We start from the raw sequence: 144,179 nt of genomic DNA, 5'->3' as shown, positions 1-144,179 counted from the left end.
TTCCAGATTTCATCTGAGGATATTTCCTTTTTCACCATAGCCCTCTATGGGCTTCCAAATATCACTTTGCCAATTCCACAAGAACTGTCTTAGCGAAAGGCTTCTTGAGGAGAAAGCTGTAACTCTGAGAGATGATTTCACAGAACACAAAGGAGTTTCACAGAAAGCTTCTTTCTCTTTGTTATCGGAGGATATTTCCTTTGGCCCTATAGTGTTCAAAGGGATCCGAAATATCTGTTCTCAGATTCCACAGAAATAAGGCTAGCAAAGAGATCCACGAAATACAGATGTAACTCTGTGAGATGAATTAACAGAACACTAAGCAGTTTCTCAGAAAGCTTCTTTCGAAATTTCAACTGACGATATTTCCTTTTTCACCATAGCCCTCTATGGGCTTCCAAATATCACTTTGCCAATTCCACAAGAACTGTCTTAGCGAAAGGCTTCTTGAAAGGAAAGCTGTAACTCTGTGAGATGATTTCACAGAACACACAGAAGTTTCTCAGAAAGCTTCTTTCTATTTGTTATCGGAGGATATTTCTTTTGGCCCTATTGTCTTTAAAGCGATCTGAAATAAATGTTCTCAGATTCCACAGAAATAAGGCTAGCAAAGAGATCCACGAAATACAGATGTAACTCTGTGAGATGAATTAACAGAACACTGAGCAGTTTCTCAGAAAGCTTCTTTCCAGATTTCATCTGAGGATATTTCCTTTTTCACCATAGCCCTCTATGGGCTTCCAAATATCACTTTGCCAATTCCACAAGAACTGTCATAGCGAAAGGCTTCTTGAAGGGAAAGCTGTAACTCTGTGAGATGATTTCACAGAACACAAAGAAGTTTCTCAGAAAGCTTGTTTCTCTTTGTTATCGGAAGATATTCCTTTTGGCCCTATAGTGTTCAAAGGGATCCGAAATGTCTGTTCTCAGATTCCACAGAAATAAGGTTAGCAAAGAGATTCTCGAAATACAGCTGTAACTCTGTGAGATGAATTAACAGAACACTGAGCAGTTTCTCAGAAAGCTTCTTTCCAGATTTCATCTGAGGATATTTCCTTTTTCACCATAGCCCTCTATGGGCTTCCAAATATCACTTTGCCAATTCCACAAGAACTGTCATAGCGAAAGGCTTCTTGAGGGGAAAGCTGTAACTCTGTGAGATGATTTCACAGAACACAAAGGAGTTTCACAGAAAGCTTCTTTCTCTTTGTTATCGGAGGATATTCCCTTTGGCCCTATAGTTTTCAAAGGGATCCGAAATATCTGTTCTCAGATTCCACAGAAATTAGGTTAGCAAAGAGATCCTCGAAATACAGATGTAACTCTGTGAGATGAATTAACAGAACACTGAGCAGTTTCTCAGAAAGCTTCTTTCCAGATTTCATCTGAGGATATTTCCTTTTTCACCATAGCCCTCTATGGGCTTCCAAATATCACTTTGCCAATTCCACAAGAACTGTCTTAGCGAAAGGCTTCTTGAGGAGAAAGCTGTAACTCTGTGAGATGATTTCACAGAACACAAAGGAGTTTCACAGAAAGCTTCTTTCTCTTTGTTATCGGAGGATATTTCCTTTGGCCCTATAGTGTTCAAAGGGATCCGAAATATCTGTTCTCAGATTCCTCAGAAATAAGGCTAGCGAAGAGATCCACGAAATACAGATGTAACTCTGTGAGATGAATTAACAGAACACTAAGCAGTTTCTCAGAAAGCTTCTTTCGAAATTTCAACTGAGGATATTTCCTTTTTCACCATAGCCCTCTATGGGCTTCCAAATATCACTTTGCCAATTCCACAAGAACTGTCTTAGCGAAAGGCTTCTTGAGGGGAAAGCTCTAACTCTGTGAGATGATTTCACAGAACACAAAGGAGTTTCACAGAAAGCTTCTTTCTCTTTGTTATCGGAGGATATTTCCTTTGGCCCTATAGTGTTCAAAGCGATCCGAAATATCTGTTCTCAGATTCCACAGAAATAAGGCTAGCAAAGAGATCCACGAAATACAGATGTAACTCTGTGAGATGAATTAACAGAACACTAAGCAGGTTCTCAGAAAGCTTCTTTCGAAATTTCAACTGAGCATATTTCCTTTTTCACCATAGCCCTCTATGGGCTTCCAAATATCACTTTGCCAATTCCACAAGAACTGTCTTAGCGAAAGGCTTCTTGAGGGGAAAGTTGTAACTCTGTGAGATGATTTCGCAGAACACAAAGAAGTTTCTCAGAAATCTTCTTTCTCTTTGTTATCAGAGGATATTTCCTTTGGCCCGGTAGTGTTCAAAGGGATCCGAAATATCTGTTCTCAGATTCCACAGAAATAAGGCTAGCAAAGAGATCCACGAAATACAGATGTAACTCTCTGAGATGCATTAAAAGAACACTGAGCAGTTTCTCAGAAAGCTTCTTTCCAGATTTCATCTGAGGATATTTCCTTTTTCACCATAGCCCTCTATGGGCTTCCAAATATCACTTTGCCAATTCCACAAGAACTGTCGTAGCGAAAGGCTTCCTGAGGGGAAAGCTGTAACTCTTTGAGATGATTTCACAGAACACAAAGAAGTTTCTCAGAAAGCTTATTTCTCTTTGTTTTCCGAGGATATTTCTTTTGGCCCTATAGTCTTCAAAGCGATCCGAAATATCTGTTCTCAGATTCCACAGAAATAAGGCTAGCAAAGAGATCCTGGAAAAACCGATGTAACTCACTGAGAAGAATTAACAGACCACTAAGCAGTTTCTCACAAAGCTTCTTTCCAGATTTCATCTGAGGATATTTCCTTTTTCACAGTAGCCCTCTAAGGGCTTCCAAATATCACTTTGCCAATTCCACAAGAACTGTCTTAGCGAAAGGCTTCTTGAGGAGAAAGCTGTAACTCTGTGAGATGATTTCACAGAACACAAGGGAGTTTCACAGAAAGCTTCTTTCTCTTTGTTATCGGAGGATATTTCCTTTGGCCCTATAGTGTTCAAAGGGATCCGAAATATCTGTTCTCAGATTCCACAGAAATAAGGCTAGCAAAGAGATCCACGAAATACAGATGTAACTCTGTGAGATGAATTAACAGAACACTAAGCAGATTCTCAGAAAGCTTCTTTCGAAATTTCAACTGAGGATATTTCCTTTTTCACCATAGCCCTCTATGGGCTTCCAAATATCACTTTGCCACTTCCACAAGAACTGTCTTAGCGAAAGGCTTCTTGAGGGGAAAGCTGTAACTCTGTGAGATGATTTCACAGAACACAAAGGAGTTTCACAGAAAGCTTCTTTCTCTTTGTTATCGGAGGATATTTCCTTTGGCCCTATAGTGTTCAAAGCGATCCGAAATATCTGTTCTCAGATTCCACAGAAATAAGGCTAGCAAAGAAATCCACGAAATACAGATGTAACTCTGTGAGATGAATTAACAGAACACTAAGCAGTTTCTCAGAAAGCTTCCTTCGAAATTTCAACTGAGAATATTTCCTTTTTCACCATAGCCCTCTATGGGCTTCCAAATATCACTTTGCCAATTCCACAAGAACTGTCTTAGCGAAAGGCTTCTTGAGGGGAAAGTTGTAACTCTGTGAGATGATTTCACAGAACACAAAGAAGTTTCTCAGAAAGCTTCTTTCTCTTTGTTATCGGAGGATATTTCCTTTGGCCCTATAGTGTTCAAAGGGATCCGAAATATCTGTTCTCAAATTCCACAGAAATAAGGCTAGCAAAGAGATCCACGAAATACAGATGTAACTCTGTGAGATGAATTAACAGAACACTGAGCAGTTTCTCAGAAAGCTTCTTTCCAGATTTCATCTGAGGATATTTCCTTTTTCACCATAGCCCTCTATGGGCTTCCAAATATCACTTTGCCAATTCCACAAGAACTGTCTTAGCGTAAGGCTTCTTGAGGAGAAAGCTGAAACTCTGTGAGATGATTTCACAGAACACAAAGGAGTTTCACAGAAAGCTTGTTTCTCTTTGTTATCGGAGGATATTTCCTTTGGCCCTATGGTGTTCAAAGGGATCCGAAATATCTGTTCTCAGATTCCACAGAAATAAGGCTAGCAAAGAGATCCACGAAATACAGATGTAACTCTGTGAGATGAATTAACAGAACACTAAGCAGTTTCTCAGAAAGTTTCTTTCGAAATTTCAACTGAGGATATTTCCTTTTTCACCATAGCCCTCTATGGGCTTCCAAATATCACTTTGCCAATTCCCCAAGAACTGTCATAGCGAAAGGCTTCTTGAAGGGAAAGCTGTAACTCTGTGAGATGATTTCACAGAACACAAAGAAGTTTCTCAGAAAGCTTCTTTCTCTTTGTTATCGGAAGATATTCCCTTTGGCCCTATAGTGTTCAAAGGGATCCGAAATATCTGTTCTCAGGTTCCACAGAAATAAGGTTAGCAAAGAGATCCTCGAAATACAGATGTAACTCTGTGAGATGAATTAACAGAACACTGAGCAGTTTCTCAGAAAGATTCTTTCCAGATTTCATCTGAGGATATTTCCTTTTTCACCATAGCCCTCTATGGGCTTCCAAATATCACTTTGCCAATTCCACAAGAACTGTCTTAGCAAAAGGCTTCTTGAGGAGAAAGCTGTAACTCTGTGAGATGATTTCACAGAACGCAAAGGAGTTTCACAGAAAGCTTCTTTCTCTTTGTTATCGGAGGATATTTCCTTTGGCCCTATAGTGTTCAACGCGATCCGAAATATCTGTTCTCAGATTCCACAGAAAAAAGGCTAGCAAAGAGATCCACGAAATACAGATGTAACTCTGTGAGATGAATTAACAGAACACTGAGCAGTTTCTCAGAAAGCTTCTTTCCAGATTTCATCTGAGGATATTTCCTTTTTCACCGTAGCCCTCTATGGTCTTCCAAATATCACTTTGCCAATTCCACTAGAACTGTCTTAGCGAAAGGCTTCTTGAGGAGAAAGCTGTAACTCTGTAAGATGATTTCACAGAACACAAAGGAGTTTCACAGAAAGCTTCTTTCTCTTTGTTATCGGAGGATATTTCCTTTGGCCCTATAGTGTTCAAAGGAATCCGAAATATCTGTTCTCAGATTCCACAGAAATAAGGCTAGCAAAGAGATCCACGAAATACAGATGTAACTCTGTGAGATGAATTAACAGAACACTAAGCAGTTTCTCAGAAAGCTTCTTTCGAAATTTCAACTGAGGATATTTCCTTTTTCACCATAGCCCTCTAAGGGCTTCCAAATATCACTTTGCCAATTCCACAAGAACTGTCTTAGCGAAAGGCTTCTTGAGGGGAAAGCTGTAACTCTGTGAGATGATTTCACAGAACACAAAGGAGTTTCACAGAAAGCTTCTTTCTCTTTGTTATCGGAGGATATTTCCTTTGGCCCTATAGTGTTCAAAGCGATCCGAAATATCTGTTCTCAGATTCCACAGAAATAAGGCTAGCAAAGAGATCCACGAAATACAGATGTAACTCTGTGAGATGAATTAACAGAACACTAAGCAGTTTCTCAGAAAGCTTCTTTCGAAATTTCAACTGAGAATATTTCCTTTTTCACCATAGCCCTCTATGGGCTTCCAAATATCACTTTGCCAATTCCACAAGAATTATCTTAGCGAAAGGCTTCTTGAGGGGAAAGCTGTAACTCTGTGAGATGATTTCACAGAACACAAAGAAGTTTCTCAGAAAGCTTCTTTCTCTTTGTTATCGGAGGATATTTCCTTTGGCCCTATAGTGTTCAAAGGGATCCGAAATATCTGTTCTCAGATTCCACAGAAATAAGGCTAGCAAAGAGATCCACGAAATACAGATGTAACTCTGTGAGATGAATTAAAAGAACACTGAGCAGTTTCTCTGAAAGCTTCTTTCCAGATTTCATCTGAAGATATTTCCTTTTTCACCATAGCCCTCTATGGGCTTCCAAATATCACTTTGCCAATTCCACAAGAACTGTCTTAGCGAAAGGCTTCTTGAGGGGAAAGTTGTAACTCTGTGAGATGATTTCACAGAACACAAAGAAGTTTCTCAGAAAGCTTCTTTCTCTTTGTTATCGGAGGATATTTCCTTTGGCCCTATAGTGTTCAAAGGGATCCGAAATATCTGTTCTCAGATTCCACAGAAATAAGGCTAGCAAAGAGATCCACGAAATACAGATGTAACTCTGTGAGATGAATTAACAGAACACTAAGCAGTTTCTCAGAAAGCTTCTTTCGAAATTTCAACTGACGATATTTCCTTTTTCACCATAGCCCTCTATGGGCTTCCAAATATCACTTTGCCAATTCCACAAGAACTGTCTTAGCGAAAGGCTTCTTGAAAGGAAAGCTGTAACTCTGTGAGATGATTTCACAGAACACACAGAAGTTTCTCAGAAAGCTTCTTTCTATTTGTTATCGGAGGATATTTCTTTTGGCCCTATTGTCTTTAAAGCGATCTGAAATAAATGTTCTCAGATTCCACAGAAATAAGGCTAGCAAAGAGATCCACGAAATACAGATGTAACTCTGTGAGATGAATTAACAGAACACTGAGCAGTTTCTCAGAAAGCTTCTTTCCAGATTTCATCTGAGGATATTTCCTTTTTCACCATAGCCCTCTATGGGCTTCCAAATATCACTTTGCCAATTCCACAAGAACTGTCATAGCGAAAGGCTTCTTGAAGGGAAAGCTGTAACTCTGTGAGATGATTTCACAGAACACAAAGAAGTTTCTCAGAAAGCTTGTTTCTCTTTGTTATCGGAAGATATTCCTTTTGGCCCTATAGTGTTCAAAGGGATCCGAAATGTCTGTTCTCAGATTCCACAGAAATAAGGTTAGCAAAGAGATTCTCGAAATACAGCTGTAACTCTGTGAGATGAATTAACAGAACACTGAGCAGTTTCTCAGAAAGCTTCTTTCCAGATTTCATCTGAGGATATTTCCTTTTTCACCATAGCCCTCTATGGGCTTCCAAATATCACTTTGCCAATTCCACAAGAACTGTCATAGCGAAAGGCTTCTTGAGGGGAAAGCTGTAACTCTGTGAGATGATTTCACAGAACACAAAGGAGTTTCACAGAAAGCTTCTTTCTCTTTGTTATCGGAGGATATTCCCTTTGGCCCTATAGTTTTCAAAGGGATCCGAAATATCTGTTCTCAGATTCCACAGAAATTAGGTTAGCAAAGAGATCCTCGAAATACAGATGTAACTCTGTGAGATGAATTAACAGAACACTGAGCAGTTTCTCAGAAAGCTTCTTTCCAGATTTCATCTGAGGATATTTCCTTTTTCACCATAGCCCTCTATGGGCTTCCAAATATCACTTTGCCAATTCCACAAGAACTGTCTTAGCGAAAGGCTTCTTGAGGAGAAAGCTGTAACTCTGTGAGATGATTTCACAGAACACAAAGGAGTTTCACAGAAAGCTTCTTTCTCTTTGTTATCGGAGGATATTTCCTTTGGCCCTATAGTGTTCAAAGGGATCCGAAATATCTGTTCTCAGATTCCTCAGAAATAAGGCTAGCGAAGAGATCCACGAAATACAGATGTAACTCTGTGAGATGAATTAACAGAACACTAAGCAGTTTCTCAGAAAGCTTCTTTCGAAATTTCAACTGAGGATATTTCCTTTTTCACCATAGCCCTCTATGGGCTTCCAAATATCACTTTGCCAATTCCACAAGAACTGTCTTAGCGAAAGGCTTCTTGAGGGGAAAGCTCTAACTCTGTGAGATGATTTCACAGAACACAAAGGAGTTTCACAGAAAGCTTCTTTCTCTTTGTTATCGGAGGATATTTCCTTTGGCCCTATAGTGTTCAAAGCGATCCGAAATATCTGTTCTCAGATTCCACAGAAATAAGGCTAGCAAAGAGATCCACGAAATACAGATGTAACTCTGTGAGATGAATTAACAGAACACTAAGCAGGTTCTCAGAAAGCTTCTTTCGAAATTTCAACTGAGCATATTTCCTTTTTCACCATAGCCCTCTATGGGCTTCCAAATATCACTTTGCCAATTCCACAAGAACTGTCTTAGCGAAAGGCTTCTTGAGGGGAAAGTTGTAACTCTGTGAGATGATTTCGCAGAACACAAAGAAGTTTCTCAGAAATCTTCTTTCTCTTTGTTATCAGAGGATATTTCCTTTGGCCCGGTAGTGTTCAAAGGGATCCGAAATATCTGTTCTCAGATTCCACAGAAATAAGGCTAGCAAAGAGATCCACGAAATACAGATGTAACTCTCTGAGATGCATTAAAAGAACACTGAGCAGTTTCTCAGAAAGCTTCTTTCCAGATTTCATCTGAGGATATTTCCTTTTTCACCATAGCCCTCTATGGGCTTCCAAATATCACTTTGCCAATTCCACAAGAACTGTCGTAGCGAAAGGCTTCCTGAGGGGAAAGCTGTAACTCTTTGAGATGATTTCACAGAACACAAAGAAGTTTCTCAGAAAGCTTATTTCTCTTTGTTTTCCGAGGATATTTCTTTTGGCCCTATAGTCTTCAAAGCGATCCGAAATATCTGTTCTCAGATTCCACAGAAATAAGGCTAGCAAAGAGATCCTGGAAAAACCGATGTAACTCACTGAGAAGAATTAACAGACCACTAAGCAGTTTCTCACAAAGCTTCTTTCCAGATTTCATCTGAGGATATTTCCTTTTTCACAGTAGCCCTCTATGGGCTTCCAAATATCACTTTGCCAATTCCACAAGAACTGTCTTAGCGAAAGGCTTCTTGAGGAGAAAGCTGTAACTCTGTGAGATGATTTCACAGAACACAAGGGAGTTTCACAGAAAGCTTCTTTCTCTTTGTTATCGGAGGATATTTCCTTTGGCCCTATAGTGTTCAAAGGGATCCGAAATATCTGTTCTCAGATTCCACAGAAATAAGGCTAGCAAAGAGATCCACGAAATACAGATGTAACTCTGTGAGATGAATTAACAGAACACTAAGCAGATTCTCAGAAAGCTTCTTTCGAAATTTCAACTGAGGATATTTCCTTTTTCACCATAGCCCTCTATGGGCTTCCAAATATCACTTTGCCACTTCCACAAGAACTGTCTTAGCGAAAGGCTTCTTGAGGGGAAAGCTGTAACTCTGTGAGATGATTTCACAGAACACAAAGGAGTTTCACAGAAAGCTTCTTTCTCTTTGTTATCGGAGGATATTTCCTTTGGCCCTATAGTGTTCAAAGCGATCCGAAATATCTGTTCTCAGATTCCACAGAAATAAGGCTAGCAAAGAAATCCACGAAATACAGATGTAACTCTGTGAGATGAATTAACAGAACACTAAGCAGTTTCTCAGAAAGCTTCCTTCGAAATTTCAACTGAGAATATTTCCTTTTTCACCATAGCCCTCTATGGGCTTCCAAATATCACTTTGCCAATTCCACAAGAACTGTCTTAGCGAAAGGCTTCTTGAGGGGAAAGTTGTAACTCTGTGAGATGATTTCACAGAACACAAAGAAGTTTCTCAGAAAGCTTCTTTCTCTTTGTTATCGGAGGATATTTCCTTTGGCCCTATAGTGTTCAAAGGGATCCGAAATATCTGTTCTCAAATTCCACAGAAATAAGGCTAGCAAAGAGATCCACGAAATACAGATGTAACTCTGTGAGATGAATTAACAGAACACTGAGCAGTTTCTCAGAAAGCTTCTTTCCAGATTTCATCTGAGGATATTTCCTTTTTCACCATAGCCCTCTATGGGCTTCCAAATATCACTTTGCCAATTCCACAAGAACTGTCTTAGCGTAAGGCTTCTTGAGGAGAAAGCTGAAACTCTGTGAGATGATTTCACAGAACACAAAGGAGTTTCACAGAAAGCTTGTTTCTCTTTGTTATCGGAGGATATTTCCTTTGGCCCTATGGTGTTCAAAGGGATCCGAAATATCTGTTCTCAGATTCCACAGAAATAAGGCTAGCAAAGAGATCCACGAAATACAGATGTAACTCTGTGAGATGAATTAACAGAACACTAAGCAGTTTCTCAGAAAGTTTCTTTCGAAATTTCAACTGAGGATATTTCCTTTTTCACCATAGCCCTCTATGGGCTTCCAAATATCACTTTGCCAATTCCCCAAGAACTGTCATAGCGAAAGGCTTCTTGAAGGGAAAGCTGTAACTCTGTGAGATGATTTCACAGAACACAAAGAAGTTTCTCAGAAAGCTTCTTTCTCTTTGTTATCGGAAGATATTCCCTTTGGCCCTATAGTGTTCAAAGGGATCCGAAATATCTGTTCTCAGGTTCCACAGAAATAAGGTTAGCAAAGAGATCCTCGAAATACAGATGTAACTCTGTGAGATGAATTAACAGAACACTGAGCAGTTTCTCAGAAAGATTCTTTCCAGATTTCATCTGAGGATATTTCCTTTTTCACCATAGCCCTCTATGGGCTTCCAAATATCACTTTGCCAATTCCACAAGAACTGTCTTAGCAAAAGGCTTCTTGAGGAGAAAGCTGTAACTCTGTGAGATGATTTCACAGAACGCAAAGGAGTTTCACAGAAAGCTTCTTTCTCTTTGTTATCGGAGGATATTTCCTTTGGCCCTATAGTGTTCAACGCGATCCGAAATATCTGTTCTCAGATTCCACAGAAAAAAGGCTAGCAAAGAGATCCACGAAATACAGATGTAACTCTGTGAGATGAATTAACAGAACACTGAGCAGTTTCTCAGAAAGCTTCTTTCCAGATTTCATCTGAGGATATTTCCTTTTTCACCGTAGCCCTCTATGGTCTTCCAAATATCACTTTGCCAATTCCACTAGAACTGTCTTAGCGAAAGGCTTCTTGAGGAGAAAGCTGTAACTCTGTAAGATGATTTCACAGAACACAAAGGAGTTTCACAGAAAGCTTCTTTCTCTTTGTTATCGGAGGATATTTCCTTTGGCCCTATAGTGTTCAAAGGAATCCGAAATATCTGTTCTCAGATTCCACAGAAATAAGGCTAGCAAAGAGATCCACGAAATACAGATGTAACTCTGTGAGATGAATTAACAGAACACTAAGCAGTTTCTCAGAAAGCTTCTTTCGAAATTTCAACTGAGGATATTTCCTTTTTCACCATAGCCCTCTAAGGGCTTCCAAATATCACTTTGCCAATTCCACAAGAACTGTCTTAGCGAAAGGCTTCTTGAGGGGAAAGCTGTAACTCTGTGAGATGATTTCACAGAACACAAAGGAGTTTCACAGAAAGCTTCTTTCTCTTTGTTATCGGAGGATATTTCCTTTGGCCCTATAGTGTTCAAAGCGATCCGAAATATCTGTTCTCAGATTCCACAGAAATAAGGCTAGCAAAGAGATCCACGAAATACAGATGTAACTCTGTGAGATGAATTAACAGAACACTAAGCAGTTTCTCAGAAAGCTTCTTTCGAAATTTCAACTGAGAATATTTCCTTTTTCACCATAGCCCTCTATGGGCTTCCAAATATCACTTTGCCAATTCCACAAGAATTATCTTAGCGAAAGGCTTCTTGAGGGGAAAGCTGTAACTCTGTGAGATGATTTCACAGAACACAAAGAAGTTTCTCAGAAAGCTTCTTTCTCTTTGTTATCGGAGGATATTTCCTTTGGCCCTATAGTGTTCAAAGGGATCCGAAATATCTGTTCTCAGATTCCACAGAAATAAGGCTAGCAAAGAGATCCACGAAATACAGATGTAACTCTGTGAGATGAATTAAAAGAACACTGAGCAGTTTCTCTGAAAGCTTCTTTCCAGATTTCATCTGAAGATATTTCCTTTTTCACCATAGCCCTCTATGGGCTTCCAAATATCACTTTGCCAATTCCACAAGAACTGTCTTAGCGAAAGGCTTCTTGAGGGGAAAGTTGTAACTCTGTGAGATGATTTCACAGAACACAAAGAAGTTTCTCAGAAAGCTTCTTTCTCTTTGTTATCGGAGGATATTTCCTTTGGCCCTATAGTGTTCAAAGGGATCCGAAATATCTGTTCTCAGATTCCACAGAAATAAGGCTAGCAAAGAGATCCACGAAATACAGATGTAACTCTGTGAGATGAATTAACAGAACACTAAGCAGTTTCTCAGAAAGCTTCTTTCTAAATTTCAACTGAGGATATTTCCTTTTTCAACATAGCCCTCTATGGGCTTCCAAATATCACTTTGCCCATTCCACAAGAACTGTCTTAGCGAAAGGCTTCTTGAGGGGAAAGCTGTAACTCTGTGAGATGATTTCACAGAACACAAAGAAGTTTCTCAGAAAGCTTCTTTCTCTTTGTTATCGGAGGATATTCACTTTGGCCCTACAGTCTTCAAAGGGATCCGAAATATCTGTTCTCAGATTCCACAGAAATAAGGTTAGCAAAGAGATCCTCGAAATACAGGTGTAACTCTGTGAGATGAATTAACAGAACACTAAGCAGTTTCTCAGAAAGCTTCTTTCCAGCTTTCATCTGAGGATATTTCTTTTTTCACCATAGCCCTCTATGGGCTTCCAAATATCACTTTGCCAATTCCACAAGAACTGTCTTAGCGAAAGGCTACTTGAAAGGAAAGCTGTAACTCTGTGAGATGATTTCACAGAACACACAGAAGTTTCTCAGAAAGCTTCTTTCTATTTGTTATCGGAGGATATTTCTTTTGGCCCTATAGTCTTTAAAGCGATCTGAAATATCTGTTCTCAGATTCCACAGAAATAACGCTAGCAAAGAGATCCACGAAATACAGATGTAACTCTGTGAGATGAATTGACAGAACACTAAGCAGTTTCTCAGAAAGCTTCTTTCGAAATTTCAACTGAGAATATTTCCTTTTTTACCATAGCCCTCTATGGGCTTCCAAATATCACTTTGCCAATTCCACAAGAACTGTCTTAGCGAAAGGCTTCTTGAGGGGAAAGTTGTAACTCTGTGAGATGATTTCACAGAACACAAAGAAGTTTCTCAGAAAGCTTCTTTCTCTTTGTTATCGGAGGATATTTCCTTTGGCCCTATAGTGTTCAAAGGGATCCGAAATATCTGTTCTCAAATTCCACAGAAATAAGGCTAGCAAAGAGATCCACGAAATACAGGTGTAACTCTGTGAGATGAATTAAAAGAACACTGAGCAGTTTCTCAGAAAGCTTCTTTCCAGATTTCATCTGAGGATATTTCCTTTTTCACCATAGCCCTCTATGGGCTTCCAAATATCACCTTGCCAATTCCACAAGAACTGTCATAGCGAAAGGCTTCTTGAGGAGAAAGCTGAAACTCTGTGAGATGATTTCACAGAACACAAAGGAGTTTCACAGAAAGCTTGTTTCTCTTTGTTATCGGAGGATATTTCCTTTGGCCCTATGGTGTTCAAAGGGATCCGAAATATCTGTTCTCAGATTCCACAGAAATAAGGCTAGCAAAGAGATCCACGAAATACAGATGTAACTCTGTGAGATGAATTAACAGAACACTAAGCAGTTTCTCAGAAAGCTTCTTTCTAAATTTCAACTGAGGATATTTCCTTTTTCACCATAGCCCTCTATGGGCTTCCAAATATCACTTTGCCAATTCCACAAGAACTGTCATAGCGAAAGGCTTCTTGAAGGGAAAGCTGTAACTCTGTGAGATGATTTCACAGAACACAAAGAAGTTTCTCAGAAAGCTTCTTTCTCTTTGTTATCGGAAGATATTCCCTTTGGCCCTATAGTGTTCAAAGGGATCCGAAATATCTGTTCTCAGGTTCCACAGAAATCAGGTTAGCAAAGAGATCCTCGAAATACAGATGTAACTCTGTGAGATGAATTAACAGAACACTGAGCAGTTTCTCAGAAAGATTCTTTCCAGATTTCATCTGAGGATATTTCCTTTTTCACCATAGCCCTCTATGGGCTTCCAAATATCACTTTGCCAATTCCACAAGAACTGTCTTAGCGAAAGGCTTCTTGAGGAGAAAGCTGTAACTCTGTGAGATGATTTCACAGAACGCAAAGGAGTTTCACAGAAAGCTTCTTTCTCTTTGTTATCGGAGGATATTTCCTTTGGCCCTATAGTGTTCAAAGCGATCCGAAATATCTGTTCTCAGATTCCACAGAAATAAGGCTAGCAAAGAGATCCACGAAATACAGATGTAACTCTGTGAGATGAATTAACAGAACACTGAGCAGTTTCTCAGAAAGCTTCTTTCCAGATTTCATCTGAGGATATTTCCTTTTTCACCATAGCCCTCAATGGGCTTCCAAATATCACTTTGCCAATTCCACAAGAACTGTCATAGCGAAAGGCTTCTTGAAGGGAAAGCTGTAACTCTGTGAGATGATTTCACAGAACACAAAGAAGTTTCTCAGAAAGCTTCTTTTCTTTGTTATCGGAAGATATTCCCTTTGGCCCTATAGTGTTCAAAGAGATCCGAAATATCTGTTCTCAGATTCCACAGAAATAAGGTTAGCAAAGAGATCCTCGAAATACAGATGTAACTCTGTGAGATGAATTAAAAGAACACTGAGCAGTTTCTCAGAAAGCTTCTTTCCAGATTTCATCTGAGGATATTTCCTTTTTCACCGTAGCCCTCTATGGTCTTCCAAATATCACTTTGCCAATTCCACAAGAACTGTCTTAGCGAAAGGCTTCTTGAGGAGAAAGCTGTAACTCTGTGAGATGATTTCACAGAACACAAAGGAGTTTCACAGAAAGCTTCTTTCTCTTTGTTATCGGAGGATATTTCCTTTGGCCCTATAGTGTTCAAAGCGATCCGAAATATCTGTTCTCAGATTCCACAGAAATAAGGCTAGCAAAGAGATCCACGAAATACAGATGTAACTCTGTGAGATGAATTAACAGAACACTAAGCAGTTTCTCAGAAAGCTTCTTTCGAAATTTCAACTGAGAATATTTCCTTTTTCACCATAGCCCTCTATGGGCTTCCAAATATCACTTTGCCAATTCCACAAGAACTGTCTTAGCGAAAGGCTTCTTGATGGGAAAGCTGTAACTCTGTGAGATGATTTCACAGAACACAAAGAAGTTTCTCAGAAAGCTTCTTTCTCTTTGTTATCGGAGGATATTTCTTTTGGCCCTATAGTGTTCAAAGGGATCCGAAATATCTGTTCTCAGATTCCACAGAAATAAGGCTAGCAAAGAGATCCACGAAATACAGATGTAACTCTGTGAGATGAATTAAAAGAACACTGAGCAGTTTCTCAGAAAGCTTCATTCCAGATTTTATCTGAAGATATTTTCTTTTTCACCATAGCCCTCTATGGGCTTCCAAATATCACTTTGCCAATTCCACAAGAACTGTCTTAGCGAAAGGCTTCTTGAGGGGAAAGTTGTAACTCTCTGAGATGATTTCACAGAACACAAAGAAGTTTCTCAGAAAGCTTCTTTCTCTTTGTTATCGGAGGATATTTCCTTTGGCCCTATAGTGTTCAAAGGGATCCGAAATATCTGTTCTCAGATTCCACAGAAATAAGGCTACCAAAGAGATCCACGAAATACAGATGTAACTCTGTGCGATGAATTAACAGAACACTGAGCAGTTTCTCAGAAAGCTTCTTTCCAGATTTCATCTGAGGATATTTCCTTTTTCACCATAGCCCTCTATGGGCTTCCAAATATCACTTTGCCAATTCCACAAGAACTGTCTTAGCGAAAGGCTTCTTGAGGAGAAAGCTGTAACTCTGTGAGATGATTTCACAGAACACAAAGGAGTTTCACAGAAAGCTTGTTTCTCTTTGTTATCGGAGGATATTTCCTTTGGCCCTATAGTGTTCAAAGGGATCCGAAATATCTGTTCTCAGATTCCACAGAAATAAGGCTAGCAAAGAGATCCACGAAATACAGATGTAACTCTGTGAGATGAATTAACAGAACACTAAGCAGTTTCTCAGAAAGCTTCTTTCTAAATTTCAACTGAGGATATTTCCTTTTTCACCATAGACCTCTATGGGCTTCCAAATATCACTTTGCCCATTCCACAAGAACCGTCTTAGCGAAAGGCTTCTTGAGGGGAAAGCTGTAACTCTGTGAGATGATTTCACAGAAAACAAAGAAGTTTCTCAGAAAGCTTCTTTCTCTTTGTTATCGGAGGATATTCACTTTGAACCTACAGTCTTCAAAGGGATCCGAAATATCTGTTCTCAGATTCCACAGAAATAAGGTTAGCAAAGAGATCCTCGAAATACAGGTGTAACTCTGTGAGATGAATTAACAGAACACTAAGCAGTTTCTCAGAAAGCTTCTTTCCAGCTTTCATCTGAGGATATTTCTTTTTTCACCATAGCCCTCTATGGGCTTCCAAATATCACTTTGCCAATTCCACAAGAACTGTCTTAGCGAAAGGCTTCTTGAAAGGAAAGCTGTAACTCTGTGAGATGATTTCACAGAACACACAGAAGTTTCTCAGAAAGCTTCTTTCTATTTGTTATCGGAGGATATTTCTTTTGGCCCTATAGTCTTTAAAGCGATCTGAAATATCTGTTCTCAGATTCCACAGAAATAAGGCTAGCAAAGAGATCCACGAAATACAGATGTAACTCTGTGAGATGAATTAACAGAACACTAAGCAGTTTCTCAGAAAGCTTCTTTCGAAATTTCAACTGAGAATATTTCCTTTTTCACCATAGCCCTCTATGGGCTTCCAAATATCACTTTGCCAATTCCACAAGAACTGTCTTAGCGAAAGGCTTCTTGAGGGGAAAGTTGTAACTCTGTGAGATGATTTCACAGAACACAAAGAAGTTTCTCAGAAAGCTTCTTTCTCTTTGTTATCGGAGGATATTTCCTTTAGCCCTATAGTGTTCAAAGGGATCCGAAATATCTGTTCTCAAATTCCACAGAAATAAGGCTAGCAAAGAGATCCACGAAATACAGATGTAACTCTGTGAGATGAATTAACAGAACACTGAGCAGTTTCTCAGAAAGCTTCTTTCCAGATTTCATCTGAGGATATTTCCTTTTTCACCATAGCCCTCTATGGGCTTCCAAATATCACTTTGCCAATTCCACAAGAACTGTCATAGCGAAAGGCTTCTTGAAGGGAAAGCTGTAACTTTGTGAGATGATTTCACAGAACACAAAGAAGTTTCTCAGAAAGCTTCTTTCTCTTTGTTATCGGAAGATATTCCCTTTGGCCCTATAGTGTTCAAAGAGATCCGAAATATCTGTTCTCAGATTCCACAGAAATAAGGTTAGCAAAGAGATCCTCGAAATACAGATGTAACTCTGTGAGATGAATTAACAGAACACTGAGCAGTTTCTCAGAAAGCTTCTTTCCAGATTTGATCTGAGGATATTTCCTTTTTCACATAGCCCTCTCTGGGCTTCCAAATATCACTTTGCCAATTCCACAAGAACTGTCATAGCGAAAGGCTTCTTGAAGGGAAAGCTGTAACTCTGTGAGATGATTTCACAGAACACAAAGAAGTTTCTCAGAAAGCTTGTTTCTCTTTGTTATCGGAAGATATTCCCATTGGCCCTATAGTGTTCAAAGGGATCCGAAATATCTGTTCTCAGATTCCACAGAAATAAGGCTAGCAAAGAGATCCACGAAATACAGATGTAACTCTGTGAGATGAATTAAAAGAACACTGAGCAGTTTCTCAGAAAGCTTCTTTCGAAATTTCAACTGAGGATATTTCCTTTTTCACCATAGCCTTCTATGGGCTTCCAAATATCACTTTGCCGATTCCACAAGAACTGTCCTAGCCAAAGGCTTCTTGAAGGGAAAGCTGTAACTCTGTGAGGTGATTTCACAGAACACAAAGAAGTTTCTCAGAAAGCTTCTTTCTCTTTGTTATCGGAGGATATTTCCTTTGGCCCTATAGTGTTCAAAGGGATCCGAAATATCTGTTCTCAGATTCCACAGAAATAAGGCTAGCAAAGAGATCCACGAAATACAGATGTAACTCTGTGAGATGAATTAACAGAACACTAAGCAGTTTCTCAGAAAGCTTCTTTCTAAATTTCAACTGAGGATATTTCCTTTTTCAACATAGCCCTCTATGGGCTTCCAAATATCACTTTGCCCATTCCACAAGAACTGTCTTAGCGAAAGGCTTCTTGAGGGGAAAGCTGTAACTCTGTGAGATGATTTCACAGAACACAAAGAAGTTTCTCAGAAAGCTTCTTTCTCTTTGTTATCGGAGGATATTCACTTTGGCCCTACAGTCTTCAAAGGGATCTGAAATATCTGTTCTCAGATTCCACAGAAATAAGGTTAGCAAAGAGATCCTCGAAATACAGGTGTAACTCTGTGAGATGAATTAACAGAACACTAAGCAGTTTCTCAGAAAGCTTCTTTCCAGCTTTCATCTGAGGATATTTCTTTTTTCACCATAGCCCTCTATGGTCTTCCAAATATCACTTTGCCAATTCCACAAGAACTGTCTTAGCGAAAGGCTACTTGAAAGGAAAGCTGTAACTCTGTGAGATGATTTCACAGAACACACAGAAGTTTCTCAGAAAGCTTCTTTCTATTTGTTATCGGAGGATATTTCTTTTGGCCCTATAGTCTTTAAAGCGATCTGAAATATCTGTTCTCAGATTCCACAGAAATAAGGCTAGCAAAGAGATCCACGAAATACAGATGTAACTCTGTGAGATGAATTGACAGAACACTAAGCAGTTTCTCAGAAAGCTTCTTTCGAAATTTCAACTGAGAATATTTCCTTTTTCACCATAGCCCTCTATGGGCTTCCAAATATCACTTTGCCAATTCCACAAGAACTGTCTTAGCGAAAGGCTTCTTGAGGGGAAAGTTGTAACTCTGTGAGATGATTTCACAGAACACAAAGAAGTTTCTCAGAAAGCTTCTTTCTCTTTGTTATCGGAGGATATTTCCTTTGGCCCTATAGTGTTCAAAGGGATCCGAAATATCTGTTCTCAAATTCCACAGAAATAAGGCTAGCAAAGAGATCCACGAAATACAGGTGTAACTCTGTGAGATGAATTAAAAGAACACTGAGCAGTTTCTCAGAAAGCTTCTTTCCAGATTTCATCTGAGGATATTTCCTTTTTCACCATAGCCCTCTATGGGCTTCCAAATATCACCTTGCCAATTCCACAAGAACTGTCATAGCGAAAGGCTTCTTGAGGAGAAAGCTGAAACTCTGTGAGATGATTTCACAGAACACAAAGGAGTTTCACAGAAAGCTTGTTTCTCTTTGTTATCGGAGGATATTTCCTTTGGCCCTATGGTGTTCAAAGGGATCCGAAATATCTGTTCTCAGATTCCACAGAAATAAGGCTAGCAAAGAGATCCACGAAATACAGATGTAACTCTGTGAGATGAATTAACAGAACACTAAGCAGTTTCTCAGAAAGCTTCTTTCTAAATTTCAACTGAGGATATTTCCTTTTTCACCATAGCCCTCTATGGGCTTCCAAATATCACTTTGCCAATTCCACAAGAACTGTCATAGCGAAAGGCTTCTTGAAGGGAAAGCTGTAACTCTGTGAGATGATTTCACAGAACACAAAGAAGTTTCTCAGAAAGCTTCTTTCTCTTTGTTATCGGAAGATATTCCCTTTGGCCCTATAGTGTTCAAAGGGATCCGAAATATCTGTTCTCAGGTTCCACAGAAATCAGGTTAGCAAAGAGATCCTCGAAATACAGATGTAACTCTGTGAGATGAATTAACAGAACACTGAGCAGTTTCTCAGAAAGATTCTTTCCAGATTTCATCTGAGGATATTTCCTTTTTCACCATAGCCCTCTATGGGCTTCCAAATATCACTTTGCCAATTCCACAAGAACTGTCTTAGCGAAAGGCTTCTTGAGGAGAAAGCTGTAACTCTGTGAGATGATTTCACAGAACGCAAAGGAGTTTCACAGAAAGCTTCTTTCTCTTTGTTATCGGAGGATATTTCCTTTGGCCCTATAGTGTTCAAAGCGATCCGAAATATCTGTTCTCAGATTCCACAGAAATAAGGCTAGCAAAGAGATCCACGAAATACAGATGTAACTCTGTGAGATGAATTAACAGAACACTGAGCAGTTTCTCAGAAAGCTTCTTTCCAGATTTCATCTGAGGATATTTCCTTTTTCACCATAGCCCTCTATGGGCTTCCAAATATCACTTTGCCACTTCCACAAGAACTGTCTTAGCGAAAGGCTTCTTGAAGGGAAAGCTGTAACTCTGTGAGATGATTTCACAGAACACAAAGGAGTTTCACAGAAAGCTTCTTTCTCTTTGTTATCGGAGGATATTTCCTTTGGCCCTATAGTGTTCAAAGCGATCCGAAATATCTGTTCTCAGATTCCACAGAAATAAGGCTAGCAAAGAAATCCACGAAATACAGATGTAACTCTGTGAGATGAATTAACAGAACACTAAGCAGTTTCTCAGAAAGCTTCCTTCGAAATTTCAACTGAGAATATTTCCTTTTTCACCATAGCCCTCTATGGGCTTCCAAATATCACTTTGCCAATTCCACAAGAACTGTCTTAGCGAAAGGCTTCTTGAGGGGAAAGTTGTAACTCTGTGAGATGATTTCACAGAACACAAAGAAGTTTCTCAGAAAGCTTCTTTCTCTTTGTTATCGGAGGATATTTCCTTTGGCCCTATAGTGTTCAAAGGGATCCGAAATATCTGTTCTCAAATTCCACAGAAATAAGGCTAGCAAAGAGATCCACGAAATACAGATGTAACTCTGTGAGATGAATTAACAGAACACTGAGCAGTTTCTCAGAAAGCTTCTTTCCAGATTTCATCTGAGGATATTTCCTTTTTCACCATAGCCCTCTATGGGCTTCCAAATATCACTTTGCCAATTCCACAAGAACTGTCTTAGCGTAAGGCTTCTTGAGGAGAAAGCTGAAACTCTGTGAGATGATTTCACAGAACACAAAGGAGTTTCACAGAAAGCTTGTTTCTCTTTGTTATCGGAGGATATTTCCTTTGGCCCTATAGTGTTCAAAGGGATCCGAAATATCTGTTCTCAGATTCCACAGAAATAAGGCTAGCAAAGAGATCCACGAAATACAGATGTAACTCTGTGAGATGAATTAACAGAACACTAAGCAGTTTCTCAGAAAGTTTCTTTCGAAATTTCAACTGAGGATATTTCCTTTTTCACCATAGCCCTCTATGGGCTTCCAAATATCACTTTGCCAATTCCACAAGAACTGTCATAGCGAAAGGCTTCTTGAAGGGAAAGCTGTAACTCTGTGAGATGATTTCACAGAACACAAAGAAGTTTCTCAGAAAGCTTCTTTCTCTTTGTTATCGGAAGATATTCCCTTTGGCCCTAAAGTGTTCAAAGGGATCCGAAATATATGTTCTCAGGTTCCACAGAAATAAGGTTAGCAAAGAGATCCTCGAAATACAGATGTAACTCTGTGAGATGAATTAACAGAACACTGAGCAGTTTCTCAGAAAGATTCTTTCCAGATTTCATCTGAGGATATTTCCTTTTTCACCATAGCCCTCTATGGGCTTCCAAATATCACTTTGCCAGTTCCACAAGAACTATCTTAGCAAAAGGCTTCTTGAGGAGAAAGCTGTAACTCTGTGAGATGATTTCACAGAACGCAAAGGAGTTTCACAGAAAGCTTCTTTCTCTTTGTTATCGGAGGATATTTCCTTTGGCCCTATAGTGTTCAAAGCGATCCGAAATATCTGTTCTCAGATTCCACAGAAAAAAGGCTAGCAAAGAGATCCACGAAATACAGATGTAACTCCGTGAGATGAATTAACAGAACACTGAGCAGTTTCTCAGAAAGCTTCTTTCCAGATTTCATCTGAGGATATTTCCTTTTTCACCATAGCCCTCAATGGGCTTCCAAATATCACTTTGCCAATTCCACAAGAACTGTCATAGCGAAAGGCTTCTTGAAGGGAAAGCTGTAACTCTGTGAGATGATTTCACAGAACACAAAGAAGTTTCTCAGAAAGCTTCTTTCTCTTTGTTATCGGAAGATATTCCCTTTGGCCCTATAGTGTTCAAAGAGATCCGAAATATCTGTTCTCAGATTCCACAGAAATAAGGTTAGCAAAGAGATCCTCGAAATACAGATGTAACTCTGTGAGATGAATTAAAAGAACACTGAGCAGTTTCTCAGAAAGCTTCTTTCCAGATTTCATCTGAGGATATTTCCTTTTTCACCGTAGCCCTCTATGGTCTTCCAAATATCACTTTGCCAATTCCACTAGAACTGTCTTAGCGAAAGGCTTCTTGAGGAGAAAGCTGTAACTCTGTAAGATGATTTCACAGAACACAAAGGAGTTTCACAGAAAGCTTCTTTCTCTTTGTTATCGGAAGATATTCCCTTTGGCCCTATAGTGTTCAAAGGGATCCGAAATATCTGTTCTCAGATTCCACAGAAATAAGGCTAGCAAAGAGATCCACGAAATACAGATGTAACTCTGTGAGATGAATTAACAGAACACTAAGCAGTTTCTCAGAAAGCTTCTTTCGAAATTTCAACTGAGGATATTTCCTTTTTCACCATAGCCCTCTAAGGGCTTCCAAATATCACTTTGCCAATTCCACAAGAACTGTCTTAGCGAAAGGCTTCTTGAGGGGAAAGCCGTAACTCTGTGAGATGATTTCACAGAACACAAAGGAGTTTCACAGAAAGCTTCTTTCTCTTTGTTATCGGAGGATATTTCCTTTGGCCCTATAGTGTTCAAAGCGATCCGAAATATCTGTTCTCAGATTCCACAGAAATAAGGCTAGCAAAGAGATCCACGAAATACAGATGTAACTCTGTGAGATGAATTAACAGAACACTAAGCAGTTTCTCAGAAAGCTTCTTTCGAAATTTCAACTGAGAATATTTCCTTTTTCACCATAGCCCTCTATGGGCTTCCAAATATCACTTTGCCAATTCCACAAGAACTGTCTTAGCGAAAGGCTTCTTGAGGGGAAAGCTGTAACTCTGTGAGATGATTTCACAGAACACAAAGAAGTTTCTCAGAAAGCTTCTTTCTCTTTGTTATCGGAGGATATTTCCTTTGGCCCTATAGTGTTCAAAGGGATCCGAAATAACTGTTCTCAGATTCCACAGAAATAAGGCTAGCAAAGAGATCCACGAAATACAGATGTAACTCTGTGAGATGAATTAAAAGAACACTGAGCAGTTTCTCAGAAAGCTTCTTTCCAGATTTCATCTGAAGATATTTCCTTTTTCACCATAGCCCTCTATGGGCTTCCAAATATCACTTTGCCAATTCCACAAGAACTGTCTTAGCGAAAGGCTTCTTGAGGGGAAAGTTGTAACTCTGTGAGATGATTTCACAGAACACAAAGAAGTTTCTCAGAAAGCTTCTTTCTCTTTGTTATCGGAGGATATTTCCTTTGGCCCTATAGTGTTCAAAGGGATCCGAAATATCTGTTCTCAGATTCCACAGAAATAAGGCTAGCAAAGAGATCCACGAAATACAGATGTAACTCTGTGAGATGAATTAACAGAACACTAAGCAGTTTCTCAGAAAGCTTCTTTCTAAATTTCAACTGAGGATATTTCCTTTTTCAACATAGCCCTCTATGGGCTTCCAAATATCACTTTGCCCATTCCACAAGAACTGTCTTAGCGAAAGGCTTCTTGAGGGGAAAGCTGTAACTCTGTGAGATGATTTCACAGAACACAAAGAAGTTTCTCAGAAAGCTTCTTTCTCTTTGTTATCGGAGGATATTCACTTTGGCCCTACAGTCTTCAAAGGGATCCGAAATATCTGTTCTCAGATTCCACAGAAATAAGGTTAGCAAAGAGATCCTCGAAATACAGGTGTAACTCTGTGAGATGAATTAACAGAACACTAAGCAGTTTCTCAGAAAGCTTCTTGCCAGCTTTCATCTGAGGATATTTCTTTTTTCACCATAGCCCTCTATGGGCTTCCAAATATCACTTTGCCAATTCCACAAGAACTGTCTTAGCGAAAGGCTACTTGAAAGGAAAGCTGTAACTCTGTGAGATGATTTCACAGAACACACAGAAGTTTCTCAGAAAGCTTCTTTCTATTTGTTATCGGAGGATATTTCTTTTGGCCCTATAGTCTTTAAAGCGATCTGAAATATCTGTTCTCAGATTCCACAGAAATAAGGCTAGCAAAGAGATCCACGAAATACAGATGTAACTCTGTGAGATGAATTGACAGAACACTAAGCAGTTTCTCAGAAAGCTTCTTTCGAAATTTCAGCTGAGAATATTTCCTTTTTCACCATAGCCCTCTATGGGCTTCCAAATATCACTTTGCCAATTCCACAAGAACTGTCTTAGCGAAAGGCTTCTTGAGGGGAAAGTTGTAACTCTGTGAGATGATTTCACAGAACACAAAGAAGTTTCTCAGAAAGCTTCTTTCTCTTTGTTATCGGAGGATATTTTCTTTGGCCCTATAGTGTTCAAAGGGATCCGAAATATCTGTTCTCAAATTCCACAGAAATAAGGCTAGCAAAGAGATCCACGAAATACAGGTGTAACTCTGTGAGATGAATTAAAAGAACACTGAGCAGTTTCTCAGAAAGCTTCTTTCCAGATTTCATCTGAGGATATTTCCTTTTTCACCATAGCCCTCTATGGGCTTCCAAATATCACCTTGCCAATTCCACAAGAACTGTCATAGCGAAAGGCTTCTTGAGGAGAAAGCTGAAACTCTGTGAGATGATTTCACAGAACACAAAGGAGTTTCACAGAAAGCTTGTTTCTCTTTTTTATCGGAGGATATTTCCTTTGGCCCTATGGTGTTCAAAGGGATCCGAAATATCTGTTCTCAGATTCCACAGAAATAAGGCTAGCAAAGAGATCCACGAAATACAGATGTAACTCTGTGAGATGAATTAACAGAACACTAAGCAGTTTCTCAGAAAGCTTCTTTCGAAATTTCAACTGAGGATATTTCCTTTTTCACCATAGCCCTCTATGGGCTTCCAAATATCACTTTGCCAATTCCACAAGAACTGTCATAGCGAAAGGCTTCTTGAAGGGAAAGCTGTAACTCTGTGAGATGATTTCACAGAACACAAAGAAGTTTCTCAGAAAGCTTGTTTCTCTTTGTTATCTGAAGATATTCCTTTTGGCCCTATAGTGTTCAAAGGGATCCGAAGTTTCTGTTCTCAGATTCCACAGAAATAAGGTTAGCAAAGAGATCCTCGAAATACAGATGTAACTCTGTAAGATGAATTAACAGAACACTGAGCAGTTTCTCAGAAAGCTTCTTTCCAGATTTCATCTGAGGATATTTCCTTTTTCACCATAGCCCTCTATGGGCTTCCAAATATCACTTTGCCCATTCCACAAGAACTGGCTTAGCGAAAGGCTTCTTGAGGGGAAAGCTGTAACTCTGTGAGATGATTTCACAGAACACAAAGTAGTTTCACAGAAAGCTTTTTTCTCTTTGTTATCGGAGGATATTTCCTTTGGCCCTATAGTGTTCAAAGCGATCCGAAATATCTGTTCTCAGATTCCACAGAAATAAGGCTAGCAAAGAGATCCACGAAATACAGATGTAACTCTGTGAGATGAATTAACAGAACACTGAGCAGTTTCTCAGAAAGCTTCTTTCCAGATTTCATCTGAGGATATTTCCTTTTTCACCATAGCCCTCTATGGGCTTCCAAATATCACTTTGCCAATTCCACAAGAACTGTCTTAGCGAAAGGCTTCTTGAGGAGAAAGCTGTAACTCTGTGAGATGATTTCACAGAACACAAAGGAGTTTCACAGAAAGCTTCTTTCTCTTTGTTATCGGAGGATATTTCCTTTGGCCCTATAGTGTTCAAAGGGATCCGAAATATCTGTTCTCAGATTCCACAGAAATAAGGCTAGCAAAGAGATCCACGAAATACAGATGTAACTCTGTGAGATGAATTAAAACAACACTGAGCAGTTTCTCAGAAAGCTTCTTTCCAGATTTCATCTGAGGATATTTCCTTTTTCACCATAGCCCTCTATGGGCTTCCAAATATCACTTTGCCAATTCCACAAGAACTGTCTTAGCGAAAGGCTTCTTGAGGAGAAAGCTGTAACTCTGTGAGATGATTTCACAGAACACAAAGAAGTTTCTCAGAAAGCTTCTTTCTCTTTGTTATCGGAGGATATTCACTTTGGCCCTACAGTCTTCAAAGGGATCCGAAATATCTGTTCTCAGATTCCACAAAAATAAGGTTAGCAAAGAGATCCTCGAAATACAGATGTAACTCTGTGAGATGAATTAACAGAACACTGAGCAGTTTCTCAGAAAGCTTCTTTCCAGATTTCATCTGAGGATATTTCCTTTTTCACCATAGCCCTCTATGGGCTTCCAAATATCACTTTGCCAATTCCACAAGAACTGTCTTAGCGAAAGGCTTCTTGAGGAGAAAGCTGTAACTCTGAGAGATGATTTCACAGAACACAAAGGAGTTTCACAGAAAGCTTCTTTCTCTTTGTTATCGGAGGATATTTCCTTTGGCCCTATAGTGTTCAAAGGGATCCGAAATATCTGTTCTCAGATTCCACAGAAATAAGGCTAGCAAAGAGATCCACGAAATACAGATGTAACTCTGTGAGATGAATTAACAGAACACTAAGCAGTTTCTCAGAAAGCTTCTTTCGAAATTTCAACTGACGATATTTCCTTTTTCACCATAGCCCTCTAAGGGCTTCCAAATATCACTTTGCCAATACCACAAGAACTGTCTTAGCGAAAGGCTTCTTGAAAGGAAAGCTGTAACTCTGTGAGATGATTTCACAGAACACACAGAAGTTTCTCAGAAAGCTTCTTTCTATTTGTTATCGGAGGATATTTCTTTTGGCCCTATTGTCTTTAAAGCGATCTGAAATATCTGTTCTCAGATTCCACAGAAATAAGGCTAGCAAAGAGATCCACGAAATACAGATGTAACTCTGTGAGATGAATTAACAGAACACTGAGCAGTTTCTCAGAAAGCTTCTTTCCAGATTTCATCTGAGGATATTTCCTTTTTCACCATAGCCCTCTATGGGCTTCCAAATATCACTTTGCCAATTCCACAAGAACTGTCATAGCGAAAGGCTTCTTGAAGGGAAAGCTGTAACTCTGTGAGATAATTTCACAGAACACAAAGAAGTTTCTCAGAAAGCTTGTTTCTCTTTGTTATCGGAAGATATTCCTTTTGGCCCTATAGTGTTCAAAGGGATCCGAAATATCTGTTCTCAGATTCCACAGAAATAAGGTTAGCAAAGAGATCCTCGAAATACAGCTGTAACTCTGTGAGATGAATTAACAGAACACTGAGCAGTTTCTCAGAAAGCTTCTTTCCAGATTTCATCTGAGGATATTTCCTTTTTCACCATAGCCCTCTATGGGCTTCCAAATATCACTTTGCCAATTCCACAAGAACTGTCATAGCGAAAGGCTTCTTGAGGGGAAAGCTGTAACTCTGTGAGATGATTTCACAGAACACAAAGGAGTTTCACAGAAAGCTTCTTTCTCTTTGTTATCGGAGGATATTCCCTTTGGCCCTATAGTTTTCAAAGGGATCCGAAATATCTGTTCTCAGATTCCACAGAAATTAGGTTAGCAAAGAGATCCTCGAAATACAGATGTAACTCTGTGAGATGAATTAACAGAACACTGAGCAGTTTCTCAGAAAGCTTCTTTCCAGATTTCATCTGAGGATATTTCCTTTTTCACCATAGCCCTCTATGGGCTTCCAAATATCACTTTGCCAATTCCACAAGAACTGTCTTAGCGAAAGGCTTCTTGAGGAGAAAGCTGTAACTCTGTGAGATGATTTCACAGAACACAAAGGAGTTTCACAGAAAGCTTCTTTCTCTTTGTTATCGGAGGATATTTCCTTTGGCCCTATAGTGTTCAAAGGGATCCGAAATATCTGTTCTCAGATTCCTCAGAAATAAGGCTAGCGAAGAGATCCACGAAATACAGATGTAACTCTGTGAGATGAATTAACAGAACACTAAGCAGTTTCTCAGAAAGCTTCTTTCGAAATTTCAACGGAGCATATTTCCTTTTTCACCATAGCCCTCTATGGGCTTCCAAATATCACTTTGCCAATTCCACAAGAACTGTCTTAGCGAAAGGCTTCTTGAGGGGAAAGTTGTAACTCTGTGAGATGATTTCGCAGAACACAAAGAAGTTTCTCAGAAATCTTCTTTCTCTTTGTTATCAGAGGATATTTCCTTTGGCCCGGTAGTGTTCAAAGGGATCCGAAATATCTGTTCTCAGATTCCACAGAAATAAGGCTAGCAAAGAGATCCACGAAATACAGATGTAACTCTCTGAGATGCATTAAAAGAACACTGAGCAGTTTCTCAGAAAGCTTCTTTCCAGATTTCATCTGAGGATATTTCCTTTTTCACCATAGCCCTCTATGGGCTTCCAAATATCACTTTGCCAATTCCACAAGAACTGTCGTAGCGAAAGGCTTCCTGAGGGGAAAGCTGTAACTCTTTGAGATGATTTCACAGAACACAAAGAAGTTTCTCAGAAAGCTTATTTCTCTTTGTTTTCCGAGGATATTTCTTTTGGCCCTATAGTCTTCAAAGCGATCCGAAATATCTGTTCTCAGATTCCACAGAAATAAGGCTAGCAAAGAGATCCTGGAAAAACCGATGTAACTCACTGAGAAGAATTAACAGACCACTAAGCAGTTTCTCACAAAGCTTCTTTCCTGATTTCATCTGAGGATATTTCCTTTTTCACCATAGCCCTCTATGGGCTTCCAAATATCACTTTGCCAATTCCACAAGAACTGTCTTAGCGAAAGGCTTCTTGAGGAGAAAGCTGTAACTCTGTGAGATGATTTCACAGAACACAAGGGAGTTTCACAGAAAGCTTCTTTCTCTTTGTTATCGGAGGATATTTCCTTTGGCCCTATAGTGTTCAAAGGGATCCGAAATATCTGTTCTCAGATTCCACAGAAATAAGGCTAGCAAAGAGATCCACGAAATACAGATGTAACTCTGTGAGATGAATTAACAGAACACTAAGCAGATTCTCAGAAAGCTTCTTTCGAAATTTCAACTGAGGATATTTCCTTTTTCACCGTAGCCCTCTATGGGCTTCCAAATATCACTTTGCCAATTCCACAAGAACTGTCTTAGCGAAAGGCTTCTTGAGGGGAAAGCTGTAACTCTGTGAGATGATTTCACAGAACACAAAGGAGTTTCACAGAAAGCTTCTTTCTCTTTGTTATCGGAGGATATTTCCTTTGGCCCTATAGTGTTCAAAGCGATCCGAAATATCTGTTCTCAGATTCCACAGAAATAAGGCTAGCAAAGAAATCCACGAAATACAGATGTAACTCTGTGAGATGAATTAACAGAACACTAAGCAGTTTCTCAGAAAGCTTCCTTCGAAATTTCAACTGAGAATATTTCCTTTTTCACCATAGCCCTCTATGGGCTTCCAAATATCACTTTGCCAATTCCACAAGAACTGTCTTAGCGAAAGGCTTCTTGAGGGGAAAGTTGTAACTCTGTGAGATGATTTCACAGAACACAAAGAAGTTTCTCGGAAAGCTTCTTTCTCTTTGTTATCGGAGGATATTTCCTTTGGCCCTATAGTGTTCAAAGGGATCCGAAATATCTGTTCTCAAATTCCACAGAAATAAGGCTAGCAAAGAGATCCACGAAATACAGATGTAACTCTGTGAGATGAATTAACAGAACACTGAGCAGTTTCTCAGAAAGCTTCTTTCCAGATTTCATCTGAGGATATTTCCTTTTTCACCATAGCCCTCTATGGGCTTCCAAATATCACTTTGCCAATTCCACAAGAACTGTCTTACCGTAAGGCTTCTTGAGGAGAAAGCTGAAACTCTGTGAGATGATTTCACAGAACACAAAGGAGTTTCACAGAAAGCTTGTTTCTCTTTGTTATCGGAGGATATTTCCTTTGGCCCTATGGTGTTCAAAGGGATCCGAAATATCTGTTCTCAGATTCCACAGAAATAAGGCTAGCAAAGAGATCCACGAAATACAGATGTAACTCTGTGAGATGAATTAACAGAACACTAAGCAGTTTCTCAGAAAGTTTCTTTCGAAATTTCAACTGAGGATATTTCCTTTTTCACCATAGCCCTCTATGGGCTTCCAAATATCACTTTGCCAATTCCACAAGAACTGTCTTAGCGAAAGGCTTCTTGAAGGGAAAGCTGTAACTCTGTGAGATGATTTCACAGAACACAAAGAAGTTTCTCAGAAAGCTTCTTTCTCTTTGTTATCGGAAGATATTCCCTTTGGCCCTATAGTGTTCAAAGGGATCCGAAATATCTGTTCTCAGGTTCCACAGAAATAAGGTTAGCAAAGAGATCCTCGAAATACAGATGTAACTCTGTGAGATGAATTAACAGAACACTGAGCAGTTTCTCAGAAAGATTCTTTCCAGATTTCATCTGAGGATATTTCCTTTTTCACCATAGCCCTCTATGGGCTTCCAAATATCACTTTGCCAAATCCACAAGAACTGTCTTAGCAAAAGGCTTCTTGAGGAGAAAGCTGTAACTCTGTGAGATGATTTCACAGAACGCAAAGGAGTTTCACAGAAAGCTTCTTTCTCTTTGTTATCGGAGGATATTTCCTTTGGCCCTATAGTGTTCAAAGCGATCCGAAATATCTGTTCTCAGATTCCACAGAAAAAAGGCTAGCAAAGAGATCCACGAAATACAGATGTAACTCTGTGAGATGAATTAACAGAACACTGAGCAGTTTCTCAGAAAGCTTCTTTCCAGATTTCATCTGAGGATATTTCCTTTTTCACCATAGCCCTCAATGGGCTTCCAAATATCACTTTGCCAATTCCACAAGAACTGTCATAGCGAAAGGCTTCTTGAAGGGAAAGCTGTAACTCTGTGAGATGATTTCACAGAACACAAAGAAGTTTCTCAGAAAGCTTCTTTCTCTTTGTTATCGGAAGATATTCCCTTTGGCCCTATAGTGTTCAAAGAGATCCGAAATATCTGTTCTCAGATTCCACAGAAATAAGGTTAGCAAAGAGATCCTCGAAATACAGATGTAACTCTGTGAGATGAATTAAAAGAACACTGAGCAGTTTCTCAGAAAGCTTCTTTCCAGATTTCATCTGAGGATATTTCCTTTTTCACCGTAGCCCTCTATGGTCTTCCAAATATCACTTTGCCAATTCCACTAGAACTGTCTTAGCGAAAGGCTTCTTGAGGAGAAAGCTGTAACTCTGTAAGATGATTTCACAGAACACAAAGGAGTTTCACAGAAAGCTTCTTTCTCTTTGTTATCGGAGGATATTTCCTTTGGCCCTATAGTGTTCAAAGAGATCCGAAATATCTGTTCTCAGATTCCACAGAAATAAGGTTAGCAAAGAGATCCTCGAAATACAGATGTAACTCTGTGAGATGAATTAAAAGAACACTGAGCAGTTTCTCAGAAAGCTTCTTTCGAAATTTCAACTGAGGATATTTCCTTTTTCACCATAGCCCTCTAAGGGCTTCCAAATATCACTTTGCCAATTCCACAAGAACTGTCTTAGCGAAAGGCTTCTTGAGGGGAAAGCTGTAACTCTGTGAGATGATTTCACAGAACACAAAGGAGTTTCACAGAAAGCTTCTTTCTCTTTGTTATCGGAGGATATTTCTTTTGGCCCTATAGTGTTCAAAGCGATCCGAAATATCTGTTCTCAGATTCCACAGAAATAAGGCTAGCAAAGAGATCCACGAAATACAGATGTAACTCTGTGAGATGAATTAACAGAACACTAAGCAGTTTCTCAGAAAGCTTCTTTCTAAATTTCAACTGAGGATATTTCCTTTTTCACCATAGCCCTCTATGGGCTTCCAAATATCACTTTGCCCATTCCACAAGAACTGTCTTAGCGAAAGGCTTCTTGAGGGGAAAGCTGTAACTCTGTGAGATGATTTCACAGAACACAAAGAAGTTTCTCAGAAAGCTTCTTTCTCTTTGTTATCGGAGGATATTCACTTTGGCCCTACAGTCTTCAAAGGGATCTGAAATATCTGTTCTCAGATTCCACAGAAATAAGGTTAGCAAAGAGATCCTCGAAATACAGGTGTAACTCTGTGAGATGAATTAACAGAACACTAAGCAGTTTCTCAGAAAGCTTCTTTCCAGCTTTCATCTGAGGATATTTCTTTTTTCACCATAGCCCTCTATGGGCTTCCAAATATCACTTTGCCAATTCCACAAGAACTGTCTTAGCGAAAGGCTACTTGAAAGGAAAGCTGTAACTCTGTGAGATGATTTCACAGAACACACAGAAGTTTCTCAGAAAGCTTCTTTCTATTTGTTATCGGAGGATATTTCTTTTGGCCCTATAGTCTTTAAAGCGATCTGAAATATCTGTTCTCAGATTCCACAGAAATAAGGCTAGCAAAGAGATCCACGAAATACAGATGTAACTCTGTGAGATGAATTGACAGAACACTAAGCAGTTTCTCAGAAAGCTTCTTTCGAAATTTCAACTGAGAATATTTCCTTTTTCACCATAGCCCTCTATGGGCTTCCAAATATCACTTTGCCAATTCCACAAGAACTGTCTTAGCGAAAGGCTTCTTGAGGGGAAAGTTGTAACTCTGTGAGATGATTTCACAGAACACAAAGAAGTTTCTCAGAAAGCTTCTTTCTCTTTGTTATCGGAGGATATTTCCTTTGGCCCTATAGTGTTCAAGGGATCCGAAATATCTGTTCTCAAATTCCACAGAAATAAGGCTAGCAAAGAGATCCACGAAATACAGGTGTAACTCTGTGAGATGAATTAAAAGAACACTGAGCAGTTTCTCAGAAAGCTTCTTTCCAGATTTCATCTGAGGATATTTCCTTTTTCACCATAGCCCTCTATGGGCTTCCAAATATCACCTTGCCAATTCCACAAGAACTGTCATAGCGAAAGGCTTCTTGAGGAGAAAGCTGAAACTCTGTGAGATGATTTCACAGAACACAAAGGAGTTTCACAGAAAGCTTGTTTCTCTTTTTTATCGGAGGATATTTCCTTTGGCCCTACGGTGTTCAAAGGGATCCGAAATATCTGTTCTCAGATTCCACAGAAATAAGGCTAGCAAAGAGATCCACGAAATACAGATGTAACTCTGTGAGATGAATTAACAGAACACTAAGCAGTTTCTCAGAAAGCTTCTTTCGAAATTTCAACTGAGGATATTTCCTTTTTCACCATAGCCCTCTATGGGCTTCCAAATATCACTTTGCCAATTCCACAAGAACTGTCATAGCGAAAGGCTTCTTGAAGGGAAAGCTGTAACTCTGTGAGATGATTTCACAGAACACAAAGAAGTTTCTCAGAAAGCTTCTTTCTCTTTGTTATCGGAAGATATTCCCTTTGGCCCTATAGTGTTCAAAGGGATCCGAAATATCTGTTCTCAGGTTCCACAGAAATAAGGTTAGCAAAGAGATCCTCGAAATACAGATGTAACTCTGTGAGATGAATTAACAGAACACTGAGCAGTTTCTCAGAAAGATTCTTTCCAGATTTCATCTGAGGATATTTCCTTTTTCACCATAGCCCTCTATGGGCTTCCAAATATCACTTTGCCAATTCCACAAGAACTGTCTTAGCGAAAGGCTTCTTGAGGAGAAAGCTGTAACTCTGTGAGATGATTTCACAGAACGCAAAGGAGTTTCACAGAAAGCTTCTTTCTCTTTGTTATCGGAGGATATTTCCTTTGGCCCTATAGTGTTCAAAGCGATCCGAAATATCTGTTCTCAGATTCCACAGAAATAAGGCTAGCAAAGAGATCCACGAAATAGAGATGTAACTCTGTGAGATGAATTAACAGAACACTGAGCAGTTTCTCAGAAAGCTTCTTTCCAGATTTCATCTGAGGATATTTCCTTTTTCACCATAGCCCTCAATGGGCATCCAAATATCACTTTGCCAATTCCACAAGAACTGTCATAGCGAAAGGCTTCTTGAAGGGAAAGCTGTAACTCTGTGAGATGATTTCACAGAACACAAAGAAGTTTCTCAGAAAGCTTCTTTCTCTTTGTTATCGGAAGATATTCCCTTTGGCCCTATAGTGTTCAAAGAGATCCGAAATATCTGTTCTCAGATTCCACAGAAATAAGGTTAGCAAAGAGATCCTCGAAATACAGATGTAACTCTGTGAGATGAATTAAAAGAACACTGAGCAGTTTCTCAGAAAGCTTCTTTCCAGATTTCATCTGAGGATATTTCCTTTTTCACCGTAGCCCTCTATGGTCTTCCAAATATCACTTTGCCAATTCCACAAGAACTGTCTTAGCGAAAGGCTTCTTGAGGAGAAAGCTGTAACTCTGTGAGATGATTTCACAGAACACAAAGGAGTTTCACAGAAAGCTTCTTTCTCTTGGTTATCGGAGGATATTTCCTTTGGCCCTATAGTGTTCAAAGCGATCCGAAATATCTGTTCTCAGATTCCACAGAAATAAGGCTAGCAAAGAGATCCACGAAATACAGATATAACTCTGTGAGATGAATTAACAGAACACTAAGCAGTTTCTCAGAAAGCTTCTTTCGAAATTTCAACTGAGAATATTTCCTTTTTCACCATAGCCCTCTATGGGCTTCCAAATGTCACTTTGCCAATTCCACAAGAACTGTCTTAGCGAAAGGCTTCTTGATGGGAAAGCTGTAACTCTGTGAGATGATTTCACAGAACACAAAGAAGTTTCTCAGAAAGCTTCTTTCTCTTTGTTATCGGAGGATATTTCTTTTGGCCCTATAGTGTTCAAAGGGATCCGAAATATCTGTTCTCAAATTCCACAGAAATAAGGCTAGCAAAGAGATCCACGAAATACAGATGTAACTCTGTGAGATGAATTAACAGAACACTGAGCAGTTTCTCAGAAAGCTTCTTTCCAGATTTCATCTGAGGATATTTCCTTTTTCACCATAGCCCTCTATGGGCTTCCAAATATCACTTTGCCAATTCCACAAGAACTGTCATAGCGAAAGGCTTCTTGAAGGGAAAGCTGTAACTTTGTGAGATGATTTCACAGAACACAAAGAAGTTTCTCAGAAAGCTTCTTTCTCTTTGTTATCGGAAGATATTCCCTTTGGCCCTATAGTGTTCAAAGAGATCCGAAATATCTGTTCTCAGATTCCACAGAAATAAGGTTAGCAAAGAGATCCTCGAAATACAGATGTAACTCTGTGAGATGAATTAACAGAACACTGAGCAGTTTCTCAGAAAGCTTCTTTCCAGATTTGATCTGAGGATATTTCCTTTTTCACATAGCCCTCTATGGGCTTCCAAATATCACTTTGCCAATTCCACAAGAACTGTCATAGCGAAAGGCTTCTTGACGGGAAAGCTGTAACTCTGTGAGATGATTTCACAGAACACAAAGAAGTTTCTCAGAAAGCTTGTTTCTCTTTGTTATCGGAAGATATTCCCATTGGCCCTATAGTGTTCAAAGGGATCCGAAATATCTGTTCTCAGATTCCACAGAAATAAGGCTAGCAAAGAGATCCACGAAATACAGATGTAACTCTGTGAGATGAATTAAAAGAACACTGAGCAGTTTCTCAGAAAGCTTCTTTCGAAATTTCAACTGAGGATATTTCCTTTTTCACCATAGCCTTCTATGGGCTTCCAAATATCACTTTGCCGATTCCACAAGAACTGTCCTAGCCAAAGGCTTCTTGAAGGGAAAGCTGTAACTCTGTGAGGTGATTTCACAGAACACAAAGAAGTTTCTCAGAAAGCTTCTTTCTCTTTGTTATCGGAGCATATTTCCTTTGGTCCTATAGTGTTCAAAGCGATCCGAAATATCTGTTCTCAGATTCCACAGAAATAAGGCTAGCAAAGAGATCCACGAAATACAGATGTAACTCTGTGAGATGAATTAACAGAACACTAAGCAGTTTCTCAGAAAGCTTCTTTCTGAAATTCAACTGAGGATATTTCCTTTTTCACCATAGCCCTCTATGGGCTTCCAAATATCACTTTGCCCATTCCACAAGAACTGTCTTAGCGAAAGGCTTCTTGAGGGGAAAGCTGTAACTCTGTGAGATGATTTCACAGAACACAAAGGAGTTTCACAGAAAGCTTTTTTCTCTTTGTTATCGGAGGATATTTCCTTTGGCCCTATAGTGTTCAAAGGGATCCGAAATATCTGTTCTCAGATTCCACAGAAATAAGGCTAGCAAAGAGATCCACGAAATACAGATGTAACTCTGTGAGATGAATTAACAGAACACTGAGCAGTTTCTCAGAAAGCTTCTTTCCAGATTTCATCTGAGGATATTTCCTTTTTCACCATAGCCCTCTATGGGCTTCCAAATATCACTTTGCTAATTCCACAAGAACAGTCTTAGCGAAAGGCTTCTTGAGGAGAAAGCTGTAACTCTGTGAGATGATTTCACAGAACACAAAGGAGTTTCACAGAAAGCTTTTTTCTCTTTGTTATCGGAGGATATATCCTTTGGCCCTATAGTGTTCAAAGCGATCCGAAATATCTGTTCTCAGGTTCCACAGAAATAAGGCTAGCAAAGAGAACCACGAAATACAGATGTAACTCTGTGAGATGAATTAACAGAACACTGAGCAGTTTCTCAGAAAGCTTCTTTCCAGATTTCATCTGAGGATATTTCCTTTTTCACCATAGCCCTCTATGGGCTTCCAAATATCACTATGCCAATTCCACAAGAACTGTCATAGCGAAAGGCTTCTTGAAGGGAAAGCTGTAACTCTGTGAGATGATTTCACAGAACACAAAGAAGTTTCTCAGAAAGCTTCTTTCTCTTTGTTATCGGAAGAAATTCCCTTTGGCCCTATAGTGTTCAAAGAGATCTGAAATATCTGTTCTCAGATTCCACAGAAATAAGGCTAGCAAAGAGATCCACGAAATAGAGATGTAACTCTGTGAGATGAATTAACAGAACACTGAGCAGTTTCTCAGAAAGCTTCTTTCCAGATTTCATCTGAGGATATTTCCTTTTTCACCATAGCCCTCTATGGGCTTCCAAATATCACTTTGCCACTTCCACAAGAACTGTCTTAGCGAAAGGCTTCTTGAGGGGAAAGCTGTAACACTGTGAGATGATTTCACAGAACACGAAGGAGTTTCACAGAAAGCTTCTTTCTCTTTGTTATCGGAGGATATTTCCTTTGGCCCTATAGTGTTCAAAGCGATCCGAAATATCTGTTCTCAGATTCCACAGAAATAAGGCTAGCAAAGAAATCCACGAAATACAGATGTAACTCTGTGAGATGAATTAACAGAACACTAAGCAGTTTCTCAGAAAGCTTCCTTCGAAATTTCAACTGAGAATATTTCCTTTTTCACCATAGCCCTCTATGGGCTTCCAAATATCACTTTGCCAATTCCACAAGAACTGTCTTAGCGAAAGGCTTCTTGAGGGGAAAGTTGTAACTCTGTGAGATGATTTCACAGAACACAAAGAAGTTTCTCAGAAAGCTTCTTTCTCTTTGTTATCGGAGGATATTTCCTTTGGCCCTATAGTGTTCAAAGGGATCCGAAATATCTGTTCTCAAATTCCACAGAAATAAGGCTAGCAAAGAGATCCACGAAATACAGATGTAACTCTGTGAGATGAATTAACAGAACACTGAGCAGTTTCTCAGAAAGCTTCTTTCCAGATTTCATCTGAGGATATTTCCTTTTTCACCATAGCCCTCTATGGGCTTCCAAATATCACTTTGCCAATTCCACAAGAACTGTCTTAGCGTAAGGCTTCTTGAGGAGAAAGCTGAAACTCTGTGAGATGATTTCACAGAACACAAAGGAATTTCACAGAAAGCTTGTTTCTCTTTGTTATCGGAGGATATTTCCTTTGGCCCTATGGTGTTCAAAGGGATCCGAAATATCTGTTCTCAGATTCCACAGAAATAAGGCTAGCAAAGAGATCCACGAAATACAGATGTAACTCTGTGAGATGAATTAACAGAACACTGAGCAGTTTCTCAGAAAGCTTCTTTCCAGATTTCATCTGAGGATATTTCCTTTTTCACCATAGCCCTCTATGGGCTTCCAAATATCACTTTGCCAATTCCACAAGAACTGTCATAGCGAAAGGCTTCTTGAAGGGAAAGCTGTAACTCTGTGAGATGATTTCACAGAACACAAAGAAGTTTCTCAGAAAGCTTGTTTCTCTTTGTTATCGGAAGATATTCCTTTTGGCCCTATAGTGTTCAAAGGGATCCGAAATATCTGTTCTCAGATTCCACAGAAATAAGGTTAGCAAAGAGATCCTCGAAATACAGCTGTAACTCTGTGAGATGAATTAACAGAACACTGAGCAGTTTCTCAGAAAGCTTCTTTCCAGATTTCATCTGAGGATATTTCCTTTTTCACCATAGCCCTCTATGGGCTTCCAAATATCACTTTGCCAATTCCACAAGAACTGTCATAGCGAAAGGCTTCTTGAGGGGAAAGCTGTAACTCTGTGAGATGATTTCACAGAACACAAAGGAGTTTCACAGAAAGCTTCTTTCTCTTTGTTATCGGAGGATATTCCCTTTGGCCCTATAGTTTTCAAAGGGATCCGAAATATCTGTTCTCAGATTCCACAGAAATTAGGTTAGCAAAGAGATCCTCGAAATACAGATGTAACTCTGTGAGATGAATTAACAGAACACTGAGCAGTTTCTCAGAAAGCTTCTTTCCAGATTTCATCTGAGGATATTTCCTTTTTCACCATAGCCCTCTATGGGCTTCCAAATATCACTTTGCCAATTCCACAAGAACTGTCTTAGCGAAAGGCTTCTTGAGGAGAAAGCTGTAACTCTGTGAGATGATTTCACAGAACACAAAGGAGTTTCACAGAAAGCTTCTTTACCTTTGTTATCGGAGGATATTTCCTTTGGCCCTATAGTGTTCAAAGGGATCCGAAATATCTGTTCTCAGATTCCACAGAAATAAGGCTAGCGAAGAGATCCACGAAATACAGATGTAACTCTGTGAGATGAATTAAGAGAACACTAAGCAGTTTCTCAGAAAGCTTCTTTCGAAATTTCAACTGAGCATATTTCCTTTTTCACCATAGCCCTCTATGGGCTTCCAAATATCACTTTGCCAATTCCACAAGAACTGTCTTAGCGAAAGGCTTCTTGAGGGGAAAGTTGTAACTCTGTGAGATGATTTCGCAGAACACAAAGAAGTTTCTCAGAAATCTTCTTTCTCTTTGTTATCAGAGGATATTTCCTTTGGCCCGGTAGTGTTCAAAGGGATCCGAAATATCTGTTCTCAGATTCCACAGAAATAAGGCTAGCAAAGAGATCCACGAAATACAGATGTAACTCTCTGAGATGCATTAAAAGAACACTGAGCAGTTTCTCAGAAAGCTTCTTTCCAGATTTCATCTGAGGATATTTCCTTTTTCACCATAGCCCTCTATGGGCTTCCAAATATCACTTTGCCAATTCCACAAGAACTGTCGTAGCGAAAGGCTTCCTGAGGGGAAAGCTGTAACTCTTTGAGATGATTTCACAGAACACAAAGAAGTTTCTCAGAAAGCTTATTTCTCTTTGTTTTCCGAGGATATTTCTTTTGGCCCTATAGTCTTCAAAGCGATCCGAAATATCTGTTCTCAGATTCCACAGAAATAAGGCTAGCAAAGAGATCCTGGAAAAACCGATGTAACTCACTGAGAAGAATTAACAGACCACTAAGCAGTTTCTCACAAAGCTTCTTTCCTGATTTCATCTGAGGATATTTCCTTTTTCACCATAGCCCTCTATGGGCTTCCAAATATCACTTTGCCAATTCCACAAGAACTGTCTTAGCGAAAGGCTTCTTGAGGAGAAAGCTGTAACTCTGTGAGATGATTTCACAGAACACAAGGGAGTTTCACAGAAAGCTTCTTTCTCTTTGTTATCGGAGGATATTTCCTTTGGCCCTATAGTGTTCAAAGGGATCCGAAATATCTGTTCTCAGATTCCACAGAAATAAGGCTAGCAAAGAGATCCACGAAATACAGATGTAACTCTGTGAGATGAATTAACAGAACACTAAGCAGATTCTCAGAAAGCTTCTTTCGAAATTTCAACTGAGGATATTTCCTTTTTCACCATAGCCCTCTATGGGCTTCCAAATATCACTTTGCCAATTCCACAAGAACTGTCTTAGCGAAAGGCTTCTTGAGGGGAAAGCTGTAACTCTGTGAGATGATTTCACAGAACACAAAGGAGTTTCACAGAAAGCTTCTTTCTCTTTGTTATCGGAGGATATTTCCTTTGGCCCTATAGTGTTCAAAGCGATCCGAAATATCTGTTCTCAGATTCCACAGAAATAAGGCTAGCAAAGAAATCCACGAAATACAGATGTAACTCTGTGAGATGAATTAACAGAACACTAAGCAGTTTCTCAGAAAGCTTCCTTCGAAATTTCAACTGAGAATATTTCCTTTTTCACCATAGCCCTCTATGGGCTTCCAAATATCACTTTGCCAATTCCACAAGAACTGTCTTAGCGAAAGGCTTCTTGAGGGGAAAGTTGTAACTCTGTGAGATGATTTCACAGAACACAAAGAAGTTTCTCAGAAAGCTTCTTTCTCTTTGTTATCGGAGGATATTTCCTTTGGCCCTATAGTGTTCAAAGGGATCCGAAATATCTGTTCTCAAATTCCACAGAAATAAGGCTAGCAAAGAGATCCACGAAATACAGATGTAACTCTGTGAGATGAATTAACAGAACACTGAGCAGTTTCTCAGAAAGCTTCTTTCCAGATTTCATCTGAGGATATTTCCTTTTTCACCATAGCCCTCTATGGGCTTCCAAATATCACTTTGCCAATTCCACAAGAACTGTCTTAGCGTAAGGCTTCTTGAGGAGAAAGCTGAAACTCTGTGAGATGATTTCACAGAACACAAAGGAGTTTCACAGAAAGCTTGTTTCCTTTGTTATCGGAGGATATTTCCTTTGGCCCTATGGTGTTCAAAGGGATCCGAAATATCTGTTCTCAGATTCCACAGAAATAAGGCTAGCAAAGAGATCCACGAAATACAGATGTAACTCTGTGAGATGAATTAACAGAACACTAAGCAGTTTCTCAGAAAGTTTCTTTCGAAATTTCAACTGAGGATATTTCCTTTTTCACCATAGCCCTCTATGGGCTTCCAAATATCACTTTGCCAATTCCACAAGAACTGTCATAGCGAAAGGCTTCTTGAAGGGAAAGCTGTAACTCTGTGAGATGATTTCACAGAACACAAAGAAGTTTCTCAGAAAGCTTCTTTCTCTTTGTTATCGGAAGATATTCCCTTTGGCCCTATAGTGTTCAAAGGGATCCGAAATATCTGTTCTCAGGTTCCACAGAAATAAGGTTAGCAAAGAGATCCTCGAAATACAGATGTAACTCTGTGAGATGAATTAACAGAACACTGAGCAGTTTCTCAGAAAGATTCTTTCCAGATTTCATCTGAGGATATTTCCTTTTTCACCATAGCCCTCTATGGGCTTCCAAATATCACTTTGCCAATTCCACAAGAACTGTCTTAGCAAAAGGCTTCTTGAGGAGAAAGCTGTAACTCTGTGAGATGATTTCACAGAACGCAAAGGAGTTTCACAGAAAGCTTCTTTCTCTTTGTTATCGGAGGATATTTCCTTTGGCCCTATAGTGTTCAAAGCGATCCGAAATATCTGTTCTCAGATTCCACAGAAAAAAGGCTAGCAAAGAGATCCACGAAATACAGATGTAACTCTGTGAGATGAATTAACAGAACACTGAGCAGTTTCTCAGAAAGCTTCTTTCCAGATTTCATCTGAGGATATTTCCTTTTTCACCATAGCCCTCAATGGACTTCCAAATATCACTTTGCCAATTCCACAAGAACTGTCATAGCGAAAGGCTTCTTGAAGGGAAAGCTGTAACTCTGTGAGATGATTTCACAGAACACAAAGAAGTTTCTCAGAAAGCTTCTTTCTCTTTGTTATCGGAAGATATTCCCTTTGGCCCTATAGTGTTCAAAGAGATCCGAAATATCTGTTCTCAGATTCCACAGAAATAAGGTTAGCAAAGAGATCCTCGAAATACAGATGTAACTCTGTGAGATGAATTAAAAGAACACTGAGCAGTTTCTCAGAAAGCTTCTTTCCAAATTTCATCTGAGGATATTTCCTTTTTCACCGTAGCCCTCTATGGTCTTCCAAATATCACTTTGCCAATTCCACTAGAACTGTCTTAGCGAAAGGCTTCTTGAGGAGAAAGCTGTAACTCTGTAAGATGATTTCACAGAACACAAAGGAGTTTCACAGAAAGCTTCTTTCTCTTTGTTATCGGAGGATATTTCCTTTGGCCCTATAGTGTTCAAAGGGATCCGAAATATCTGTTCTCAGATTCCACAGAAATAAGGCTAGCAAAGAGATCCACGAAATACAGATGTAACTCTGTGAGATGAATTAACAGAACACTAAGCAGTTTCTCAGAAAGCTTCTTTCGAAATTTCAACTGAGGATATTTCCTTTTTCACCATAGCCCTCTAAGGTCTTCCAAATATCACTTTGCCAATTCCACAAGAACTGTCTTAGCGAAAGGCTTCTTGAGGGGAAAGCTGTAACTCTGTGAGATGATTTCACAGAACACAAAGGAGTTTCACAGAAAGCTTCTTTCTCTTTGTTATCGGAGGATATTTCTTTTGGCCCTATAGTGTTCAAAGCGATCCGAAATATCTGTTCTCAGATTCCACAGAAATAAGGCTAGCAAAGAGATCCACGAAATACAGATGTAACTCTGTGAGATGAATTAACAGAACACTAAGCAGTTTCTCAGAAAGCTTCTTTCGAAATTTCAACTGAGAATATTTCCTTTTTCACCATAGCCCTCTATGGGCTTCCAAATATCACTTTGCCAATTCCACAAGAACTGTCTTAGCGAAAGGCTTCTTGAGGAGAAAGCTGAAACTCTGTGAGATGATTTCACAGAACACAAAGGAATTTCACAGAAAGCTTGTTTCTCTTTGTTATCGGAGGATATTTCCTTTGGCCCTATGGTGTTCAAAGGGATCCGAAATATCTGTTCTCAGATTCCACAGAAATAAGGCTAGCAAAGAGATCCACGAAATACAGATGTAACTCTGTGAGATGAATTAACAGAACACTGAGCAGTTTCTCAGAAAGCTTCTTTCCAGATTTCATCTGAGGATATTTCCTTTTTCACCATAGCCCTCTATGGGCTTCCAAATATCACTTTGCCAATTCCACAAGAACTGTCATAGCGAAAGGCTTCTTGAAGGGAAAGCTGTAACTCTGTGAGATGATTTCACAGAACACAAAGAAGTTTCTCAGAAAGCTTGTTTCTCTTTGTTATCGGAAGATATTCCTTTTGGCCCTATAGTGTTCAAAGGGATCCGAAATATCTGTTCTCAGATTCCACAGAAATAAGGTTAGCAAAGAGATCCTCGAAATACAGCTGTAACTCTGTGAGATGAATTAACAGAACACTGAGCAGTTTCTCAGAAAGCTTCTTTCCAGATTTCATCTGAGGATATTTCCTTTTTCACCATAGCCCTCTATGGGCTTCCAAATATCACTTTGCCAATTCCACAAGAACTGTCATAGCGAAAGGCTTCTTGAGGGGAAAGCTGTAACTCTGTGAGATGATTTCACAGAACACAAAGGAGTTTCACAGAAAGCTTCTTTCTCTTTGTTATCGGAGGATATTCCCTTTGGCCCTATAGTTTTCAAAGGGATCCGAAATATCTGTTCTCAGATTCCACAGAAATTAGGTTAGCAAAGAGATCCTCGAAATACAGATGTAACTCTGTGAGATGAATTAACAGAACACTGAGCAGTTTCTCAGAAAGCTTCTTTCCAGATTTCATCTGAGGATATTTCCTTTTTCACCATAGCCCTCTATGGGCTTCCAAATATCACTTTGCCAATTCCACAAGAACTGTCTTAGCGAAAGGCTTCTTGAGGAGAAAGCTGTAACTCTGTGAGATGATTTCACAGAACACAAAGGAGTTTCACAGAAAGCTTCTTTACCTTTGTTATCGGAGGATATTTCCTTTGGCCCTATAGTGTTCAAAGGGATCCGAAATATCTGTTCTCAGATTCCACAGAAATAAGGCTAGCGAAGAGATCCACGAAATACAGATGTAACTCTGTGAGATGAATTAAGAGAACACTAAGCAGTTTCTCAGAAAGCTTCTTTCGAAATTTCAACTGAGCATATTTCCTTTTTCACCATAGCCCTCTATGGGCTTCCAAATATCACTTTGCCAATTCCACAAGAACTGTCTTAGCGAAAGGCTTCTTGAGGGGAAAGTTGTAACTCTGTGAGATGATTTCGCAGAACACAAAGAAGTTTCTCAGAAATCTTCTTTCTCTTTGTTATCAGAGGATATTTCCTTTGGCCCGGTAGTGTTCAAAGGGATCCGAAATATCTGTTCTCAGATTCCACAGAAATAAGGCTAGCAAAGAGATCCACGAAATACAGATGTAACTCTCTGAGATGCATTAAAAGAACACTGAGCAGTTTCTCAGAAAGCTTCTTTCCAGATTTCATCTGAGGATATTTCCTTTTTCACCATAGCCCTCTATGGGCTTCCAAATATCACTTTGCCAATTCCACAAGAACTGTCGTAGCGAAAGGCTTCCTGAGGGGAAAGCTGTAACTCTTTGAGATGATTTCACAGAACACAAAGAAGTTTCTCAGAAAGCTTATTTCTCTTTGTTTTCCGAGGATATTTCTTTTGGCCCTATAGTCTTCAAAGCGATCCGAAATATCTGTTCTCAGATTCCACAGAAATAAGGCTAGCAAAGAGATCCTGGAAAAACCGATGTAACTCACTGAGAAGAATTAACAGACCACTAAGCAGTTTCTCACAAAGCTTCTTTCCTGATTTCATCTGAGGATATTTCCTTTTTCACCATAGCCCTCTATGGGCATCCAAATATCACTTTGCCAATTCCACAAGAACTGTCTTAGCGAAAGGCTTCTTGAGGAGAAAGCTGTAACTCTGTGAGATGATTTCACAGAACACAAGGGAGTTTCACAGAAAGCTTCTTTCTCTTTGTTATCGGAGGATATTTCCTTTGGCCCTATAGTGTTCAAAGGGATCCGAAATATCTGTTCTCAGATTCCACAGAAATAAGGCTAGCAAAGAGATCCACGAAATACAGATGTAACTCTGTGAGATGAATTAACAGAACACTAAGCAGATTCTCAGAAAGCTTCTTTCGAAATTTCAACTGAGGATATTTCCTTTTTCACCATAGCCCTCTATGGGCTTCCAAATATCACTTTGCCAATTCCACAAGAACTGTCTTAGCGAAAGGCTTCTTGAGGGGAAAGCTGTAACTCTGTGAGATGATTTCACAGAACACAAAGGAGTTTCACAGAAAGCTTCTTTCTCTTTGTTATCGGAGGATATTTCCTTTGGCCCTATAGTGTTCAAAGCGATCCGAAATATCTGTTCTCAGATTCCACAGAAATAAGGCTAGCAAAGAAATCCACGAAATACAGATGTAACTCTGTGAGATGAATTAACAGAACACTAAGCAGTTTCTCAGAAAGCTTCCTTCGAAATTTCAACTGAGAATATTTCCTTTTTCACCATAGCCCTCTATGGGCTTCCAAATATCACTTTGCCAATTCCACAAGAACTGTCTTAGTGAAAGGCTTCTTGAGGGGAAAGTTGTAACTCTGTGAGATGATTTCACAGAACACAAAGAAGTTTCTCAGAAAGCTTCTTTCTCTTTGTTATCGGAGGATATTTCCTTTGGCCCTATAGTGTTCAAAGGGATCCGAAATATCTGTTCTCAAATTCCACAGAAATAAGGCTAGCAAAGAGATCCACGAAATACAGATGTAACTCTGTGAGATGAATTAACAGAACACTGAGCAGTTTCTCAGAAAGCTTCTTTCCAGATTTCATCTGAGGATATTTCCTTTTTCACCATAGCCCTCTATGGGCTTCCAAATATCACTTTGCCAATTCCACAAGAACTGTCTTAGCGTAAGGCTTCTTGAGGAGAAAGCTGAAACTCTGTGAGATGATTTCACAGAACACAAAGGAGTTTCACAGAAAGCTTGTTTCCTTTGTTATCGGAGGATATTTCCTTTGGCCCTATGGTGTTCAAAGGGATCCGAAATATCTGTTCTCAGATTCCACAGAAATAAGGCTAGCAAAGAGATCCACGAAATACAGATGTAACTCTGTGAGATGAATTAACAGAACACTAAGCAGTTTCTCAGAAAGTTTCTTTCGAAATTTCAACTGAGGATATTTCCTTTTTCACCATAGCCCTCTATGGGCTTCCAAATATCACTTTGCCAATTCCACAAGAACTGTCATAGCGAAAGGCTTCTTGAAGGGAAAGCTGTAACTCTGTGAGATGATTTCACAGAACACAAAGAAGTTTCTCAGAAAGCTTCTTTCTCTTTGTTATCGGAAGATATTCCCTTTGGCCCTATAGTGTTCAAAGGGATCCGAAATATCTGTTCTCAGGTTCCACAGAAATAAGGTTAGCAAAGAGATCCTCGAAATACAGATGTAACTCTGTGAGATGAATTAACAGAACACTGAGCAGTTTCTCAGAAAGATTCTTTCCAGATTTCATCTGAGGATATTTCCTTTTTCACCATAGCCCTCTATGGGCTTCCAAATATCACTTTGCCAATTCCACAAGAACTGTCTTAGCAAAAGGCTTCTTGAGGAGAAAGCTGTAACTCTGTGAGATGATTTCACAGAACGCAAAGGAGTTTCACAGAAAGCTTCTTTCTCTTTGTTATCGGAGGATATTTCCTTTGGCCCTATAGTGTTCAAAGCGATCCGAAATATCTGTTCTCAGATTCCACAGAAAAAAGGCTAGCAAAGAGATCCACGAAATACAGATGTAACTCTGTGAGATGAATTAACAGAACACTGAGCAGTTTCTCAGAAAGCTTCTTTCCAGATTTCATCTGAGGATATTTCCTTTTTCACCATAGCCCTCAATGGACTTCCAAATATCACTTTGCCAATTCCACAAGAACTGTCATAGCGAAAGGCTTCTTGAAGGGAAAGCTGTAACTCTGTGAGATGATTTCACAGAACACAAAGAAGTTTCTCAGAAAGCTTCTTTCTCTTTGTTATCGGAAGATATTCCCTTTGGCCCTATAGTGTTCAAAGAGATCCGAAATATCTGTTCTCAGATTCCACAGAAATAAGGTTAGCAAAGAGATCCTCGAAATACAGATGTAACTCTGTGAGATGAATTAAAAGAACACTGAGCAGTTTCTCAGAAAGCTTCTTTCCAAATTTCATCTGAGGATATTTCCTTTTTCACCGTAGCCCTCTATGGTCTTCCAAATATCACTTTGCCAATTCCACTAGAACTGTCTTAGCGAAAGGCTTCTTGAGGAGAAAGCTGTAACTCTGTAAGATGATTTCACAGAACACAAAGGAGTTTCACAGAAAGCTTCTTTCTCTTTGTTATCGGAGGATATTTCCTTTGGCCCTATAGTGTTCAAAGGGATCCGAAATATCTGTTCTCAGATTCCACAGAAATAAGGCTAGCAAAGAGATCCACGAAATACAGATGTAACTCTGTGAGATGAATTAACAGAACACTAAGCAGTTTCTCAGAAAGCTTCTTTCGAAATTTCAACTGAGGATATTTCCTTTTTCACCATAGCCCTCTAAGGGCTTCCAAATATCACTTTGCCAATTCCACAAGAACTGTCTTAGCGAAAGGCTTCTTGAGGGGAAAGCTGTAACTCTGTGAGATGATTTCACAGAACACAAAGGAGTTTCACAGAAAGCTTCTTTCTCTTTGTTATCGGAGGATATTTCTTTTGGCCCTATAGTGTTCAAAGCGATCCGAAATATCTGTTCTCAGATTCCACAGAAATAAGGCTAGCAAAGAGATCCACGAAATACAGATGTAACTCTGTGAGATGAATTAACAGAACACTAAGCAGTTTCTCAGAAAGCTTCTTTCGAAATTTCAACTGAGAATATTTCCTTTTTCACCATAGCCCTCTATGGGCTTCCAAATATCACTTTGCCAATTCCACAAGAACTGTCTTAGTGAAAGGCTTCTTGAAGGGAAAGCTGTAACTCTGTGAGATGATTTCACAGAACACAAAGAAGTTTCTCAGAAAGCTTGTTTCTCTTTGTTATCGGAAGATATTCCCATTGGCCCTATAGTGTTCAAAGGGATCCGAAATATCTGTTCTCAGATTCCACAGAAATAAGGCTAGCAAAGAGATCCACGAAATACAGATGTAACTCTGTGAGATGAATTAAAAGAACACTGAGCAGTTTCTCAGAAAGCTTCTTTCCAGATTTCATCTGAAGATATTTCCTTTTTCACCATAGCCCTCTATGGGCTTCCAAATATCACTTTGCCAATTCCACAAGAACTGTCTTAGCGAAAGGCTTCTTGAGGGGAAAGTTGTAACTCTGTGAGATGATTTCACAGAACACAAAGAAGTTTCTCAGAAAGCTTCTTTCTCTTTGTTATCGGAGGATATTTCCTTTGGCCCTATAGTGTTCAAAGGGATCCGAAATATCTGTTCTCAGATTCCACAGAAATAAGGCTAGCAAAGAGATCCACGAAATACAGATGTAACTCTGTGAGATGAATTAACAGAACACTAAGCAGTTTCTCAGAAAGCTTCTTTCTAAATTTCAACTGAGGATATTTCCTTTTTCAACATAGCCCTCTATGGGCTTCCAAATATCACTTTGCCCATTCCACAAGAACTGTCTTAGCGAAAGGCTTCTTGAGGGGAAAGCTGTAACTCTGTGAGATGATTTCACAGAACACAAAGAAGTTTCTCAGAAAGCTTCTTTCTCTTTGTTATCGGAGGATATTCACTTTGGCCCTACAGTCTTCAAAGGGATCCGAAATATCTGTTCTCAGATTCCACAGAAATAAGGTTAGCAAAGAGATCCTCGAAATACAGGTGTAACTCTGTGAGATGAATTAACAGAACACTAAGCAGTTTCTCAGAAAGCTTCTTTCCAGCTTTCATCTGAGGATATTTCTTTTTTCACCATAGCCCTCTATGGGCTTCCAAATATCACTTTGCCAATTCCACAAGAACTGTCTTAGCGAAAGGCTACTTGAAAGGAAAGCTGTAACTCTGTGAGATGATTTCACAGAACACACAGAAGTTTCTCAGAAAGCTTCTTTCTATTTGTTATCGGAGGATATTTCTTTTGGCCTTATAGTCTTTAAAGCGATCTGAAATATCTGTTCTCAGATTCCACAGAAATAAGGCTAGCAAAGAGATCCACGAAATACAGATGTAACTCTGTGAGATGAATTGACAGAACACTAAGCAGTTTCTCAGAAAGCTTCTTTCGAAATTTCAACTGAGAATATTTCCTTTTTCACCATAGCCCTCTATGGGCTTCCAAATATCACTTTGCCAATTCCACAAGAACTGTCTTAGCGAAAGGCTTCTTGAGGGGAAAGTTGTAACTCTGTGAGATGATTTCACAGAACACAAAGAAGTTTCTCAGAAAGCTTCTTTCTCTTTGTTATCGGAGGATATTTCCTTTGGCCCTATAGTGTTCAAAGGGATCCGAAATATCTGTTCTCAAATTCCACAGAAATAAGGCTAGCAAAGAGATCCACGAAATACAGGTGTAACTCTGTGAGATGAATTAAAAGAACACTGAGCAGTTTCTCAGAAAGCTTCTTTCCAGATTTCATCTGAGGATATTTCCTTTTTCACCATAGCCCTCTATGGGCTTCCAAATATCACCTTGCCAATTCCACAAGAACTGTCATAGCGAAAGGCTTCTTGAGGAGAAAGCTGAAACTCTGTGAGATGATTTCACAGAACACAAAGGAGTTTCACAGAAAGCTTGTTTCTCTTTGTTATCGGAGGATATTTCCTTTGGCCCTACGGTGTTCAAAGGGATCCGAAATATCTGTTCTCAGATTCCACAGAAATAAGGCTAGCAAAGAGATCCACGAAATACAGATGTAACTCTGTGAGATGAATTAACAGAACACTAAGCAGTTTCTCAGAAAGCTTCTTTCGAAATTTCAACTGAGGATATTTCCTTTTTCACCATAGCCCTCTATGGGCTTCCAAATATCACTTTGCCAATTCCACAAGAACTGTCATAGCGAAAGGCTTCTTGAAGGGAAAGCTGTAACTCTGTGAGATGATTTCACAGAACACAAAGAAGTTTCTCAGAAAGCTTCTTTCTCTTTGTTATCGGAAGATATTCCCTTTGGCCCTATAGTGTTCAAAGGGATCCGAAATATCTGTTCTCAGGTTCCACAGAAATAAGGTTAGCAAAGAGATCCTTGAAATACAGATGTAACTCTGTGAGATGAATTAACAGAACACTGAGCAGTTTCTCAGAAAGATTCTTTCCAGATTTCATCTGAGGATATTTCCTTTTTCACCATAGCCCTCTATGGGCTTCCAAATATCACTTTGCCAATTCCACAAGAACTGTCTTAGCGAAAGGCTTCTTGAGGAGAAAGCTGTAACTCTGTGAGATGATTTCACAGAACGCAAAGGAGTTTCACAGAAAGCTTCTTTCTCTTTGTTATCGGAGGATATTTCCTTTGGCCCTATAGTGTTCAAAGCGATCCGAAATATCTGTTCTCAGATTCCACAGAAATAAGGCTAGCAAAGAGATCCACGAAATAGAGATGTAACTCTGTGAGATGAATTAACAGAACACTGAGCAGTTTCTCAGAAAGCTTCTTTCCAGATTTCATCTGAGGATATTTCCTTTTTCACCATAGCCCTCAAAGGGCTTCCAAATATCACTTTGCCAATTCCACAAGAACTGTCATAGCGAAAGGCTTCTTGAAGGGAAAGCTGTAACTCTGTGAGATGATTTCACAGAACACAAAGAAGTTTCTCAGAAAGCTTCTTTCTCTTTGTTATCGGAAGATATTCCCTTTGGCCCTATAGTGTTCAAAGAGATCCGAAATATCTGTTCTCAGATTCCACAGAAATAAGGTTAGCAAAGAGATCCTCGAAATACAGATGTAACTCTGTGAGATGAATTAAAAGAACACTGAGCAGTTTCTCAGAAAGCTTCTTTCCAGATTTCATCTGAGGATATTTCCTTTTTCACCGTAGCCCTCTATGGTCTTCCAAATATCACTTTGCCAATTCCACAAGAACTGTCTTAGCGAAAGGCTTCTTGAGGAGAAAGCTGTAACTCTGTGAGATGATTTCACAGAACACAAAGGAGTTTCACAGAAAGCTTCTTTCTCTTTGTTATCGGAGGATATTTCCTTTGGCCCTATAGTGTTCAAAGCGATCCGAAATATCTGTTCTCAGATTCCACAGAAATAAGGCTAGCAAAGAGATCCACGAAATACAGATGTAACTCTGTGAGATGAATTAACAGAACACTAAGCAGTTTCTCAGAAAGCTTCTTTCGAAATTTCAACTGAGAATATTTCCTTTTTCACCATAGCCCTCTATGGGCTTCCAAATATCACTTTGCCAATTCCACAAGAACTGTCTTAGCGAAAGGCTTCTTGAGGGGAAAGCTGTAACTCTGTGAGATGATTTCACAGAACACAAAGAAGTTTCTCAGAAAGCTTCTTTCTCTTTGTTATCGGAGGATATTTCCTTTGGCCCTATAGTGTTCAAAGGGATCCGAAATATCTGTTCTCAGATTCCACAGAAATAAGGCTAGCAAAGAGATCCACGAAATACAGATGTAACTCTGTGAGATGAATTAAAAGAACACTGAGCAGTTTCTCAGAAAGCTTCTTTCCAGATTTCATCTGAAGATATTTCCTTTTTCACCATAGCCCTCTATGGGCTTCCAAATATCACTTTGCCAATTCCACAAGAACTGTCTTAGCGAAAGGCTTCTTGAGGGGAAAGTTGTAACTCTGTGAGATGATTTCACAGAACACAAAGAAGTTTCTCAGAAAGCTTCTTTCTCTTTGTTATCGGAGGATATTTCCTTTGGCCCTATAGTGTTCAAAGGGATCCGAAATATCTGTTCTCAGATTCCACAGAAATAAGGCTAGCAAAGAGATCCACGAAATACAGATGTAACTCTGTGAGATGAATTAACAGAACACTAAGCAGTTTCTCAGAAAGCTTCTTTCTAAATTTCAACTGAGGATATTTCCTTTTTCAACATAGCCCTCTATGGGCTTCCAAATATCACTTTGCCCATTCCACAAGAACTGTCTTAGCGAAAGGCTTCTTGAGGGGAAAGCTGTAACTCTGTGAGATGATTTCACAGAACACAAAGAAGTTTCTCAGAAAGCTTCTTTCTCTTTGTTATCGGAGGATATTCACTTTGGCCCTACAGTCTTCAAAGGGATCCGAAATATCTGTTCTCAGATTCCACAGAAATAAGGTTAGCAAAGAGATCCTCGAAATACAGGTGTAACTCTGTGAGATGAATTAACAGAACACTAAGCAGTTTCTCAGAAAGCTTCTTTCCAGCTTTCATCTGAGGATATTTCTTTTTTCACCATAGCCCTCTATGGGCTTCCAAATATCACTTTGCCAATTCCACAAGAACTGTCTTAGCGAAAGGCTACTTGAAAGGAAAGCTGTAACTCTGTGAGATGATTTCACAGAACACACAGAAGTTTCTCAGAAAGCTTCTTTCTATTTGTTATCGGAGGATATTTCTTTTGGCCTTATAGTCTTTAAAGCGATCTGAAATATCTGTTCTCAGATTCCACAGAAATAAGGCTAGCAAAGAGATCCACGAAATACAGATGTAACTCTGTGAGATGAATTGACAGAACACTAAGCAGTTTCTCAGAAAGCTTCTTTCGAAATTTCAACTGAGAATATTTCCTTTTTCACCATAGCCCTCTATGGGCTTCCAAATATCACTTTGCCAATTCCACAAGAACTGTCTTAGCGAAAGGCTTCTTGAGGGGAAAGTTGTAACTCTGTGAGATGATTTCACAGAACACAAAGAAGTTTCTCAGAAAGCTTCTTTCTCTTTGTTATCGGAGGATATTTCCTTTGGCCCTATAGTGTTCAAAGGGATCCGAAATATCTGTTCTCAAATTCCACAGAAATAAGGCTAGCAAAGAGATCCACGAAATACAGGTGTAACTCTGTGAGATGAATTAAAAGAACACTGAGCAGTTTCTCAGAAAGCTTCTTTCCAGATTTCATCTGAGGATATTTCCTTTTTCACCATAGCCCTCTATGGGCTTCCAAATATCACCTTGCCAATTCCACAAGAACTGTCATAGCGAAAGGCTTCTTGAGGAGAAAGCTGAAACTCTGTGAGATGATTTCACAGAACACAAAGGAGTTTCACAGAAAGCTTGTTTCTCTTTGTTATCGGAGGATATTTCCTTTGGCCCTACGGTGTTCAAAGGGATCCGAAATATCTGTTCTCAGATTCCACAGAAATAAGGCTAGCAAAGAGATCCACGAAATACAGATGTAACTCTGTGAGATGAATTAACAGAACACTAAGCAGTTTCTCAGAAAGCTTCTTTCGAAATTTCAACTGAGGATATTTCCTTTTTCACCATAGCCCTCTATGGGCTTCCAAATATCACTTTGCCAATTCCGCAAGAACTGTCATAGCGAAAGGCTTCTTGAAGGGAAAGCTGTAACTCTGTGAGATGATTTCACAGAACACAAAGAAGTTTCTCAGAAAGCTTCTTTCTCTTTGTTATCGGAAGATATTCCCTTTGGCCCTCTAGTGTTCAAAGGGATCCGAAATATCTGTTCTCAGGTTCCACAGAAATAAGGTTAGCAAAGAGATCCTCGAAATACAGATGTAACTCTGTGAGATGAATTAACAGAACACTGAGCAGTTTCTCAGAAAGATTCTTTCCAGATTTCATCTGAGGATATTTCCTTTTTCACCATAGCCCTCTATGGGCTTCCAAATATCACTTTGCCAATTCCACAAGAACTGTCTTAGCGAAAGGCTTCTTGAGGAGAAAGCTGTAACTCTGTGAGATGATTTCACAGAACGCAAAGGAGTTTCACAGAAAGCTTCTTTCTCTTTGTTATCGGAGGATATTTCCTTTGGCCCTATAGTGTTCAAAGCGATCCGAAATATCTGTTCTCAGATTCCACAGAAATAAGGCTAGCAAAGAGATCCACGAAATACAGATGTAACTCTGTGAGATGAATTAACAGAACACTGAGCAGTTTCTCAGAAAGCTTCTTTCCAGATTTCATCTGAGGATATTTCCTTTTTCACCATAGCCCTCAATGGGCTTCCAAATATCACTTTGCCAATTCCACAAGAACTGTCATAGCGAAAGGCTTCTTGAAGGGAAAGCTGTAACTCTGTGAGATGATTTCACAGAACACAAAGAAGTTTCTCAGAAAGCTTCTTTCTCTTTGTTATCGGAAGATATTCCCTTTGGCCCTATAGTGTTCAAAGAGATCCGAAATATCTGTTCTCAGATTCCACAGAAATAAGGTTAGCAAAGAGATCCTCGAAATACAGATGTAACTCTGTGAGATGAATTAAAAGAACACTGAGCAGTTTCTCAGAAAGCTTCTTTCCAGATTTCATCTGAGGATATTTCCTTTTTCACCGTAGCCCTCTATGGTCTTCCAAATATCACTTTGCCAATTCCACAAGAACTGTCTTAGCGAAAGGCTTCTTGAGGAGAAAGCTGTAACTCTGTGAGATGATTTCACAGAACACAAAGGAGTTTCACAGAAAGCTTCTTTCTCTTTGTTATCGGAGGATATTTCCTTTGGCCCTATAGTGTTCAAAGCGATCCGAAATATCTGTTCTCAGATTCCACAGAAATAAGGCTAGCAAAGAGATCCACGAAATACAGATGTAACTCTGTGAGATGAATTAACAGAACACTAAGCAGTTTCTCAGAAAGCTTCTTTCGAAATTTCAACTGAGAATATTTCCTTTTTCACCATAGCCCTCTATGGGCTTCCAAATATCACTTTGCCAATTCCACAAGAACTGTCTTAGCGAAAGGCTTCTTGATGGGAAAGCTGTAACTCTGTGAGATGATTTCACAGAACACAAAGAAGTTTCTCAGAAAGCTTCTTTCTCTTTGTTATCGGAGGATATTTCTTTTGGCCCTATAGTGTTCAAAGGGATCCGAAATATCTGTTCTCAGATTCCACAGAAATAAGGCTAGCAAAGAGATCCACGAAATACAGATGTAACTCTGTGAGATGAATTAAAAGAACACTGAGCAGTTTCTCAGAAAGCTTCATTCCAGATTTCATCTGAAGATATTTCCTTTTTCACCATAGCCCTCTATGGGCTTCCAAATATCACTTTGCCAATTCCACAAGAACTGTCTTAGCGAAAGGCTTCTTGAGGGGAAAGTTGTAACTCTCTGAGATGATTTCACAGAACACAAAGAAGTTTCTCAGAAAGCTTCTTTCTCTTTGTTATCGGAGGATATTTCCTTTGGCCCTATAGTGTTCAAAGGGATCCGAAATATCTGTTCTCAGATTCCACAGAAATAAGGCTAGCAAGGAGATCCACGAAATACAGATGTAACTCTGTGCGATGAATTAACAGAACACTGAGCAGTTTCTCAGAAAGCTTCTTTCCAGATTTCATCTGAGGATATTTCCTTTTTCACCATAGCCCTCTATGGGCTTCCAAATATCACTTTGCCAATTCCACAAGAACTGTCTTAGCGAAAGGCTTCTTGAGGAGAAAGCTGTAACTCTGTGAGATGATTTCACAGAACACAAAGGAGTTTCACAGAAAGCTTGTTTCTCTTTGTTATCGGAGGATATTTCCTTTGGCCCTATAGTGTTCAAAGGGATCCGAAATATCTGTTCTCAGATTCCACAGAAATAAGGCTAGCAAAGAGATCCACGAAATACAGATGTAACTCTGTGAGATGAATTAACAGAACACTAAGCAGTTTCTCAGCAAGCTTCTTTCTAAATTTCAACTGAGGATATTTCCTTTTTCACCATAGCCCTCTATGGGCTTCCAAATATCACTTTGCCCATTCCACAAGAACCGTCTTAGCGAAAGGCTTCTTGAGGGGAAAGCTGTAACTCTGTGAGATGATTTCACAGAACACAAAGAAGTTTCTCAGAAAGCTTCTTTCTCTTTGTTATCGGAGGATATTCACTTTGAACCTACAGTCTTCAAAGGGATCCGAAATATCTGTTCTCAGATTCCACAGAAATAAGGTTAGCAAAGAGATCCTCGAAATACAGGTGTAACTCTGTGAGATGAATTAACAGAACACTAAGCAGTTTCTCAGAAAGCTTCTTTCCAGCTTTCATCTGAGGATATTTCTTTTTTCACCATAGCCCTCTATGGGCTTCCAAATATCACTTTGCCAATTCCACAAGAACTGTCTTAGCGAAAGGCTTCTTGAAAGGAAAGCTGTAACTCTGTGAGATGATTTCACAGAACACACAGAAGTTTCTCAGAAAGCTTCTTTCTATTTGTTATCGGAGGATATTTCTTTTGGCCCTATAGTCTTTAAAGCGATCTGAAATATCTGTTCTCAGATTCCACAGAAATAAGGCTAGCAAAGAGATCCACGAAATACAGATGTAACTCTGTGAGATGAATTAACAGAACACTAAGCAGTTTCTCAGAAAGCTTCTTTCGAAATTTCAACTGAGAATATTTCCTTTTTCACCATAGCCCTCTAGGGGTTCCAAATATCACTTTGCCAATTCCACAAGAACTGTCTTAGCGAAAGGCTTCTTGAGGGGAAAGTTGTAACTCTGTGAGATGATTTCACAGAACACAAAGAAGTTTCTCAGAAAGCTTCTTTCTCTTTGTTATCGGAGGATATTTCCTTTAGCCCTATAGTGTTCAAAGGGATCCGAAATATCTGTTCTCAAATTCCACAGAAATAAGGCTAGCAAAGAGATCCACGAAATACAGATGTAACTCTGTGAGATGAATTAACAGAACACTGAGCAGTTTCTCAGAAAGCTTCTTTCCAGATTTCATCTGAGGATATTTCCTTTTTCACCATAGCCCTCTATGGGCTTCCAAATATCACTTTGCCAATTCCACAAGAACTGTCATAGCGAAAGGCTTCTTGAAGGGAAAGCTGTAACTTTGTGAGATGATTTCACAGAACACAAAGAAGTTTCTCAGAAAGCTTCTTTCTCTTTGTTATCGGAAGATATTCCCTTTGGCCCTATAGTGTTCAAAGAGATCCGAAATATCTGTTCTCAGATTCCACAGAAATAAGGTTAGCAAAGAGATCCTCGAAATACAGATGTAACTCTGTGAGATGAATTAACAGAACACTGAGCAGTTTCTCAGAAAGCTTCTTTCCAGATTTGATCTGAGGATATTTCCTTTTTCACATAGCCCTCTATGGGCTTCCAAATATCACTTTGCCAATTCCACAAGAACTGTCATAGCGAAAGGCTTCTTGACGGGAAAGCTGTAACTCTGTGAGATGATTTCACAGAACACAAAGAAGTTTCTCAGAAAGCTTGTTTCTCTTTGTTATCGGAAGATATTCCCATTGGCCCTATAGTGTTCAAAGGGATCCGAAATATCTGTTCTCAGATTCCACAGAAATAAGGCTAGCAAAGAGATCCACGAAATACAGATGTAACTCTGTGAGATGAATTAAAAGAACACTGAGCAGTTTCTCAGAAAGCTTCTTTCGAAATTTCAACTGAGGATATTTCCTTTTTCACCATAGCCTTCTATGGGCTTCCAAATATCACTTTGCCGATTCCACAAGAACTGTCCTAGCCAAAGGCTTCTTGAAGGGAAAGCTGTAACTCTGTGAGGTGATTTCACAGAACACAAAGAAGTTTCTCAGAAAGCTTCTTTCTCTTTGTTATCGGAGCATATTTCCTTTGGTCCTATAGTGTTCAAAGCGATCCGAAATATCTGTTCTCAGATTCCACAGAAATAAGGCTAGCAAAGAGATCCACGAAATACAGATGTAACTCTGTGAGATGAATTAACAGAACACTAAGCAGTTTCTCAGAAAGCTTCTTTCTGAATTTCAACTGAGGATATTTCCTTTTTCACCATAGCCCTCTATGGGCTTCCAAATATCACTTTGCCCATTCCACAAGAACTGTCTTAGCGAAAGGCTTCTTGAGGGGAAAGCTGTAACTCTGTGAGATGATTTCACAGAACACAAAGGAGTTTCACAGAAAGCTTTTTTCTCTTTGTTATCGGAGGATATTTCCTTTGGCCCTATAGTGTTCAAAGCGATCCGAAATATCTGTTCTCAGATTCCACAGAAATAAGGCTAGCAAAGAGATCCACGAAATACAGATGTAACTCTGTGAGATGAATTAACAGAACACTGAGCAGTTTCTCAGAAAGCTTCTTTCCAGATTTCATCTGAGGATATTTCCTTTTTCACCATAGCCCTCTATGGGCTTCCAAATATCACTTTGCTAATTCCACAAGAACTGTCTTAGCGAAAGGCTTCTTGAGGAGAAAGCTGTAACTCTGTGAGATGATTTCACAGAACACAAAGGAGTTTCACAGAAAGCTTTTTTCTCTTTGTTATCGGAGGATATATCCTTTGGCCCTATAGTGTTCAAAGCGATCCGAAATATCTGTTCTCAGGTTCCACAGAAATAAGGCTAGCAAAGAGAACCACGAAATACAGATGTAACTCTGTGAGATGAATTAACAGAACACTGAGCAGTTTCTCAGAAAGCTTCTTTCCAGATTTCATCTGAGGATATTTCCTTTTTCACCTAGCCCTCTATGGGCTTCCAAATATCACTTTGCCAATTCCACAAGAACTGTCATAGCGAAAGGCTTCTTGAAGGGAAAGCTGTAACTCTGTGAGATGATTTCACAGAACACAAAGAAGTTTCTCAGAAAGCTTCTTTCTCTTTGTTATCGGAAGATATTCCCTTTGGCCCTATAGTGTTCAAAGAGATCCGAAATATCTGTTCTCAGATTCCACAGAAATAAGGTTAGCAAAGAGATCCTCGAAATACAGATGTAACTCTGTGAGATGAATTAAAAGAACACTGAGCAGTTTCTCAGAAAGCTTCTTTCCAGATTTCATCTGAGGATATTTCCTTTTTCACCGTAGCCCTCTATGGTCTTCCAAATATCACTTTGCCAATTCCACAAGAACTGTCTTAGCGAAAGGCTTCTTGAGGAGAAAGCTGTAACTCTGTGAGATGATTTCACAGAACACAAAGGAGTTTCACAGAAAGCTTCTTTCTCTTTGTTATCGGAGGATATTTCCTTTGGCCCTATAGTGTTCAAAGCGATCCGAAATATCTGTTCTCAGATTCCACAGAAATAAGGCTAGCAAAGAGATCCACGAAATACAGATGTAACTCTGTGAGATGAATTAACAGAACACTAAGCAGTTTCTCAGAAAGCTTCTTTCGAAATTTCAACTGAGAATATTTCCTTTTTCACCATAGCCCTCTATGGGCTTCCAAATATCACTTTGCCAATTCCACAAGAACTGTCTTAGCGAAAGGCTTCTTGATGGGAAAGCTGTAACTCTGTGAGATGATTTCACAGAACACAAAGAAGTTTCTCAGAAAGCTTCTTTCTCTTTGTTATCGGAGGATATTTCTTTTGGCCCTATAGTGTTCAAAGGGATCCGAAATATCTGTTCTCAGATTCCACAGAAATAAGGCTAGCAAAGAGATCCACGAAATACAGATGTAACTCTGTGAGATGAATTAAAAGAACACTGAGCAGTTTCTCAGAAAGCTTCATTCCAGATTTCATCTGAAGATATTTCCTTTTTCACCATAGCCCTCTATGGGCTTCCAAATATCACTTTGCCAATTCCACAAGAACTGTCTTAGCGAAAGGCTTCTTGAGGGGAAAGTTGTAACTCTCTGAGATGATTTCACAGAACACAAAGAAGTTTCTCAGAAAGCTTCTTTCTCTTTGTTATCGGAGGATATTTCCTTTGGCCCTATAGTGTTCAAAGGGATCCGAAATATCTGTTCTCAGATTCCACAGAAATAAGGCTAGCAAGGAGATCCACGAAATACAGATGTAACTCTGTGCGATGAATTAACAGAACACTGAGCAGTTTCTCAGAAAGCTTCTTTCCAGATTTCATCTGAGGATATTTCCTTTTTCACCATAGCCCTCTATGGGCTTCCAAATATCACTTTGCCAATTCCACAAGAACTGTCTTAGCGAAAGGCTTCTTGAGGAGAAAGCTGTAACTCTGTGAGATGATTTCACAGAACACAAAGGAGTTTCACAGAAAGCTTGTTTCTCTTTGTTATCGGAGGATATTTCCTTTGGCCCTATAGTGTTCAAAGGGATCCGAAATATCTGTTCTCAGATTCCACAGAAATAAGGCTAGCAAAGAGATCCACGAAATACAGATGTAACTCTGTGAGATGAATTAACAGAACACTAAGCAGTTTCTCAGCAAGCTTCTTTCTAAATTTCAACTGAGGATATTTCCTTTTTCACCATAGCCCTCTATGGGCTTCCAAATATCACTTTGCCCATTCCACAAGAACCGTCTTAGCGAAAGGCTTCTTGAGGGGAAAGCTGTAACTCTGTGAGATGATTTCACAGAACACAAAGAAGTTTCTCAGAAAGCTTCTTTCTCTTTGTTATCGGAGGATATTCACTTTGAACCTACAGTCTTCAAAGGGATCCGAAATATCTGTTCTCAGATTCCACAGAAATAAGGTTAGCAAAGAGATCCTCGAAATACAGGTGTAACTCTGTGAGATGAATTAACAGAACACTAAGCAGTTTCTCAGAAAGCTTCTTTCCAGCTTTCATCTGAGGATATTTCTTTTTTCACCATAGCCCTCTATGGGCTTCCAAATATCACTTTGCCAATTCCACAAGAACTGTCTTAGCGAAAGGCTTCTTGAAAGGAAAGCTGTAACTCTGTGAGATGATTTCACAGAACACACAGAAGTTTCTCAGAAAGCTTCTTTCTATTTGTTATCGGAGGATATTTCTTTTGGCCCTATAGTCTTTAAAGCGATCTGAAATATCTGTTCTCAGATTCCACAGAAATAAGGCTAGCAAAGAGATCCACGAAATACAGATGTAACTCTGTGAGATGAATTAACAGAACACTAAGCAGTTTCTCAGAAAGCTTCTTTCGAAATTTCAACTGAGAATATTTCCTTTTTCACCATAGCCCTCTAGGGGTTCCAAATATCACTTTGCCAATTCCACAAGAACTGTCTTAGCGAAAGGCTTCTTGAGGGGAAAGTTGTAACTCTGTGAGATGATTTCACAGAACACAAAGAAGTTTCTCAGAAAGCTTCTTTCTCTTTGTTATCGGAGGATATTTCCTTTAGCCCTATAGTGTTCAAAGGGATCCGAAATATCTGTTCTCAAATTCCACAGAAATAAGGCTAGCAAAGAGATCCACGAAATACAGATGTAACTCTGTGAGATGAATTAACAGAACACTGAGCAGTTTCTCAGAAAGCTTCTTTCCAGATTTCATCTGAGGATATTTCCTTTTTCACCATAGCCCTCTATGGGCTTCCAAATATCACTTTGCCAATTCCACAAGAACTGTCATAGCGAAAGGCTTCTTGAAGGGAAAGCTGTAACTTTGTGAGATGATTTCACAGAACACAAAGAAGTTTCTCAGAAAGCTTCTTTCTCTTTGTTATCGGAAGATATTCCCTTTGGCCCTATAGTGTTCAAAGAGATCCGAAATATCTGTTCTCAGATTCCACAGAAATAAGGTTAGCAAAGAGATCCTCGAAATACAGATGTAACTCTGTGAGATGAATTAACAGAACACTGAGCAGTTTCTCAGAAAGCTTCTTTCCAGATTTGATCTGAGGATATTTCCTTTTTCACATAGCCCTCTATGGGCTTCCAAATATCACTTTGCCAATTCCACAAGAACTGTCATAGCGAAAGGCTTCTTGACGGGAAAGCTGTAACTCTGTGAGATGATTTCACAGAACACAAAGAAGTTTCTCAGAAAGCTTGTTTCTCTTTGTTATCGGAAGATATTCCCATTGGCCCTATAGTGTTCAAAGGGATCCGAAATATCTGTTCTCAGATTCCACAGAAATAAGGCTAGCAAAGAGATCCACGAAATACAGATGTAACTCTGTGAGATGAATTAAAAGAACACTGAGCAGTTTCTCAGAAAGCTTCTTTCGAAATTTCAACTGAGGATATTTCCTTTTTCACCATAGCCTTCTATGGGCTTCCAAATATCACTTTGCCGATTCCACAAGAACTGTCCTAGCCAAAGGCTTCTTGAAGGGAAAGCTGTAACTCTGTGAGGTGATTTCACAGAACACAAAGAAGTTTCTCAGAAAGCTTCTTTCTCTTTGTTATCGGAGCATATTTCCTTTGGTCCTATAGTGTTCAAAGCGATCCGAAATATCTGTTCTCAGATTCCACAGAAATAAGGCTAGCAAAGAGATCCACGAAATACAGATGTAACTCTGTGAGATGAATTAACAGAACACTAAGCAGTTTCTCAGAAAGCTTCTTTCTGAATTTCAACTGAGGATATTTCCTTTTTCACCATAGCCCTCTATGGGCTTCCAAATATCACTTTGCCCATTCCACAAGAACTGTCTTAGCGAAAGGCTTCTTGAGGGGAAAGCTGTAACTCTGTGAGATGATTTCACAGAACACAAAGGAGTTTCACAGAAAGCTTTTTTCTCTTTGTTATCGGAGGATATTTCCTTTGGCCCTATAGTGTTCAAAGCGATCCGAAATATCTGTTCTCAGATTCCACAGAAATAAGGCTAGCAAAGAGATCCACGAAATACAGATGTAACTCTGTGAGATGAATTAACAGAACACTGAGCAGTTTCTCAGAAAGCTTCTTTCCAGATTTCATCTGAGGATATTTCCTTTTTCACCATAGCCCTCTATGGGCTTCCAAATATCACTTTGCTAATTCCACAAGAACTGTCTTAGCGAAAGGCTTCTTGAGGAGAAAGCTGTAACTCTGTGAGATGATTTCACAGAACACAAAGGAGTTTCACAGAAAGCTTTTTTCTCTTTGTTATCGGAGGATATATCCTTTGGCCCTATAGTGTTCAAAGCGATCCGAAATATCTGTTCTCAGGTTCCACAGAAATAAGGCTAGCAAAGAGAACCACGAAATACAGATGTAACTCTGTGAGATGAATTAACAGAACACTGAGCAGTTTCTCAGAAAGCTTCTTTCCAGATTTCATCTGAGGATATTTCCTTTTTCACCTAGCCCTCTATGGGCTTCCAAATATCACTTTGCCAATTCCACAAGAACTGTCATAGCGAAAGGCTTCTTGAAGGGAAAGCTGTAACTCTGTGAGATGATTTCACAGAACACAAAGAAGTTTCTCAGAAAGCTTCTTTCTCTTTGTTATCGGAAGATATTCCCTTTGGCCCTATAGTGTTCAAAGAGATCCGAAATATCTGTTCTCAGATTCCACAGAAATAAGGTTAGCAAAGAGATCCTCGAAATACAGATGTAACTCTGTGAGATGAATTAAAAGAACACTGAGCAGTTTCTCAGAAAGCTTCTTTCCAGATTTCATCTGAGGATATTTCCTTTTTCACCGTAGCCCTCTATGGTCTTCCAAATATCACTTTGCCAATTCCACTAGAACTGTCTTAGCGAAAGGCTTCTTGAGGAGAAAGCTGTAACTCTGTAAGATGATTTCACAGAACACAAAGGAGTTTCACAGAAAGCTTCTTTCTCTTTGTTATCGGAGGATATTTCCTTTGGCCCTATAGTGTTCAAAGGGATCCGAAATATCTGTTCTCAGATTCCACAGAAATAAGGCTAGCAAAGAGATCCACGAAATACAGATGTAACTCTGTGAGATGAATTAACAGAACACTAAGCAGTTTCTCAGAAAGCTTCTTTCGAAATTTCAACTGAGGATATTTCCTTTTTCACCATAGCCCTCTAAGGGCTTCCAAATATCACTTTGCCAATTCCACAAGAACTGTCTTAGCGAAAGGCTTCTTGAGGGGAAAGCTGTAACTCTGTGAGATGATTTCACAGAACACAAAGGAGTTTCACAGAAAGCTTCTTTCTCTTTGTTATCGGAGGATATTTCCTTTGGCCCTATAGTGTTCAAAGCGATCCGAAATATCTGTTTTCAGATTCCACAGAAATAAGGCTAGCAAAGAGATCCACGAAATACAGATGTAACTCTGTGAGATGAATTAACAGAACACTAAGCAGTTTCTCAGAAAGCTTCTTTCGAAATTTCAACTGAGAATATTTCCTTTTTCACCATAGCCCTCTATGGGCTTCCAAATATCACTTTGCCAATTCCACAAGAACTGTCTTAGCGAAAGGCTTCTTGAGGGGAAAGCTGTAACTCTGTGAGATGATTTCACAGAACACAAAGAAGTTTCTCAGAAAGCTTCTTTCTCTTTGTTATCGGAGGATATTTCCTTTGGCCCTATAGTGTTCAAAGGGATCCGAAATATCTGTTCTCAGATTCCACAGAAATAAGGCTAGCAAAGAGATCCACGAAATACAGATGTAACTCTGTGAGATGAATTAAAAGAACACTGAGCAGTTTCTCAGAAAGCTTCTTTCCAGATTTCATCTGAAGATATTTCCTTTTTCACCATAGCCCTCTATGGGCTTCCAAATATCACTTTGCCCATTCCACAAGAACTGTCTTAGCGAAAGGCTTCTTGAGGGGAAAGCTGTAACTCTGTGAGATGATTTCACAGAACACAAAGAAGTTTCTCAGAAAGCTTCTTTCTCTTTGTTATCGGAGGATATTCACTTTGGCCCTACAGTCTTCAAAGGGATCCGAAATATCTGTTCTCAGATTCCACAGAAATAAGGTTAGCAAAGAGATCCTCGAAATACAGGTGTAACTCTGTGAGATGAATTAACAGAACACTAAGCAGTTTCTCAGAAAGCTTCTTTCCAGCTTTCATCTGAGGATATTTCTTTTTTCACCGTAGCCCTCTATGGGCTTCCAAATATCACTTTGCCAATTCCACAAGAACTGTCTTAGCGAAAGGCTACTTGAAAGGAAAGCTGTAACTCTGTGAGATGATTTCACAGAACACACAGAAGTTTCTCAGAAAGCTTCTTTCTATTTGTTATCGGAGGATATTTCTTTTGGCCCTATAGTCTTTAAAGCGATCTGAAATATCTGTTCTCAGATTCCACAGAAATAAGGCTAGCAAAGAGATCCACGAAATACAGATGTAACTCTGTGAGATGAATTGACAGAACACTAAGCAGTTTCTCAGAAAGCTTCTTTCGAAATTTCAACTGAGAATATTTCCTTTTTCACCATAGCCCTCTATGGGCTTCCAAATATCACTTTGCCAATTCCACAAGAACTGTCTTAGCGAAAGGCTTCTTGAGGGGAAAGTTGTAACTCTGTGAGATGATTTCACAGAACACAAAGAAGTTTCTCAGAAAGCTTCTTTCTCTTTGTTATCGGAGGATATTTCCTTTGGCCCTATACTGTTCAAAGGGATCCGAAATATCTGTTCTCAAATTCCACAGAAATAAGGCTAGCAAAGAGATCCACGAAATACAGGTGTAACTCTGTGAGATGAATTAAAAGAACACTGAGCAGTTTCTCAGAAAGCTTCTTTCCAGATTTCATCTGAGGATATTTCCTTTTTCACCATAGCCCTCTATGGGCTTCCAAATATCACCTTGCCAATTCCACAAGAACTGTCATAGCGAAAGGCTTCTTGAGGAGAAAGCTGAAACTCTGTGAGATGATTTCACAGAACACAAAGGAGTTTCACAGAAAGCTTGTTTCTCTTTGTTATCGGAGGATATTTCCTTTGGCCCTATGGTGTTCAAAGGGATCCGAAATATCTGTTCTCAGATTCCACAGAAATAAGGCTAGCAAAGAGATCCACGAAATACAGATGTAACTCTGTGAGATGAATTAACAGAACACTAAGCAGTTTCTCAGAAAGCTTCTTTCGAAATTTCAACTGAGGATATTTCCTTTTTCACCATAGCCCTCTATGGGCTTCCAAATATCACTTTGCCAATTCCACAAGAACTGTCATAGCGAAAGGCTTCTTGAAGGGAAAGCTGTAACTCTGTGAGATGATTTCACAAAACACAAAGAAGTTTCTCAGAAAGCTTCTTTCTCTTTGTTATCGGAAGATATTCCCTTTGGCCCTATAGTGTTCAAAGGGATCCGAAATATCTGTTCTCAGGTTCCACAGAAATAAGGTTAGCAAAGAGATCCTCGAAATACAGATGTAACTCTGTGAGATGAATTAACAGAACACTGAGCAGTTTCTCAGAAAGATTCTTTCCAGATTTCATCTGAGGATATTTCCTTTTTCACCATAGCCCTCTATGGGCTTCCAAATATCACTTTGCCAATTCCACAAGAACTGTCTTAGCGAAAGGCTTCTTGAGGAGAAAGCTGTAACTCTGTGAGATGATTTCACAGAACGCAAAGGAGTTTCACAGAAAGCTTCTTTCTCTTTGTTATCGGAGGATATTTCCTTTGGCCCTATAGTGTTCAAAGCGATCCGAAATATCTGTTCTCAGATTCCACAGAAATAAGGCTAGCAAAGAGATCCACGAAATAGAGATGTAACTCTGTGAGATGAATTAACAGAACACTGAGCAGTTTCTCAGAAAGCTTCTTTCCAGATTTCATCTGAGGATATTTCCTTTTTCACCATAGCCCTCAATGGGCTTCCAAATATCACTTTGCCAATTCCACAAGAACTGTCATAGCGAAAGGCTTCTTGAAGGGAAAGCTGTAACTCTGTGAGATGATTTCACAGAACACAAAGAAGTTTCTCAGAAAGCTTCTTTCTCTTTGTTATCGGAGGATATTTCCTTTGGCTCTATAGTGTTCAAAGCGATCCGAAATATCTGTTCTCAGATTCCACAGAAATAAGGCTAGCAAAGAGATCCACGAAATACAGATGTAACTCTGTGAGATGAATTAACAGAACACTAAGCAGTTTCTCAGAAAGCTTCTTTCGAAATTTCAACTGAGAATATTTCCTTTTTCACCATAGCCCTCTATGGGCTTCCAAATATCACTTTGCCAATTCCACAAGAACTGTCTTAGCGAAAGGCTTCTTGATGGGAAAGCTGTAACTCTGTGAGATGATTTCACAGAACACAAAGAAGTTTCTCAGAAAGCTTCTTTCTCTTTGTTATCGGAGGATATTTCTTTTGGCCCTATAGTGTTCAAAGGGATCCGAAATATCTGTTCTCAGATTCCACAGAAATAAGGCTAGCAAAGAGATCCACGAAATACAGATGTAACTCTGTGAGATGAATTAAAAGAACACTGAGCAGTTTCTCAGAAAGCTTCATTCCAGATTTCATCTGAAGATATTTCCTTTTTCACCATAGCCCTCTATGGGCTTCCAAATATCACTTTGCCAATTCCACAAGAACTGTCTTAGCGAAAGGCTTCTTGAGGGGAAAGTTGTAACTCTCTGAGATGATTTCACAGAACACAAAGAAGTTTCTCAGAAAGCTTCTTTCTCTTTGTTATCGGAGGATATTTCCTTTGGCCCTATAGTGTTCAAAGGGATCCGAAATATCTGTTCTCAGATTCCACAGAAATAAGGCTACCAAAGAGATCCACGAAATACAGATGTAACTCTGTGCGATGAATTAACAGAACACTGAGCAGTTTCTCAGAAAGCTTCTTTCCAGATTTCATCTGAGGATATTTCCTTTTTCACCATAGCCCTCTATGGGCTTCCAAATATCACTTTGCCAATTCCACAAGAACTGTCTTAGCGAAAGGCTTCTTGAGGAGAAAGCTGTAACTCTGTGAGATGATTTCACAGAACACAAAGGAGTTTCACAGAAAGCTTGTTTCTCTTTGTTATCGGAGGATATTTCCTTTGGCCCTATAGTGTTCAAAGGGATCCGAAATATCTGTTCTCAGATACCACAGAAATAAGGCTAGCAAAGAGATCCACGAAATACAGATGTAACTCTGTGAGATGAATTAACAGAACACTAAGCAGTTTCTCAGAAAGCTTCTTTCTAAATTTCAACTGAGGATATTTCCTTTTTCACCATAGCCCTCTATGGGCTTCCATATATCCCTTTGCCCATTCCACAAGAACCGTCTTAGCGAAAGGCTTCTTGAGGGGAAAGCTGTAACTCTGTGAGATGATTTCACAGAACACAAAGAAGTTTCTCAGAAAGCTTCTTTCTCTTTGTTATCGGAGGATATTCACTTTGAACCTACAGTCTTCAAAGGGATCCGAAATATCTGTTCTCAGATTCCACAGAAATAAGGTTAGCAAAGAGATCCTCGAAATACAGGTGTAACTCTGTGAGATGAATTAACAGAACACTAAGCAGTTTCTCAGAAAGCTTCTTTCCAGCTTTCATCTGAGGATATTTCTTTTTTCACCATAGCCCTCTATGGGCTTCCAAATATCACTTTGCCAATTCCACAAGAACTGTCTTAGCGAAAGGCTTCTTGAAAGGAAAGCTGTAACTCTGTGAGATGATTTCACAGAACACACAGAAGTTTCTCAGAAAGCTTCTTTCTATTTGTTATCGGAGGATATTTCTTTTGGCCCTATAGTCTTTAAAGCGATCTGAAATATCTGTTCTCAGATTCCACAGAAATAAGGCTAGCAAAGAGATCCACGAAATACAGATGTAACTCTGTGAGATGAATTAACAGAACACTAAGCAGTTTCTCAGAAAGCTTCTTTCGAAATTTCAACTGAGAATATTTCCTTTTTCACCATAGCCCTCTATGGGCTTCCAAATATCACTTTGCCAATTCCACAAGAACTGTCTTAGCGAAAGGCTTCTTGAGGGGAAAGCTGTAACTCTGTGAGATGATTTCACAGAACACAAAGAAGTTTCTCAGAAAGCTTCTTTCTCTTTGTTATCGGAGGATATTTCCTTTGGCCCTATAGTGTTCAAAGGGATCCGAAATATCTGTTCTCAGATTCCACAGAAATAAGGCTAGCAAAGAGATCCACGAAATACAGATGTAACTCTGTGAGATGAATTAAAAGAACACTGAGCAGTTTCTCAGAAAGCTTCTTTCCAGATTTCATCTGAAGATATTTCCTTTTTCACCATAGCCCTCTATGGGCTTCCAAATATCACTTTGCCCATTCCACAAGAACTGTCTTAGCGAAAGGCTTCTTGAGGGGAAAGCTGTAACTCTGTGAGATGATTTCACAGAACACAAAGAAGTTTCTCAGAAAGCTTCTTTCTCTTTGTTATCGGAGGATATTCACTTTGGCCCTACAGTCTTCAAAGGGATCCGAAATATCTGTTCTCAGATTCCACAGAAATAAGGTTAGCAAAGAGATCCTCGAAATACAGGTGTAACTCTGTGAGATGAATTAACAGAACACTAAGCAGTTTCTCAGAAAGCTTCTTTCCAGCTTTCATCTGAGGATATTTCTTTTTTCACCGTAGCCCTCTATGGGCTTCCAAATATCACTTTGCCAATTCCACAAGAACTGTCTTAGCGAAAGGCTACTTGAAAGGAAAGCTGTAACTCTGTGAGATGATTTCACAGAACACACAGAAGTTTCTCAGAAAGCTTCTTTCTATTTGTTATCGGAGGATATTTCTTTTGGCCCTATAGTCTTTAAAGCGATCTGAAATATCTGTTCTCAGATTCCACAGAAATAAGGCTAGCAAAGAGATCCACGAAATACAGATGTAACTCTGTGAGATGAATTGACAGAACACTAAGCAGTTTCTCAGAAAGCTTCTTTCGAAATTTCAACTGAGAATATTTCCTTTTTCACCATAGCCCTCTATGGGCTTCCAAATATCACTTTGCCAATTCCACAAGAACTGTCTTAGCGAAAGGCTTCTTGAGGGGAAAGTTGTAACTCTGTGAGATGATTTCACAGAACACAAAGAAGTTTCTCAGAAAGCTTCTTTCTCTTTGTTATCGGAGGATATTTCCTTTGGCCCTATACTGTTCAAAGGGATCCGAAATATCTGTTCTCAAATTCCACAGAAATAAGGCTAGCAAAGAGATCCACGAAATACAGGTGTAACTCTGTGAGATGAATTAAAAGAACACTGAGCAGTTTCTCAGAAAGCTTCTTTCCAGATTTCATCTGAGGATATTTCCTTTTTCACCATAGCCCTCTATGGGCTTCCAAATATCACCTTGCCAATTCCACAAGAACTGTCATAGCGAAAGGCTTCTTGAGGAGAAAGATGAAACTCTGTGAGATGATTTCACAGAACACAAAGGAGTTTCACAGAAAGCTTGTTTCTCTTTGTTATCGGAGGATATTTCCTTTGGCCCTATGGTGTTCAAAGGGATCCGAAATATCTGTTCTCAGATTCCACAGAAATAAGGCTAGCAAAGAGATCCACGAAATACAGATGTAACTCTGTGAGATGAATTAACAGAACACTAAGCAGTTTCTCAGAAAGCTTCTTTCGAAATTTCAACTGAGGATATTTCCTTTTTCACCATAGCCCTCTATGGGCTTCCAAATATCACTTTGCCAATTCCACAAGAACTGTCATAGCGAAAGGCTTCTTGAAGGGAAAGCTGTAACTCTGTGAGATGATTTCACAAAACACAAAGAAGTTTCTCAGAAAGCTTCTTTCTCTTTGTTATCGGAAGATATTCCCTTTGGCCCTATAGTGTTCAAAGGGATCCGAAATATCTGTTCTCAGGTTCCACAGAAATAAGGTTAGCAAAGAGATCCTCGAAATACAGATGTAACTCTGTGAGATGAATTAACAGAACACTGAGCAGTTTCTCAGAAAGATTCTTTCCAGATTTCATCTGAGGATATTTCCTTTTTCACCATAGCCCTCTATGGGCTTCCAAATATCACTTTGCCAATTCCACAAGAACTGTCTTAGCGAAAGGCTTCTTGAGGAGAAAGCTGTAACTCTGTGAGATGATTTCACAGAACGCAAAGGAGTTTCACAGAAAGCTTCTTTCTCTTTGTTATCGGAGGATATTTCCTTTGGCCCTATAGTGTTCAAAGCGATCCGAAATATCTGTTCTCAGATTCCACAGAAATAAGGCTAGCAAAGAGATCCACGAAATAGAGATGTAACTCTGTGAGATGAATTAACAGAACACTGAGCAGTTTCTCAGAAAGCTTCTTTCCAGATTTCATCTGAGGATATTTCCTTTTTCACCATAGCCCTCAATGGGCTTCCAAATATCACTTTGCCAATTCCACAAGAACTGTCATAGCGAAAGGCTTCTTGAAGGGAAAGCTGTAACTCTGTGAGATGATTTCACAGAACACAAAGAAGTTTCTCAGAAAGCTTCTTTCTCTTTGTTATCGGAGGATATTTCCTTTGGCTCTATAGTGTTCAAAGCGATCCGAAATATCTGTTCTCAGATTCCACAGAAATAAGGCTAGCAAAGAGATCCACGAAATACAGATGTAACTCTGTGAGATGAATTAACAGAACACTAAGCAGTTTCTCAGAAAGCTTCTTTCGAAATTTCAACTGAGAATATTTCCTTTTTCACCATAGCCCTCTATGGGCTTCCAAATATCACTTTGCCAATTCCACAAGAACTGTCTTAGCGAAAGGCTTCTTGATGGGAAAGCTGTAACTCTGTGAGATGATTTCACAGAACACAAAGAAGTTTCTCAGAAAGCTTCTTTCTCTTTGTTATCGGAGGATATTTCTTTTGGCCCTATAGTGTTCAAAGGGATCCGAAATACCTGTTCTCAGATTCCACAGAAATAAGGCTAGCAAAGAGATCCACGAAATACAGATGTAACTCTGTGAGATGAATTAAAAGAACACTGAGCAGTTTCTCAGAAAGCTTCATTCCAGATTTCATCTGAAGATATTTCCTTTTTCACCATAGCCCTCTATGGGCTTCCAAATATCACTTTGCCAATTCCACAAGAACTGTCTTAGCGAAAGGCTTCTTGAGGGGAAAGTTGTAACTCTCTGAGATGATTTCACAGAACACAAAGAAGTTTCTCAGAAAGCTTCTTTCTCTTTGTTATCGGAGGATATTTCCTTTGGCCCTATAGTGTTCAAAGGGATCCGAAATATCTGTTCTCAGATTCCACAGAAATAAGGCTACCAAAGAGATCCACGAAATACAGATGTAACTCTGTGCGATGAATTAACAGAACACTGAGCAGTTTCTCAGAAAGCTTCTTTCCAGATTTCATCTGAGGATATTTCCTTTTTCACCATAGCCCTCTATGGGCTTCCAAATATCACTTTGCCAATTCCACAAGAACTGTCTTAGCGAAAGGCTTCTTGAGGAGAAAGCTGTAACTCTGTGAGATGATTTCACAGAACACAAAGGAGTTTCACAGAAAGCTTGTTTCTCTTTGTTATCGGAGGATATTTCCTTTGGCCCTATAGTGTTCAAAGGGATCCGAAATATCTGTTCTCAGATACCACAGAAATAAGGCTAGCAAAGAGATCCACGAAATACAGATGTAACTCTGTGAGATGAATTAACAGAACACTAAGCAGTTTCTCAGAAAGCTTCTTTCTAAATTTCAACTGAGGATATTTCCTTTTTCACCATAGCCCTCTATGGGCTTCCATATATCCCTTTGCCCATTCCACAAGAACCGTCTTAGCGAAAGGCTTCTTGAGGGGAAAGCTGTAACTCTGTGAGATGATTTCACAGAACACAAAGAAGTTTCTCAGAAAGCTTCTTTCTCTTTGTTATCGGAGGATATTCACTTTGAACCTACAGTCTTCAAAGGGATCCGAAATATCTGTTCTCAGATTCCACAGAAATAAGGTTAGCAAAGAGATCCTCGAAATACAGGTGTAACTCTGTGAGATGAATTAACAGAACACTAAGCAGTTTCTCAGAAAGCTTCTTTCCAGCTTTCATCTGAGGATATTTCTTTTTTCACCATAGCCCTCTATGGGCTTCCAAATATCACTTTGCCAATTCCACAAGAACTGTCTTAGCGAAAGGCTTCTTGAAAGGAAAGCTGTAACTCTGTGAGATGATTTCACAGAACACACAGAAGTTTCTCAGAAAGCTTCTTTCTATTTGTTATCGGAGGATATTTCTTTTGGCCCTATAGTCTTTAAAGCGATCTGAAATATCTGTTCTCAGATTCCACAGAAATAAGGCTAGCAAAGAGATCCACGAAATACAGATGTAACTCTGTGAGATGAATTAACAGAACACTAAGCAGTTTCTCAGAAAGCTTCTTTCGAAATTTCAACTGAGAATATTTCCTTTTTCACCATAGCCCTCTATGGGCTTCCAAATATCACTTTGCCAATTCCACAAGAACTGTCTTAGCGAAAGGCTTCTTGAGGGGAAAGTTGTAACTCTGTGAGATGATTTCACAGAACACAAAGAAGTTTCTCAGAAAGCTTCTTTCTCTTTGTTATCGGAGGATATTTCCTTTAGCCCTATAGTGTTCAAAGGGATCCGAAATATCTGTTCTCAAATTCCACAGAAATAAGGCTAGCAAAGAGATCCACGAAATACAGATGTAACTCTGTGAGATGAATTAACAGAACACTGAGCAGTTTCTCAGAAAGCTTCTTTCCAGATTTCATCTGAGGATATTTCCTTTTTCACCATAGCCCTCTATGGGCTTCCAAATATCACTTTGCCAATTCCACAAGAACTGTCATAGCGAAAGGCTTCTTGAAGGGAAAGCTGTAACTTTGTGAGATGATTTCACAGAACACAAAGAAGTTTCTCAGAAAGCTTCTTTCTCTTTGTTATCGGAAGATATTCCCTTTGGCCCTATAGTGTTCAAAGAGATCCGAAATATCTGTTCTCAGATTCCAAAGAAATAAGGTTAGCAAAGAGATCCTCGAAATACAGATGTAACTCTGTGAGATGAATTAACAGAACACTGAGCAGTTTCTCAGAAAGCTTCTTTCCAGATTTGATCTGAGGATATTTCCTTTTTCACATAGCCCTCTATGGGCTTCCAAATATCACTTTGCCAATTCCACAAGAACTGTCATAGCGAAAGGCTTCTTGAAGGGAAAGCTGTAACTCTGTGAGATGATTTCACAGAACACAAAGAAGTTTCTCAGAAAGCTTGTTTCTCTTTGTTATCGGAACATATTCCCATTGGCCCTATAGTGTTCAAAGGGATCGAAATATCTGTTCTCAGATTCCACAGAAATAAGGCTAGCAAAGAGATCCACGAAATACAGATGTGACTCTGTGAGATGAATTAAAAGAACACTGAGCAGTTTCTCAGAAAGCTTCTTTCGAAATTTCAACTGAGGATATTTCCTTTTTCACCATAGCCTTCTATGGGCTTCCAAATATCACTTTGCCGATTCCACAAGAACTGTCCTAGCCAAAGGCTTCTTGAAGGGAAAGCTGTAACTCTGTGAGGTGATTTCACAGAACACAAAGAAGTTTCTCAGAAAGCTTCTTTCTCTTTGTTATCGGAGGATATTTCCTTTGGTCCTATAGTGTTCAAAGCGATCCGAAATATCTGTTCTCAGATTCCACAGAAATAAGGCTAGCAAAGAGATCCACGAAATACAGATGTAACTCTGTGAGATGAATTAACAGAACACTAAGCAGTTTCTCAGAAAGCTTCTTTCTGAATTTCAACTGAGGATATTTCCTTTTTCACCATAGCCCTCTATGGGCTTCCAAATATCACTTTGCCCATTCCACAAGAACTGTCTTAGCAAAAGGCTTCTTGAGGGGAAAGCTGTAACTCTGTGAGATGATTTCACAGAACACAAAGGAGTTTCACAGAAAGCTTTTTTCTCTTTGTTATCGGAGGATATTTCCTTTGGCCCTATAGTGTTCAAAGCGATCCGAAATATCTGTTCTCAGATTCCACAGAAATAAGGCTAGCAAAGAGATCCACGAAACAGAGATGTAACTCTGTGAGATGAATTAACAGAACACTGAGCAGTTTCTCAGAAAGCTTCTTTCCAGATTTCATCTGAGGATATTTCCTTTTTCACCATAGCCCTCTATGGGCTTCCAAATATCACTTTGCTAATTCCACAAGAACTGTCTTAGCAAAAGGCTTCTTGAGGAGAAAGCTGTAACTCTGTGAGATGATTTCACAGAACGCAAAGGAGTTTCACAGAAAGCTTCTTTCTCTTTGTTATCGGAGGATATTTCCTTTGGCCCTATAGTGTTCAAAGCGATCCGAAATATCTGTTCTCAGATTCCACAGAAAAAAGGCTAGCAAAGAGATCCACGAAATACAGATGTAACTCTGTGAGATGAATTAACAGAACACTGAGCAGTTTCTCAGAAAGCTTCTTTCCAGATTTCATCTGAGGATATTTCCTTTTTCACCATAGCCCTCAATGGGCTTCCAAATATCACTTTGCCAATTCCACAAGAACTGTCATAGCGAAAGGCTTCTTGAAGGGAAAGCTGTAACTCTGTGAGATGATTTCACAGAACACAAAGAAGTTTCTCAGAAAGCTTCTTTCTCTTTGTTATCGGAAGATATTCCCTTTGGCCCTATAGTGTTCAAAGAGATCCGAAATATCTGTTCTCAGATTCCACAGAAATAAGGTTAGCAAAGAGATCCTCGAAATACAGATGTAACTCTGTGAGATGAATTAAAAGAACACTGAGCAGTTTCTCAGAAAGCTTCTTTCCAGATTTCATCTGAGGATATTTCCTTTTTCACCGTAGCCCTCTATGGTCTTCCAAATATCACTTTGCCAATTCCACTAGAACTGTCTTAGCGAAAGGCTTCTTGAGGAGAAAGCTGTAACTCTGTAAGATGATTTCACAGACACAAAGGAGTTTCACAGAAAGCTTCTTTCTCTTTGTTATCGGAGGATATTTCCTTTGGCCCTATAGTGTTCAAAGGGATCCGAAATATCTGTTCTCAGATTCCACAGAAATAAGGCTAGCAAAGAGATCCACGAAATACAGATGTAACTCTGTGAGATGAATTAACAGAACACTAAGCAGTTTCTCAGAAAGCTTCTTTCGAAATTTCAACTGAGGATATTTCCTTTTTCACCATAGCCCTCTAAGGTCTTCCAAATATCACTTTGCCAATTCCACAAGAACTGTCTTAGCGAAAGGCTTCTTGAGGGGAAAGCTGTAACTCTGTGAGATGATTTCACAGAACACAAAGGAGTTTCACAGAAAGCTTCTTTCTCTTTGTTATCGGAGGATATTTCCTTTGGCCCTATAGTGTTCAAAGCGATCCGAAATATCTGTTCTCAGATTCCACAGAAATAAGGCTAGCAAAGAGATCCACGAAATACAGATGTAACTCTGTGAGATGCATTAACAGAACACTAAGCAGTTTCTCAGAAAGCTTCTTTCGAAATTTCAACTGAGAATATTTCCTTTTTCACCATAGCCCTCTATGGGCTTCCAAATATCACTTTGCCAATTCCACAAGAACTGTCTTAGCGAAAGGCTTCTTGAGGGGAAAGCTGTAACTCTGTGAGATGATTTCACAGAACACAAAGAAGTTTCTCAGAAAGCTTCTTTCTCTTTGTTATCGGAGGATATTTCCTTTGGCCCTATAGTGTTCAAAGGGATCCGAAATATCTGTTCTCAGATTCCACAGAAATAAGGCTAGCAAAGAGATCCACGAAATACAGATGTAACTCTGTGAGATGAATTAAAAGAACACTGAGCAGTTTCTCAGAAAGCTTCTTTCCAGATTTCATCTGAAGATATTTCCTTTTTCACCATAGCCCTCTATGGGCTTCCAAATATCACTTTGCCCATTCCACAAGAACTGTCTTAGCGAAAGGCTTCTTGAGGGGAAAGCTGTAACTCTGTGAGATGATTTCACAGAACACAAAGAAGTTTCTCAGAAAGCTTCTTTCTCTTTGTTATCGGAGGATATTCACTTTGGCCCTACAGTCTTCAAAGGGATCCGAAATATCTGTTCTCAGATTCCACAGAAATAAGGTTAGCAAAGAGATCCTCGAAATACAGGTGTAACTCTGTGAGATGAATTAACAGAACACTAAGCAGTTTCTCAGAAAGCTTCTTTCCAGCTTTCATCTGAGGATATTTCTTTTTTCACCGTAGCCCTCTATGGGCTTCCAAATATCACTTTGCCAATTCCACAAGAACTGTCTTAGCGAAAGGCTACTTGAAAGGAAAGCTGTAACTCTGTGAGATGATTTCACAGAACACACAGAAGTTTCTCAGAAAGCTTCTTTCTATTTGTTATCGGAGGATATTTCTTTTGGCCCTATAGTCTTTAAAGCGATCTGAAATATCTGTTCTCGGATTCCACAGAAATAAGGCTAGCAAAGAGATCCACGAAATACAGATGTAACTCTGTGAGATGAATTGACAGAACACTAAGCAGTTTCTCAGAAAGCTTCTTTCGAAATTTCAACTGAGAATATTTCCTTTTTCACCATAGCCCTCTATGGGCTTCCAAATATCACTTTGCCAATTCCACAAGAACTGTCTTAGCGAAAGGCTTCTTGAGGGGAAAGTTGTAACTCTGTGAGATGATTTCACAGAACACAAAGAAGTTTCTCAGAAAGCTTCTTTCTCTTTGTTATCGGAGGATATTTCCTTTGGCCCTATAGTGTTCAAAGGGATCCGAAATATCTGTTCTCAAATTCCACAGAAATAAGGCTAGCAAAGAGATCCACGAAATACAGGTGTAACTCTGTGAGATGAATTAAAAGAACACTGAGCAGTTTCTCAGAAAGCTTCTTTCCAGATTTCATCTGAGGATATTTCCTTTTTCACCATAGCCCTCTATGGGCTTCCAAATATCACCTTGCCAATTCCACAAGAACTGTCATAGCGAAAGGCTTCTTGAGGAGAAAGCTGAAACTCTGTGAGATGATTTCACAGAACACAAAGGAGTTTCACAGAAAGCTTGTTTCTCTTTGTTATCGGAGGATATTTCCTTTGGCCCTATGGTGTTCAAAGGGATCCGAAATATCTGTTCTCAGATTCCACAGAAATAAGGCTAGCAAAGAGATCCACGAAATACAGATGTAACTCTGTGAGATGAATTAACAGAACACTAAGCAGTTTCTCAGAAAGCTTCTTTCTAAATTTCAACTGAGGATATTTCCTTTTTCACCATAGCCCTCTATGGGCTTCCAAATATCACTTTGCCAATTCCACAAGAACTGTCATAGCGAAAGGCTTCTTGAAGGGAAAGCTGTAACTCTGTGAGATGATTTCACAGAACACAAAGAAGTTTCTCAGAAAGCTTCTTTCTCTTTGTTATCGGAAGATATTCCCTTTGGCCCTATAGTGTTCAAAGGGATCCGAAATATCTGTTCTCAGGTTCCACAGAAATCAGGTTAGCAAAGAGATCCTCGAAATACAGATGTAACTCTGTGAGATGAATTAACAGAACACTGAGCAGTTTCTCAGAAAGATTCTTTCCAGATTTCATCTGAGGATATTTCCTTTTTCACCATAGCCCTCTATGGGCTTCCAAATATCACTTTGCCAATTCCACAAGAACTGTCTTAGCGAAAGGCTTCTTGAGGAGAAAGCTGTAACTCTGTGAGATGATTTCACAGAACGCAAAGGAGTTTCACAGAAAGCTTCTTTCTCTTTGTTATCGGAGGATATTTCCTTTGGCCCTATAGTGTTCAAAGCGATCCGAAATATCTGTTCTCAGATTCCACAGAAATAAGGCTAGCAAAGAGATCCACGAAATAGAGATGTAACTCTGTGAGATGAATTAACAGAACACTGAGCAGTTTCTCAGAAAGCTTCTTTCCAGATTTCATCTGAGGATATTTCCTTTTTCACCATAGCCCTCTATGGGCTTCCAAATATCACTTTGCCAATTCCACAAGAACTGTCTTAGCGAAAGGCTTCTTGAGGGGAAAGTTGTAACTCTCTGAGATGATTTCACAGAACACAAAGAAGTTTCTCAGAAAGCTTCTTTCTCTTTGTTATCGGAGGATATTTCCTTTGGCCCTATAGTGTTCAAAGGCATCCGAAATATCTGTTCTCAGATTCCACAGAAATAAGGCTACCAAAGAGATCCACGAAATACAGATGTAACTCTGTGCGATGAATTAACAGAACACTGAGCAGTTTCTCAGAAAGCTTCTTTCCAGATTTCATCTGAGGATATTTCCTTTTTCACCATAGCCCTCTATGGGCTTCCAAATATCACTTTGCCAATTCCACAAGAACTGTCTTAGCGAAAGGCTTCTTGAGGAGAAAGCTGTAACTCTGTGAGATGATTTCACAGAACACAAAGGAGTTTCACAGAAAGCTTGTTTCTCTTTGTTATCGGAGGATATTTCCTTTGGCCCTATAGTGTTCAAAGGGATCCGAAATATCTGTTCTCAGATTCCACAGAAATAAGGCTAGCAAAGAGATCCAGGAAATACAGATGTAACTCTGTGAGATGAATTAACAGAACACTAAGCAGTTTCTCAGAAAGCTTCTTTCTAAATTTCAACTGAGGATATTTCCTTTTTCACCATAGCCCTCTATGGGCTTCCAAATATCACTTTGCCCATTCCACAAGAACCGTCTTAGCGAAAGGCTTCTTGAGGGGAAAGCTGTAACTCTGTGAGATGATTTCACAGAACACAAAGAAGTTTCTCAGAAAGCTTCTTTCTCTTTGTTATCGGAGGATATTCACTTTGAACCTACAGTCTTCAAAGGGATCCAAAATATCTGTTCTCAGATTCCACAGAAATAAGGTTAGCAAAGAGATCCTCGAAATACAGGTGTAACTCTGTGAGATGAATTAACAGAACACTAAGCAGTTTCTCAGAAAGCTTCTTTCCAGCTTTCATCTGAGGATATTTCTTTTTTCACCATAGCCCTCTATGGGCTTCCAAATATCACTTTGCCAATTCCACAAGAACTGTCTTAGCGAAAGGCTTCTTGAAAGGAAAGCTGTAACTCTGTGAGATGATTTCACAGAACACACAGAAGTTTCTCAGAAAGCTTCTTTCTATTTGTTATCGGAGGATATTTCTTTTGGCCCTATAGTCTTTAAAGCGATCTGAAATATCTGTTCTCAGATTCCACAGAAATAAGGCTAGCAAAGAGATCCACGAAATACAGATGTAACTCTGTGAGATGAATTAACAGAACACTAAGCAGTTTCTCAGAAAGCTTCTTTCGAAATTTCAACTGAGAATATTTCCTTTTTCACCATAGCCCTCTATGGGCTTCCAAATATCACTTTGCCAATTCCACAAGAACTGTCTTAGCGAAAGGCTTCTTGAGGGGAAAGTTGTAACTCTGTGAGATGATTTCACAGAACACAAAGAAGTTTCTCAGAAAGCTTCTTTCTCTTTGTTATCGGAGGATATTTCCTTTAGCCCTATAGTGTTCAAAGGGATCCGAAATATCTGTTCTCAAATTCCACAGAAATAAGGCTAGCAAAGAGATCCACGAAATACAGATGTAACTCTGTGAGATGAATTAACAGAACACTGAGCAGTTTCTCAGAAAGCTTCTTTCCAGATTTCATCTGAGGATATTTCCTTTTTCACCATAGACCTCTATGGGCTTCCAAATATCACTTTGCCAATTCCACAAGAACTGTCATAGCGAAAGGCTTCTTGAAGGGAAAGCTGTAACTTTGTGAGATGATTTCACAGAACACAAAGAAGTTTCTCAGAAAGCTTCTTTCTCATTGTTATTGGAAGATATTCCCTTTGGCCCTATAGTGTTCAAAGAGATCCGAAATATCTGTTCTCAGATTCCAAAGAAATAAGGTTAGCAAAGAGATCCTCGAAATACAGATGTAACTCTGTGAGATGAATTAACAGAACACTGAGCAGTTTCTCAGAAAGCTTCTTTCCAGATTTGATCTGAGGATATTTCCTTTTTCACATAGCCCTCTAAGGGCTTCCAAATATCACTTTGCCAATTCCACAAGAACTGTCATAGCGAAAGGCTTCTTGAAGGGAAAGGTGTAACTCTGTGAGATGATTTCACAGAACACAAAGAAGTTTCTCAGAAAGCTTGTTTCTCTTTGTTATCGGAAGATATTCCCATTGGCCCTATAGTGTTCAAAGGGATCGAAATATCTGTTCTCAGATTCCACAGAAATAAGGCTAGCAAAGAGATCCACGAAATACAGATGTAACTCTGTGAGATGAATTAAAAGAACACTGAGCAGTTTCTCAGAAAGCTTCTTTCGAAATTTCAACTGAGGATATTTCCTTTTTCACCATAGCCTTCTATGGGCTTCCAAATATCACTTTGCCGATTCCACAAGAACTGTCCTAGCCAAAGGCTTCTTGAAGGGAAAGCTGTAACTCTGTGAGGTGATTTCACAGAACACAAAGAAGTTTCTCAGAAAGCTTCTTTCTCTTTGTTATCGGAGGATATTTCCTTTGGTCCTATAGTGTTCAAAGCGATCCGAAATATCTGTTCTCAGATTCCACAGAAATAAGGCTAGCAAAGAGATCCACGAAATACAGATGTAACTCTGTGAGATGAATTAACAGAACACTAAGCAGTTTCTCAGAAAGCTTCTTTCTGAATTTCAACTGAGGATATTTCCTTTTTCACCATAGCCCTCTATGGGCTTCCAAATATCACTTTGCCCATTCCACAAGAACTGTCTTAGCGAAAGGCTTCTTGAGGGGAAAGCTGTAACTCTGTGAGATGATTTCACAGAACACAAAGGAGTTTCACAGAAAGCTTTTTTCTCTTTGTTATCGGAGGATATTTCCTTTGGCCCTATAGTGTTCAAAGCGATCCGAAATATCTGTTCTCAGATTCCACAGAAATAAGGCTAGCAAAGAGATCCACGAAATACAGATGTAACTCTGTGAGATGAATTAACAGAACACTGAGCAGTTTCTCAGAAAGCTTCTTTCCAGATTTCATCTGAGGATATTTCCTTTTTCACCATAGCCCTCTATGGGCTTCCAAATATCACTTTGCTAATTCCACAAGAACTGTCTTAGCGAAAGGCTTCTTGAGGAGAAAGCTGTAACTCTGTGAGATGATTTCACAGAACACAAAGGAGTTTCACAGAAAGCTTTTTTCTCTTTGTTATCGGAGGATATTTCCTTTGGCCCTATATTGTTCAAAGCGATCCGAAATATCTGTTCTCAGATTCCACAGAAATAAGGCTAGCAAAGAGAACCACGAAATACAGATGTAAATCTGTGAGATGAATTAACAGAACACTGAGCAGTTTCTCAGAAAGCTTCTTTCCAGATTTCATCTGAGGATATTTCCTTTTTCACCATAGCCCTCTATGGGCTTCCAAATATCACTATGCCAATTCCACAAGAACTGTCATAGCGAAAGGCTTCTTGAAGGGAAAGCTGTAACTCTGTGAGATGATTTCACAGAACACAAAGAAGTTTCTCAGAAAGCTTCTTTCTCTTTGTTATCGGAGGATATTCACTTTGGCCCTAAAGTCTTCAAAGGGATCCGAAATATCTGTTCTCAGATTCCACAGAAATAAGGTTAGCAAAGAGATCCTCGAAATACAGATGTAACTCTGTGAGATGAATTAACAGAACACTAAGCAGTTTCTCAGAAAGCTTCTTTCTAAATTTCAACTGAGGATATTTCCTTTTTCACCATAGCCCTCTATGGGCTTCCAAATATCACTTTGCCCATTCCACAAGAACTGTCTTAGCGAAAGGCTTCTTGAGGGGAAAGCTGTAACTCTGTGAGATGATTTCACAGAACACACAGGAGTTTCTCAGAAAGCTTCTTTCTATTTGTTATCGGAAGATATTTCTTTTGGCCCTATAGTATTTAAACCGATCTGAAATATCTGTTCTCAGATTCCACAGAAATAAGGCTAGCAAAGAGATCCACGAAATAGAGATGTAACTCTGTGAGATGAATTAACAGAACACTGAGCAGTTTCTCAGAAAGCTTCTTTCCAGATTTCATCTGAGGATATTTCCTTTTTCACCATAGCCCTCTATGGGCTTCCATATATCACTTTGCCCATTCCACAAGAACTGGCTTAGCGAAAGGCTTCTTGAGGGGAAAGTTGTAACTCTTTGAGATGATTTCACAGAACACAAAGGAGTTTCACAGAAAGCTTTTTTCTCTTTGTTATCGGAGGATATTTCCTTTGGCCCTATAGTGTTCAAAGCGATCCGAAATATCTGTTCTCAGATTCCACAGAAATAAGGCTAGCAAAGAGATCCACGAAATACAGATGTAACTCTGTGAGATGAATTAAGAGAACACTGAGCAGTTTCTCAGAAAGCTTCTTTCCAGATTTCATCTGAGTATATTTCCTTTTTCACCATACCCCTCTATGGGCTTCGAAATATCACTTTGCCAATTCCACAAGAACTGTCATAGCGAAAGGCTTCTTGAAGGGAAAGCTGTAACTCTGTGAGATGATTTCACAGAACACAAAGAAGTTTCTCAGAAAGCTTCTTTCTCTTTTTTATCGGAAGATATTCCCTTTCGCCCTATAGTGTTCAAAGAGATCCGAAATATCTGTTCTCAGATTCCACAGAAATAAGGTTAGCAAAGAGATCCTCGAAATACAGATGTAACTCTGTGAGATGAATTAACAGAACTCTGAGCAGTTTCTCAGAAAACTTCTTTCCAGATTTCATCTGAGGATATTTCCTTTTTCACCATAGCCCTCTATGGGCTTCCAAATATCACTTTGCCAATTCCACAAGAACTGTCTTAGCGAAAGGCTTCTTGAGTGGAAAGTTGTAACTCTGTGAGATGATTTCACAGAACACAAAGAAGTTTCTCAGAAAGCTTCTTTCTCTTTGTTATCGGAGGATATTTCCTTTGGCCCTATAGTGTTCAAAGGGATCCGAAATATCTGTTCTCAGATTCCACAGAAATAAGGCTAGCAAAGAGATCCACGAAATACAGTTGTAACTCTGTGAGATGAATTAAAAGAACACTGAGCAGTTTCTCAGAAAGCTTCTTTCCAGATTTCATCTGAGGATATTTCCTTTTTCACCATAGCCCTCTATGGGCTTCCAAATATCACTTTGCCAATTCCACAAGAACTGTCTTAGTGAAAGGCTTCTTGAGGAGAAAGCTGTAACTCTGTGAGATGATTTCACAGAACACAAAGAAGTTTCTCAGAAAGCTTCTTTCTCTTTGTTATCGGAGGATATTCACTTTGGCCCTACAGTCTTCAAAGGGATCCGAAATATCTGTTCTCAGATTCCACAGAAATAAGGCTAGCAAAGAGATCCACGAAATACAGATGTAACTCTGTGAGATGAATTAAAAGAACACTAAGCAGTTTCTCAGAAAGCTTCATTCCAGATTTCATCTGAAGATATTTCCTTTTTCACCATAGCCCTCTATGGGCTTCCAAATATCACTTTGCCAATTCCACAAGAACTGTCTTAGCGAAAGGCTTCTTGAGGGGAAAGTTGTAACTCTCTGAGATGATTTCACAGAACACAAAGAAGTTTCTCAGAAAGCTTCTTTCTCTTTGTTATCGGAGGATATTTCCTTTGGCCCTATAGTGTTCAAAGGGATCCGAAATATCTGTTCTCAGATTCCACAGAAATAAGGCTACCAAAGAGATCCACGAAATACAGATGTAACTCTGTGCGATGAATTAACAGAACACTGAGCAGTTTCTCAGAAAGCTTCTTTCCAGATTTCATCTGAGGATATTTCCTTTTTCACCATAGCCCTCTATGGGCTTCCAAATATCACTTTGCCAATTCCACAAGAACTGTCTTAGCGAAAGTCTTCTTGAGGAGAAAGCTGTAACTCTGTGAGATGATTTCACAGAACACAAAGAAGTTTCTCAGAAAGCTTCTTTCTCTTTGTTATCGGAGGATATTTCTTTTGGCCCTATAGTGTTCAAAGGGATCCGAAATATCTGTTCTCAGATTCCACAGAAATAAGGCTAGCAAAGAGATCCACGAAATACAGATGTAACTCTGTGAGATGAATTAAAAGAACACTGAGCAGTTTCTCAGAAAGCTTCATTCCAGATTTCATCTGAAGATATTTCCTTTTTCACCATAGCCCTCTATGGGCTTCCAAATATCACTTTGCCAATTCCACAAGAACTGTCTTAGCGAAAGGCTTCTTGAGGGGAAAGTTGTAACTCTCTGAGATGAATTCACAGAACACAAAGAAGTTTCTCAGAAAGCTTCTTTCTCTTTGTTATCGGAGGATATTTCCTTTGGCCCTATAGTGTTCAAAGGGATCCGAAATATCTGTTCTCAGATTCCACAGAAATAAGGCTACCAAAGAGATCCAGGAAATACAGATGTAACTCTGTGCGATGAATTAACAGAACACTGAGCAGTTTCTCAGAAAGCTTCTTTCCAGATTTCATCTGAGGATATTTCCTTTTTCACCATATCCCTCTATGGGCTTCCAAATATCACTTTGCCAATTCCACAAGAACTGTCTTAGTGAAAGGCTTCTTGAGGAGAAAGCTGTAACTCTGTGAGATGATTTCACAGAACACAAAGGAGTTTCACAGAAAGCTTGTTTCTCTTTGTTATCGGAGGATATTTCCTTTGGCCCTATAGTGTTCAAAGGGATCCGAAATATCTGTTCTCAGATTCCACAGAAATAAGGCTAGCAAAGAGATCCACGAAATACAGATGTAACTCTGTGAGATGAATTAACAGAACACTAAGCAGTTTCTCAGAAAGCTTCTTTCTAAATTTCAACTGAGGATATTTCCTTTTTCACCATAGCCCTCTATGGGCTTCCAAATATCACTTTGCCCATTCCACAAGACCCGTCTTAGCGAAAGGCTTCTTGAGGGGAAAGCTGTAACTCTGTGAGATGATTTCACAGAACACAAAGAAGTTTCTCAGAAAGCTTCTTTCTCTTTGTTATCGGAGGATATTCACTTTGAACCTACAGTCTTCAAAGGGATCCGAAATATCTGTTCTCAGATTCCACAGAAATAAGGTTAGCAAAGAGATCCTCGAAATACAGGTGTAACTCTGTGAGATGAATTAACAGAACACTAAGCAGTTTCTCAGAAAGCTTCTTTCCAGCTTTCATCTGAGGATATTTCTTTTTTCACCATAGCCCTCTATGGGCTTCCAAATATCACTTTGCCAATTCCACAAGAACTGTCTTAGCGAAAGGCTTCTTGAAAGGAAAGCTGTAACTCTGTGAGATGATTTCACAGAACACAAAGAAGTTTCTCAGAAAGCTTCTTTCTATTTGTTATCGGAGGATATTTCTTTTGGCCCTATAGTCTTTAAAGCGATCTGAAATATCTGTTCTCAGATTCCACAGAAATAAGGCTAGCAAAGAGATCCACGAAATACAGATGTAACTATGTGAGATGAATTAACAGAACACTGAGCAGTTTCTCAGAAAGCTTCTTTCCAGATTTCATCTGAGGATATTTCCATTTTCACCATAGCCCTCTATGGGCTTCCAAATATCACTTTGCCAATTCCACAAGAACTGTCATAGCGAAAGGCTTCTTGAAGGGAAAGCTGTAACTCTGTGAGATGATTTCACAGAACACAAAGAAGTTTCTCAGAAAGCTTGTTTCTCTTTGTTATCGGAAGATATTCCTTTTGGCCCTATAGTGTTCAAAGGGATCCGAAATATCTGTTCTCAGATTCCACAGAAATAAGGTTAGCAAAGAGATCCTCGAAATACAGATGTAACTCTGTGAGATGAATTAACAGAACACTGAGCAGTTTCTCAGAAAGCTTCTTTCCAGATTTCATCTGAGGATATTTCCTTTTTCACCATAGCCCTCTATGGGCTTCCAAATATCACTTTGCCAATTCCACAAGAACTGTCTTAGCGAAAGGCTTCTTGAAAGGAAAGCTGTAACTCTGTGAGATGATTTCACAGAACCCACAGAAGTTTCTCAGAAAGCTTCTTTCTATTTGTTATCGGAGGATATTTCTTTTGGCCCTATAGTCTTTAAAGCGATCTGAAATATCTGTTCTCAGATTCCACAGAAATAAGGCTAGCAAAGAGATCCACGAAATACAGATGTAACTATGTGAGATGAATTAACAGAACACTGAGCAGTTTCTCAGAAAGCTTCTTTCCAGATTTCATCTGAGGATATTTCCATTTTCACCATAGCCCTCTATGGGCTTCCAAATATCACTTTGCCAATTCCACAAGAACGGTCATAGCGAAAGGCTTCTTGAAGGGAAAGCTGTAACTCTGTGAGATGATTTCACAGAACACAAAGAAGTTTCTCAGAAAGCTTGTTTCTCTTTGTTATCGGAAGATATTCCTTTTGGCCCTATAGTGTTCAAAGGGATCCGAAATATCTGTTCTCAGATTCCACAGAAATAAGGTTAGCAAAGAGATCCTCGAAATACAGATGTAACTCTGTGAGATGAATTAAGAGAACACTGAGCAGTTTCTCAGAAAGCTTCTTTCCAGATTTCATCTGAGGATATTTCCTTTTTCACCATAGCCCTCTATGGGCTTCCAAATATCACTTTGCCAATTCCACAAGAACTGTCTTAGCGAAAGGCTTCTTGAGGAGAAAGCTGTAACTCTGTGAGATGATTTCACAGAACACAAAGGAGTTTCACAGAAAGCTTCTTTCTCTTTGTTATCGGAGGATATTTCCTTTGGCCCTATAGTGTTCAAATGGATCCGAAATATCTGTTCTCAGATTCCACAGAAATAAGGCTAGTAAAGAGATCCACGAAATACAGATGTAACTCTGTGAGATGAATTAACAGAACACTAAGCAGTTTCTCAGAAAGCTTCTTTCGAAATTTCAACTGAGGATATTTCCTTTTTCACCATAGCCCTCTATGGGCTTCCAAATATCACTTTGCCCATTCCACAAGAACTGTCTTAGCGAAAGGTTTCTTGAGGGGAAAGCTGTAACTCTGTGAGATGATTTCACAGAACACAAAGGAGTTTCACAGAAAGCTTTTTTCTCTTTGTTATCGGAGGATATTTCCTTTGGCCCTATAGTGTTCAAAGCGATCCGAAATATCTGTTCTCAGATTCCACAGAAATAAGGCTAGCAAAGAGATCCACGAAATACAGATGTAACTCTGTGAGATGAATTAACAGAACACTGAGCAGTTTCTCAGAAAGCTTCTTTCCAGATTTCATCTGAGGATATTTCCTTTTTCACCATAGCCCTCTATGGGCTTCCAAATATCACTTTGCTAATTCCACAAGAACTGTCTTAGCGAAAGGCTTCTTGAGGGGAAAGTTGTAACTCTGTGAGATGATTTCACAGAACACAAAGAAGTTTCTCAGAAAGCTTCTTTCTCTTTGTTATCGGAGGATATTTCCTTTGGCCCTATAGTGTTCAAAGGGATCCGAAATATCTGTTCTCAGATTCCACAGAAATAAGGCTAGCAAAGAGATCCACGAAATACAGATGTAACTCTGTGCGATGAATTAACAGAACACTGAGCAGTTTCTCAGAAAGCTTCTTTCCAGATTTGATCTGAGGATATTTCCTTTTTCACCATAGCCCTCTATGGGCTTCCAAATATCACTTTGCCAATTCCACAAGAACTGTCTTAGCGAAAGGCTTCCTGAGGGGAAAGCTGTAACTCTTTGAGATGATTTCACAGAACACAAAGAAGTTTCTCAGAAAGCTTATTTCTCTTTGTTATCCGAGGATATTTCTTTTGGCCCTGTAGTCTTCAAAGCGATCCGAAATATCTGTTCTCACATTCCACAGAAATAAGGCTAGCAAAGAGATCCACGAAATACAGATGTAACTCTGTGAGATGAATTAACAGAACACTGAGCAGTTTCTCAGAAAGCTTCTTTTCAGATTTGATCTGAGGATATTTCCTTTTTCACATAGCCCTCTATGGGCTTCCAAATATCACTTTGCCAATTCCACAAGAACTGTCATAGCGAAAGGCTTCTTGAAGGGAAAGCTGTAACTCTGTGAGATAATTTCACAGAACACAAAGAAGTTTCTCAGAAAGCTTCTTTCTCTTTGTTATCGGAAGATATTCCTTTTGGCCCTATAGTGTTCAAATGGATCCGAAATATCTGTTCTCAGATTCCACAGAAATAAGGTTAGCAAAGAGATCCTCGAAATACAGATGTAACTCTGTGAGATGAATTAACAGAACACTGAGTAGTTTCTCAGAAAGCTTCTTTCCAGATTTCATCTGAGGATATTTCCTTTTTCACCATAGCCCTCTATGGGCTTCCAAATATCACTTTGCCAATTCCACAAGAACTGTCTTAGCGAAAGGTTTCTTGAGGAGAAAGCTGTAACTCTGTGAGATGATTTCACAGAACACAAAGGAGTTTCACAGAAAGCTTCTTTCTCTTTGTTATCGGAGGATATTTCCTTTGGCCCTATAGTGTTCAAAGCGATCCGAAATATCTGTTCTCAGATTCCACAGAAATAAGGCTAGCAAAGAGATCCACGAAATACAGATGTAACTCTGTGAGATGAATTAAGAGAACACTGAGCAGTTTCTCAGAAAGCTTCTTTCCAGATTTCATCTGAGGATATTTCCTTTTTCACCATAGCCCTCTATGGGCTTCCAAATATCACTTTGCCAATTCCACAAGAACTGTCATAGCGAAAGGCTTCTTGAAGGGAAAGCTGTAACTCTGTGAGATGATTTCACAGAACACAAAGAAGTTTCTCAGAAAGCTTCTTTCTCTTTTTTATCGGAAGATATTCCCTTTCGCCCTATAGTGTTCAAAGAGATCCGAAATATCTGTTCTCAGATTCCACAGAAATAAGGTTAGCAAAGAGATCCTCGAAATACAGATGTAACTCTGTGAGATGAATTAACAGAACTCTGAGCAGTTTCTCAGAAAACTTCTTTCCAGATTTCATCTGAGGATATTTCCTTTTTCACCATAGCCCTCTATGGGCTTCCAAATATCACTTTGCCAATTCCACAAGAACTGTCTTAGCGAAAGGCTTCTTGAGGGGAAAGTTGTAACTCTGTGAGATGATTTCACAGAACACAAAGAAGTTTCTCAGAAAGCTTCTTTCTCTTTGTTATCGGAGGATATTTCCTTTGGCCCTATAGTGTTCAAAGGGATCCGAAATATCTGTTCTCAGATTCCACAGAAATAAGGCTAGCAAAGAGATCCACGAAATACAGTTGTAACTCTGTGAGATGAATTAAAAGAACACTGAGCAGTTTCTCAGAAAGCTTCTTTCCAGATTTCATCTGAGGATATTTCCTTTTTCACCATAGCCCTCTATGGGCTTCCAAATATCACTTTGCCAATTCCACAAGAACTGTCTTAGTGAAAGGCTTCTTGAGGAGAAAGCTGTAACTCTGTGAGATGATTTCACAGAACACAAAGAAGTTTCTCAGAAAGCTTCTTTCTCTTTGTTATCGGAGGATATTCACTTTGGCCCTACAGTCTTCAAAGGGATCCGAAATATCTGTTCTCAGATTCCACAGAAATAAGGTTAGCAAAGAGATCCTCGAAATACAGATGTAACTCTGTGAGATGAATTAACAGAACACTAAGCAGTTTCTCAGAAAGCTTCTTTCCAGATTTCATCTGAGGATATTTCTTTTTTCACCATAGCCCTCTATGGGCTTCCAAATATCACTTTGCCAATTCCACAAGAACTGTCTTAGCGAAAGGCTTCTTGAAAGGAAAGCTGTAACTCTGTGAGATGATTTCACAGAACACACAGAAGTTTCTCAGAAAGCTTCTTTCTATTTGTTATCGGAGGATATTTCTTTTGGCCCTATAGTCTTTAAAGCGATCTGAAATATCTGTTCTCAGATTCCACAGAAATAAGGCTAGCAAAGAGATCCACGAAATACAGATGTAACTATGTGAGATGAATTAACAGAACACTGAGCAGTTTCTCAGAAAGCTTCTTTCCAGATTTCATCTGAGGATATTTCCATTTTCACCATAGCCCTCTATGGGCTTCCAAATATCACTTTGCCAATTCCACAAGAACTGTCATAGCGAAAGGCTTCTTGAAGGGAAAGCTGTAACTCTCTGAGATGATTTCACAGAACACAAAGAAGTTTCTCAGAAAGCTTGTTTCTCTTTGTTATCGGAAGATATTCCTTTTGGCCCTATAGTGTTCAAAGCGATCCGAAATATCTGTTCTCAGATTCCACAGAAATAAGGTTAGCAAAGAGATCCTCGAAATACAGATGTAACTCTGTGAGATGAATTAACAGAACACTGAGCAGTTTCTCAGAAAGCTTCTTTCCAGATTTCATCTGAGGATATTTCCTTTTTCACCATAGCCCTCTATGGGCTTCCAAATATCACTTTGCCAATTCCACAAGAACTGTCTTAGCGAAAGGCTTCTTGAGGAGAAAGCTGTAACTCTGTGAGATGATTTCACAGAACACAAAGGAGTTTCACAGAAAGCTTCTTTCTCTTTGTTATCGGAGGATATTTCCTTTGGCCCTATAGTGTTCAAATGGATCCGAAATATCTGTTCTCAGATTCCACAGAAATAAGGCTAGTAAAGAGATCCACGAAATACAGATGTAACTCTGTGAGATGAATTAACAGAACACTAAGCAGTTTCTCAGAAAGCTTCTTTCGAAATTTCAACTGAGGATATTTCCTTTTTCACCATAGCCCTCTATGGGCTTCCAAATATCACTTTGCCCATTCCACAAGAACTGTCTTAGCGAAAGGTTTCTTGAGGGGAAAGCTGTAACTCTGTGAGATGATTTCACAGAACACAAAGGAGTTTCACAGAAAGCTTTTTTCTCTTTGTTATCGGAGGATATTTCCTTTGGCCCTATAGTGTTCAAAGCGATCCGAAATATCTGTTCTCAGATTCCACAGAAATAAGGCTAGCAAAGAGATTCACGAAATACAGATGTAACTCTGTGAGATGAATTAACAGAACACTGAGCAGTTTCTCAGAAAGCTTCTTTCCAGATTTCATCTGAGGATATTTCCTTTTTCACCATAGCCCTCTATGGGCTTCCAAATATCACTTTGCTAATTCCACAAGAACTGTCTTAGCGAAAGGCTTCTTGAGGGGAAAGTTGTAACTCTGTGAGATGATTTCACAGAACACAAAGAAGTTTCTCAGAAAGCTTCTTTCTCTTTGTTATCGGAGGATATTTCCTTTGGCCCTATAGTGTTCAAAGGGATCCGAAATATCTGTTCTCAGATTCCACAGAAATAAGGCTAGCAAAGAGATCCACGAAATACAGATGTAACTCTGTTCGATGAATTAACAGAACACTGAGCAGTTTCTCAGAAAGCTTCTTTCCAGATTTCATCTGAGGATATTTCCTTTTTCACCATAGCCCTCTATGGGCTTCCAAATATCACTTTGCCAATTCCACAAGAACTGTCTTAGCGAAAGGCTTCCTGAGGGGAAAGCTGTAACTCTTTGAGATGATTTCACAGAACACAAAGAAGTTTCTCAGAAAGCTTATTTCTCTTTGTTATCCGAGGATATTTCTTTTGGCCCTGTAGTCTTCAAAGCGATCCGATATATCTGTTCTCAGATTCCACAGAAATAAGGCTAGCAAAGAGACCACGAAATACAGATGTAACTCTGTGAGATGAATTAACAGAACACTGAGCAGTTTCTCAGAAAGCTTCTTTCCAGATTTGATCTGAGGATATTTCCTTTTTCACATAGCCCTCTATGGGCTTCCAAATATCACTTTGCCAATTCCACAAGAACTGTCATAGCGAAAGGCTTCTTGAAGGGAAAGCTGTAACTCTGTGAGATGATTTCACAGAACACAAGGAAGTTTCTCAGAAAGCTTGTTTCTCTTTGTTATCGGAAGATATTCCTTTTGGCCCTATAGTGTTCAAATGGATCCGAAATATCTGTTCTCAGATTCCACAGAAATAAGGTTAGCAAAGAGATCCTCGAAATACAGATGTAACTCTGTGAGATGAATTAACAGAACACTGAGTAGTTTCTCAGAAAGCTTCTTTCCAGATTTCATCTGAGGATATTTCCTTTTTCACCATAGCCCTCTATGGGCTTCCAAATATCACTTTGCCAATTCCACAAGAACTGTCTTAGCGAAAGGCTTCTTGAGGAGAAAGCTGTAACTCTGTGAGATGATTTCACAGAACACAAAGGAGTTTCACAGAAAGCTTCTTTCTCTTTGTTATCGGAGGATATTTCCTTTGGCCCTATAGTGTTCAAAGGGATCCGAAATATCTGTTCTCAGATTCCACAGAAATAAGGCTAGTAAAGAGATCCACGAAATACAGATGTAACTCTGTGAGATGAATTAACAGTACACTAAGCAGTTTCTCACAAAGCTTCTTTCCAGATTTCATCTGAGGATATTTCCTTTTTCAGCATAGCCCTCTATGGGCTTCCAAATATCACTTTGCCAATTCCACAAGAACTGTCATAGCGAAAGTCTTCTTGAGGAGAAAGCTGTAACTCTGTGAGATGATTTCACAGAACACAAAGGAGTTTCACAGAAAGCTTCTTTCCCTTTGTTATCGGAGGATATTTCCTTTGGCCCTATAGTGTTCAAAGGGATCCGAAATATCTGTTCCCAGATTCCACAGAAATAAGGCTAGCAAAGAGATCCACGAAATACAGATGTAACTCTGTGAGATGAATTAACAGAACACTGAGCAGTTTCTCAGAAAGCTTCTTTCGAAATTTCAACTGAGGATATTTCCTTTTTCACCATAGCCCTCTATGGGCTTCCAAATATCACTTTGCCAATTCCACAAGAACTGTCCTAGCGAAAGGCTTCTTGAAGGGAAAGCTGTAACTCTGTGAGGTGATTTCACAGAACACAAAGAAGTTTCTCAGAAAGCTTCTTTCTCTTTGTTATCGGAGGATATTTCCTTTGGTCCTATAGTGTTCAAAGCGATCCGAAATATCTGTTCTCAGATTCCACAGAAATAAGGCTAGCAAAGAGATCCACGAAATACAGATGTAACTCTGTGAGATGAATTAACAGAACACTAAGCAGTTTCTCAGAAAGCTTCTTTTTAAATTTCAGCTGAGGATATTTCCTTTTTCACCATAGCCCTCTAAGGGGTTCCAAATATCACTTTGCCCATTCCACAAGAACTGTCTTAGCGAAAGGCTTCTTGCTGGGAAAGCTGTAACTCTGTGAGATGATTTCACAGAACACACAGGAGTTTCTCAGAAAGCTTCTTTCTATTTGTTATCGGAGGATATTTCTTTTGGCCCTATAGTCTTTAAAGCGATCTGAAATATCTGTTCTCAGATTCCACAGAAATAAGGCTAGCAAAGAGATCCACGAAATAGAGATGTAACTCTGTGAGATGAATTAACAGAACACTGAGCAGTTTCTCAGAAAGCTTCTTTCCAGATTTCATCTGAGGATATTTCCTTTTTCACCGTAGCCCTCTATGGGCTTCCAAATATCACTTTGCCAATTAGACAAAAACTGTCATAGCGAAAGGCTTCTTGAAGGGAAAGCTGTAACTCTGTGAGATGATTTCACAGAACACAAAGAAGTTTCTCAGAAAGCTTCTTTCTCTTTGTTATCGGAAGATATTCCCTTTGGCCCTATAGTGTTCAAAGAGATCCGAAATATCTGTTCTCAGAATCCACAGAAATAAGGTTAGCAAAGAGATCCTCGAAATACAGATGTAACTCTGTGAGATGAATTAACAGAACACTGAGCAGTTTCTCAGAAAGCTTCTTCCCAGATTTCATCTGAGGATATTTCCTTTTTCACCATAGCCCTCTATGGGCTTCCAAATATCACTTTGCCAATTCCACAAGAACTGTCTTAGCGAAAGGCTTCTTGAGGAGAAAGCTGTAACTCTGTGAGATGATTTCACAGAACACAAAGGAGTTTCACAGAAAGCTTCTTTCTCTTTGTTATCGGAGGATATTTCCTTTGGCCCTATAGTGTTCAAAGGGATCCGAAATATCTGTTCTCAGATTCCACAGAAATAAGGCTAGCAAAGAGATCCACGAAATACAGATGTAACTCTGTGAGATGAATTAACAGAACACTAAGCAGTTTCTCAGAAAGCTTCTTTCCAGATTTCATCTGAGGATATTTCCTTCTTCACCATAGCCCTCTAAGGGCTTCCAAATATCACTTTGCCATTTCCACAAGAACTGTCTTAGCGAAAGGCTTCCTGAGGGGAAAGCTGTAACTCTGTGAGATGATTTCAGAGAACACAAAGAAGTTTCTCAGAAAGCTTCTTTCTCTTTGTTATCGGAGTATATTCCTTTTGGCCCTATAGTCTTCAAAGCGATCTGAAATATCTGTTCTCAGATTCCACAGAAATAAGGCTAGCAAAGAGATCCACGAAATACAGATGTAACTCTGTGAGATGAATTAACAGAACACTGAGCAGTTTCTCAGAAAGCTTCTTTCCAGATTTCATCTGAGGATATTTCCTTCTTCACCATAGCCCTCTAAGGGCTTCCAAGTATCACTTTGCCAATTCCCCAAGAACTGTCTTAGCGAAAGGCTTCTTGAGGGGAAAGCTGTAACTCTGTGAGATGATTTCACAGAACACAAAGAAGTTTCTCAGAAAGCTTCTTTCTATTTGTTATCGGAGGATATTTCTTTTGGCCCTATAGTCTTCAAAGCAATCTGAAATATCTGTTCTCAGATTCCACAGAAATAAGGCTAGCAAAGAGATCCACGAAACACAGATGTAACTCTGTGAGATGAATTAAAAGAACACTGAGCAGTTTCTCAGAAAGCTTCTTTCCAGATTTCATCTGAGAATATTTCCTTTTTCACCATAGCCCTCTATGGGCTTCCAAATATCACTTTGCCAATTCCACAAGAACTGTCATAGCGAAAGGCTTCTTGAAGGGAAAGCTGTAACTCTGTGAGATGATTTCACAGAACACAAAGAAGTTTCTCAGAAAGCTTGTTTCTCTTTGTTATCGGAAGATATTCCCATTGGCCCTATAGTGTTCAAAGGGATCCGAAATATCTGTTCTCAGATTCCACAGAAATAAGGCTAGCAAAGAGATCCACGAAATACAGATGTAACTCTGTGAGATGAATTAAAAGAACACTGAGCAGTTACTCAGAAAGCTTCTTTCGAAATTTCAACTGAGGATATTTCCTTTTTCACCATAGCCCTCTATGGGCTTCCAAATATCACTTTGCCAATTCCACAAGAACTGTCCTAGCGAAAGGCTTCTTGAAGGGAAAGCTGTAACTCTGTGAGGTGATTTCACAGAACACAAAGAAGTTTCTCAGAAAGCTTCTTTCTCTTTGTTATCGGAGGATATTTCCTTTGGTCCTATAGTGTTCAAAGCGATCCGAAATATCTGTTCTCAGATTCCACAGAAATAAGGCTAGCAAAGAGATCCACGAAATACAGATGTAACTCTGTGAGATGAATTAACAGAACACTAAGCAGTTTCTCGGAAAGCTTCTTTCTAAATTTCAGCTGAGGATATTTCCTTTTTCACCATAGCCCTCTAAGGGGTTCCAAATATCACTTTGCCCATTCCACAAGAACTGTCTTAGCGAAAGGCTTCTTGAGGGGAAAGCTGTCACTCTGTGAGATGATTTCACAGAACACACAGGAGTTTCTCAGAAAGCTTCTTTCTTTTTGTTATCGGAGGATATTTCTTGTGGCCCTATAGTCTTTAAAGCGATCTGAAATATCTGTTCTCAGATTCCACAGAAATAAGGCTAGCAAAGAGATCCACGAAATAGAGATGTAACTCTGTGAGATGAATTAACAGAACACAGAGCAGTTTCTCAGAAAGCTTCTTTCCAGATTTCATCTGAGGATATTTCCTTTTTCACCGTAGCCCTCTATGGGCTTCCAAATATCACTTTGCCAATTCCACAAAAACTGTCATAGCGAAAGGCTTCTTGAAGGGAAAGCTGTAACTCTGTGAGATGACTTCACAGAACACAAAGAAGTTTCTCAGAAAGCTTGTTTCTCTTTGTTATCGGAAGATATTCCTTTTGGCCCTATAGTGTTCAAAGGGATCCGAAATATCTGTTCTCAGATTCCACAGAAGTAAGGTTAGCAAAGAGATCCTCGAAATACAGATGTAACTCTGTGAGATGAATTAACAGAACACTGAGCAGTTTCTCAGAAAGCTTCTTTCCAGATTTCATCTGAGGATATTTCCTTTTTCACCATAGCCCTCTATGGGCTTCCAAATATCACTTTGCCAATTCCACAAGAACTGTCTTAGCGAAAGGCTTCTTGAGGAGAAAGCTGTAACTCTGTGAGATGATTTCACAGAACACAAAGGAGTTTCACAGAAAGCTTCTTTCTCTTTGTTATCGGAGGATATTTCCTTTGGCCCTATAGTGTTCAAAGGGATCCGAAATATCTGTTCTCAGATTCCACAGAAATAAGGCTAGTAAAGAGATCCACGAAATACAGATGTAACTCTGTGAGATGATTTAACAGAACACTAAGCAGTTTCTCAGAAAGCTTCTTCGAAATTTCAACTGAGGATATTTCTTTTTTTACCATAGCCCTCTATGGGCTTCCAAATATCACTTTGCCCATTCCACAAGAACTGTCTTAGCGAAAGGTTTCTTGAGGGGAAAGCTGTAACTCTGTGAGATGATTTCACAGAACACAAAGGAGTTTCACAGAAAGCTTTTTTCTCTTTGTTATCAGAGGATATTTCCTTTGGCCCTATAGTGTTCAAAGCGATCCGAAATATCTGTTCTCAGATCCCACAGAAATAAGGCTAGCAAAGAGATCCACGAAATACAGATGTAACTCTGTGAGATGAATTAACAGAACACTGAGCAGTTTCTCAGAAAGCTTCTTTCCAGATTTCATCTGAGGATATTTCCTTTTTCACCATAGCCCTCTATGGGCTTCCAAATATCACTATGCCAATTCCACCAGAACTGTCATAGCGAAAGGCTTCTTGAAGGGAAAGCTGTAACTCTGTGAGATGATTTCACAGAACACAAAGAAGTTTCTCAGAAAGCTTCTTTCTCTTTGTTATCGGAAGATATTCCCTTTGGCCCTATAGTGTTCAAAGAGATCCGAAATATCTGTTCTCAGATTCCACAGAAATAAGGTTAGCAAAGAGATCCTCGAAATACAGATGTAACTCTGTGAGATGAATTAACAGAACACTGAGCAGTTTCTCAGAAAGCTTCTTCCCAGATTTCATCTGAGGATATTTCCTTTTTCACCATAGCCCTCTATGGGCTTCCAAATATCACTTTGCCAATTCCACAAGAACTGTCTTAGCGAAAGGCTTCTTGAGGAGAAAGCTGTAACTCTGTGAGATGATTTCACAGAACACAAAGGAGTTTCACAGAAAGCTTCTTTCTCTTTGTTATCGGAGGATATTTCCTTTGGCCCTATAGTGTTCAAAGGGATCCGAAATATCTGTTCTCAGATTCCACAGAAATAAGGCTAGCAAAGAGATCCACGAAATACAGATGTAACTCTGTGAGATGAATTAACAGAACACTAAGCAGTTTCTCAGAAAGCTTCTTTCCAGATTTCATCTGAGGATATTTCCTTCTTCACCATAGCCCTCTAAGGGCTTCCAAATATCACTTTGCCATTTCCACAAGAACTGTCTTAGCGAAAGGCTTCCTGAGGGGAAAGCTGTAACTCTGTGAGATGATTTCAGAGAACACAAAGAAGTTTCTCAGAAAGCTTCTTTCTCTTTGTTATCGGAGTATATTCCTTTTGGCCCTATAGTCTTCAAAGCGATCTGAAATATCTGTTCTCAGATTCCACAGAAATAAGGCTAGCAAAGAGATCCACGAAATACAGATGTAACTCTGTGAGATGAATTAACAGAACACTGAGCAGTTTCTCAGAAAGCTTCTTTCCAGATTTCATCTGAGGATATTTCCTTCTTCACCATAGCCCTCTAAGGGCTTCCAAGTATCACTTTGCCAATTCCCCAAGAACTGTCTTAGCGAAAGGCTTCTTGAGGGGAAAGCTGTAACTCTGTGAGATGATTTCACAGAACACAAAGAAGTTTCTCAGAAAGCTTCTTTCTATTTGTTATCGGAGGATATTTCTTTTGGCCCTATAGTCTTCAAAGCAATCTGAAATATCTGTTCTCAGATTCCACAGAAATAAGGCTAGCAAAGAGATCCACGAAATACAGATGTAACTCTGTGAGATGAATTAAAAGAACACTGAGCAGTTTCTCAGAAAGCTTCTTTCCAGATTTCATCTGAGAATATTTCCTTTTTCACCATAGCCCTCTATGGGCTTCCAAATATCACTTTGCCAATTCCACAAGAACTGTCATAGCGAAAGGCTTCTTGAAGGGAAAGCTGTAACTCTGTGAGATGATTTCACAGAACACAAAGAAGTTTCTCAGAAAGCTTGTTTCTCTTTGTTATCGGAAGATATTCCCATTGGCCCTATAGTGTTCAAAGGGATCCGAAATATCTGTTCTCAGATTCCACAGAAATAAGGCTAGCAAAGAGATCCACGAAATACAGATGTAACTCTGTGAGATGAATTAAAAGAACACTGAGCAGTTACTCAGAAAGCTTCTTTCGAAATTTCAACTGAGGATATTTCCTTTTTCACCATAGCCCTCTATGGGCTTCCAAATATCACTTTGCCAATTCCACAAGAACTGTCCTAGCGAAAGGCTTCTTGAAGGGAAAGCTGTAACTCTGTGAGGTGATTTCACAGAACACAAAGAAGTTTCTCAGAAAGCTTCTTTCTCTTTGTTATCGGAGGATATTTCCTTTGGTCCTATAGTGTTCAAAGCGATCCGAAATATCTGTTCTCAGATTCCACAGAAATAAAGCTAGCAAAGAGATCCACGAAATACAGATGTAACTCTGTGAGATGAATTAACAGAACACTAAGCAGTTTCTCGGAAAGCTTCTTTCTAAATTTCAGCTGAGGATATTTCCTTTTTCACCATAGCCCTCTAAGGGGTTCCAAATATCACTTTGCCCATTCCACAAGAACTGTCTTAGCGAAAGGCTTCTTGAGGGGAAAGCTGTCACTCTGTGAGATGATTTCACAGAACACACAGGAGTTTCTCAGAAAGCTTCTTTCTATTTGTTATCGGAGGATATTTCTTGTGGCCCTATAGTCTTTAAAGCGATCTGAAATATCTGTTCTCAGATTCCACAGAAATAAGGCTAGCAAAGAGATCCACGAAATAGAGATGTAACTCTGTGAGATGAATTAACAGAACACAGAGCAGTTTCTCAGAAAGCTTCTTTCCAGATTTCATCTGAGGATATTTCCTTTTTCACCGTAGCCCTCTATGGGCTTCCAAATATCACTTTGCCAATTCCACAAAAACTGTCATAGCGAAAGGCTTCTTGAAGGGAAAGCTGTAACTCTGTGAGATGACTTCACAGAACACAAAGAAGTTTCTCAGAAAGCTTGTTTCTCTTTGTTATCGGAAGATATTCCTTTTGGCCCTATAGTGTTCAAAGGGATCCGAAATATCTGTTCTCAGATTCCACAGAAGTAAGGTTAGCAAAGAGATCCTCGAAATACAGATGTAACTCTGTGAGATGAATTAACAGAACACTGAGCAGTTTCTCAGAAAGCTTCTTTCCAGATTTCATCTGAGGATATTTCCTTTTTCACCATAGCCCTCTATGGGCTTCCAAATATCACTTTGCCAATTCCACAAGAACTGTCTTAGCGAAAGGCTTCTTGAGGAGAAAGCTGTAACTCTGTGAGATGATTTCACAGAACACAAAGGAGTTTCACAGAAAGCTTCTTTCTCTTTGTTATCGGAGGATATTTCCTTTGGCCCTATAGTGTTCAAAGGGATCCGAAATATCTGTTCTCAGATTCCACAGAAATAAGGCTAGTAAAGAGATCCACGAAATACAGATGTAACTCTGTGAGATGATTTAACAGAACACTAAGCAGTTTCTCAGAAAGCTTCTTCGAAATTTCAACTGAGGATATTTCTTTTTTTACCATAGCCCTCTATGGGCTTCCAAATATCACTTTGCCCATTCCACAAGAACTGTCTTAGCGAAAGGTTTCTTGAGGGGAAAGCTGTAACTCTGTGAGATGATTTCACAGAACACAAAGGAGTTTCACAGAAAGCTTTTTTCTCTTTGTTATCAGAGGATATTTCCTTTGGCCCTATAGTGTTCAAAGCGATCCGAAATATCTGTTCTCAGATCCCACAGAAATAAGGCTAGCAAAGAGATCCACGAAATACAGATGTAACTCTGTGAGATGAATTAACAGAACACTGAGCAGTTTCTCAGAAAGCTTCTTTCCAGATTTCATCTGAGGATATTTCCTTTTTCACCATAGCCCTCTATGGGCTTCCAAATATCACTATGCCAATTCCACAAGAACTGTCATAGCGAAAGGCTTCTTGAAGGGAAAGCTGTAACTCTGTGAGATGATTTCACAGAACACAAAGAAGTTTCTCAGAAAGCTTCTTTCTCTTTGTTATCGGAAGATATTCCCTTTGGCCCTATAGTGTTCAAAGAGATCCGAAATATCTGTTCTCAGATTCCACAGAAATAAGGTTAGCAAAGAGATCCTCGAAATACAGATGTAACTCTGTGAGATGAATTAACAGAACACTGAGCAGTTTCTCAGAAAGCTTCTTCCCAGATTTCATCTGAGGATATTTCCTTTTTCACCATAGCCCTCTATGGGCTTCCAAATATCACTTTGCCAATTCCACAAGAACTGTCTTAGCGAAAGGCTTCTTGAGGAGAAAGCTGTAACTCTGTGAGATGATTTCACAGAACACAAAGGAGTTTCACAGAAAGCTTCTTTCTCTTTGTTATCGGAGGATATTTCCTTTGGCCCTATAGTGTTCAAAGGGATCCGAAATATCTGTTCTCAGATTCCACAGAAATAAGGCTAGCAAAGAGATCCACGAAATACAGATGTAACTCTGTGAGATGAATTAACAGAACACTAAGCAGTTTCTCAGAAAGCTTCTTTCCAGATTTCATCTGAGGATATTTCCTTCTTCACCATAGCCCTCTAAGGGCTTCCAAATATCACTTTGCCATTTCCACAAGAACTGTCTTAGCGAAAGGCTTCCTGAGGGGAAAGCTGTAACTCTGTGAGATGATTTCACAGAACACAAAGAAGTTTCTCAGAAAGCTTCTTTCTCTTTGTTATCGGAGGATATTCCTTTTGGCCCTATAGTCTTCAAAGCGATCTGAAATATCTGTTCTCATATTCCACAGAAATAAGGCTAGCAAAGAGATCCACGAAATACAGATGTAACTCTGTGAGATGAATTAACAGAACACTGAGCAGTTTCTCAGAAAGCTTCTTTCCAGATTTCATCTGAGGATATTTCCTTCTTCACCATAGCCCTCTAAGGGCTTCCAAGTATCACTTTGCCAATTCCCCAAGAACTGTCTTAGCGAAAGGCTTCTTGAGGGGAAAGCTGTAACTCTGTGAGATGATTTCACAGAACACAAAGAAGTTTCTCAGAAAGCTTCTTTCTATTTGTTATCGTAGGATATTTCTTTTGGCCCTATAGTCTTCAAAGCAATCTGAAATATCTGTTCTCAGATTGCACAGAAATAAGGCTAGCAAAGAGATCCACGAAATACAGATGTAACTCTGTGAGATGAATTAAAAGAACACTGAGCAGTTTCTCAGAAAGCTTCTTTCCAGATTTCATCTGAGAATATTTCCTTTTTCACCATAGCCCTCTATGGGCTTCCAAATATCACTTTGCCAATTCCACAAGAACTGTCATAGCGAAAGGCTTCTTGAAGGGAAAGCTGTAACTCTGTGAGATGATTTCACAGAACACAAAGAAGTTTCTCAGAAAGCTTGTTTCTCTTTGTTATCGGAAGATATTCCCATTGGCCCTATAGTGTTCAAAGGGATCCGAAATATCTGTTCTCAGATTCCACAGAAATAAGGCTAGCAAAGAGATCCACGAAATACAGATGTAACTCTGTGAGATGAATTAAAAGAACACTGAGCAGTTACTCAGAAAGCTTCTTTCGAAATTTCAACTGAGGATATTTCCTTTTTCACCATAGCCCTCTATGGGCTTCCAAATATCACTTTGCCAATTCCACAAGAACTGTCCTAGCGAAAGGCTTCTTGAAGGGAAAGCTGTAACTCTGTGAGGTGATTTCACAGAACACAAAGAAGTTTCTCAGAAAGCTTCTTTCTCTTTGTTATCGGAGGATATTTCCTTTGGTCCTATAGTGTTCAAAGCGATCCGAAATATCTGTTCTCAGATTCCACAGAAATAAGGCTAGCAAAGAGATCCACGAAATACAGATGTAACTCTGTGAGATGAATTAACAGAACACTAAGCAGTTTCTCGGAAAGCTTCTTTCTAAATTTCAGCTGAGGATATTTCCTTTTTCACCATAGCCCTCTAAGGGGTTCCAAATATCACTTTGCCCATTCCACAAGAACTGTCTTAGCGAAAGGCTTCTTGAGGGGAAAGCTGTAACTCTGTGAGATGATTTCACAGAACACACAGGAGTTTCTCAGAAAGCTTCTTTCTATTTGTTATCGGAGGATATTTCTTTTGGCCCTATAGTCTTTAAAGCGATCTGAAATATCTGTTCTCAGATTCCACAGAAATAAGGCTAGCAAAGAAATCCACGAAATAGAGATGTAACTCTGTGAGATGAATTAACAGAACACTGAGCAGTTTCTCAGAAAGCTTCTTTCCAGATTTCATCTGAGGATATTTCCTTTTTCACCGTAGCCCTCTATGGGCTTCCAAATATCACTTTGCCAATTCCACAAAAACTGTCATAGCGAAAGGCTTCTTGAAGGGAAAGCTGTAACTCTGTGAGATGATTTCACAGAACACAAAGAAGTTTCTCAGAAAGCTTGTTTCTCTTTGTTATCGGAAGATATTCCTTTTGGCCCTATAATGTTCAAAGGGATCCGAAATATCTGTTCTCAGATTCCACAGAAGTAAGGTTAGCAAAGAGATCCTCGAAATACAGATGTAACTCTGTGAGATGAATTAACAGAACACTGAGCAGTTTCTCAGAAAGCTTCTTTCCAGATTTCATCTGAGGATATTTCCTTTTTCACCATAGCCCTCTATGGGCTTCCAAATATCACTTTGCCAATTCCACAAGAACTGTCTTAGCGAAAGGCTTCTTGAGGAGAAAGCTGTAACTCTGTGAGATGATTTCACAGAACACAAAGGAGTTTCACAGAAAGCTTCTTTCTCTTTGTTATCGGAGGATATTTCCTTTGGCCCTATAGTGTTCAAAGGGATCCGAAATATCTGTTCTCAGATTCCACAGAAATAAGGCTAGTAAAGAGATCCACGAAATACAGATGTAACTCTGTGAGATGAATTAACAGAACACTAAGCAGTTTCTCAGAAAGCTTCTTTCGAAATTTCAACTGAGGATATTTCTTTTTTCACCATAGCCCTCTATGGGCTTCCAAATATCACTTTGCCCATTCCACAAGAATTGTCTTAGCGAAAGGTTTCTTGAGGGGAAAGCTGTAACTCTGTGAGATGATTTCACAGAACACAAAGGAGTTTCACAGAAAGCTTTTTTCTCTTTGTTATCAGAGGATATTTCCTTTGGCCCTATAGTGTTCAAAGCGATCCGAAATATCTGTTCTCAGATTCCACAGAAATAAGGCTAGCAAAGAGATCCACGAAATACAGATGTAACTCTGTGAGATGAATTAACAGAACACTGAGCAGTTTCTCAGAAAGCTTCTTTCCAGATTTCATCTGAGGACATTTCCTTTTTCACCATAGCCCTCTATGGGCTTCCAAATATCACTATGCCAATTCCACAAGAACTGTCATAGCGAAAGGCTTCTTGAAGGGAAAGCTGTAACTCTGTGAGATGATTTCACAGAACACAAAGAAGTTTCTCAGACAGCTTCTTTCTCTTTGTTATCGGAAGATATTCCCTTTGGCCCTATAGTGTTAAAAGAGATCCGAAATATCTGTTCTCAGATTCCACAGAAATAAGGTTAGCAAAGAGATCCTCGAAATACAGATGTAACTCTGTGAGATGAATTAACAGAACACTGAGCAGTTTCGCAGAAAGCTTCTTCCCAGATTTCATCTGAGGATATTTCCTTTTTCACCATAGCCCTCTATGGGCTTCCAAATATCACTTTGCCAATTCCACAAGAACTGTCTTAGCGAAAGGCTTCTTGAAGGGAAAGCTGTAACTCTGTGAGATGATTTCACAGAACACAAAGGAGTTTCACAGAAAGCTTCTTTCTCTTTGTTATCGGAGGATATTTCCTTTGGCCCTATAGTGTTCAAAGGGATCCGAAATATCTGTTCTCAGATTCCACAGAAATAAGGCTAGCAAAGAGATCCACGAAATACAGATGTAACTCTGTGAGATGAATTAACAGAACACTAAGCAGTTTCTCAGAAAGCTTCTTTCGAAATTTCAACTGAGGATATTTCCTTTTTCACCATAGCCCTCTATGGGCTTCCAAATATCACTTTGCCAATTCCACAAGAACTGTCTTAGCGAAAGGCTTCTTGAGGGGAAAGCTGTAACTCTGTGAGATGATTTCACAGAACACAAAGGAGTTTCACAGAAAGCTTTTTTCTCTTTGTTATCGGAGGATATTTCCTTTGGCCCTATAGTGTTCAAAGGGATCCGAAATATCTGTTCTCAGATTCCACAGATATAAGGCTAGCAAAGAGATCCACGAAATACAGATGTAACTCTGTGAGATGAATTAGCAGAACACTAAGCAGTTTCTCAGAAAGCTTCTTTCGAAATTTCAACTGAGAATATTTCCTTTTTCACCATAGCCCTCTATGGGCTTCCAAATATCACTTTGCCAATTCCACAAGAACTGTCTTAGCGAAAGGCTTCTTGAGGGGAAAGTTGTAACTCTGTGAGATGATTTCACAGAACACAAAGAAGTTTCTCCGAAAGCTTCTTTCTCTTTGTTATCGGAGGATATTTCCTTTGGCCCTAGAGTGTTCAAAGGGATCCGAATTATCTGTTCTCAGATTCCACAGAAATAAGGCTAGCAAAGAGATCCACGAAATACAGATGTAACTCTGTGAGATGAATTAACAGAACACTAAGCAGTTTCTCAGAAAGCTTCTTTCGAAATTTCAAGTGAGGATATTTCCTTTTTCACCATAGCCCTCTATGGGCTTCCAAATATCACTTTCCAATTCCACAAGAATTGTCTTAGCGAAAGGCTTCTTGAGGAGAAAGCTGTAACTCTGTGAGATGATTTCACAGAACACAAAGAAGTTTCTCAGAAAGCTTCTTTCTCTTTGTTATCGGAGGATATTCACTTTGGCCCTAAAGTCTTTAAAGGGATCCGAAATATCTGTTCTCAGATTCCACAGAAATAAGGTTAGCAAAGATATCCTCGAAATACAGATGTAACTCTGTGAGATGAATTAACAGAACAGTAAGCAGTTTCTCAGAAAGCTTCTTTCCAGATTTCATCTGAGGATATTTCTTTTTTCACCATAGCCCTCTATGGGCTTCCAAATATCACTTTGCCAATTCCACAAGAACTGTCTTAGCGAAAGGCTTCTTGAAAGGAAAGCTGTAACTCTGTGAGATGATTTCACAGAACACACAGAAGTTTCTCAGAAAGCTTCTTTCTATTTGTTATCGGAGGATATTTCTTTTGGCCCTATAGTCTTTAAAGCGATCTGAAATATCTGTTCTCAGATTCCACAGAAATAAGGCTAGCAAAGAGATCCACGAAATACAGATGTAACTCTGTGAGATGAATTAACAGAACACTGAGCAGTTTCTCAGAAAGCTTCTTTCCATATTTGATCTGAGGATATTTCCTTTTTCACCTAGCCCTCTATGGGCTTCCAAATATCACTTTGCCAATTCCACAAGAACTGTCATAGCGAAAGGCTTCTTGAAGGGAAAGCTGTAACTCTGTGAGATGATTTCACAGAACACAAAGAAGTTTCTCAGAAAGCTTGTTTCTCTTTGTTATCGAAAGATATTCCTTTTGGCCCTATAGTGTTCAAATGGATCCGAAATATCTGTTCTCAGATTCCACAGAAATAAGGTTAGCAAAGAGATCCTCGAAATACAGATGTAACTCTGTGAGATGAGTTAACAGAACACTGAGCAGTTTCTCAGAAAGCTTCTTTCCAGATTTCATCTGAGGATATTTCCTTTTTCACCATAGCCCTCTATGGGCTTCCAAATATCACTTTGCCAATTCCACAAGAACTGTCTTAGCGAAAGGCTTCTTGAGGAGAAAGCTGTAACTCTGTGAGATGATTTCACAGAACACAAAGGAGTTTCACAGAAAGCTTCTTTCCCTTTGTTATCGGAGGATATTTCCTTTGGCCCTATAGTGTTCAAAGGGATCCGAAATATCTGTTCTCAGATTCCACAGAAATAAGGCTAGCAAAGAGATCCACGAAATACAGATGTAACTCTGTGAGATGAATTAACAGAACACTAAGCAGTTTCTCAGAAAGCTTCTTTCCAGATTTCATCTGAGGATATTTGCTTCTTCACCATAGCCCTCTAAGGGCTTCCAAATATCACTTTGCCAATTCCACAAGAACTGTCTTAGCGAAAGGCTTCCTGAGGGGAAAGTTGTAACTCTGTGAGATGATTTCACAGAACACAAAGAAGTTTCTCAGAAAGCTTCTTTCTCTTTGTTATCGGAGGATATTCCTTTTGGCCCTATAGTCTTCAAAGCGATCTGAAATATCTGTTCTCAGATTCCACAGAAATAAGGCTAGCAAAGAGATCCACGAAATACAGATGTAACTCTGTGAGATGAATTAACAGAACACTGAGAAGTTTCTCAGAAAGCTTCTTTCCAGATTTCATCTGAGGATATTTCCTTCTTCACCATAGCCCTCTAAGGGCTTCCAAGTATCACTTTGCCAATTCCCCAAGAACTGTCTTAGCGAAAGGCTTCTTGAGGGGAAAGCTGTAACTCTGTGAGATGATTTCACAGAACACAAAGAAGTTTCTCAGAAAGCTTCTTTCTATTTGTTATCGGAGGATATTTCTTTTGGCCCTATAGTCTTCAAAGCAATCTGAAATATCTGTTCTCAGATTCCACAGAAATAAGGCTAGCAAAGAGATCCACGAAATACAGATGTAACTCTGTGAGATGAATTAAAAGAACCCTGAGCAGTTTCTCAGAAAGCTTCTTTCCAGATTTCATCTGAGAATATTTCCTTTTTCACCATAGCCCTCTATGGGCTTCCAAATATCACTTTGCCAATTCCACAAGAACTGTCATAGCGAAAGGCTTCTTGAAGGGAAAGCTGTAACTCTGTGAGATGATTTCACAGAACACAAAGAAGTTTCTCAGAAAGCTTGTTTCTCTTTGTTATCGGAAGATATTCCCATTGGCCCTATAGTGTTCAAAGGGATCCGAAATATCTGTTCTCAGATTCCACAGAAATAAGGCTAGCAAAGAGATCCACGAAATACAGATGTAACTCTGTGAGATGAATTAAAAGAACACTGAGCAGTTTCTCAGAAAGCTTGTTTCGAAATTTCAACTGAGGATATTTCCTTTTTCACCATAGCCCTCTATGGGCTTCCAAATATCACTTTGCCAATTCCACAAGAACTGTCCTAGCGAAAGGCTTCTTGAAGGGAACGCTGTAACTCTGTGAGGTGATTTCACAGAACACAAAGAAGTTTCTCAGAAAGCTTCTTTTTCTTTGTTATCGGAGGATATTTCCTTTGGTCCTATAGTGTTCAAAGCGATCCGAAATATCTGTTCTCAGATTCCACAGAAATAAGGCTAGCAAAGAGATCCACGAAATACAGATGTAACTCTGTGAGATGAATTAACAGAACACTAAGCAGTTTCTCAGAAAGCTTCTTTCTAAATTTCAGCTGAGGATATTTCCTTTTTCAACATAGCCCTCTATGGGCTTCCAAATATCACTTTGCCCATTCCACAAGAACTGTCTTAGCGAAAGGCTTCTTGAGGGGAAAGCTGTAACTCTGTGAGATGATTTCACAGAACACACAGGAGTTTCTCAGAAAGCTTCTTTCTATTTTTTATCGGAGGATATTTCTTTTGGCCCTATAGTCTTTAAAGCGATCTGAAATATCTGTTCTCAGATTCCACAGAAATAAGGCTAGCAAAGAGATCCACGAAATAGAGATGTAACACTGTGAGATGAATTAACAGAACACTGAGCAGTTTCTCAGAAAGCTTCTTTCCAGATTTCATCTGAGGATATTTCCTTTTTCACCATAGCCCTCTATGGGCTTCCAAATATCACTTTGCCAATTCCACAAAAACTGTCATAGCGAAAGGCTTCTTGAAGGGAAAGCTGTAACTCTGTGAGATAATTTCACAGAACACAAAGAAGTTTCTCAGAAAGCTTGTTTCTCTTTGTTATCGGAAGATATTCCTTTTGGCCCTATAGTGTTCAAAGGGATCCGAAATATCTGTTCTCAGATTCCACAGAAATAAGGTTAGCAAAGAGATCCTCGAAATACAGATGTAACTCTGTGAGATGAATTAACAGAACACTGAGCAGTTTCTCAGAAAGCTTCTTTCCAGATTTCATCTGAGGATATTTCCTTTTTCAGCATAGCCCTCTATGGGCTTCCAAATATCACTTTGCCAATTCCACAAGAACTGTCTTAGCGAAAGGCTTCTTGAGGAGAAAGCTGTAACTCTGTGAGATGATTTCACAGAACACAAAGCAGTTTCACAGAAAGCTTCTTTCTCTTTGTTATCGGAGGATATTTCCTTTAGCCCTATAGTGTTCAAAGCGATCCGAAATATCTGTTCTCAGATTCCACAGATATAAGGCTAGCAAAGAGATCCACGAAATACAGATGTAACTCTGTGAGATGAATTAACTGAACACTAAGCAGTTTCTCAGAAAGCTTCTTTCGAAATTTCAACTGAGAATATTTCCTTTTTCACCATAGCCCTCTATGGGCTTCCAAATATCACTTTGCCAATTCCACAAGAACTGTCTTAGCGAAAGGCTTCTTGAGGGGAAAGTTGTAACTCTGTGAGATGATTTCACAGAACACAAAGAAGTTTCTCAGAAAGCTTCTTTCTCTTTGTTATCGGAGGATATTTCCTTTGGCCCTATAGTGTTCAAAGGGATCCGAAATATCTGTTCTCAGATTCCACAGAAATAAGGCTAGCAAAGAGATCCACGAAATACAGATGTAACTCTGTGCGATGAATTAACAGAACACTGAGCAGTTTCTCAGAAAGCTTCTTTCCAGATTTCATCTGAGGATATTTCCTTTTTCACCATAGCCCTCTATGGGCTTCCAAATATCACTTTGCCAATTCCACAAGAACTGTCTTAGCGAAAGGCTTCCTGAGGGGAAAGCTGTAACTCTTTGAGATGATTTCACAGAACACAAAGAAGTTTCTCAGACAGCTTATTTCTCTTTGTTTTCCGAGGATATTTCTTTTGGCCCTGTAGTCTTCAAAGCGATCCGAAATATCTGTTCTCAGATTCCACAGAAATAAGGCTAGCAAAGAGATCCACGAAATACAGATGTAACTCTGTGAGATGAATTAACAGAACACTGAGCAGTTTCTCAGAAAGCTTCTTTCCAGATTTGATCTGAGGATATTTCCTTTTTCACATAGCCCTCTATGGGCTTCCAAATATCACTTTGCCAATTCCACAAGAACTGTAATAGCGAAAGGCTTCTTGAAGGGAAAGCTGTAACTCTGTGAGATGATTTCACAGAACACAAAGAAGTTTCTCAGAAAGCTTGTTTCTCTTTGTTATCGGAAGATATTCCTTTTGGCCCTATAGTGTTCAAATGGATCCGAAATATCTGTTCTCAGATTCCACAGAAATAAGGTTAGCAAAGAGATCCTCGAAATACAGATGTAACTCTGTGAGATGAATTAACAGAACACTGAGCAGTTTCTCAGAAAGTTCTTTCCAGATTTCATCTGAGGATATTTCCTTTTTCACCATAGCCCTCTATGGGCTTCCAAATATCACTTTGCCAATTCCACAAGAACTGTCTTAGCGAAAGGCTTCTTGAGGAGAAAGCTGTAACTCTGTTAGATGATTTCACAGAACACAAAGGAGTTTCACAGAAAGCTTCTTTCTCTTTGTTATCGGAGGATATTTCCTTTGGCCCTATAGTGTTCAAAGGGATCCGAAATATCTGTTCTCAGATTCCACAGAAATAAGGCTAGCAAAGAGATCCACGAAATACAGATGTAACTCTGTGAGATGAATTAACAGTACACTAAGCAGTTTCTCACAAAGCTTCTTTCCAGATTTCATCTGAGGATATTTCCTTTTTCACCATAGCCCTCTATGGGCTTCCAAATATCACTTTGCCAATTCCACAAGAACTGTCATAGCGAAAGTCTTCTTGAGGAGAAAGCTGTAACTCTGTGAGATGATTTCACAGAACACAAAGGAGTTTCACAGAAAGCTTCTTTCCCTTTGTTATCGGAGGATATTTCCTTTGGCCCTATAGTGTTCAAAGGGATCCGAAATATCTGTTCTCAGATTCCACAGAAATAAGGCTAGCAAAGAGATCCACGAAATACAGATGTAACTCTGTGAGATGAATTAGCAGAACACTAAGCAGTTTCTCAGAAAGCTTCTTTCCAGATTTCATCTGAGGATATTTCCTTTTTCACCATAGCCCTCTAAGGGCTTCCAAATATCACTTTGCCAATTCCACAAGAACTGTCTTAGCGAAAGGCTTCCTGAGGGGAAAGCTGTAACTCTGTGAGATGATTTCACAGAACACAAAGAAGTTTCTCAGAAAGCTTCTTTCTCTTTGTTATCGGAGGATATTCCTTTTGGCCCTATAGTCTTCAAAGCGATCTGAAATATCTGTTCTCAGATTCCACAGAAATAAGGCTAGCAAAGAGATCCACGAAATGCAGATGTAACTCTGTGATATGAATTAACAGAACACTGAGCAGTTTCTCAGAAAGCTTCTTTCCAGATTTCATCTGAGGATATTTCCTTCTTCACCATAGCCCTCTAAGGGCTTCCAAGTATCACTTTGCCAATTCCCCAAGAACTGTCTTAGCGAAAGGCTTCTTGAGGGGAAAGCTGTAACTCTGTGAGATGATTTCACAGAACACAAAGAAGTTTCTCAGAAAGCTTCTTTCTATTTGTTATCGGAGGATATTTCTTTTGGCCCTATAGTCTTCAAAGCAATCTGAAATATCTGTTCTCAGATTCCACAGAAATAAGGCTAGCAAAGAGATCCACGAAATACAGATGTAACTCTGTGAGATGAATTAAAAGAACACTGAGCAGTTTCTCAGAAAGCTTCTTTCCAGATTTCATCTGAGAATATTTCCTTTTTCACCATAGCCCTCTATGGGCTTCCAAATATCACTTTGCCAATTCCACAAGAACTGTCATAGCGAAAGGCTTCTTGAAGGGAAAGCTGTAACTCTGTGAGATGATTTCACAGAACACAAAGAAGTTTCTCAGAAAGCTTGTTTCTCTTTGTTATCGGAAGATATTCCCATTGGACCTATAGTGTTCAAAGGGATCCGAAATATCTGTTCTCAGATTCCACAGAAATAAGGCTAGCAAAGAGATCCACGAAATACAGATGTAACTCTGTGAGATGAATTAAAAGAACACTGAGCAGTTACTCAGCAAGCTTCTTTCGAAATTTCAACTGAGGATATTTCCTTTTTCACCATAGCCCTCTATGGGCTTCCAAATATCACTTTGCCAATTCCACAAGAACTGTCCTAGCGAAAGGCTTCTTGAAGGGAAAGCTGTAACTCTGTGAGGTGATTTCACAGAACACAAAGAAGTTTCTCAGAAAGCTTCTTTCTCTTTGTTATCGGAGGATATTTCCTTTGGCCCTATAGTGTTCAAAGGGATCCGAAATATCTGTTCTCAGATTCCACAGAAATAAGGCTAGCAAAGAGATCCACGAAATACAGATGTAACTCTGTGCGATGAATTAACAGAACACTGAGCAGTTTCTCAGAAAGCTTCTTTCCAGATTTCATCTGAGGATATTTCCTTTTTCACCATAGCCCTCTATGGGCTTCCAAATATCACTTTGCCAATTCCACAAGAACTGTCTTAGCGAAAGGCTTCCTGAGGGGAAAGCTGTAACTCTTTGAGATGATTTCACAGAACACAAAGAAGTTTCTCAGAAAGCTTATTTCTCTGTGTTATCCGAGGATATTTCTTTTGGCCCTGTAGTCTTCAAAGCGATCCGAAATATCTGTTCTCAGATTCCACAGAAATAAGGCTAGCAAAGATATCCACGAAATACAGATGTAACTCTGTGAGATGAATTAACAGAACACTGAGCAGTTTCTCAGAAAGCTTCTTTCCAGATTTGATCTGAGGATATTTCCTTTTTCACATAGCCCTCTATGGGCTTCCAAATATCACTTTGCCAATACCACAAGAACTGTAATAGCGAAAGGCTTCTTGAAGGGAAAGCTGTAACTCTGTGAGATGATTTCACAGAACACAAAGAAGTTTCTCAGAAAGCTTGTTTCTCTTTGTTATCGGAAGATATTCCTTTTGGCCCTATAGTGTTCAAATGGATCCGAAATATCTGTTCTCAGATTCCACAGAAATAAGGTTAGCAAAGAGATCCTCGAAATACAGATGTAACTCTGTGAGATGAATTAACAGAACACTGAGCAGTTTCTCAGAAAGCTTCTTTCCAGATTTCACCTGAGGATATTTCCTTTTTCACCATAGCCCTCTATGGGCTTCCAAATATCACTTTGCCAATTCCACAAGAACTGTCTTAGCGAAAGGCTTCTTGAGGAGAAAGCTGTAACTCTGTGAGATGATTTCACAGACCACAAAGGAGTTTCACAGAAAGCTTTTTTCTGTTTGTTATCGGAGGATATTTCCTTTGGCCCTATAGTGTTCAAAGCGATCCGAAATATCTGTTCTCAGATTCCACAGAAATAAGGCTAGCAAAGAGATCCACGAAATACAGATGTAACTCTGTGAGATGAATTAACAGAACACTGAGCAGTTTCTCAGAAAGCTTCTTTCCAGATTTCATCTGAGGATATTTCCTTTTTCACCATAGCCCTCTATGGGCTTCCAAATATCACTTTGCCAATTCCACAAGAACTGTCATAGCGAAAGGCTTCTGGAAGGGAAAGCTGTAACTCTGTGAGATGATTTCACAGAACACAAAGAAGTTTCTCAGAAAGCTTCTTTCTCTTTGTTATCGGAAGATATTCCCTTTGGCCCTATAGTGTTCAAAGAGATCCGAAATATCTGTTCTCAGATTCCACAGAAATAAGGTTAGCAAAGAGATCCTCGAAATACAGATGTAACTCTGTGAGATGAATTAACAAAACACTGAGCAGTTTCTCAGAAAGCTTCTTTCCAGATTTCATCTGAGGATATTTCCTTTTTCACCATAGCCCTCTATGGGCTTCCAAATATCACTTTGCCAATTCCACAAGAACTGTCTTAGCGAAAGGCTTCTTGAAGGGAAAGCTGTAACTCTGTGAGATGATTTCACAGAACACAAAGAAGTTTCCCAGAAAGCTTGTTTCTCTTTGTTATCGGAAGATATTCCCATTGGCACTATAGTGTTCAAAGTGATCCGAAATATCTGTTCTCAGATTCCACAGAAATAAGGCAAGCAAAGAGATCCACGAAATACAGATGTAACTCTGTGAGATGAATTAAAAGAACACTGAGCAGTTTCTCAGAAAGCTTCTTTCGAAATTTCAACTGAGGATATTTCCTTTTTCACCATAGCCCTCTATGGGCTTCCAAATATCACTTTGCCAATTCCACAAGAACTGTCCTAGCCAAAGGCTTCTTGAAGGGAAAGCTGTAACTCTGTGAGGTGATTTCACAGAACACAAAGAAGTTTCTCAGAAAGCTTCTTTCTCTTTGTTATCGGAGGATATTTCCTTTGGTCCTATAGTGTTCAAAGCGATCCGAAATATCTGTTCTCAGATTCCACAGAAATAGGGCTAGCAAAGAGATCCACGAAATACAGATGTAACTCTGTGAGATGAATTAACAGAACACTAAGCAGTTTCTCAGAAAGCTTCTTTCTAAATTTCAACTGAGGATATTTCCTTTTTCACCATAGCCCTCTATGGGCTTCCAAATATCACTTTGCCCATTCCACAAGAACTGTCTTAGGGAAAGGCTTCTTGAGGGGAAAGCTGTAACTCTGTGAGATGATTTCACAGAACACACAGGAGTTTCTCAGAAAGCTTCTTTCTATTTGTTATCGGAGGATATTTATTTTGGCCCTATAGTATTTAAACCGATCTGAAATATCTGTTCTCAGATTCCACAGAAATAAGGCTAGCAAAGAGATCCACGAAATAGAGATGTAACTATGTGAGATGAATTAACAGAACACTGAGCAGTTTCTCAGAAAGCTTCTTTCCAGATTTCATCTGAGGATATTTCCATTTTCACCATAGCCCTCTATGGGCTTCCAAATATCACTTTGCCAATTCCACAAGAACTGTCAGAGCGAAAGGCTTCTTTAAGGGAAAGCTGTAACTCTGTGAGATGATTTCACAGAACACAAAGAAGTTTCTCAGAAAGCTTGTTTCTCTTTGTTATCGGAAGATATTCCTTTTGGCCCTATAGTGTTCAAAGGGATCCGAAATATCTGTTCTCAGATTCCACAGAAATAAGGTTAGCAAAGAGATCCTCGAAATACAGATGTAACTCTGTGAGATGAATTAACAGAACACTGAGCAGTTTCTCAGAAAGCTTCTTTCCAGATTTCATCTGAGGATATTTCCTTTTTCACCATAGCCCTCTATGGGCTTCCAAATATCACTTTGCCAATTCCACAAGAACTGTCTTAGCGAAAGGCTTCTTGAGGAGAAAGCTGTAACTCTGTGAGATGATTTCACAGAACACAAAGGAGTTTCACAGAAAGCTTCTTTCTCTTTGTTATCGGAGGATATTTCCTTTGGCCCTATAGTGTTCAAAGGGATCCGAAATATCTGTTCTCAGATTCCACAGAAATAAGGCTAGTAAAGAGATCCACGAAATACAGATGTAACTCTGTGAGATGAATTAACAGAACACTAAGCAGTTTCTCAGAAAGCTTCTTTCGAAATTTCAACTGAGGATATTTCCTTTTTCACCATAGCCCTCTATGGGCTTCCAAATATCACTTTGCCCATTCCACAAGAACTGTCTTAGCGAAAGGTTTCTTGAGGGGAAAGCTGTAACTCTGTGAGATGATTTCACAGAACACAAAGGAGTTTCACAGAAAGCTTTTTTCTCTTTGTTATCGGAGGATATTTCCTTTGGCCCTATAGTGTTCAAAGCGATCCGAAATATCTGTTCTCAGATTCCACACAAATAAGGCTAGCAAAGAGATCCACGAAATACAGATGTAACTCTGTGAGATGAATTAACAAAACACTGAGCAGTTTCTCAGAAAGCTTCTTTCCAGATTTCATCTGAGGATATTTCATTTTTCACCATAGCCCTCTATGGGCTTCCAAATATCACTATGCCAATTCCACAAGAACTGTCATAGCGAAAGGCTTCTTGAAGGGAAAGCTGTAACTCTGTGAGATGATTTCAGAGAACACAAAGGAGTTTCTCAGAAAGCTTCTTTCTCTTTGTTATCGGAAGATATTCCCTTTGGCCCTATAGTGTTCAAAGAGATCCGAAATATCTGTTCTCAGATTCCACAGAAATAAGGTTAGCAAAGAGATCCTCGAAATACAGATGTAACTCTGTGAGATGAATTAACAGAACACTGAGCAGTTTCTCAGAAAGCTTCTTTCCAGATTTCATCTGAGGATATTTCCTTTTTCACCATAGCCCTCTATGGGCTTCCAAATATCACTTTGCCAATTCCACAAGAACTGTCATAGCGAAAGTCTTCTTGAGGAGAAAGCTGTAACTCTGTGAGATGATTTCACAGAACACAAAGGAGTTTCACAGAAAGCATCTTTCCCTTTGTTATCGGAGGATATTTCCTTTGGCCCTATAGTGTTCAAAGGGATCCGAAATATCTGTTCTCAGATTCCACAGAAATAAGGTTAGCAAAGAGATCCACGAAATACAGATGTAACTCTGTGAGATGAATTAACAGAACACTGAGCAGTTTCTCAGAAAGCTTCTTTCCAGATTTCATCTGAGGATATTTCCTTCTTCACCATAGCCCTCTAAGGGCTTCCAAGTATCACTTTGCCAATTCCCCAAGAACTGTCTTAGCGAAAGGCTTCTTGAGGGGAAAGCTGTAACTCTGTGAGATGATTTCACAGAACACAAAGAAGTTTCTCAGAAAGCTTCTTTCTCTTTGTTATCGGAAGATATTCCCTTTGGCCCTATAGTGTTCAAAGAGATCCGAAATATCTGTTCTCAGATTCCACAGAAATAAGGTTAGCAAAGAGATCCTCGAAATACAGATGTAACTCTGTGAGATGAATTAACAGAACACTGAGCAGTTTCTCAGAAAGCTTCTTTCCAGATTTCATCTGAGGATATTTCCTTTTTCACCATAGCCCTCTATGGGCTTCCAAATATCACTTTGCTAATTCCACAAGAACTGTCTTAGCGAAAGGCTTCTTGAGGAGAAACCTGTAACTCTGTGAGATGATTTCACAGAACACAAAGGAGTTTCACAGAAAGCTTCTTTCTCTTTGTTATCGGAGGATATTTCCTTTGGCCCTAGAGTGTTCAAAGGGATCCGAATTATCTGTTCTCAGATTCCACAGAAATAAGGCTAGCAAAGAGATCCACGAAATACAGATGTAACTCTGTGAGATGAATTAACAGAACACTAAGCAGTTTCTCAGAAAGCTTCTTTCGAAATTTCAAGTGAGGATATTTCCTTTTTCACCATAGCCCTCTATGGGCTTCCAAATATCACTTTGCCAATTCCACAAGAATTGTCTTAGCGAAAGGCTTCTTGAAGAGAAAGCTGTAACTCTGTGAGATGATTTCACAGAATACAAAGAAGTTTCTCAGAAAGCTTCTTTCTCTTTGTTATCGGAGGATATTCACTTTGGCCCTAAAATTTTCAAAGGGATCCGAAATATCTGTTCTCAGATTGCACAGAAATAAGGTTAGCAAAGAGATCCTCGAAATACAGATGTAACTCTGTGAGATGAATTAACAGAACACTAAGCAGTTTCTCAGAAAGCTTCTTTCCAGATTTCATCTGAGGATATTTCTTTTTTCACAATAGCCCTCTATGGGCTTCCAAATATCACATTGCCAATTCCACAAGAACTGTCTTAGCGAAAGGCTTCTTGAGGGGAAAGCTGTAACTCTGTGAGATGATTTCACAGAACACACAGAAGTTTCTCAGAAAGCTTCTTTCTATTTGTTATCGGAGGATATTTCTTTTGGCCCTATATTCTTTAAAGCGATCTGAAATATCTGTTCTCAGATTCCACAGAAATAAGGCTAGCAAAGAGATCCACGAAATACAGATGTAACTCTGTGAGATGAATTAACAGAACACTGAGCAGTTTCTCAGAAAGCTTCTTTCCAGATTTGATCTGAGGATATTTCCTTTTTCACCTAGCCCTCTATGGGCTTCCAAATATCACTTTGCCAATTCCACAAGAACTGTCATAGCGAAAGGCTTCTTGAAGGGAAAGCTGTAACTCTGTGAGATGATTTCACAGAACACAAAGAAGTTTCTCAGAAAGCTTGTTTCTCTTTGTTTTCGGAAGATATTCCTTTTGGCCCTATAGTGTTCAAATGGATCCGAAATATCTGTTCTCAGATTCCACAGACATAAGGTTAGCAAAGAGATCCTCGAAATACAGATGTAACTCTGTGAGATGAATTAACAGAACACTGAGCAGTTTCTCAGAAAGCTTCTTTCCCGATTTCATCTGAGGATATTTCCTTTTTCACCATAGCCCTCTATGGGCTTCCAAATATCACTTTGCCAATTCCACAAGAACTGTCTTAGCGAAAGGCTTCTTGAGGAGAAAGCTGTAACTCTGTGAGATGATTTCACAGAACACAAAGGAGTTTCACAGAAAGCTTCTTTCTCTTTGTTATCGGAGGATATTTCCTTTGGCCCTATAGTGTTCAAAGGGATCCGAAATATCTGTTCTCAGATTCCACAGAAATAAGGCTAGCAAAGAGATCCACGAAATACAGATGTAACTCTGTGAGATGAATTAACAGTACACTAAGCAGTTTCTCACAAAGCTTCTTTCCAGATTTCATCTGAGGATATTTCCTTTTTCACCATAGCCCTCTATGGGCTTCCAAATATCACTTTGCCAATTCCACAAGAACTGTCATAGCGAAAGTCTTCTTGAGGAGAAAGCTGTAACTCTGTGAGATGATTTCACAGAACACAAAGGAGTTTCACAGAAAGCATCTTTCCCTTTGTTATCGGAGGATATTTCCTTTGGCCCTATAGTGTTCAAAGGGATCCGAAATATCTGTTCTCAGATTCCACAGAAATAAGGCTAGCAAAGAGATCCACGAAATACAGATGTAACTCTGTGAGATGAATTAACAGAACACTAAGCAGTTTCTCAGAAAGCTTCTTTCCAGATTTCATCTGAGGATACTTGCTTCTTCACCATAGCCCTCTAAGGGCTTCCAAATATCACTTTGCCAATTCCACAAGAACTGTCTTAGCGAAAGGCTTCCTGAGGGGAAAGCTGTAACTCTGTGAGATGATTTCACAGAACACAAAGAAGTTTCTCAGAAAGCTTCTTTCTCTTTGTTATCGGAGGATATTCCTTTTGGCCCTATAGTCTTCAAAGCGATCTGAAATATCTGTTCTCAGATTCCACAGAAATAAGGCTAGCAAAGAGATCCACGAAATACAGATGTAACTCTGTGAGATGAATTAACAGAACACTGAGCAGTTTCTCAGAAAGCTTCTTTCCAGATTTCATCTGAGGATATTTCCTTCTTCACCATAGCCCTCTAAGGGCTTCCAAGTATCACTTTGCCAATTCCCCAAGAACTGTCTTAGCGAAAGGCTTCTTGAGGGGAAAGCTGTAACTCTGTGAGATGATTTCACAGAACACAAAGAAGTTTCTCAGAAAGCTTCTTTATATTTGTTATCGGAGGATATTTCTTTTGGCCCTATAGTCTTCAAAGCAATCTGAAATATCTGTTCTCAGATTCCACAGAAATAAGGCTAGCAAAGAGATCCACGAAATACAGATGTAACTCTGTGAGATGAATTAAAAGAACACAGAGCAGTTTCTCAGAAAGCTTCTTTCCAGATTTCATCTGAGAATATTTCCTTTTTCACCATAGCCCTCTATGGGCTTCCAAATATCACTTTGCCAATTCCACAAGAACTGTCATAGCGAAAGGCTTCTTGAAGGGAAAGCTGTAACTCTGTGAGATGATTTCACAGAACACAAAGAAGTTTCTCAGAAAGCTTGTTTCTCTTTGTTATCGGAAGATATTCCCATTGGCCCTATAGTGTTCAAAGGGATCCGAAATATCTGTTCTCAGATTCCACAGAAATAAGGCTAGCAAAGAGATCCACGACATACAGATGTAACTCTGTGAGATGAATTAAAAGAACACTGAGCAGTTTCTCAGAAAGCTTCTTTCGAAATTTCAACTGAGGATATTTCCTTTTTCACCATAGCCCTCTATGGGATTCCAAATATCACTTTGCCAATTCCACAAGAACTGTCCTAGCGAAAGGCTTCTTGAAGGGAAAGCTGTAACTCTGTGAGGTGATTTCACAGAACACAAAGAAGTTTCTCAGAAAGCTTCTTTCTCTTTGTTATCGGAGGATATTTCCTTTGGTCCTATAGTGTTCAAAGCGATCCGAAATATCTGTTCTCAGATTCCACAGAAATAAGGCTAGCAAAGAGATCCACGAAATACAGATGTAACTCTGTGAGATGAATTAACAGAACACTAAGCAGTTTCTCAGAAAGCTTCTTTCTAAATTTCAGCTGAGGATATTTCCTTTTTCACCATAGCCCTCTATTGCTTCCAAATATCACTTTGCCCATTCCACAAGAACTGTCTTAGCGAAAGGCTTCTTGAGGGGAAAGCTGTAACTCTGTGAGATGATTTCACAGAACACACAGGAGTTTCTCAGAAAGCTTCTTTCTATTTGTTATCGGAGGATATTTCTTTTGGCCCTATAGTCTTTAAAGCGATCTGAAATATCTGTTCTCAGATTCCACAGAAATAAGGCTAGCAAAGAGATCCACGAAATAGAGATGTAACTCTGTGAGATGAATTAACAGAACACTGAGCAGTTTCTCAGAAAGCTTCTTTCCAGATTTCATCTGAGGATATTTCCTTTTTCACCATAGCCCTCTATGGGCTTCCAAATATCACTTTGCCAATTCCACAAAAACTGTCATAGCGAAAGGCTTCTTGAAGGGAAAGCTGTAACTCTGTGAGATGATTTCACAGAACACAAAGAAGTTTCTCAGAAAGCTTGTTTCTCTTTGTTATCGTAAGATATTCCTTTTGGCCCTATAGTGTTCAAAGGGATCCGAAATATCTGTTCTCAGATTCCACAGAAATAAGGTTAGCAAAGAGATCCTCGAAATACAGATGTAACTCTGTGAGATGAATTAACAGAACACTGAGCAGTTTCTCAGAAAGCTTCTTTCCAGATTTCATCTGAGGATATTTCCTTTTTCACCATAGCCCTCTATGGGCTTCCAAATATCACTTTGCCAATTCCACAAGAACTGTCTTAGCGAAAGGCTTCTTGAGGAGAAAGCTGTAACTCTGTGAGATGATTTCACAGAACACAAAGGAGTTTCACAGAAAGCTTCTTTCTCTTTGTTATCGGAGGATATTTCCTTTGGCCCTATAGTGTTCAAAGGGATCCGAAATATCTGTTCTCAGATTCCACAGAAATAAGGCTAGTAAAGAGATCCACGAAATACAGATGTAACTCTGTGAGATGAATTAACAGAACACTAAGCAGTTTCTCAGAAAGCTTCTTTCGAAATTTCAAGTGAGGATATTTCCTTTTTCACCATAGCCCTCTATGGGCTTACAAATATCACTTTGCCCTTTCCACAAGAACTGTCTTACCGAAAGGTTTCTTGAGGGGAAAGCTGTAACTCTGTGAGATGATTTCACAGAACACAAAGGAGTTTCACAGAAAGCTTTTTTCTCTTTGATATCGGAGGATATTTCCTTTGGCCCTATAGTGTTCAAAGCGATCCGAAATATCTGTTCTCAGATTCCACAGAAATAAGGCTAGCAAAGAGATCCACGAAATACAGATGTAACTCTGTGAGATGAATTAGCAGAACACTGAGCAGTTTCTCAGAAAGCTTCTTTCCAGATTTCATCTGAGGATATTTCCTTTTTCACCATAGCCCTCTATGGGCTTCCAAATATCACTATGCCAATTCCACAAGAACTGTCATAGCGAAAGGCTTCTTGAAGGGAAAGCTGTAACTCTGTGAGATGATTTCACAGAACACAAAGAAGTTTCTCAGAAAGCTTCTTTCTCTTTGTTATCGGAAGATATTCCCTTTGGCCCTATAGTGTTCAAAGAGATCCGAAATATCTGTTCTCAGATTCCACAGAAATAAGGTTAGCAAAGAGATCCTCGAAATACAGATGTAACTCTGTGAGATGAATTAACAGAACACTGAGCAGTTTCTCAGAAAGCTTCTTCCCAGATTTCATCTGAGGATATTTCCTTTTTCACCATAGCCCTCTATGGGCTTCCAAATATCACTTTGCCAATTCCACAAGAACTGTCTTAGCGAAAGGCTTCTTGAGGGGAAAGCTGTAACTCTGTGAGATGATTTCACAGAACACAAAGGAGTTTCACAGAAAGCTTTTTTCTCTTTGTTATCGGAGGATATTTCCTTTGGCCCTATAGTGTTCAAAGGGATCCGAAATATTCTGTTCTCAGATTCCACAGATATAAGGCTAGCAAAGAGATCCACGAAATACAGATGTAACTCTGTGAGATGAATTAGCAGAACACTAAGCAGTTTCTCAGAAAGCTTCTTTCGAAATTTCAACTGAGAATATTTCCTTTTTCACCATAGCCCTCTATGGGCTTCCAAATATCACTTTGCCAATTCCACAAGAACTGTCTTAGCGAAAGGCTTCTTGAGGGGAAAGTTGTAACTCTGTGAGATGATTTCACAGAACACAAAGAAGTTTCTCCGAAAGCTTCTTTCTCTTTGTTATCGGAGGATATTTCCTTTGGCCCTAGAGTGTTCAAAGGGATCCGAATTATCTGTTCTCAGATTCCACAGAAATAAGGCTAGCAAAGAGATCCACGAAATACAGATGTAACTCTGTGAGATGAATTAACAGAACACTAAGCAGTTTCTCAGAAAGCTTCTTTCGAAATTTCAAGTGAGGATATTTCCTTTTTCACCATAGCCCTCTATGGGCTTCCAAATATCACTTTCCAATTCCACAAGAATTGTCTTAGCGAAAGGCTTCTTGAGGAGAAAGCTGTAACTCTGTGAGATGATTTCACAGAACACAAAGAAGTTTCTCAGAAAGCTTCTTTCTCTTTGTTATCGGAGGATATTCACTTTGGCCCTAAAGTCTTTAAAGGGATCCGAAATATCTGTTCTCAGATTCCACAGAAATAAGGTTAGCAAAGATATCCTCGAAATACAGATGTAACTCTGTGAGATGAATTAACAGAACAGTAAGCAGTTTCTCAGAAAGCTTCTTTCCAGATTTCATCTGAGGATATTTCTTTTTTCACCATAGCCCTCTATGGGCTTCCAAATATCACTTTGCCAATTCCACAAGAACTGTCTTAGCGAAAGGCTTCTTGAAAGGAAAGCTGTAACTCTGTGAGATGATTTCACAGAACACACAGAAGTTTCTCAGAAAGCTTCTTTCTATTTGTTATCGGAGGATATTTCTTTTGGCCCTATAGTCTTTAAAGCGATCTGAAATATCTGTTCTCAGATTCCACAGAAATAAGGCTAGCAAAGAGATCCACGAAATACAGATGTAACTCTGTGAGATGAATTAACAGAACACTGAGCAGTTTCTCAGAAAGCTTCTTTCCATATTTGATCTGAGGATATTTCCTTTTTCACCTAGCCCTCTATGGGCTTCCAAATATCACTTTGCCAATTCCACAAGAACTGTCATAGCGAAAGGCTTCTTGAAGGGAAAGCTGTAACTCTGTGAGATGATTTCACAGAACACAAAGAAGTTTCTCAGAAAGCTTGTTTCTCTTTGTTATCGAAAGATATTCCTTTTGGCCCTATAGTGTTCAAATGGATCCGAAATATCTGTTCTCAGATTCCACAGAAATAAGGTTAGCAAAGAGATCCTCGAAATACAGATGTAACTCTGTGAGATGAGTTAACAGAACACTGAGCAGTTTCTCAGAAAGCTTCTTTCCAGATTTCATCTGAGGATATTTCCTTTTTCACCATAGCCCTCTATGGGCTTCCAAATATCACTTTGCCAATTCCACAAGAACTGTCTTAGCGAAAGGCTTCTTGAGGAGAAAGCTGTAACTCTGTGAGATGATTTCACAGAACACAAAGGAGTTTCACAGAAAGCTTCTTTCCCTTTGTTATCGGAGGATATTTCCTTTGGCCCTATAGTGTTCAAAGGGATCCGAAATATCTGTTCTCAGATTCCACAGAAATAAGGCTAGCAAAGAGATCCACGAAATACAGATGTAACTCTGTGAGATGAATTAACAGAACACTAAGCAGTTTCTCAGAAAGCTTCTTTCCAGATTTCATCTGAGGATATTTGCTTCTTCACCATAGCCCTCTAAGGGCTTCCAAATATCACTTTGCCAATTCCACAAGAACTGTCTTAGCGAAAGGCTTCCTGAGGGGAAAGTTGTAACTCTGTGAGATGATTTCACAGAACACAAAGAAGTTTCTCAGAAAGCTTCTTTCTCTTTGTTATCGGAGGATATTCCTTTTGGCCCTATAGTCTTCAAAGCGATCTGAAATATCTGTTCTCAGATTCCACAGAAATAAGGCTAGCAAAGAGATCCACGAAATACAGATGTAACTCTGTGAGATGAATTAACAGAACACTGAGAAGTTTCTCAGAAAGCTTCTTTCCAGATTTCATCTGAGGATATTTCCTTCTTCACCATAGCCCTCTAAGGGCTTCCAAGTATCACTTTGCCAATTCCCCAAGAACTGTCTTAGCGAAAGGCTTCTTGAGGGGAAAGCTGTAACTCTGTGAGATGATTTCACAGAACACAAAGAAGTTTCTCAGAAAGCTTCTTTCTATTTGTTATCGGAGGATATTTCTTTTGGCCCTATAGTCTTCAAAGCAATCTGAAATATCTGTTCTCAGATTCCACAGAAATAAGGCTAGCAAAGAGATCCACGAAATACAGATGTAACTCTGTGAGATGAATTAAAAGAACCCTGAGCAGTTTCTCAGAAAGCTTCTTTCCAGATTTCATCTGAGAATATTTCCTTTTTCACCATAGCCCTCTATGGGCTTCCAAATATCACTTTGCCAATTCCACAAGAACTGTCATAGCGAAAGGCTTCTTGAAGGGAAAGCTGTAACTCTGTGAGATGATTTCACAGAACACAAAGAAGTTTCTCAGAAAGCTTGTTTCTCTTTGTTATCGAAAGATATTCCCATTGGCCCTATAGTGTTCAAAGGGATCCGAAATATCTGTTCTCAGATTCCACAGAAATAAGGCTAGCAAAGAGATCCACGAAATACAGATGTAACTCTGTGAGATGAATTAAAAGAACACTGAGCAGTTTCTCAGAAAGCTTGTTTCGAAATTTCAACTGAGGATATTTCCTTTTTCACCATAGCCCTCTATGGGCTTCCAAATATCACTTTGCCAATTCCACAAGAACTGTCCTAGCGAAAGGCTTCTTGAAGGGAACGCTGTAACTCTGTGAGGTGATTTCACAGAACACAAAGAAGTTTCTCAGAAAGCTTCTTTTTCTTTGTTATCGGAGGATATTTCCTTTGGTCCTATAGTGTTCAAAGCGATCCGAAATATCTGTTCTCAGATTCCACAGAAATAAGGCTAGCAAAGAGATCCACGAAATACAGATGTAACTCTGTGAGATGAATTAACAGAACACTAAGCAGTTTCTCAGAAAGCTTCTTTCTAAATTTCAGCTGAGGATATTTCCTTTTTCAACATAGCCCTCTATGGGCTTCCAAATATCACTTTGCCCATTCCACAAGAACTGTCTTAGCGAAAGGCTTCTTGAGGGGAAAGCTGTAACTCTGTGAGATGATTTCACAGAACACACAGGAGTTTCTCAGAAAGCTTCTTTCTATTTTTTATCGGAGGATATTTCTTTTGGCCCTATAGTCTTTAAAGCGATCTGAAATATCTGTTCTCAGATTCCACAGAAATAAGGCTAGCAAAGAGATCCACGAAATAGAGATGTAACACTGTGAGATGAATTAACAGAACACTGAGCAGTTTCTCAGAAAGCTTCTTTCCAGATTTCATCTGAGGATATTTCCTTTTTCACCATAGCCCTCTATGGGCTTCCAAATATCACTTTGCCAATTCCACAAAAACTGTCATAGCGAAAGGCTTCTTGAAGGGAAAGCTGTAACTCTGTGAGATAATTTCACAGAACACAAAGAAGTTTCTCAGAAAGCTTGTTTCTCTTTGTTATCGGAAGATATTCCTTTTGGCCCTATAGTGTTCAAAGGGATCCGAAATATCTGTTCTCAGATTCCACAGAAATAAGGTTAGCAAAGAGATCCTCGAAATACAGATGTAACTCTGTGAGATGAATTAACAGAACACTGAGCAGTTTCTCAGAAAGCTTCTTTCCAGATTTCATCTGAGGATATTTCCTTTTTCAGCATAGCCCTCTATGGGCTTCCAAATATCACTTTGCCAATTCCACAAGAACTGTCTTAGCGAAAGGCTTCTTGAGGAGAAAGCTGTAACTCTGTGAGATGATTTCACAGAACACAAAGCAGTTTCACAGAAAGCTTCTTTCTCTTTGTTATCGGAGGATATTTCCTTTAGCCCTATAGTGTTCAAAGCGATCCGAAATATCTGTTCTCAGATTCCACAGATATAAGGCTAGCAAAGAGATCCACGAAATACAGATGTAACTCTGTGAGATGAATTAACTGAACACTAAGCAGTTTCTCAGAAAGCTTCTTTCGAAATTTCAACTGAGAATATTTCCTTTTTCACCATAGCCCTCTATGGGCTTCCAAATATCACTTTGCCAATTCCACAAGAACTGTCTTAGCGAAAGGCTTCTTGAGGGGAAAGTTGTAACTCTGTGAGATGATTTCACAGAACACAAAGAAGTTTCTCAGAAAGCTTCTTTCTCTTTGTTATCGGAGGATATTTCCTTTGGCCCTATAGTGTTCAAAGGGATCCGAAATATCTGTTCTCAGATTCCACAGAAATAAGGCTAGCAAAGAGATCCACGAAATACAGATGTAACTCTGTGCGATGAATTAACAGAACACTGAGCAGTTTCTCAGAAAGCTTCTTTCCAGATTTCATCTGAGGATATTTCCTTTTTCACCATAGCCCTCTATGGGCTTCCAAATATCACTTTGCCAATTCCACAAGAACTGTCTTAGCGAAAGGCTTCCTGAGGGGAAAGCTGTAACTCTTTGAGATGATTTCACAGAACACAAAGAAGTTTCTCAGACAGCTTATTTCTCTTTGTTTTCCGAGGATATTTCTTTTGGCCCTGTAGTCTTCAAAGCGATCCGAAATATCTGTTCTCAGATTCCACAGAAATAAGGCTAGCAAAGAGATCCACGAAATACAGATGTAACTCTGTGAGATGAATTAACAGAACACTGAGCAGTTTCTCAGAAAGCTTCTTTCCAGATTTGATCTGAGGATATTTCCTTTTTCACATAGCCCTCTATGGGCTTCCAAATATCACTTTGCCAATTCCACAAGAACTGTAATAGCGAAAGGCTTCTTGAAGGGAAAGCTGTAACTCTGTGAGATGATTTCACAGAACACAAAGAAGTTTCTCAGAAAGCTTGTTTCTCTTTGTTATCGGAAGATATTCCTTTTGGCCCTATAGTGTTCAAATGGATCCGAAATATCTGTTCTCAGATTCCACAGAAATAAGGTTAGCAAAGAGATCCTCGAAATACAGATGTAACTCTGTGAGATGAATTAACAGAACACTGAGCAGTTTCTCAGAAAGTTCTTTCCAGATTTCATCTGAGGATATTTCCTTTTTCACCATAGCCCTCTATGGGCTTCCAAATATCACTTTGCCAATTCCACAAGAACTGTCTTAGCGAAAGGCTTCTTGAGGAGAAAGCTGTAACTCTGTTAGATGATTTCACAGAACACAAAGGAGTTTCACAGAAAGCTTCTTTCTCTTTGTTATCGGAGGATATTTCCTTTGGCCCTATAGTGTTCAAAGGGATCCGAAATATCTGTTCTCAGATTCCACAGAAATAAGGCTAGCAAAGAGATCCACGAAATACAGATGTAACTCTGTGAGATGAATTAACAGTACACTAAGCAGTTTCTCACAAAGCTTCTTTCCAGATTTCATCTGAGGATATTTCCTTTTTCACCATAGCCCTCTATGGGCTTCCAAATATCACTTTGCCAATTCCACAAGAACTGTCATAGCGAAAGTCTTCTTGAGGAGAAAGCTGTAACTCTGTGAGATGATTTCACAGAACACAAAGGAGTTTCACAGAAAGCTTCTTTCCCTTTGTTATCGGAGGATATTTCCTTTGGCCCTATAGTGTTCAAAGGGATCCGAAATATCTGTTCTCAGATTCCACAGAAATAAGGCTAGCAAAGAGATCCACGAAATACAGATGTAACTCTGTGAGATGAATTAGCAGAACACTAAGCAGTTTCTCAGAAAGCTTCTTTCCAGATTTCATCTGAGGATATTTCCTTTTTCACCATAGCCCTCTAAGGGCTTCCAAATATCACTTTGCCAATTCCACAAGAACTGTCTTAGCGAAAGGCTTCCTGAGGGGAAAGCTGTAACTCTGTGAGATGATTTCACAGAACACAAAGAAGTTTCTCAGAAAGCTTCTTTCTCTTTGTTATCGGAGGATATTCCTTTTGGCCCTATAGTCTTCAAAGCGATCTGAAATATCTGTTCTCAGATTCCACAGAAATAAGGCTAGCAAAGAGATCCACGAAATGCAGATGTAACTCTGTGATATGAATTAACAGAACACTGAGCAGTTTCTCAGAAAGCTTCTTTCCAGTTTTCATCTGAGGATATTTCCTTCTTCACCATAGCCCTCTAAGGGCTTCCAAGTATCACTTTGCCAATTCCCCAAGAACTGTCTTAGCGAAAGGCTTCTTGAGGGGAAAGCTGTAACTCTGTGAGATGATTTCACAGAACACAAAGAAGTTTCTCAGAAAGCTTCTTTCTATTTGTTATCGGAGGATATTTCTTTTGGCCCTATAGTCTTCAAAGCAATCTGAAATATCTGTTCTCAGATTCCACAGAAATAAGGCTAGCAAAGAGATCCACGAAATACAGATGTAACTCTGTGAGATGAATTAAAAGAACACTGAGCAGTTTCTCAGAAAGCTTCTTTCCAGATTTCATCTGAGAATATTTCCTTTTTCACCATAGCCCTCTATGGGCTTCCAAATATCACTTTGCCAATTCCACAAGAACTGTCATAGCGAAAGGCTTCTTGAAGGGAAAGCTGTAACTCTGTGAGATGATTTCACAGAACACAAAGAAGTTTCTCAGAAAGCTTGTTTCTCTTTGTTATCGGAAGATATTCCCATTGGCCCTATAGTGTTCAAAGGGATCCGAAATATCTGTTCTCAGATTCCACAGAAATAAGGCTAGCAAAGAGATCCACGAAATACAGATGTAACTCTGTGAGATGAATTAAAAGAACACTGAGCAGTTACTCAGCAAGCTTCTTTCGAAATTTCAACTGAGGATATTTCCTTTTTCACCATAGCCCTCTATGGGCTTCCAAATATCACTTTGCCAATTCCACAAGAACTGTCCTAGCGAAAGGCTTCTTGAAGGGAAAGCTGTAACTCTGTGAGGTGATTTCACAGAACACAAAGAAGTTTCTCAGAAAGCTTCTTTCTCTTTGTTATCGGAGGATATTTCCTTTGGCCCTATAGTGTTCAAAGGGATCCGAAATATCTGTTCTCAGATTCCACAGAAATAAGGCTAGCAAAGAGATCCACGAAATACAGATGTAACTCTGTGCGATGAATTAACAGAACACTGAGCAGTTTCTCAGAAAGCTTCTTTCCAGATTTCATCTGAGGATATTTCCTTTTTCACCATAGCCCTCTATGGGCTTCCAAATATCACTTTGCCAATTCCACAAGAACTGTCTTAGCGAAAGGCTTCCTGAGGGGAAAGCTGTAACTCTTTGAGATGATTTCACAGAACACAAAGAAGTTTCTCAGAAAGCTTATTTCTCTGTGTTATCCGAGGATATTTCTTTTGGCCCTGTAGTCTTCAAAGCGATCCGAAATATCTGTTCTCAGATTCCACAGAAATAAGGCTAGCAAAGATATCCACGAAATACAGATGTAACTCTGTGAGATGAATTAACAGAACACTGAGCAGTTTCTCAGAAAGCTTCTTTCCAGATTTGATCTGAGGATATTTCCTTTTTCACATAGCCCTCTATGGGCTTCCAAATATCACTTTGCCAATACCACAAGAACTGTAATAGCGAAAGGCTTCTTGAAGGGAAAGCTGTAACTCTGTGAGATGATTTCACAGAACACAAAGAAGTTTCTCAGAAAGCTTGTTTCTCTTTGTTATCGGAAGATATTCCTTTTGGCCCTATAGTGTTCAAATGGATCCGAAATATCTGTTCTCAGATTCCACAGAAATAAGGTTAGCAAAGAGATCCTCGAAATACAGATGTAACTCTGTGAGATGAATTAACAGAACACTGAGCAGTTTCTCAGAAAGCTTCTTTCCAGATTTCACCTGAGGATATTTCCTTTTTCACCATAGCCCTCTATGGGCTTCCAAATATCACTTTGCCAATTCCACAAGAACTGTCTTAGCGAAAGGCTTCTTGAGGAGAAAGCTGTAACTCTGTGAGATGATTTCACAGACCACAAAGGAGTTTCACAGAAAGCTTTTTTCTGTTTGTTATCGGAGGATATTTCCTTTGGCCCTATAGTGTTCAAAGCGATCCGAAATATCTGTTCTCAGATTCCACAGAAATAAGGCTAGCAAAGAGATCCACGAAATACAGATGTAACTCTGTGAGATGAATTAACAGAACACTGAGCAGTTTCTCAGAAAGCTTCTTTCCAGATTTCATCTGAGGATATTTCCTTTTTCACCATAGCCCTCTATGGGCTTCCAAATATCACTTTGCCAATTCCACAAGAACTGTCATAGCGAAAGGCTTCTGGAAGGGAAAGCTGTAACTCTGTGAGATGATTTCACAGAACACAAAGAAGTTTCTCAGAAAGCTTCTTTCTCTTTGTTATCGGAAGATATTCCCTTTGGCCCTATAGTGTTCAAAGAGATCCGAAATATCTGTTCTCAGATTCCACAGAAATAAGGTTAGCAAAGAGATCCTCGAAATACAGATGTAACTCTGTGAGATGAATTAACAAAACACTGAGCAGTTTCTCAGAAAGCTTCTTTCCAGATTTCATCTGAGGATATTTCCTTTTTCACCATAGCCCTCTATGGGCTTCCAAATATCACTTTGCCAATTCCACAAGAACTGTCTTAGCGAAAGGCTTCTTGAAGGGAAAGCTGTAACTCTGTGAGATGATTTCACAGAACACAAAGAAGTTTCCCAGAAAGCTTGTTTCTCTTTGTTATCGGAAGATATTCCCATTGGCACTATAGTGTTCAAAGGGATCCGAAATATCTGTTCTCAGATTCCACAGAAATAAGGCAAGCAAAGAGATCCACGAAATACAGATGTAACTCTGTGAGATGAATTAAAAGAACACTGAGCAGTTTCTCAGAAAGCTTCTTTCGAAATTTCAACTGAGGATATTTCCTTTTTCACCATAGCCCTCTATGGGCTTCCAAATATCACTTTGCCAATTCCACAAGAACTGTCCTAGCCAAAGGCTTATTGAAGGGAAAGCTGTAACTCTGTGAGGTGATTTCACAGAACACAAAGAAGTTTCTCAGAAAGCTTCTTTCTCTTTGTTATCGGAGGATATTTCCTTTGGTCCTATAGTGTTCAAAGCGATCCGAAATATCTGTTCTCAGATTCCACAGAAATAGGGCTAGCAAAGAGATCCACGAAATACAGATGTAACTCTGTGAGATGAATTAACAGAACACTAAGCAGTTTCTCAGAAAGCTTCTTTCTAAATTTCAACTGAGGATATTTCCTTTTTCACCATAGCCCTCTATGGGCTTCCAAATATCACTTTGCCCATTCCACAAGAACTGTCTTAGGGAAAGGCTTCTTGAGGGGAAAGCTGTAACTCTGTGAGATGATTTCACAGAACACACAGGAGTTTCTCAGAAAGCTTCTTTCTATTTGTTATCGGAGGATATTTATTTTGGCCCTATAGTATTTAAACCGATCTGAAATATCTGTTCTCAGATTCCACAGAAATAAGGCTAGCAAAGAGATCCACGAAATAGAGATGTAACTATGTGAGATGAATTAACAGAACACTGAGCAGTTTCTCAGAAAGCTTCTTTCCAGATTTCATCTGAGGATATTTCCATTTTCACCATAGCCCTCTATGGGCTTCCAAATATCACTTTGCCAATTCCACAAGAACTGTCAGAGCGAAAGGCTTCTTTAAGGGAAAGCTGTAACTCTGTGAGATGATTTCACAGAACACAAAGAAGTTTCTCAGAAAGCTTGTTTCTCTTTGTTATCGGAAGATATTCCTTTTGGCCCTATAGTGTTCAAAGGGATCCGAAATATCTGTTCTCAGATTCCACAGAAATAAGGTTAGCAAAGAGATCCTCGAAATACAGATGTAACTCTGTGAGATGAATTAACAGAACACTGAGCAGTTTCTCAGAAAGCTTCTTTCCAGATTTCATCTGAGGATATTTCCTTTTTCACCATAGCCCTCTATGGGCTTCCAAATATCACTTTGCCAATTCCACAAGAACTGTCTTAGCGAAAGGCTTCTTGAGGAGAAAGCTGTAACTCTGTGAGATGATTTCACAGAACACAAAGGAGTTTCACAGAAAGCTTCTTTCTCTTTGTTATCGGAGGATATTTCCTTTGGCCCTATAGTGTTCAAAGGGATCCGAAATATCTGTTCTCAGATTCCACAGAAATAAGGCTAGTAAAGAGATCCACGAAATACAGATGTAACTCTGTGAGATGAATTAACAGAACACTAAGCAGTTTCTCAGAAAGCTTCTTTCGAAATTTCAACTGAGGATATTTCCTTTTTCACCATAGCCCTCTATGGGCTTCCAAATATCACTTTGCCCATTCCACAAGAACTGTCTTAGCGAAAGGTTTCTTGAGGGGAAAGCTGTAACTCTGTGAGATGATTTCACAGAACACAAAGGAGTTTCACAGAAAGCTTTTTTCTCTTTGTTATCGGAGGATATTTCCTTTGGCCCTATAGTGTTCAAAGCGATCCGAAATATCTGTTCTCAGATTCCACACAAATAAGGCTAGCAAAGAGATCCACGAAATACAGATGTAACTCTGTGAGATGAATTAACAGAACACTGAGCAGTTTCTCAGAAAGCTTCTTTCCAGATTTCATCTGAGGATATTTCATTTTTCACCATAGCCCTCTATGGGCTTCCAAATATCACTATGCCAATTCCACAAGAACTGTCATAGCGAAAGGCTTCTTGAAGGGAAAGCTGTAACTCTGTGAGATGATTTCAGAGAACACAAAGGAGTTTCTCAGAAAGCTTCTTTCTCTTTGTTATCGGAAGATATTCCCTTTGGCCCTATAGTGTTCAAAGAGATCCGAAATATCTGTTCTCAGATTCCACAGAAATAAGGTTAGCAAAGAGATCCTCGAAATACAGATGTAACTCTGTGAGATGAATTAACAGAACACTGAGCAGTTTCTCAGAAAGCTTCTTTCCAGATTTCATCTGAGGATATTTCCTTTTTCACCATAGCCCTCTATGGGCTTCCAAATATCACTTTGCCAATTCCACAAGAACTGTCATAGCGAAAGTCTTCTTGAGGAGAAAGCTGTAACTCTGTGAGATGATTTCACAGAACACAAAGGAGTTTCACAGAAAGCATCTTTCCCTTTGTTATCGGAGGATATTTCCTTTGGCCCTATAGTGTTCAAAGGGATCCGAAATATCTGTTCTCAGATTCCACAGAAATAAGGTTAGCAAAGAGATCCACGAAATACACATGTAACTCTGTGAGATGAATTAACAGAACACTGAGCAGTTTCTCAGAAAGCTTCTTTCCAGATTTCATCTGAGGATATTTCCTTCTTCACCATAGCCCTCTAAGGGCTTCCAAGTATCACTTTGCCAATTCCCCAAGAACTGTCTTAGCGAAAGGCTTCTTGAGGGGAAAGCTGTAACTCTGTGAGATGATTTCACAGAACACAAAGAAGTTTCTCAGAAAGCTTCTTTCTCTTTGTTATCGGAAGATATTCCCTTTGGCCCTATAGTGTTCAAAGAGATCCGAAATATCTGTTCTCAGATTCCACAGAAATAAGGTTAGCAAAGAGATCCTCGAAATACAGATGTAACTCTGTGAGATGAATTAACAGAACACTGAGCAGTTTCTCAGAAAGCTTCTTTCCAGATTTCATCTGAGGATATTTCCTTTTTCACCATAGCCCTCTATGGGCTTCCAAATATCACTTTGCTAATTCCACAAGAACTGTCTTAGCGAAAGGCTTCTTGAGGAGAAAGCTGTAACTCTGTGAGATGATTTCACAGAACACAAAGGAGTTTCACAGAAAGCTTCTTTCTCTTTGTTATCGGAGGATATTTCCTTTGGCCCTAGAGTGTTCAAAGGGATCCGAATTATCTGTTCTCAGATTCCACAGAAATAAGGCTAGCAAAGAGATCCACGAAATACAGATGTAACTCTGTGAGATGAATTAACAGAACACTAAGCAGTTTCTCAGAAAGCTTCTTTCGAAATTTCAAGTGAGGATATTTCCTTTTTCACCATAGCCCTCTATGGGCTTCCAAATATCACTTTGCCAATTCCACAAGAATTGTCTTAGCGAAAGGCTTCTTGAAGAGAAAGCTGTAACTCTGTGAGATGATTTCACAGAATACAAAGAAGTTTCTCAGAAAGCTTCTTTCTCTTTGTTATCGGAGGATATTCACTTTGGCCCTAAAATTTTCAAAGGGATCCGAAATATCTGTTCTCAGATTCCACAGAAATAAGGTTAGCAAAGAGATCCTCGAAATACAGATGTAACTCTGTGAGATGAATTAACAGAACACTAAGCAGTTTCTCAGAAAGCTTCTTTCCAGATTTCATCTGAGGATATTTCTTTTTTCACAATAGCCCTCTATGGGCTTCCAAATATCACATTGCCAATTCCACAAGAACTGTCTTAGCGAAAGGCTTCTTGAGGGGAAAGCTGTAACTCTGTGAGATGATTTCACAGAACACACAGAAGTTTCTCAGAAAGCTTCTTTCTATTTGTTATCAGAGGATATTTCTTTTGGCCCTATATTCTTTAAAGCGATCTGAAATATCTGTTCTCAGATTCCACAGAAATAAGGCTAGCAAAGAGATCCACGAAATACAGATGTAACTCTGTGAGATGAATTAACAGAACACTGAGCAGTTTCTCAGAAAGCTTCTTTCCAGATTTGATCTGAGGATATTTCCTTTTTCACCTAGCCCTCTATGGGCTTCCAAATATCACTTTGCCAATTCCACAAGAACTGTCATAGCGAAAGGCTTCTTGAAGGGAAAGCTGTAACTCTGTGAGATGATTTCACAGAACACAAAGAAGTTTCTCAGAAAGCTTGTTTCTCTTTGTTTTCGGAAGATATTCCTTTTGGCCCTATAGTGTTCAAATGGATCCGAAATATCTGTTCTCACATTCCACAGACATAAGGTTAGCAAAGAGATCCTCGAAATACAGATGTAACTCTGTGAGATGAATTAACAGAACACTGAGCAGTTTCTCAGAAAGCTTCTTTCCCGATTTCATCTGAGGATATTTCCTTTTTCACCATAGCCCTCTATGGGCTTCCAAATATCACTTTGCCAATTCCACAAGAACTGTCTTAGCGAAAGGCTTCTTGAGGAGAGAGCTGTAACTCTGTGAGATGATTTCACAGAACACAAAGGAGTTTCACAGAAAGCTTCTTTCTCTTTGTTATCGGAGGATATTTCCTTTGGCCCTATAGTGTTCAAAGGGATCCGAAATATCTGTTCTCAGATTCCACAGAAATAAGGCTAGCAAAGAGATCCACGAAATACAGATGTAACTCTGTGAGATGAATTAACAGTACACTAAGCAGTTTCTCACAAAGCTTCTTTCCAGATTTCATCTGAGGATATTTCCTTTTTCACCATAGCCCTCTATGGGCTTCCAAATATCACTTTGCCAATTCCACAAGAACTGTCATAGCGAAAGTCTTCTTGAGGAGAAAGCTGTAACTCTGTGAGATGATTTCACAGAACACAAAGGAGTTTCACAGAAAGCATCTTTCCCTTTGTTATCGGAGGATATTTCCTTTGGCCCTATAGTGTTCAAAGGGATCCGAAATATCTGTTCTCAGATTCCACAGAAATAAGGCTAGCAAAGAGATCCACGAAATACAGATGTAACTCTGTGAGATGAATTAACAGAACACTAAGCAGTTTCTCAGAAAGCTTCTTTCCAGATTTCATCTGAGGATACTTGCTTCTTCACCATAGCCCTCTAAGGGCTTCCAAATATCACTTTGCCAATTCCACAAGAACTGTCTTAGCGAAAGGCTTCCTGAGGGGAAAGCTGTAACTCTGTGAGATGATTTCACAGAACACAAAGAAGTTTCTCAGAAAGCTTCTTTCTCTTTGTTATCGGAGGATATTCCTTTTGGCCCTATAGTCTTCAAAGCGATCTGAAATATCTGTTCTCAGATTCCACAGAAATAAGGCTAGCAAAGAGATCCACGAAATACAGATGTAACTCTGTGAGATGAATTAACAGAACACTGAGCAGTTTCTCAGAAAGCTTCTTTCCAGATTTCATCTGAGGATATTTCCTTCTTCACCATAGCCCTCTAAGGGCTTCCAAGTATCACTTTGCCAATTCCCCAAGAACTGTCTTAGCGAAAGGCTTCTTGAGGGGAAAGCTGTAACTCTGTGAGATGATTTCACAGAACACAAAGAAGTTTCTCAGAAAGCTTCTTTATATTTGTTATCGGAGGATATTTCTTTTGGCCCTATAGTCTTCAAAGCAATCTGAAATATCTGTTCTCAGATTCCACAGAAATAAGGCTAGCAAAGAGATCCACGAAATACAGATGTAACTCTGTGAGATGAATTAAAAGAACACAGAGCAGTTTCTCAGAAAGCTTCTTTCCAGATTTCATCTGAGAATATTTCCTTTTTCACCATAGCCCTCTATGGGCTTCCAAATATCACTTTGCCAATTCCACAAGAACTGTCATAGCGAAAGGCTTCTTGAAGGGAAAGCTGTAACTCTGTGAGATGATTTCACAGAACACAAAGAAGTTTCTCAGAAAGCTTGTTTCTCTTTGTTATCGGAAGATATTCCCATTGGCCCTATAGTGTTCAAAGGGATCCGAAATATCTGTTCTCAGATTCCACAGAAATAAGGCTAGCAAAGAGATCCACGACATACAGATGTAACTCTGTGAGATGAATTAAAAGAACACTGAGCAGTTTCTCAGAAAGCTTCTTTCGAAATTTCAACTGAGGATATTTCCTTTTTCACCATAGCCCTCTATGGGATTCCAAATATCACTTTGCCAATTCCACAAGAACTGTCCTAGCGAAAGGCTTCTTGAAGGGAAAGCTGTAACTCTGTGAGGTGATTTCACAGAACACAAAGAAGTTTCTCAGAAAGCTTCTTTCTCTTTGTTATCGGAGGATATTTCCTTTGGTCCTATAGTGTTCAAAGCGATCCGAAATATCTGTTCTCAGATTCCACAGAAATAAGGCTAGCAAAGAGATCCACGAAATACAGATGTAACTCTGTGAGATGAATTAACAGAACACTAAGCAGTTTCTCAGAAAGCTTCTTTCTAAATTTCAGCTGAGGATATTTCCTTTTTCACCATAGCCCTCTATTGCTTCCAAATATCACTTTGCCCATTCCACAAGAACTGTCTTAGCGAAAGGCTTCTTGAGGGGAAAGCTGTAACTCTGTGAGATGATTTCACAGAACACACAGGAGTTTCTCAGAAAGCTTCTTTCTATTTGTTATCGGAGGATATTTCTTTTGGCCCTATAGTCTTTAAAGCGATCTGAAATATCTGTTCTCAGATTCCACAGAAATAAGGCTAGCAAAGAGATCCACGAAATAGAGATGTAACTCTGTGAGATGAATTAACAGAACACTGAGCAGTTTCTCAGAAAGCTTCTTTCCAGATTTCATCTGAGGATATTTCCTTTTTCACCATAGCCCTCTATGGGCTTCCAAATATCACTTTGCCAATTCCACAAAAACTGTCATAGCGAAAGGCTTCTTGAAGGGAAAGCTGTAACTCTGTGAGATGATTTCAGAGAACACAAAGAAGTTTCTCAGAAAGCTTGTTTCTCTTTGTTATCGTAAGATATTCCTTTTGGCCCTATAGTGTTCAAAGGGATCCGAAATATCTGTTCTCAGATTCCACAGAAATAAGGTTAGCAAAGAGATCCTCGAAATACAGATGTAACTCTGTGAGATGAATTAACAGAACACTGAGCAGTTTCTCAGAAAGCTTCTTTCCAGATTTCATCTGAGGATATTTCCTTTTTCACCATAGCCCTCTATGGGCTTCCAAATATCACTTTGCCAATTCCACAAGAACTGTCTTAGCGAAAGGCTTCTTGAGGAGAAAGCTGTAACTCTGTGAGATGATTTCACAGAACACAAAGGAGTTTCACAGAAAGCTTCTTTCTCTTTGTTATCGGAGGATATTTCCTTTGGCCCTATAGTGTTCAAAGGGATCCGAAATATCTGTTCTCAGATTCCACAGAAATAAGGCTAGTAAAGAGATCCACGAAATACAGATGTAACTCTGTGAGATGAATTAACAGAACACTAAGCAGTTTCTCAGAAAGCTTCTTTCGAAATTTCAAGTGAGGATATTTCCTTTTTCACCATAGCCCTCTATGGGCTTACAAATATCACTTTGCCCTTTCCACAAGAACTGTCTTACCGAAAGGTTTCTTGAGGGGAAAGCTGTAACTCTGTGAGATGATTTCACAGAACACAAAGGAGTTTCACAGAAAGCTTTTTTCTCTTTGATATCGGAGGATATTTCCTTTGGCCCTATAGTGTTCAAAGCGATCCGAAATATCTGTTCTCAGATTCCACAGAAATAAGGCTAGCAAAGAGATCCACGAAATACAGATGTAACTCTGTGAGATGAATTAGCAGAACACTGAGCAGTTTCTCAGAAAGCTTCTTTCCAGATTTCATCTGAGGATATTTCCTTTTTCACCATAGCCCTCTATGGGCTTCCAAATATCACTATGCCAATTCCACAAGAACTGTCATAGCGAAAGGCTTCTTGAAGGGAAAGCTGTAACTCTGTGAGATGATTTCACAGAACACAAAGAAGTTTCTCAGAAAGCTTCTTTCTCTTTGTTATCGGAAGATATTCCCTTTGGCCCTATAGTGTTCAAAGAGATCCGAAATATCTGTTCTCAGATTCCACAGAAATAAGGTTAGCAAAGAGATCCTCGAAATACAGATGTAACTCTGTGAGATGAATTAACAGAACACTGAGCAGTTTCTCAGAAAGCTTCTTCCCAGATTTCATCTGAGGATATTTCCTTTTTCACCATAGCCCTCTATGGGCTTCCAAATATCACTTTGCCAATTCCACAAGAACTGTCTTAGCGAAAGGCTTCTTGAGGGGAAAGCTGTAACTCTGTGAGATGATTTCACAGAACACAAAGGAGTTTCACAGAAAGCTTCTTTCTCTTTGTTATCGGAGGATATTTCCTTTGGCCCTATAGTGTTCAAAGCGATCCGAAATATCTGTTCTCAGATTCCACAGATATAAGGCTATCAAAGAGATCCACGAAATACAGATGTAACTCTGTGAGATGAATTAACAGAACACTAAGCAGTTTCTCAGAAAGCTTCCTTCGAAATTTCAACTGAGAATATTTCCTTTTTCACCATAGCCCTCTATGGGCTTCCAAATATCACTTTGCCAATTCCACAAGAACTGTCTTAGCGAAAGGCTTCTTGAGGGGAAAGCTGTAACTCTGTGAGATGATTTCACAGAACACACAGAAGTTTCTCAGAAAGCTTCTTTCTATTTGTTATCGGAGGATATTTCTTTTGGCCCTATATTCTTTAAAGCGATCTGAAATATCTGTTCTCAGATTCCACAGAAATAAGGCTAGCAAAGAGATCCACGAAATACAGATGTAACTCTGTGAGATGAATTAACAGAACACTGAGCAGTTTCTCAGAAAGCTTCTTTCCAGATTTGATCTGAGGATATTTCCTTTTTCACCTAGCCCTCTATGGGCTTCCAAATATCACTTTGCCAATTCCACAAGAACTGTCATAGCGAAAGGCTTCTTGAAGGGAAAGCTGTAACTCTGTGAGATGATTTCACAGAACACAAAGAAGTTTCTCAGAAAGCTTGTTTCTCTTTGTTTTCGGAAGATATTCCTTTTGGCCCTATAGTGTTCAAATGGATCCGAAATATCTGTTCTCAGATTCCACAGACATAAGGTTAGCAAAGAGATCCTCGAAATACAGATGTAACTCTGTGAGATGAATTAACAGAACACTGAGCAGTTTCTCAGAAAGCTTCTTTCCCGATTTCATCTGAGGATATTTCCTTTTTCACCATAGCCCTCTATGGGCTTCCAAATATCACTTTGCCAATTCCACAAGAACTGTCTTAGCGAAAGGCTTCTTGAGGAGAAAGCTGTAACTCTGTGAGATGATTTCACAGAACACAAAGGAGTTTCACAGAAAGCTTCTTTCTCTTTGTTATCGGAGGATATTTCCTTTGGCCCTATACTGTTCAAAGGGATCCGAAATATCTGTTCTCAGATTCCACAGAAATAAGGCTAGCAAAGAGATCCACGAAATACAGATGTAACTCTGTGAGATGAATTAACAGTACACTAAGCAGTTTCTCACAAAGCTTCTTTCCAGATTTCATCTGAGGATATTTCCTTTTTCACCATAGCCCTCTATGGGCTTCCAAATATCACTTTGCCAATTCCACAAGAACTGTCATAGCGAAAGTCTTCTTGAGGAGAAAGCTGTAACTCTGTGAGATGATTTCACAGAACACAAAGGAGTTTCACAGAAAGCATCTTTCCCTTTGTTATCGGAGGATATTTCCTTTGGCCCTATAGTGTTCAAAGGGATCCGAAATATCTGTTCTCAGATTCCACAGAAATAAGGCTAGCAAAGAGATCCACGAAATACAGATGTAACTCTGTGAGATGAATTAACAGAACACTAAGCAGTTTCTCAGAAAGCTTCTTTCCAGATTTCATCTGAGGATACTTGCTTCTTCACCATAGCCCTCTAAGGGCTTCCAAATATCACTTTGCCAATTCCACAAGAACTGTCTTAGCGAAAGGCTTCCTGAGGGGAAAGCTGTAACTCTGTGAGATGATTTCACAGAACACAAAGAAGTTTCTCAGAAAGCTTCTTTCTCTTTGTTATCGAAGGATATTCCTTTTGGCCCTATAGTCTTCAAAGCGATCTGAAATATCTGTTCTCAGATTCCACAGAAATAAGGCTAGCAAAGAGATCCACGAAATACAGATGTAACTCTGTGAGATGAATTAACAGAACACTGAGCAGTTTCTCAGAAAGCTTCTTTCCAGATTTCATCTGAGGATATTTCCTTCTTCACCATAGCCCTCTAAGGGCTTCCAAGTATCACTTTGCCAATTCCCCAAGAACTGTCTTAGCGAAAGGCTTCTTGAGGGGAAAGCTGTAACTCTGTGAGATGATTTCACAGAACACAAAGAAGTTTCTCAGAAAGCTTCTTTATATTTGTTATCGGAGGATATTTCTTTTGGCCCTATAGTCTTCAAAGCAATCTGAAATATCTGTTCTCAGATTCCACAGAAATAAGGCTAGCAAAGAGATCCACGAAATACAGATGTAACTCTGTGAGATGAATTAAAAGAACACAGAGCAGTTTCTCAGAAAGCTTCTTTCCAGATTTCATCTGAGAATATTTCCTTTTTCACCATAGCCCTCTATGGGCTTCCAAATATCACTTTGCCAATTCCACAAGAACTGTCATAGCGAAAGGCTTCTTGAAGGGAAAGCTGTAACTCTGTGAGATGATTTCACAGAACACAAAGAAGTTTCTCAGAAAGCTTGTTTCTCTTTGTTATCGGAAGATATTCCCATTGGCCCTATAGTGTTCAAAGGGATCCGAAATATCTGTTCTCAGATTCCACAGAAATAAGGCTAGCAAAGAGATCCACGACATACAGATGTAACTCTGTGAGATGAATTAAAAGAACACTGAGCAGTTTCTCAGAAAGCTTCTTTCGAAATTTCAACTGAGGATATTTCCTTTTTCACCATAGCCCTCTATGGGATTCCAAATATCACTTTGCCAATTCCACAAGAACTGTCCTAGCGAAAGGCTTCTTGAAGGGAAAGCTGTAACTCTGTGAGGTGATTTCACAGAACACAAAGAAGTTTCTCAGAAAGCTTCTTTCTCTTTGTTATCGGAGGATATTTCCTTTGGTCCTATAGTGTTCAAAGCGATCCGAAATATCTGTTCTCAGATTCCACAGAAATAAGGCTAGCAAAGAGATCCACGAAATACAGATGTAACTCTGTGAGATGAATTAACAGAACACTAAGCAGTTTCTCAGAAAGCTTCTTTCTAAATTTCAGCTGAGGATATTTCCTTTTTCACCATAGCCCTCTATTGCTTCCAAATATCACTTTGCCCATTCCACAAGAACTGTCTTAGCGAAAGGCTTCTTGAGGGGAAAGCTGTAACTCTGTGAGATGATTTCACAGAACACACAGGAGTTTCTCAGAAAGCTTCTTTCTATTTGTTATCGGAGGATATTTCTTTTGGCCCTATAGTCTTTAAAGCGATCTGAAATATCTGTTCTCAGATTCCACAGAAATAAGGCTAGCAAAGAGATCCACGAAATAGAGATGTAACTCTGTGAGATGAATTAACAGAACACTGAGCAGTTTCTCAGAAAGCTTCTTTCCAGATTTCATCTGAGGATATTTCCTTTTTCACCATAGCCCTCTATGGGCTTCCAAATATCACTTTGCCAATTCCACAAAAACTGTCATAGCGAAAGGCTTCTTGAAGGGAAAGCTGTAACTCTGTGAGATGATTTCAGAGAACACAAAGAAGTTTCTCAGAAAGCTTGTTTCTCTTTGTTATCGTAAGATATTCCTTTTGGCCCTATAGTGTTCAAAGGGATCCGAAATATCTGTTCTCAGATTCCACAGAAATAAGGTTAGCAAAGAGATCCTCGAAATACAGATGTAACTCTGTGAGATGAATTAACAGAACACTGAGCAGTTTCTCAGAAAGCTTCTTTCCAGATTTCATCTGAGGATATTTCCTTTTTCACCATAGCCCTCTATGGGCTTCCAAATATCACTTTGCCAATTCCACAAGAACTGTCTTAGCGAAAGGCTTCTTGAGGAGAAAGCTGTAACTCTGTGAGATGATTTCACAGAACACAAAGGAGTTTCACAGAAAGCTTCTTTCTCTTTGTTATCGGAGGATATTTCCTTTGGCCCTATAGTGTTCAAAGGGATCCGAAATATCTGTTCTCAGATTCCACAGAAATAAGGCTAGTAAAGAGATCCACGAAATACAGATGTAACTCTGTGAGATGAATTAACAGAACCCTAAGCAGTTTCTCAGAAAGCTTCTTTCGAAATTTCAAGTGAGGATATTTCCTTTTTCACCATAGCCCTCTATGGGCTTACAAATATCACTTTGCCCTTTCCACAAGAACTGTCTTACCGAAAGGTTTCTTGAGGGGAAAGCTGTAACTCTGTGAGATGATTTCACAGAACACAAAGGAGTTTCACAGAAAGCTTTTTTCTCTTTGATATCGGAGGATATTTCCTTTGGCCCTATAGTGTTCAAAGCGATCCGAAATATCTGTTCTCAGATTCCACAGAAATAAGGCTAGCAAAGAGATCCACGAAATACAGATGTAACTCTGTGAGATGAATTAGCAGAACACTGAGCAGTTTCTCAGAAAGCTTCTTTCCAGATTTCATCTGAGGATATTTCCTTTTTCACCATAGCCCTCTATGGGCTTCCAAATATCACTATGCCAATTCCACAAGAACTGTCATAGCGAAAGGCTTCTTGAAGGGAAAGCTGTAACTCTGTGAGATGATTTCACAGAACACAAAGAAGTTTCTCAGAAAGCTTCTTTCTCTTTGTTATCGGAAGATATTCCCTTTGGCCCTATAGTGTTCAAAGAGATCCGAAATATCTGTTCTCAGATTCCACAGAAATAAGGTTAGCAAAGAGATCCTCGAAATACAGATGTAACTCTGTGAGATGAATTAACAGAACACTGAGCAGTTTCTCAGAAAGCTTCTTCCCAGATTTCATCTGAGGATATTTCCTTTTTCACCATAGCCCTCTATGGGCTTCCAAATATCACTTTGCCAATTCCACAAGAACTGTCTTAGCGAAAGGCTTCTTGAGGGGAAAGCTGTAACTCTGTGAGATGATTTCACAGAACACACAGAAGTTTCTCAGAAAGCTTCTTTCTATTTGTTATCGGAGGATATTTCTTTTGGCCCTATATTCTTTAAAGCGATCTGAAATATCTGTTCTCAGATTCCACAGAAATAAGGCTAGCAAAGAGATCCACGAAATACAGATGTAACTCTGTGAGATGAATTAACAGAACACTGAGCAGTTTCTCAGAAAGCTTCTTTCCAGATTTGATCTGAGGATATTTCCTTTTTCACCTAGCCCTCTATGGGCTTCCAAATATCACTTTGCCAATTCCACAAGAACTGTCATAGCGAAAGGCTTCTTGAAGGGAAAGCTGTAACTCTGTGAGATGATTTCACAGAACACAAAGAAGTT

Source organism: Macaca mulatta, chromosome 3, assembly GCF_049350105.2.
Source record: "Macaca mulatta isolate MMU2019108-1 chromosome 3, T2T-MMU8v2.0, whole genome shotgun sequence".
In the NCBI taxonomy this organism is placed as follows: domain Eukaryota; kingdom Metazoa; phylum Chordata; class Mammalia; order Primates; family Cercopithecidae; genus Macaca; species Macaca mulatta.
The sequence above is the reverse complement of the archived record's forward strand: the minus strand, read 5'-3'. Positions refer to the sequence as shown.